The 141,735-nt window shown below is 47.2% G+C and overlaps 9 protein-coding genes, 2 long non-coding RNA genes, 5 other non-coding genes and 1 pseudogene across 16 annotated transcripts in view; 9 read left to right on the top strand and 8 right to left on the bottom strand.

Moving 5' to 3' along the window:
- Positions 1-9,582: 9,582 nt before the first annotated feature.
- On the bottom strand, positions 9,583-9,688 carry LOC146980503 (U6 spliceosomal RNA). Its single transcript, XR_015036667.1, has one exon. It is a non-coding gene; the product is annotated as a U6 spliceosomal RNA (small nuclear RNA).
- Positions 9,689-11,203: 1,515 nt separating this feature from the next.
- On the top strand, positions 11,204-11,309 carry LOC146980502 (U6 spliceosomal RNA). The gene has a single exon (XR_015036737.1). It is a non-coding gene; the product is annotated as a U6 spliceosomal RNA (small nuclear RNA).
- A 13,529-nt stretch (positions 11,310-24,838) lies between these two features.
- LOC146980501 (U6 spliceosomal RNA) lies at positions 24,839-24,942 on the top strand. Its single transcript, XR_015036711.1, has one exon. It is a non-coding gene; the product is annotated as a U6 spliceosomal RNA (small nuclear RNA).
- A 19,138-nt stretch (positions 24,943-44,080) lies between these two features.
- On the top strand, positions 44,081-45,099 carry LOC146980500 (uncharacterized). Its single transcript, XR_015036626.1, has 3 exons — positions 44,081-44,235; positions 44,552-44,623; positions 45,035-45,099. It is a non-coding gene; the product is annotated as an uncharacterized LOC146980500 (long non-coding RNA).
- Positions 45,100-46,184: 1,085 nt separating this feature from the next.
- LOC146980499 (uncharacterized) lies at positions 46,185-48,366 on the top strand. The gene is made up of 5 exons (XM_085787974.1): positions 46,185-46,394; positions 46,679-46,903; positions 47,031-47,574; positions 47,691-47,903; positions 47,993-48,366. Exons 1-5 carry the CDS (start codon positions 46,185-46,187, stop codon positions 48,364-48,366), a joined length of 1,566 nt encoding a protein of 521 aa, XP_085644100.1.
- A 63-nt stretch (positions 48,367-48,429) lies between these two features.
- LOC146980498 (uncharacterized) lies at positions 48,430-50,384 on the top strand. Its single transcript, XM_085787972.1, has 5 exons — positions 48,430-48,670; positions 49,058-49,306; positions 49,398-49,675; positions 49,736-50,070; positions 50,169-50,384. The coding sequence occupies exons 1-5, from the start codon at positions 48,639-48,641 to the stop codon at positions 50,382-50,384; spliced, it is 1,110 nt and encodes a 369-aa protein (XP_085644098.1). The 5' UTR covers positions 48,430-48,638.
- Positions 50,385-52,947: 2,563 nt separating this feature from the next.
- Positions 52,948-55,355, top strand: LOC146980497 (uncharacterized). Its single transcript, XM_085787971.1, has 7 exons — positions 52,948-52,996; positions 53,103-53,207; positions 53,309-53,413; positions 53,515-53,619; positions 53,722-53,826; positions 53,929-54,018; positions 54,787-55,355. The coding sequence occupies exons 1-7, from the start codon at positions 52,948-52,950 to the stop codon at positions 55,353-55,355; spliced, it is 1,128 nt and encodes a 375-aa protein (XP_085644097.1).
- Positions 55,356-64,133: 8,778 nt separating this feature from the next.
- Positions 64,134-65,115, bottom strand: LOC146980496 (uncharacterized). The gene is made up of 3 exons (XM_085787970.1): positions 65,067-65,115; positions 64,844-64,960; positions 64,134-64,741 (listed from the first exon to the last, which is right to left on the bottom strand). The coding sequence occupies exons 1-3, from the start codon at positions 65,113-65,115 to the stop codon at positions 64,134-64,136; spliced, it is 774 nt and encodes a 257-aa protein (XP_085644096.1).
- A 4,270-nt stretch (positions 65,116-69,385) lies between these two features.
- LOC146980495 (uncharacterized) lies at positions 69,386-72,932 on the bottom strand. The gene is made up of 9 exons (XM_085787969.1): positions 72,690-72,932; positions 72,448-72,593; positions 72,151-72,342; positions 71,689-72,016; positions 71,176-71,400; positions 70,505-71,048; positions 69,981-70,378; positions 69,727-69,876; positions 69,386-69,643 (listed from the first exon to the last, which is right to left on the bottom strand). The coding sequence occupies exons 1-9, from the start codon at positions 72,930-72,932 to the stop codon at positions 69,386-69,388; spliced, it is 2,484 nt and encodes an 827-aa protein (XP_085644095.1).
- Positions 72,933-73,669, bottom strand: LOC146980494 (uncharacterized). Its single transcript, XR_015036625.1, has 3 exons — positions 73,538-73,669; positions 73,380-73,451; positions 72,933-72,997 (listed from the first exon to the last, which is right to left on the bottom strand). It is a non-coding gene; the product is annotated as an uncharacterized LOC146980494 (long non-coding RNA).
- A 5,554-nt stretch (positions 73,670-79,223) lies between these two features.
- On the bottom strand, positions 79,224-80,546 carry LOC146980493 (uncharacterized). The gene has a single exon (XM_085787968.1). It carries the CDS (start codon positions 80,544-80,546, stop codon positions 79,224-79,226), a length of 1,323 nt encoding a protein of 440 aa, XP_085644094.1.
- A 3,041-nt stretch (positions 80,547-83,587) lies between these two features.
- Positions 83,588-83,695, top strand: LOC146980492 (U6 spliceosomal RNA). Its single transcript, XR_015036748.1, has one exon. It is a non-coding gene; the product is annotated as a U6 spliceosomal RNA (small nuclear RNA).
- A 9,361-nt stretch (positions 83,696-93,056) lies between these two features.
- On the top strand, positions 93,057-126,064 carry LOC146980491 (uncharacterized). The gene is made up of 12 exons (XM_085787967.1): positions 93,057-93,124; positions 93,294-93,483; positions 93,647-93,943; positions 106,757-107,002; positions 107,100-107,655; positions 107,749-107,976; positions 108,064-108,344; positions 108,798-109,057; positions 109,141-109,389; positions 109,474-109,729; positions 111,059-111,201; positions 125,701-126,064. The coding sequence occupies exons 1-12, from the start codon at positions 93,057-93,059 to the stop codon at positions 126,062-126,064; spliced, it is 3,138 nt and encodes a 1,045-aa protein (XP_085644093.1).
- A 5,271-nt stretch (positions 126,065-131,335) lies between these two features.
- On the bottom strand, positions 131,336-135,988 carry LOC146980488 (uncharacterized). Its single transcript, XM_085787966.1, has 5 exons — positions 135,845-135,988; positions 133,421-133,756; positions 133,106-133,296; positions 132,898-133,018; positions 131,336-131,449 (listed from the first exon to the last, which is right to left on the bottom strand). The coding sequence occupies exons 1-5, from the start codon at positions 135,986-135,988 to the stop codon at positions 131,336-131,338; spliced, it is 906 nt and encodes a 301-aa protein (XP_085644092.1).
- Positions 132,010-132,107, bottom strand: LOC146980490 (U6 spliceosomal RNA; annotated as a pseudogene).
- Positions 134,720-134,822, bottom strand: LOC146980489 (U6 spliceosomal RNA). Its single transcript, XR_015036713.1, has one exon. It is a non-coding gene; the product is annotated as a U6 spliceosomal RNA (small nuclear RNA).
- A 5,394-nt stretch (positions 135,989-141,382) lies between the features above and the next one.
- The window catches only part of LOC146980487 (tripartite motif-containing protein 16-like), a 1,635-nt gene continuing 1,282 nt past the window's right edge, over positions 141,383-141,735 (top strand). Inside the window, exon 1 of the mRNA XM_085787964.1 lies at positions 141,383-141,735. This exon is cut by the window's right edge and continues 1,282 nt beyond it. Within this exon, the coding sequence (XP_085644090.1) occupies positions 141,383-141,735 (353 nt within the window).

Below are 141,735 nucleotides of genomic sequence, written 5' to 3'. Positions count from 1 at the left end.
ACATGAAGACATGAGGAGATGAAGACATGAAGACATGAAGACATGAGGAGATGAAGACATGAGGACATGAAGACATGAGAACATGAGGACATGAAGACATGAAGACATGAGGACATGAAGACATGAGAACATGAGGACATGAAGACATGAAGACATGAGGACATGAAGACATGAGGACATGAAGACATGAGGACATGAAGACATGAGGAGATGAAGACATGAGGACATGAAGACATGAGGACATGAAGACATGAGGACATGAAGACATGAGGAGATGAAGACATGAGGACATGAAGACATGAGGAGATGAAGACATGAAGACATGAGGACATGAAGACATGAGAACATGAGGACATGAAGACATGAGGAGATGAAGACATGAGGACATGAGGACATGAGGAGATGAAGACATGAGGAGATGAAGACATGAGGACATGAGGACATGAGGAGATGAAGACATGAGGAGATGAAGACATGAGGACATGAGGACATGAGGAGATGAAGACATGAGGAGATGAAGACATGAGGACATGAAGACATGAAGACATGAGGAGATGAAGACATGAGGAGATGAAGACATGAGAACATGAAGACATGAGGAGATGAGAACATGAGGAGATGAGGACATGAAGACATGAGGAGATGAAGACACGAGGAGATGAAGACATGAGGACATGAGGAGATGAAGACATGAAGACATGAGGACATGAAGACATGAAGACATGAGGAGATGAAGACATGAGGAGATGAGAACATGAGGAGATGAAGACATGAAGACATGAAGACATGAAGACATGAGGAGATGAGGAGATGAAGACATGAGGAGATGAGGAGATTAGGACATGAAGACATGAAGACATGAGGAGATGAGGACATGAAGACATGAGGACATGAAGACATGAGGAGATGAAGACATGAAGACATGAGGACATGAAGACATGAGGAGATGAAGACATGAGGAGATGAGAACATGAGGAGATGAGGACATGAAGACATGAGGAGATGAAGACATGAGGAGATGAAGACATGAAGACATGAGGACATGAGGAGATGAAGACATGAGGAGATGAGAACATGAGGACATGAAGACATGAAGACATGAGGAGATGAAGACATGAGGAGATGAGGACATGAGGACATGAAGACATGAAGACATGAGGAGATGAAGACATGAGGAGATGAGAACATGAGGACATGAAGACATGAAGACATGAGGAGATGAAGACATGAGGAGATGAAGACATGAGGAGATGAGGACATGAAGACATGAGGACATGAAGACATGAGGACATGAGGAGATGAAGACATGAGGAGATGAGAACATGAGGACATGAAGACATGAAGACATGAGGAGATGAAGACATGAGGAGATGAAGACATGAGGAGATGAGAACATGAGGAGATGAGGACATGAAGACATGAGGAGATGAAGACATGAGGAGATGAAGACATGAAGACATGAGGACATGAAGACATGAAGACATGAGGAGATGAAGACATGAGGAGATGAAGACATGAGGAGATGAGGACATGAAGACATGAGGAGATGAAGACATGAGGAGATGAAGACATGAGGACATGAAGACATGAGGAGATGAGGACATGAGAACATTAAGACATGAGGAGATGAAGACATGAAGACATGAGAACATGAGGACATGAAGACATGAGGAGATGAAGACATGAAGACATGAGAACATGAGGACATGAGGAGATGAAGACATGAGGAGATGAAGACATGAGGAGATGAGGACATGAGAACATGAAGACATGAGGACATGAAGACATGAAGACATGAAGACATGAGAAGATGAGGACATGAGGAGATGAGGACATGAGGAGATGAAGACATGAAGACATGAAGACATGAGAAGATGAGGACATGAAGACATGAGGAGATGAAGACATGAGGACATGAAGACATGAGGAGATGAGGACATGAAGACATGAGGACATGAAGACATGAAGACATGAAGACATGAGAAGATGAGGAGATGAGGACATGAGGAGATGAAGACATGAGGACATGAAGACATGAGGAGATGAGGACATGAAGACATGAGGAGATGAAGACATGAGGAGATGAGGACATGAGAACATGAAGACATGAGGAGATGAAGACATGAAGACATGAGGAGATGAAGACATGAGGAGATGAAGACATGAAGACATGAGAACATGAGGACATGAAGACATGAGGAGATGAAGACATGAGGAGATGAGAACATGAGGACATGAGGAGATGAAGACATGAGGAGATGAAGACATGAGGAGATGAGGACATGAGAAAATGAAGACATGAGGAGATGAAGACATGAGGACATGAAGACATGAGGAGATGAGGACATGAGAACATGAAGACATGAGGAGATGAAGACATGAAGACATGAGGACATGAGGAGATGAAGACATGAGGACATGAGGAGATGAAGACATGAGGACATGAAGACATGAGAACATGAGGACATGAGGAGATGAAGACATGAGGAGATGAGGACATGAAGACATGAGAACATGAGGACATGAGGAGATGAAGACATGAGGAGATGAAGACATGAAGACATGAAGACATGAGAACATGAGGACATGAGGAGATGAAGACATGAGGTGATGAGGACATGAGAACATGAAGACATGAGGAGATGAAGACATGAAGACATGAAGACATGAGGACATGAGGAGATGAAGACATGAAGACATGAGGAGATGAGGACATGAGAACATGAAGACATGAGGAGATGAAGACATGAAGACATGAGGACATGAGGAGATGAAGACATGAGGACATGAGGAGATGAAGACATGAGGACATGAAGACATGAGAACATGAGGACATGAGGAGATGAAGACATGAGGAGATGAGGACATGAAGACATGAGAACATGAGGACATGAGGAGATGAAGACATGAGGAGATGAAGACATGAGGAGATGAGGACATGAGAAAATGAAGACATGAGGAGATGAAGACATGAGGACATGAAGACATGAGGAGATGAGGACATGAGAACATGAAGACATGAGGAGATGAAGACATGAAGACATGAGGACATGAGGAGATGAAGACATGAGGACATGAGGAGATGAAGACATGAGGACATGAAGACATGAGAACATGAGGACATGAGGAGATGAAGACATGAGGAGATGAGGACATGAAGACATGAAGACATGAGGACATGAGGAGATGAAGACATGAAGACATGAAGACATGAGAACATGAGGACATGAGGAGATGAGGACATGAGAACATGAAGACATGAGGAGATGAAGACATGAAGACATGAAGACATGAGAACATGAGGACATGAGGAGATGAAGACATGAGGAGATGAGGACATGAGGAGATGAGGACATGAAGACATGAAGACATGAGGAGATGAGGAGATGAGGACATGAAGACATGAGGACATGAAGACATGAAGACATGAAGACATGAGAACATGAGGAGATGAAGACATGAGGACATGAAGACATGAGAACATGAGGACATGAGGAGATGAAGACATGAGGACATGAAGACATGAGGTGATGAGGACATGAGAACATGAAGACATGAGGAGATGAAGACATGAAGACATGAAGACATGAGGACATGAGGAGATGAAGACATGAAGACATGAAGACATGAGGAGATGAGGACATGAGAACATGAAGACATGAGGAGATGAAGACATGAAGACATGAAGACATGAGAACATGAGGACATGAGGAGATGAAGACATGAGGAGATGAGGACATGAGGAGATGAGGACATGAAGACATGAAGACATGAGGAGATGAGGAGATGAGGACATGAAGACATGAGGATATGAAGACATGAAGACATGAAGACATGAGAACATGAGGAGATGAAGACATGAGGACATGAAGACATGAGAACATGAGGACATGAGGAGATGAAGACATGAGGACATGAAGACATGAGGTGATGAGGACATGAGAACATGAAGACATGAGGACATGAGGAGATGAGGAGATGAAGACATGAGGACATGAAGACATGAGGACATGAGGAGATGAAGACATGAAGACATGAAGACATGAGGAGATGAGGACATGAGAACATGAAGACATGAGGAGATGAAGACATGAGGAGATGAGGACATGAGGAGATGAAGACATGAGGAGATGAGGACATGAGGACATGAGGAGATGAAGACATGAGGAGATGAGGACATGAGGAGATGAAGACATGAGGAGATGAAGACATGAGGACATGAGGAGATGAAGACATGAGGACATGAAGACATGAGGAGATGAGGACATGAGGAGATGAAGACATGAGGAGATGAAGACATGAGGAGATGAAGACATGAGAACATGAAGACATGAGGAGATGAAGACATGAGGAGATGAAGACATGAGGAGATGAAGACATGAGGAGATGAGGACATGAGGACATGAAGACATGAAGACATGAGGACATGAGGAGATGAAGACATGAGGACATGAAGACATGAGGAGATGAGGACATGAGGAGATGAAGACATGAGGAGATGAAGACATGAGAACATGAAGACATGAGGAGATGAAGACATGAGGAGATGAAGACATGAGGAGATGAAGACATGAGAACATGAAGACATGAAGACATGAAGACATGAGGAGATGAAGACATGAAGACATGAGGACATGAGGAGATGAAGACATGAAGACATGAGGAGATGAAGACATGAGGAGATGAAGACATGAGAACATGAAGACATGAAGACATGAAGACATGAGAACATGAAGACATGAAGACATGAGGACATGAGGACATGAAGACATGAAGACATGAGGAGATGAAGACATGAGGAGATGAGGACATGAGAACATGAAGACATGAGGAGATGAAGACATGAAGACATGAAGACATGAGGACATGAGGAGATGAAGACATGAGGACATGAGGAGATGAAGACATGAGGACATGAGGACATGAAGACATGAAGACATGAGGACATGAGGAGATGAAGACATGAGGACATGAGGACATGAAGACATGAGGACATGAGGAGATGAAGACATGAGGAGATGAAGACATGAGGAGATGAAGACATGAGGAGATGAAGACATGAGGAGATGAAGACATGAAGACATGAAGACATGAGGACATGAGGAGATGAAGACATGAGGACATGAGGAGATGAAGACATGAGGACATGAGGACATGAAGACATGAAGACATGAGGACATGAGGAGATGAAGACATGAGGACATGAGGACATGAAGACATGAGGACATGAGGAGATGAAGACATGAGGAGATGAAGACATGAGGAGATGAAGACATGAGGAGATGAAGACATGAAGACATGAAGACATGAGGACATGAGGAGATGAAGACATGAGGACATGAGGAGATGAAGACATGAGGAGATGAAGACATGAGGAGATGAAGACATGAGGAGATGAAGACATGAAGACATGAAGACATGAGGAGATGAAGACATGAGGAGATGAAGACATGAGGAGATGAAGACATGAGGAGATGAAGACATGAGGAGATGAGGACATGAGGACATGAAGACATGAGGAGATGAAGACATGAGGAGATGAAGACATGAGGAGATGAAGACATGAGGAGATGAAGACATGAGGACATGAAGACATGAGGAGATGAAGACATGAGGAGATGAAGACATGAGGAGATGAAGACATGAGGAGATGAAGACATGAGGAGATGAGGACATGAGAACATGAAGATATGAGGACATGAGGAGATGAAGACATGAAGACATGAGGACATGAAGACATGAGGAGATGAAGACATGAGGAGATGAAGACATGAGGAGATGAAGACATGAAGACATGAGGACATGAAGACATGAGGACATGAGGAGATGAAGACATGAGGACATGAGGACATGAAGACATGAAGACATGAGGAGATGAAGACATGAGGAGATGAAGACATGAGGAGATGAAGACATGAGGAGATGAAGACATGAGGAGATGAGGACATGAGAACATGAAGACATGAAGACATGAGGAGATGAAGACATGAAGACATGAGGAGATGAAGACATGAAGACATGAGGAGATGAAGACATGAGGAGATGAAGACATGAGGAGATGAGGACATGAGAACATGAAGACATGAAGACATGAGGACATGAAGACATGAGGACATGAAGACATGAGGACATGAGGAGATGAAGACATGAGGAGATGAAGACATGAGGAGATGAAGACATGAGGAGATGAAGACATGAGGACATGAGAACATGAAGACATGAAGACATGAGGACATGAAGACATGAGGACATGAGGACATGAGGAGATGAGGAGATGAAGACATGAAGACATGAGGAGATGAAGACATGAGGACATGAGGACATGAAGACATGAAGACATGAGGACATGAAGACATGAGGACATGAAGACATGAGGACATGAGGAGATGAAGACATGAGGACATGAGGAGATGAAGACATGAGGAGATGAAGACATGAGGAGATGAAGACATGAAGACATGAGGAGATGAAGACATGAAGACATGAGGACATGAAGACATGAGGACATGAGGACATGAAGACATGAAGACATGAGGACATGAGGAGATGAAGACATGAGGAGATGAAGACATGAGGAGATGAAGACATGAGGACATGAGAACATGAAGACATGAAGACATGAGGACATGAAGACATGAGGACATGAAGACATGAGGACATGAGGAGATGAAGACATGAAGACATGAGGAGATGAAGACATGAGGACATGAGAACATGAAGACATGAAGACATGAGGACATGAAGACATGAGGACATGAAGACATGAGGAGATGAAGACATGAGGACATGAGGACATGAGGACATGAAGACATGAAGACATGAGGACATGAGGAGATGAAGACATGAGGAGATGAAGACATGAGGAGATGAAGACATGAGGACATGAGAACATGAAGACATGAAGACATGAGGACATGAAGACATGAGGACATGAAGACATGAGGACATGAGGAGATGAAGACATGAAGACATGAGGACATGAGGAGATGAAGACATGAGGACATGAAGACATGAAGACATGAAGACATGAGGACATGAGGAGATGAAGACATGAGGAGATGAAGACATGAGGAGATGAAGACATGAGGAGATGAGGACATGAGAACATGAAGACATGAAGACATGAGGAGATGAAGACATGAAGACATGAGGAGATGAAGACATGAAGACATGAGGAGATGAAGACATGAGGAGATGAAGACATGAGGAGATGAGGACATGAGAACATGAAGACATGAAGACATGAGGACATGAAGACATGAGGACATGAAGACATGAGGACATGAGGAGATGAAGACATGAGGAGATGAAGACATGAGGAGATGAAGACATGAGGAGATGAAGACATGAGGACATGAGAACATGAAGACATGAAGACATGAGGACATGAAGACATGAGGACATGAAGACATGAGGACATGAGGAGATGAAGACATGAGGACATGAGGACATGAAGACATGAAGACATGAGGACATGAAGACATGAGGACATGAGGAGATGAAGACATGAGGACATGAGGAGATGAAGACATGAGGAGATGAAGACATGAGGAGATGAAGACATGAAGACATGAGGAGATGAAGACATGAAGACATGAGGACATGAAGACATGAGGACATGAGGACATGAAGACATGAGGACATGAGGACATGAAGACATGAAGACATGAGGACATGAAGACATGAGGAGATGAAGACATGAGGAGATGAAGACATGAGGAGATGAAGACATGAGGACATGAGAACATGAAGACATGAAGACATGAGGACATGAAGACATGAGGACATGAAGACATGAGGACATGAGGAGATGAAGACATGAAGACATGAGGAGATGAAGACATGAGGACATGAGAACATGAAGACATGAAGACATGAGGACATGAAGACATGAGGACATGAAGACATGAGGACATGAGGAGATGAGGACATGAGAACATGAAGACATGAAGACATGAGGAGATGAAGACATGAGGACATGAGGAGATGAAGACATGAGGACATGAGGAGATGAAGACATGAGGAGATGAAGACATGAGGAGATGAAGACATGAAGACATGAGGACATGAAGACATGAGAACATGAGGACATGAAGACATGAAGACATGAGGAGATGAAGACATGAGAACATGAGGACATGAAGACATGAGGAGATGAAGACATGAGGAGATGAAGACATGAGGACATGAGGAGATGAAGACATGAGGAGATGAAGACATGAGGAGATGAAGACATGAGGACATGAGGAGATGAAGACATGAGGAGATGAAGACATGAGGAGATGAGGACATGAGGACATGAGGAGATGAAGACATGAAGACATGAGGACATGAAGACATGAGGACATGAAGACATGAGAACATGAGGACATGAAGACAGGAGGAGATGAGGAGATGAAGACATGAGAACATGAGGACATGAAGACATGAGGAGATGAAGACATGAAGACATGAAGACAGGAGGAGATGAAAGGGCGGCATTTGGTCGCCATGGTGACGTCACCTACGCGACTTGTAGTCTCTATGGTTACAGATTCTTCTGAATTTTATTCTACAATAGTTTTACAACAAACTGCTGATTTCTCAGGATGAAACGTGATGTTTTAAACAGGTAGAGGACAGATTTTTTTCTCATGGCTCAATTCAAACGGATCACGAAATAAAACTTTCAGTCCCGTTCATTTGAATGGCGAGTTTTTCAGAGTTGAGTTCCCATGGTGACCGTTACTTCCTGCTTCCGCTTAGGCTCTCTATAACAAGATTGAGGCGAATAAACAAAAATGAGGAACGCTTCACAAATTCGTTAAGTGTTCCTCATTTTTGTTTATTTTATGAGGAACGCTTCACGAATTTGAAATGCGTGAAGCGTTCCTCATCTTGAGGATGACACGCAAATTTGTGTAGCGTTCCTCTTTTTTGTTTATTTGCGTGAGTTTTATTGTTAATGTACAGTTACCGTAAATACAGTTTAAAAAAATTTTTTTTTTTTTTTTGAATATGTTATTTTTTTGCCTCTAACTCTACACAACTGGATGCAAATACCTCAGGGTGAAGCCCCACATCAACGGATGGTTCGTAATTTGATGATACTTCAAATATATATATATATATATATATATATATTTTTAAACTGTACATAAACAATACAACTCACGCAGATAAACGAAAATGAGGAACGCTTCACGTGAAGCGTTCCTCATTTTTGTTTATTTTATGAGGAACGCTTCACGAATTTGCGTGTCATCCTCAGGATGAGGAATGCTTTACGAATTTCAAATTCGTGAAGCGTTTCTCATAAAATAAACAAAAATGAGGAACACTTCACGTGAAGCGTTCCTCATTTTTGTGTATTTGCCTCAATTTTGTTGCTATGTACAGTTTGAGACTCCATCAGAGCAGCTCTGGCTGCTGCCTCCCTCCCAGCCCACTGCGCCCCTGTGGCGGAGCTCCGCTACTGCAGCCAACGCAGAAGTTTGGTCGAAATCGGGCCAGAGCCGATTTTCAAAGATTTTTGACGTTTTTTTTTTTTTTTTTTAAACTGTACATAACTGTAAATTAACAATAAAACTATCGCAAATAAACGAAAATGAGGAACGCTTCACGAATTTGCGTGTCATCCTTGCGCAGGGGCCATGCTAATCTTCTCTGTATCGTTCCAATTTTAGTATATGTGTTACCGAAGTAACACGAAAGTCCTATAATCCTGCGTGGCTTTTATGTCCCCACGGAGCCGCGACCCCTCACTGACGGTTCTACAACATTTGGCCCCATTCTGACACATTGGTGTGTATGTGTGTGTGTGTATGTCCCCACTTTAACACATTGGTGTGTATGTGTTTGTGTCTTCCACCTGACGCCGCCACCAGCTGCAGACGTGGCCCAGTTCGACCGAACCAACCCACGTCGGGCTGAACGGAGCCGCCGCAAGGGCTGATGGGTAATATCAGCCGCAAGGGCTGATGGGTAATAAGTGTGAAGCGGGACTTGGCCCCTCCCCCTGCATCCCCTCACAGAGGAACGTCCTCCCGGATGGTAAAGTCACATTAAATGCTTCGTTTTCAACAGGTTGTTTGTCTTTGCAGCTTTGTTGTAGTTGTTCACCAGTTCGAGTTCGGTGCCAGACGGGTTTGTGATTCACAGAGTCTAAAAGCTGCTCCTCGTCTTCCTCTTCCGGGTGTCGTGGAGCCGCAGTAGCGGCGTCTCTCCGCCAGGTGGCGCCGTCAGACCGCGGATCAGCCGCAGACCTGCTGCTGCTGCGTTCAGGGCCCCGTCATATATGTGGAAACATGAGGACTGACTCCAATGTCCTAGTTTTGGACATGGAGGACAGACGGCTGGAGTCTTGGGAGCTCTCCCAGGAAGTTTAAACCCCATACACACCCGGAGGCACGTGACTCCTACTCACATGACCCCCCTCCAGTTTCGGGGGTGTGGTCATGTGACTTTGGTTTCACCCGAAACCAAACATGACCCCCTCCTCTGGGTTAAACTGAAGAAGCCTCTTGAATGAGGGGCGAAACAAACAAAGGGAAGAGGAAGAGGGAAAAGTCCGAACTGGGCCACATGAACCTTGTAGCGTGAAGACAAAGTGAGTTTTTAACTGTGAAGCTCAGAGTTCCGAGTTGCCCTGAACGCAGCAGCAGCAGGTCTGCGGCTGATCCGCGGCCTGACGGCGCCACCTGGCGGAGAGACGCCGCTACTGCGGCTCCACGACACCCGGAAGAGGAAGACGAGGAGCAGCTTTTAGACTCTGTGAATCACAAACCCGTCTGGCACCGAACTCGAACTGGTGAACAACTACAACAAAGCTGCAAAGACAAACAACCTGTTGAAAACGAAGCATTTAATGTGACTTTACCATCCGGGAGGACGTTCCTCTGTGAGGGGGATGCAGGGGGAGGGGCCAAGTCCCGCTTCACACTTATTACCCATCAGGCCTTGCGGCTGATATTACCCATCAGCCCTTGCGGCGGCTCCGTTCAGCCCGACGTGGGTTGGTTCGGTCGAACCGGGCCACGTCTGCAGCTGGTGGCGGCGTCAGGTGGAAGACACAAACACATACACACCAATGTGTTAAAGTGGGGACATACACACACACACATACACACCAATGTGTCAGAATGGGGCCAAATGTTGTAGAACCGTCAGTGAGGGGTCGCGGCTCCGTGGGGACATAAAAGCCACGCAGGATTATAGGACTTTCGTGTTACTTCGGTAACACATATACTAAATTGGAATCGATACAGAGAAGATTAGCATGTCCCCTGCGCAAGGATGACAGGCAAATTCGTGAAGCGTTCCTCATTTTCGTTTATTTGCGATAGTTTTGTTAATTTACAGTTATGTACAGTTTTAAAAAAAAAAAAAAAAACGTCAAAAATCTTTGGAAAATCGGCTCTGGCCGATTTCGACCAAACTTCTGCGTTGGGCTGCAGTAGCGGAGCTCCGCCACAGGGGGCGCAGTGGGCTGGGAGGGAGGCAGCAGCCAGAGCTGCTCTGATGGAGTCTCAAACTGTACATAGCAACAAAATTGAGACAAATACACAAAAATGAGGAACGCTTCACGTGACGTGTTCCTCAGTTTTGTTTCTTTTATGAGAAACGCTTCACGAATTTGAAATTCGTAAAGCATTCCTCATCCTGAGGATGACACGCAAATTCGTGAAGCGTTCCTCATTTTCGTTTATCTGCGTGAGTTGTATTGTTTATGTACAGTTTAAAAAATATATATATATATATATATTTGAAGTATCATCAAATTACGAACCATCCGTTGATGTGGGGCTTCACCCTGAGGTATTTGCATCCAGTTGTGTAGAGTTAGAGGCAAAAAAATAACATATTCAAAAAAAAAAAAAAATTTTTTTTAAACTGTATTTACGGTAACTGTACATCAACAATAAAACTCACGCAAATAAACAAAAAAGAGGAACGCTTCACGAATTTGCGTGTCATCCTCAGGATGAGGAATGCTTTACGAATTTCAAATTCGTGAAGCGTTCCTCATAAAATAAACAAAAATGAGGAACACTTAACGAATTTGTGAAGCGTTCCTCATTTTTGTTTATTCGCCTCAATCTTGTTATAGAGAGCCTAAGCGGAAGCAGGAAGTAACGGTCACCATGGGAACTCAACTCTGAAAAACTCGCCATTCAAATGAACGGGACTGAAAGTTTTATTTCGTGATCCGTTTGAATTGAGCCATGAGAAAAAAATCTGTCCTCTACCTGTTTAAAACATCACGTTTCATCCTGAGAAATCAGCAGTTTGTTGTAAAACTATTGTAGAATAAAATTCAGAAGAATCTGTAACCATAGAGACTACAAGTCGCGTAGGTGACGTCACCATGGCGACCAAATGCCGCCCTTTCATGTCCTCATGTCTTCATGTCTTCATGTCTTCATCTCCTCATGTCCTCATGTCCTCATCTCCTCATGTCTTCATCTCCTCATCTCCTCCTGTCTTCATGTCCTCATGTTCTCATGTCTTCATGTCCTCATGTCTTCATCTCCTCATCTCCTCATGTTCTCATGTCTTCATGTCTTCATCTCCTCATGTCTTCATCTCCTCATGTCTTCATCTCCTCATGTCCTCATGTCTTCATGTCTTCATGTCTTCATCTCCTCATCTCCTCATGTTCTCATGTCTTCATGTCTTCATCTCCTCATGTCCTCATGTCTTCATGTCCTCATGTCTTCATCTCCTCATCTCCTCATGTCCTCATGTCTTCATGTCTTCATGTCTTCATCTCCTCATGTCCTCATGTCTTCATCTCCTCATGTTCTCATGTCTTCATGTCCTCATGTTCTCATGTCTTCATCTCCTCATGTCCTCATGTCTTCATCTCCTCATGTCCTCATGTCTTCATCTCCTCATGTTCTCATGTTCTCATGTCTTCATCTCCTCATGTCCTCATGTCTTCATCTCCTCATGTTCTCATGTCTTCATGTCCTCATGTTCTCATGTCTTCATCTCCTCATGTCCTCATGTTCTCATGTCTTCATCTCCTCATGTTCTCATGTCTTCATCTCCTCATGTCCTCATGTCTTCATCTCCTCATGTTCTCATGTCTTCATGTCCTCATGTTCTCATGTCTTCATCTCCTCATGTTCTCATGTCTTCATCTCCTCATGTCCTCATGTTCTCATGTCTTCATCTCCTCATGTCCTCATGTCTTCATCTCCTCATGTTCTCATGTCTTCATCTCCTCATGTCCTCATGTCTTCATCTCCTCATGTTCTCATGTCTTCATGTCCTCATGTCTTCATGTCTTCATCTCCTCATGTCCTCATGTCTTCATGTCTTCATGTTCTCATGTCTTCATCTCCTCATCTCCTCATGTTCTCATGTCTTCATCTCCTCATGTCCTCATGTCTTCATCTCCTCATGTCTTCATCTCCTCATGTTCTCATGTCTTCATCTCCTCATCTCCTCATGTTCTCATGTCTTCATCTCCTCATGTCCTCATGTCTTCATCTCCTCATGTTCTCATGTCTTCATGTCCTCATGTCTTCATGTCCTCATGTCCTCATGTCTTCATCTCCTCATGTCTTCATCTCCTCATGTCCTCATGTCTTCATCTCCTCATGTTCTCATGTCTTCATGTCCTCATGTCTTCATGTCCTCATGTTCTCATGTCTTCATCTCCTCATGTCCTCATGTCTTCATCTCCTCATGTTCTCATGTCTTCATCTCCTCATGTCTTCATCTCCTCATGTTCTCATGTCTTCATCTCCTCATCTCCTCATGTTCTCATGTCTTCATCTCCTCATGTCCTCATGTCTTCATCTCCTCATGTTCTCATGTCTTCATGTCCTCATGTCTTCATGTCCTCATGTCTTCATCTCCTCATGTCTTCATCTCCTCATGTCCTCATGTCTTCATCTCCTCATGTTCTCATGTCTTCATGTCCTCATGTCTTCATGTCCTCATGTTCTCATGTCTTCATCTCCTCATGTCCTCATGTCCTCATGTCTTCATGTCCTCATGTTCTCATGTCTTCATCTCCTCATGTCTTCATCTCCTCATGTTCTCATGTCTTCATCTCCTCATGTCCTCATGTCTTCATCTCCTCATGTTCTCATGTCTTCATGTCCTCATGTCTTCATCTCCTCATGTTCTCATGTCTTCATGTTCTCATGTCTTCATCTCCTCATGTCCTCATGTCCTCATGTCCTCATCTCCTCATGTTCTCATGTCTTCATCTCCTCATGTTCTCATGTCTTCATCTCCTCATGTCCTCATGTCTTCATCTCCTCATGTCCTCATGTCTTCATCTCCTCATGTTCTCATGTCTTCATGTCCTCATGTTCTCATGTCTTCATGTCCTCATGTCTTCATGTTCTCATGTTCTCATGTCTTCATGTCCTCATGTTCTCATGTCTTCATGTCCTCATGTCTTCATGTTCTCATGTCCTCATGTCTTCATCTCCTCATGTTCTCATGTCTTCATGTCCTCATGTCTTCATGTTCTCATGTTCTCATGTCTTCATCTCCTCATGTCCTCATGTCTTCATCTCCTCATGTTCTCATGTCTTCATCTCCTCATGTCCTCATGTTCTCATGTCTTCATCTCCTCATGTCCTCATGTCTTCATCTCCTCATGTTCTCATGTCTTCATCTCCTCATGTTCTCATGTTCTCATGTCTTCATCTCCTCATGTCCTCATGTCTTCATCTCCTCATGTTCTCATGTCTTCATCTCCTCATGTTCTCATGTTCTCATGTCTTCATCTCCTCATGTCTTCATCTCCTCATGTTCTCATGTCTTCATCTCCTCATGTCCTCATGTTCTCATGTCTTCATCTCCTCATGTCCTCATGTCTTCATCTCCTCATGTTCTCATGTCTTCATGTCCTCATGTTCTCATGTCTTCATGTCCTCATGTCTTCATCTCCTCATGTCCTCATGTCTTCATCTCCTCATGTCCTCATGTCTTCATCTCCTCATGTTCTCATGTCTTCATCTCCTCATGTCTTCATCTCCTCATGTTCTCATGTCTTCATGTCCTCATGTTCTCATGTCTTCATGTCCTCATGTCTTCATCTCCTCATGTCCTCATGTCTTCATCTCCTCATGTTCTCATGTCTTCATGTCCTCATGTTCTCATGTCTTCATCTCCTCATGTCCTCATGTCTTCATCTCCTCATCTCCTCATGTTCTCATGTCTTCATCTCCTCATGTCCTCATGTCTTCATCTCCTCATGTCCTCATGTCTTCATGTCCTCATGTTCTCATGTCTTCATGTCCTCATGTCTTCATCTCCTCATGTCCTCATGTCTTCATCTCCTCATGTCCTCATGTCTTCATGTCCTCATGTTCTCATGTCTTCATCTCCTCATGTCCTCATGTCTTCATCTCCTCATCTCCTCATGTTCTCATGTCTTCATCTCCTCATGTCCTCATGTCTTCATCTCCTCATGTCCTCATGTCTTCATCTCCTCATGTTCTCATGTCTTCATGTCCTCATGTTCTCATGTCTTCATCTCCTCATGTCTTCATGTCTTCATCTCCTCATGTTCTCATGTCTTCATGTCCTCATGTTCTCATGTCTTCATCTCCTCATGTCTTCATGTCTTCATGTCTTTATCTCTTCATGTCTTCATGTCCTCATGTTCTCATGTCTTCATCTCCTCATGTCTTCATCTCCTCATGTCTTCATCTCCTCATGTCTTCACGTGAAGCGTTCCTCATTTTTGTTTATTTTATGAGAAACGCTTCACGAATTTGAAATTCGTAAAGCGTTCCTCATCCTGAGGATGACACGCAAATTTGTGAAGCGTTCCTCATTTTCGTTTATCTGCGTGAGTTGTATTGTTAATTTACAGTTATGTACAGTTTAAAAAAAAAAAAAGAAAAAAAAATTTAAGTATCATCAAATTACGAACATTTTTTTGTATACTTTGAGCTCATTCTTCCATCCGTTGATGTGGGGCTTCACCCTGAGGTATTTGCATCCAGTTGTGTAGAGTTAGAGGCAAAAAAATAACATGTTATCGTGGAAAAACACATTTACTAAAATTGGAACGATACAGAGAAGATCGTGCTGGTGCCTCATCATCCTGGGCACCGCCACAATCTTCTCTGTATTGTTCCAATGTCAGTAAATGTGTTTTCCCACAATAACATGTTGTGAAAATGTGAAAATGTTTTGCCTCTAACTCTACACAACTGGATGCAAATACCTCAGGGTGAAGCCCCACATCAACGGATGGAAGAATGAGCTCAAAGTATACAAAAAAATGTTCGTAATTTGATGATACTTCAAAAAAAAATAAAAAATTTAAAAAACTGTGTATAACTGTACATTAACAATACAACTCACGCAAATAAACAAAAATGAGGAACGCTTCACAAATTTGCGTGTCATCCTCAGGATGAGGAACGCTTCACGAATTTCAAATTCGTGAAGCGTTCCTCATTTTCGTTTATCTGCGTGAGTTGTATTGTTTATGTACAGTTTAAAAAAAAAAAAAAAAAAAAAATATTTGAAGTATTATCAAATTACGAACCATCCGTTGATGTGGGGCTTCACCCTGAGGTATTTGCATCCAGTTGTGTAGAGTTAGAGGCAAAAAAATAACATATTCAAAAAAAAAAAAATTTTTTTTTTTTGCGATAGTTTTGTTGATTTACAGTTATGTACAGTTTAAAAAAAAAAAAAAAACGTCAAAAATCTTTGAAAATCGGCTCTGGCCCGATTTCGACCAAACTTCTGCGTTGGGCTGCAGTAGCGGAGCTCCGCAACAGGGGGCGCAGTGGGCTGGGAGGGAGGCAGCAGCCAGAGCTGCTCTGATGGAGTCTCAAACTGTACATAGCAACAAAATTGAGGCAAATACACAAAAATGAGGAACGCTTCACGTGAAGTGTTCCTCATTTTTGTTTATTTTATGAGATATATTCAAAAAAAAAAAAAATTTTTTTAAACTGTATTTACGGTAACTGTACATGAACAATACAACTCAAGCAAATAAACAAAATGGAGGAACGCTTCACAAATTTGCGTGTCATCCTCAGGATGAGGAACGCAAATTCGTGAAGCGTTCCTCATAAAATAAACAAATGAGGAACACTTAACGAATTTGTGAAGCGTTCCTCATTTTTGTTTATTCGCCTCAATCTTGTTATAGAGAGCCTAAGCGGAAGCAGGAAGTAACGGTCACCATGGGAACTCAACTCTGAAAAACTCACCATAAATGAACGGGACTGAAAGTTTTATTTCGTGATCCGTTTGAATTGAGCCATGAGAAAAAAATCTGTCCTCTACCTGTTTAAAACATCACGTTTCATCCTGAGAAATCAGCAGTTTGTTGTAAAACTATTGTAAAATAAAATTCAGAAGAATCTGTAACCATAGAGACTGCAAGTCGCGTAGGTGACGTCACCATGGCGATCACATGCCGCCCTTTCCCGTGTCAGTTGGTGACGTATTTTTAGTGGTACACCAGATCTGTAGTCCGTGGAGCGGTCTTTACACAAAATATATTCTTCTGTTGCCGTTTTATGATAAACGGCCGATTTCTCTTCATGAAACGTGATGTTTTAAACAGGTAGAGGACAGTTTTTTTTCTCATGGCTCAATTCAATCGGATCACGAAATAAAACTTTCAGTCCCGTTCATGGTGAGTTTTTCAGAGTTGAGGTCCCATGGCGACGTTACTTCCTGCTTCCGCTTAGGCTCTCTATTATGTACAGTTACTGTGCGTTCACACCAAAAGCTTCCAAAGCGTCACCAGATGAGAAGTTGAGCCAGGTTTAACTTTAGGGTAATTAGCTATGACGTGGTTCAGCGGCAACCTGTCCCTGCAGCTCTCTCCACCATAGACATACCATAATAACCCTCTTTATATGTCTATGCATTGCAACACGTTCTCACCCCCAGTGCGTCAACAGCCTGACGAACGGTCACTGTCCCTCCTCGTCACATGCCTGACTCATTAGGTGCCCGTTTTTCGTCAGGTTTTGACGCTCTCGGCTTTCAGTTGATTCCAATGCAGTTCCCTTCGTGGCGATATGTGACGCTCAGAGCAAGTGATCCAGCTGACCGGCTGCGGCACTGACAGACGCTGTGAGCAGAGGAAAACTTTTTTTTTTTTTTTTTTTTTACTTTTCCTTAAAGCTTTATTGAACCTGATGCTGCTGTGTCTGACGTAGTTTACGGCAAGGACGTCCTTTCGGTTATCTATTTATTTATTTAGTGATCATGGTGTTTGGTGCAGAATAATCAGTCAATAAATAAATAAATTAGGTCGGAAGCTACGTCAGACCGGGGGAGGGGGGGGGTTGTGGATTCTACAGGTGAAGACCACTTCCATGTTCAAAAAGCTGCTCTGTTTAATCAATATTCTGAAGAAAGATCTGATTATTAGCCACAACGCTGTAACCATCCAGACTGTGTAACAATATAATGTGCTTCTGCTGAGTCCAAAAGCCCTTTGTAATATCAACTTTATTTTAAGAAAACACATTTTGTTTCCAATGTCATATCACAGAGAAGCACTACATTACCCATAATCCTCATATTTATCAGCGAGGTGTCTAATTGGTTGAGCTTGCTGTTACCAGCAAATGAAAAAATAAAACAAATTGAGCTTATATTATTTTCTTAGTAACTAAAAGGTCTTAACATCTTTTTTGTTTTCAACATTGAATAAAAAAACGGTGCTATATTGTTAAAATTCAACAATAAAGTGCATAAAAGTTGGCTTGACTTCTTTCTTTTTTTCTTTTTTTTCATAATTTTCACCAGCATCTTTCTGGTCCACATCACATCACATTTATTGTAATTTTTAATTCAATGAGTGAAATTTTATTTTTTATCTGAAAAACATTATTATGAATTCAAGGGTCAGCAGCTGTGATCCTTCTGGACGTCCGACAGGTCTGAAATTCTACAGAAACTTTGTCCCTAGTGCTCTGAACAAAATCAAATCAAAATCTCAGCTTCCCGCATCAAAGTCTTAGTGATTTATTCAAGGAAACAGGGTCAAAAAGGTTAAATTTAACACTAATCAGTGACCTCTGACCCTTGAATTCATAATAATGTTTTTCAAAAAGTAAAATTTCACTCATTGAATTAAAAATTACAATAAATGTGATGTGATGTGGACCAGAAAGATGCTGGTGAAAATTATGAAAAAAAAGAAAAAAAGAAAGAAGTCAAGCCAACTTTTATGCACTTTATTGTTGAATTTTAACAATATAGCACCCTTTTTTTATTCAATGTTGAAAACAAAAAAGATGTTAAGACCTTTTAGTTACTAAGAAAATAATATAAGCTCAATTTGTTTTATTTTTTCATTTGCTGGTAACAGCAAGCTCAACCAATCAGACACGTCGCTGATAAATATGAGGATTATGGGTAATGTAGTGCTTCTCTGTGATATGACATTGGAAACAAAACGTGTTTTCTTAAAATAAAGTTGATATTACACAGGGCTTTTGGACTCAGCAGAAGCACATTATATTGTTACACAGTCTGGATGGTTACAGCGTTATGGCTAATAATCAGATCTTTCTTCAGAATATTGATTAAACAGAGCAGCTTTTTGAACGCGGAAGTGGTCTTCACCTGTAGAATCCACAACCCCCCCCCCTCCTGGTCTGACGTAGCTTCCGACCTAATTTATTTATTGATTGATTGATTATTCTGCACCAAACACCATGATCACTAAATAAATAAATAGATAACCGAAAGGTCGTCCTTGCCGTAAACTACGTCAGACACAGCAGCATCAGGTTCAATAAAGATTTAAGGAAAAGTTAAAAAAAAAAAAAAAAAAAAAAAAAGTTTTCCTCTGCTCACAGCGTCCGTCAGTGCCGCAGCCGGTCGGCTGGATCACTTTGCTCTGAGCGTCACATATCGCCGCGATATACGAAGGGAACTGCATTGGAATCAACTGAAAGCCGAGCGCGTCAAAACCTGACGAAAAACGGGCACCTAATGAGTCAGGCATGTGACGAGGAGGGACAGTGACCGTTCGTCAGGCTGTTGACGCACTGGGGGTGAGAACGTGTTGGTCTATGGCCATCACACTCAGTTCCAGAGAGGAGCGGGTTCGAAACTCATCAATGACACCTTCAAAATGTAAATACACACACCTACATTTATATTTAAAGCAGAAGTAAGCGATCTGGTCGTTTTCGCAAATGCTGCGTTCCAGGCAGGCTTTTGAAATCGTAAATTACAGCTTCAAGTCACGACTTACGACTTTGTAGCGTTCCAGGCAACCCACTCGTGTTTCTCCGACCTGTTTTACCTGTGAAAATCACTATAACGGCCACTCGTAACTTCTGACCCGTGAACTCGTACCAGATCCAACTGGTACCACTTCACAGGTCGGAAAAACACGAGTTTCCTTGAACGCACCATAACAGTCCTCGTCCCTACGTCGCCACATTCACGGCGTCCCTTGGCTGCACACACAGCCCTGCATGCCGTTCTCTCTCCTCATTGGATAAAAACTGTAGGATACGATAAAAGTTTTCTCCTGGGCTCAGAGCAGAGCAGAGGGACTGACAGACCCGTGTTTCAGACCAAACACTCTATAGAAGTGATTGCTGTCGGAAGATACAACTATTTAAGACTTAGATTAACACAAATATATCACTTACTTCTGCTTTAAGTCGTATTGGGCCGGATATATATGTGTTGTATTGTCATAAGTCTGAAAACCACAGGTTGTCTCATATTCAGGGTCCAGATGTTTGAACATTAAACCAGTCAGAGCTTTTCTTCCCCCCTCTCTCTCTCACACGGAGTTGATGGACAGCTCATGGACCTCTGGATGAATTTGCATTCATTTGTGTTACTTTGCAAAGATTTCTATTGATTTCATTCACAGCTCTGAAGGCTGTGTATGCTGAAATAACGGATGTTCTGTTACATCCAAAATATAATACATTACTTATTATGAGTTACTGTCATTTGAAAGTAATTAGTTTCATTTTGCCGGTTTACATGCAGACTTTTTTTCTTTCTGCTTCAAATGATTCTGAGTGAAGGTTTCATGTCACATCAGCTGTTACTGTAACATGTGATATGATCTGTTCAGCTGTTTACAGCAGGAGACACTTGTAACAATTCCCCTTTTAATAAGGATAAGGGGAACTGGCACAAACGCCTCACTGCTGCAGGCGGACCTAGGTTTGCGCTACTGGTGCGTCCGGGGAAACAATAAGGAAACAATGAACAAAGTCGCTACTTTGTCTTAGTCTCTGTATTTCACTGAACTCAAAACGCACCCAACGTGGGGCGGCCAATAATACACAATTACACACAGATCAGATCAACAAAACCCGAAAGCCCTCCCCCCTCCCGCTGTCCATTCAGTCCGAGTCCCAGCTGTGGGATTGAGTGTGTGCGTGTGGCGTGTATTTGTGTGTGAGTGCGCGAGCGCACAGTCACTGTCCGTGCCGGCGTGTATGCGTGTGTGGGGGGGGGTGCGCGAGCGCACAGTCAATGTTCGTACAGGTGTGTGTGTGGGTGTGTGTGTGTTGGCACGTGGTGAGGGTGAGTGAGAGAGAGTTTGTTTGTCCTACTGTCCACACGGGAGAGACGCCGCGGCTCCTCCGAGGTGACCACCAGTCCTCTCCCTCGTCCCGCTTGGCTGAAAACGGGCCCGGCCGTGCGGTGTCCAAACGGGCCTTTATGATCCACCGGTTAATCCACAAAGTAAATCCAATGTGCCGCTTCGGAATTTCCGCCACGCCAGCCGTCCAAACGCCGACTGTGTGTCTCTCTCTCCCCCCTCCTCCCGAGGTCACTTCCCCATTTAAACCCTCGGTTCCACTTAATGCACATGTGCGCATTGAATGAATGAATGAATGAAAATGTGTTTATTTCGGTCAGGTCATTCAAAGTTAAAAGTCCAACAAAACAAAAAAAAAAAAAATCAGCTCAACTAGAAAAGAGCCGACCGAAAAGGAATAGGCTGAAGCTCTCGCTTATTTTCGCCTACCCTTCTTACATGATCAACTTCATCAGATCACATCATTCAAAACATCAAACAGAAATAATATTGTTTTGCACAATATCCCAAAAACATAATTCCATAATAGTGTCAGTTACGTCAACCACATCTCTCATATTTATCAAATACCTTTTTCTTGAACAAACGTTTGAATTCATACATTGACCGGCACATTTTCAGATCATCGTCTAGTGCGTTCCATATATTTACACCCCTTACAGAAATACACTGATCTTTTATTTTAGTCCTGGACTTTGTTTTTTCCATCATACGTTTCCCTCGGAGCTCATATTTACATTCCCTTTTTTTAAACATGATTACAATTTTACAAGGTAACAAGTTGTTAAATACTTTGTACATTATCAATGCTATTTTATAATCCACTAAATCCATAAATTTGAAGGCTCTTAATTTAATAAATAATTCATTTGATGGTTGTCTATAATTTGACTTAGTGATAATCCTTACAGCTCTTTTTTGAAGAATAAAGATCGGTTTAGTATGGGTAGGATATGCATTCCCCCATATTTCTAGACAGTACGTTATGTAAGGAACAAACATTGTACAATACAGAATATACAAAGCACGCTGGTTCAACATATCTTTTACCTTATATAATATAGCGATTGATTTAGCTAATTTAGATTTGACATGATTAATATGCATTTTCCAATTCAATTTCTGTATCCTCTATTCTCAATTTAACTACTGTATCTGTTTTACGGTTCCCAAAAATCATAAATTTTGTTTTACTTATATTTAAAGATAACTTATTTACATCAAACCATTTCTTTACAAGTTTCATCTCGTTTTCAACAGTAGTTATTATATCAGTTCACTGGTCCCCAGAACAAAAGAAATTTGTATCATCTGCAAAAAGGATGCAGTTCATATATTTCAACACTTTACAAAGTTCATTCAGATACAAAATAAATAATTTTGGCCCCAGCACTGACCCTTGCGGGACCCCGCATTTAACCTTTAATAACACAGAATCAGTTTTATCACAGGATACATACTGCCATCTATTACTTAAATAAGAACACAACCAGGAATGAGCTACCCCTCTGACACCATACTTACACACCTTTTGCATTAATAATCCATGATCAATCGTATCAAAGGCCTTTTTAAGGTCAATGAAAATTCCTATCGTGTGTAATTTGTTGTCTGTGGCGGTGGTTATTTCATCCATTAGTTTCATAAGTGCTAATCCAGTAGACTGGTTTGTTCTAAAACCATACTGATTCTCGCTCAGGATGTTATGCTTTTCTATAAAACTATCCAGTCTTATGACAAATAGTTTCTCAAAAATTTTGGAAAATTGCGGAAGCAAAGAAACTGGTCTATAATTTGTCACAAGATCTTTTCCACCAGACTTATACAAGGGAATTACTCTAGCTGTTTTCATTTCATTTGGAAAGATTCCAGTTCTGAGTGAAAGATTAAAAATATAGGTCAGAGGTTTCACCACACCTTCTATGGTGTCCTTAATTAAGGCCATGTCAAAACCATTATTATCTGTAGACCGTTTTTTTTAAAATGCTCTGACAATCCCCATGACTTCTGTTTCATAAGTGGCTGTGAGAAACATACTATTTACATTCATTTCTGTCAAATTACTTACTTTGTCTATATTAATTGGTTGGGCAATATCACTTGCCAACCTCGGTCCTACATTTACAAAAAAACTATTAAATTCATTAGCAATATTTTCCTTATCGTAAATATGAATGTCTCCCTTTAAGATGGATTGGGGGAAGTCAGCTTTTCCATTGTTCTTTCTAATCAAGCTGTTAATTACTTTCCAAGTCTCTCTGATTTTGTTTCTACTATCTTCCATTAATTTACTATAGTAATTCTCCTTACTTATCCTAATTATCTTTGTCAATCTATTTTTATATAGCTTATATCTTCTTTCAGCTTTATCTGTTCTACTTCTAATAAATTCTCTGTATAGTATATTTTTCTTTTTGATTGCATTCTGTAGGGTTTTGGATATCCATGGCTTATTTTCTTTTTTACTTTTATCACTACATGTTCTCAGTGGGCAATTTCTATCATAACACTCTTTGTATATACTTAAAAATCAATTATAAGCGTCATCTACATCAGCAACATAAACAGATTCCCAGGTTTGTCTCATCAAGTCCATTTTTAATGACTCCATTGTTTCTGAATTTCTCAATCTAAATGTTGTTAGTTTTTTCCACCCAGTATTTCCCCTTAGATTGTGCTGAAATGTTGTAAAAATTGGTAAATGATCACTTATATCTTGGATGAACAATCCCCCTACAGTTGCATCTATGATATTAGAATAAATATTGTCAATTAGAGTTGCACTGGACCTAGTAATTCTACTTGGTTTAGTGATCCTTGGGAATAGCCCAACACTATACATGGTGTTAATGAAGTCAGTTGTTCCCGTATGACCCTGTGGGTTTAGTAAATCAATGTTGAAATCCCCACATACAAATACAGTCTTCTTATTAATTATTTTTTCATACAAATCAATCATTTGTTCCTTAAGAATTTCTATTCCACATACAGGAGCTTTGTACACACAACTTATGATTATATTAGGAATAACACGCACTACGCATTACGCACGCAACTTACAGCAAAAGAAAACATTCATTCATGCATTACAGGTCCGCACGTCCCCGTGCGCAAACAACAAGGATAATTGATAACCTTCCCAGCCTAATACACAATGAAACAAAACCTGGGGAGCAAATCACCTACCCCAGCTCCCATAGACTATGGCCAGGTAAAATACAGTGGATCACTACACACTGTATTTATTCACAACACATGTTTTACAGCTGTAAAGAGTCATTGTGTGAAACATTTTCACATTTTCACAACATGTTATTGTGGAAAAACACATTTCATGAAATTGGAACAATACAGAGAAGATTGTGCTGGTGCCTAAGGATGACACGCAAATTTGTGAAGCGTTCCTCATTTTTGTTTATTTGCCTCAATTTTGTTGTTATGTAGAGTTAGAGACTCCATCAGAGCAGCTCTGGCTTCTGCCTCCCTCCCAGCCCACTGCGCCCCCTCGGAAAAGTTTTTTTTGACCAAAAATCAAATTTCTTCAAATTTCTCCAAAAATGTTATTTCTTCAAATTTCTCCAAATTTGGATATGTCGTCAGGGGGGCTGAGGGGAGTCAAACGCAGAAATTTGGTCGAAATCGGGCCAGAGCCGATTTTCAAAGATTTTTGAGGCTCGCGGGTGTAGGAAGAGTTCTTTTGACCAAAAATTAAACATTTTCACATTTTCACAACATGTGAAATGCCAGCCGGTGAGCCGCTCCACCTCGACCGGAGCCTCAATCATACAGGTACGTGACGTTATCGTTGAGTGATTGTCCATTAGTCTGTCATTTGATCCATATCGATTGCCCCCCGCCCGCCCGCCCGCCCACCCACATTCAATGCCATATTTTAGTGGGCCATAGTAGTGCAATAACTGTACACTTTTGACTCGACTAGACTTTTTCCCCCCCTTGTTGTAACAAGACTCTCCCCAGGCGCAGAAGCCAGCGGTTTAGGCACTCCTTTCTCCCTCCCTGTGGTGACTATCCAAAAAAGAAAATCTTATGAAATCACCTGATGGGTGGCTGGAGGACGATCTTTACTACTCGAGTCCAGAGGAAAAAGAGAACAGTAAAAATGAGGTGTTATGTTGTTGTCTTTGGGTGAGGTTCATTCATTCATTGCAACCAAAATAAGTGATTAACCAAAGGAAAATATGACGACCATGAAGGTGATGTAGATTGCAGCAAACCAAAAAACCCTGGCTTTCCTCTGACTGCCATTAAGAAGTGTGTGAGAGAGCCCCAACTAATTATTTCAGCTGGGGGGGGGGGGGGGGGGGGGCAAACAAACCAAAGGAAAAGGTGCTGCACCCGTGTGGTCAAAAAAGAAATTGCACAAGACACAAGCTGAAAAGTTGGCTCCTACATCAGCCATCAGACTGTTCAATAGTGCTCGAATGAAATGGAGCGTTGAGCACCTTTATTTATTTTATTTCATCTATTTATTTTATTTATTAGTGGTTACCTTTTCTGTTGCTGCTGTGACCAAATGAATTTCCCCCTTGGGGATCAATAAAGTGTTCTGATTCTGATGTGTTGTGCAACAGTCAAGTCATGTGCAAGTGTGTGAGACATGTGTCTGAACAAATGTGTAGGAAAAAAAGCCTGCATTCATTTCCACTCTTGAAAACTTTTATTTAAAAAATACAAAATACAAAACACACACACACACTAATAATTTAAAAAATGTTCAGGTAGTCCTGCTGCCTGGTGTCCCGCTGATGCTAGCTGCTGCCGGGTGTCCCGCTGATGCTAGCTGCTGCCGGGTGTCCCGCTGATGCTAGCTGCTGCCGGGTGTCCCGCTGATGCTAGCTGCTGCCGGGTGTCCCGCTGATGCTAGCTGCTACCAGGTGTCTGCTGATGCTAGCTGCTGCCGGGTGTCCCGCTGATGCTAGCTGCTGCCGGGTGTCCCGCTGATGCTAGCTGCTGCCGGGTGTCCCGCTGATGCTAGCTGCTGCCGGGTGTCCCGCTGATGCTAGCTGCTACCGGGTGTCCCGCTGATGCTAGCTGCTACCAGGTGTCTGCTGATGCTAGCTGCTACCAGGTGTCCCGCTGATGCTAGCTGCTACCGGGTGTCCGGCTGATGCTAGCTGCTGCCGGGTGTCCCGCTGATGCTAGCTGCTACCAGGTGTCCCGCTGATGCTAGCTGCTACCAGGTGTCCCGTTGATGCTAGCTGCTGCCGGGTGTCCTACTGAGGGTCATCCTCCCTCCTCCTATGGGCCAGCCAGAGGTCGACCGAGATGCCGTCATGTAGGGCACAGTAGAACTGTTTCTTCCCGCCACGACAGTTGTATTGACTGTGCCCATAAACTTTAGCCATTGGCTGGCCACAGTGCCGACACGTTCGCCTCTTTACCTCCCTCCACCACTCATCTTCCTCATCCTCCCCTTTCTTCTTCCTCCAGGCCGTTGTCCTGGGAAGAGTGCTAGGGTTCTTCACCAGCTGTTTCCTCAGCCACTTCTCCGGTGTCTTGGCCTTTTTCCCCAACGACCTTTGACAGTACTCCTCCCCCTCGTAGTAGGCGTGGCCAGATTTCATTGTTTTGCGCCTCCCGCAGAGGTGGCAGGGAGTGCCCGGTGCTGGGAGGACGCTGCCCAGGGAGAGGAGCCGCTGGTCTTTCGCCGCCCGCAACATCCGGCGGCGTACAGTGGAGCGGGCAGGCGAGGGGCCAGAGGGGGGCGCTGTGGAGGAGCTGGAGGCAGCCTGGTCTGGCTCTACTGCAGGACACAGAGAGAGAGTCAACAGTCATGTCAGTGGTGGAGCGCCAAGAGTCAGTGGGTGCGTTTCCATCAGCTGTTTAGATGCATCGAGATGTATCGCATCGGAAAATGATGATGGAAACGCCGTGATTCGCATTAAAATCCTCTGATTCGCACAAAATGAACATCAGGGTTTCCGCTGTCACACAACAATTAATTAATTGTGGCGCATCGCCACGGCAAAATAAAAGCCCCCACACACCTTCATATGTGATTACTGCACAGTTCTTCATAGTTCCTCCTCAGTAAAAACCAAACTTATCAACCAGCGCGTCCAGCGTTTATCATTAATAAAGTCTGGGGCGGCGCAACTCTCTCTCTCTCCCACACACACACACACACGGGTCGCGTTATGACGGTAATAAACATATGCGCTAAATCGCGCTAATGTGTTCAAATCAGACCGTCCGTCCGGCTGGGAGGGGGGGGGGATGCAAAGTCCTTAGATGGAAACACACATGATTCGAATTTCTTTTAATGCACATTTCCCAGTAATTCGAATCACTTTGGATGGAAACATGGCTAGTGTGTGAAACATTTTCCTGTAAAGGTTTGAAATGTACAAATGTAGAAATCTTTCTTCTTACCATGTTTTTCCTTCCGCTGCCTCTTCCTGGGAGCAGTGGAGGTGGATGGAGCAGTGGAGGTTGAAGGAGCAGTGGAGGTGGAAGGAGCAGTGGAGGTTGAAGGAGCAGTGGAGGTTGAAGGAGCAGTGGAGGTGGAAGGAGCAGTGGAGGTGGATGGAGCAGTGGAGGTGGATGGAGCAGTGGAGGTGGAAGGAGCAGTGGAGGTGGATGGAGCAGTGGAGGTGGATGGAGCAGTGGAGGTTGAAGGAGCAGTGGAGGTGGAAGGAGCAGTGGAGGTGGAAGGAGCAGTGGAGGTGGATGGAGCAGTGGAGGTGGATGGAGCAGTGGAGGTGGAAGGAGCCTGGTCCGGGAGTGCCCGGTGCTGGGAGGACGCTGGGAGAACGCTGCCCAGGGAGACGAGCTGCACAGTACAGCGGCGTACAGTGGACCGAGCAGGCGAGGGTCCAGAGGGGGGCGCTGTGGAGGAGGTGGAGGTGGAGGTGGAGGTGGAGGCAGCCTGGTCTGGCTCTACTGCAGGACACAGAGAGAGACAACAGTCATGTCAGTGGTGGAGCACCAAGACCTGGTGTGTGAAACATTTTCTGTAAAGGTTGAAATTAGGGCTGGGCGATATGACGATATTAGATGGTGAAGGATTAGAGCGTGTAGACGATCTGCCAAAGTGCAGAGATCGTAGGATCGTCTGGGGCTCATTCTATAAACTGCAGTTCTATGCTGCAAAGCGCAAACAAAGGACATTTACAAAGTTTGCTGAAAGAGATAACAGTTACTTTAGTTGACCCTTTTCAATCAGCTTTTTAGTGTTTTGATACTTAAAATCCTGTTAAAATGACTGTGTTGAATAAAACAAACAGTAATGTCTTCATTAATATTTTACTTTCATGTTTATTGAAAGCTACACTTTATCAGAGTGTTGTTTACCTTTTACTATGTTTACGTTGTTTGCACATGTTGGCAAAACTGCAACTATTTAGATTAAAATCTGTTCAGAAAGGTTCTTTGGCCTAAATTGTCTGTTTTTCTTTTTTTCAATTCAATTTTAATTTATTTAAAAGGAACAATGTACAGTTAAAACATAAATGTTGCCATTTGATGCACTAAACCAGATTATAGCTTTAAGCTAATTTGCATCTGTAGTCCCTTGGCAGGTCACAAAAATACAACACAGTAACAAGACAGATTAAACAGTATACAGGGATAAAACACCACAACAACATGGCTACACACGTCTGCGTGCAACTCCCCCCCCTCCCTCATCCCACCTACGCCCACACCCACACCCACAAAAAGAAGTCTAAGGACCAAATTAGTGGTTGCAGAGCTGAGCAGCTTTTAACAGATTTTTTAGGTTAGATTTGAAGACTCTGAGAGAGCTACTGCTCCTTACGGCGTCAGGTAAGGTATTCCACTGGTTTGTGGCTCTTACAGAAAAAGCAGATTGCCCCGCTACAGTGCGGCGAAATGGTATGGTACAATCTCGTATGGAGGATATTCTAGTGGATCTGATGGAATTTGACGAGCGAGCGTGGACAAAAACACATAATGGCTGTGGGGCCAAACCATTTAAAATTTTATAGACCATACACAAATTGGCGAATGACCTAAAATTCTCAAAGCTCAATAACTCATGTTTCTCAAGTATCCTACAATGATGATAACGAATTGGCTTTTTGTCCAGTGTTTTTAAAGTTTGTTTGTATAAAGACTCCAGAGGTCTCAAAGTAGATTCACCAGCCTGCCCCCAGCAGGTGATACAATATGACATGCGGGACAGGATCATGGCGTGCATAAATATCTTGGCTGCATCCAGAGAGAGACAATTTCTGATGTGTTTAAAACTAACTAAATTGTATTTTATGGTTTTAAACATTTTTTTTTAACATGTTTCTTAAAATTTTAATTTGGATCCAGAAACACGCCAAGATATTTAAATTTTGATTTAAGATCGTGATGAAATTGAAATCGTGACAAAAAAAAAACGTGATATGATATTTTTGCCATATCGCCCAGCCCTAGTTGAAATGTAAAAATCTTTCTTCTTACCAGGTTCCTTCTGCTTCCTCTCGTTCCTCTCCAGTTTGACTCGTGTTGGTGAGGTGGAGGTGGAGGTGTAGGTGGTGGTGGTGGAGGAGGTGGAGGTGGAGGCAGCCTGGTCTGGCTCTACTGCAAGACACAGAGACAACAGTCATGTCAGCGTTGGAGCGTGTAGACGATCTGCCAAAGTGCAGAGATCGTAGGATCGTCTGGGGCTCATTCTATAAACTGCAGTTCTATGCTGCAAAGCGCAAACAAAGGACAATTACAAAGTTTGCTAAAAGAGAAAACAGTTACTTTATTTGCAGCTATTTAGTGTTTTGATACTTAAAATCCTGTTAAAATGACTATGTTGAATGAAACAAACAGTAATGTTTTCATTAATATTTTACTATCATGTTTATTGAAAGCTACCTTTTATGTTGCAAGAGTCCACTTTATCAGAGTGTTGTTGTTTACCTTTTACTATGTTTATGTTGTTTGCACGTGTTGGCAAAACTGCAACTATTTAGATTAAAATCTGTTCAGAAAGGTTCTTTGGCCTGAATTGTCTGTTTTTCTTTTTTTAATTTAAGATCGTGATGAAATTGAAATCGTGACTTCATTTTAAAAACCGTGATATGATATTTTTGCCATATCGCCCACCCCTAGTTGAATTGTAAAAATCTTTCTTCTTACCAGGTTCCTTCTGCTTCCTCTCGTTCCTCTCCAGTTTGACTCGTGTTGGTGAGGTGGAGGTGGAGGTGTAGGTGGTGGTGGTGGTGGTGGAGGTGGAGGCAGCCTGGCCTGGCTCAACTGCAAGACACAGAGACTCAACTCAAAGTTTATTTCTATAGCACATTTAAAAACAACCTTAGTTGCCCAAAGTGCTGCACAACGTACAGGTGCTAGCAACAACAAAATCATCAAACATAGATTAACAGTAAAATAGGGCCGTAAAAACAGTTACTAAGATAAGATAAAACAATTAAAAGCTATACTAAAAGATAAACATAAAAGGTCAGGGTGTCAGGGTGTCAAGGTGAGTTGAAAGCCAGAGAAAAGAGGTGAGTCTTTAAAAGTGATTTAAAAAGCTCCAGAGTTTCAGCTGCTCTGATGTGGAGGGGTAAGGTGCTCCACAATTTTGGGGCCACAACAGAAAATGCTCTGTCACCCTTGCTCTTTAATTTAGATCTGGGGCAAACCAGCAGTAACAGTGTCCCATGACAACAGTCATGTCAGTGGTGGAGCACCAAGACCCGGTGTGTGAAACATTTTCTCTAAAGGTTGAAATGTAAAAATCTTTCTTCTTACCAGGTTCCTTCTGCTTCTGCTTCCTCTTGTTCCTCTCCAGTTTGATTCGTGTTGGTGACGAGGAGGTGGAGGAGGAGGGGGTTGAGGAGGGAGAGTAGAGGGAGTGAGAGCTGCTGGGGGAGCTGGAGGTGGAGGAGGTGGAGGCAGCCTGGTCTGGCTCTACTGCAGGACACAGAGAGAGACAACAGTCATGTCAGCGTTGGAGCGCCAAGAGTCAGTGTGTGAAACATTTTCTGTAAAGGTTGAAATTAGGGGTTGGCGATATGACGATATTAGATGGTGAAGGATTAGAGCGTGTAGACGATCTGCCAAAGTGCAGAGATCGTAGGATCGTCTGGGGCTCATTCTATAAACTGCAGTTCTATGCTGCAATGCACAAACAAAGGACATTTACAAAGTTTGCTAAAAGAGATAACAGTTACTTTAGTTGACCCTTTTCAATCAGCTTTTTAGTGTTTTGATACTTAAAATCCTGTTAAAATGACCGTGTTGAATAAAACAAACAGTAATGTCTTCATTAATATTTTACTTTCATGTTTATTGAAAGCTACACTTTATCAGAGTGTTGTTGTTTACCTTTTACTATGTTTACGTTGTTTGCACGTGTTGGCAAAATTGCAACTATTTAGATTAAAATCTGTTCAGAAAGGTTCTTTGGCCTGAATTGTCTGTTTTTCTTTTTTTAATTTAAGATCGTGATGAAATTGAAATCGTGACTTCATTTAAAAAACCGTGATAGTGATATGATATTTTTGCCATATCGCCCACCCCTAGTTGAAATGTAAAAATCTTTCTTCTTACCAGGTTCCTTCTGCTTCCTCTCGTTCCTCTCCAGTTTGACTCGTGTTGGTGAGGTGGAGGTGGAGGTGTAGGTGGTGGTGGTGGAGGTGGAGGTGGAGGTGGTGGTGGTGGTGGTGGTGGTGGTGGAGGCAGCCTGGTCTGGCTCTACTGCAAGACACAGAGACAACAGTCATGTCAGTGGTGGAGCACCAAGACCTGGTGTGTGAAACATTTTCTGTAAAGGTTGAAATGTAAAAATCTTTCTTCTTACCAGGTTCCTTCTTCTTCTGCTTCCTCTTGTTCCTCTCCAGTTTGACTCGTGTTGGTGACGAGGAGGTGGAGGAGGAGGGGGTTGAGGAGGGAGAGTAGAGGGAGTGAGAGCCGCTGGGGGAGCTGGAGCTGGAGCTGGAGGTGGAGGTGAAGGTGAAGGTGGGGCTGGAGGACGTGGAGGCAGCCTGGTCTGGCTCTACTGCAAGACACACAGACAACAGTCATATCAGTGGTGGAGAAAAGAAAGTCAGTGTGAAACATTTTCCCTTGTTTTTCCTTGTAAAGGTATAAAATATAAAACTTTTTTCTTACCAGGCATCATCTCCTCCGTATCACCCTCTGTCTCTGTTTTGTAGCTCTCCATCCTGCAAAGAAAGGTTGGAAAATCAGGTGAGTAGAAATGAAAGAAAAGGCCACAAAGTCTCACAAAACAACAGTCATGAAAAAAAACACTTACCTGTAAGCTATATCTCCTCTCTCTCTCTCTGCAGCAGCTGTGTGTGGTTGTGGGACAGTTCACACAGATACTTTACAGGTGACCAGGTCCCACCCCCAACAACTGTTGGCCAATCAGCTCTCCCGGGAACAGGCAGAGGGTCGTCATGTACAAAGGGCCTCTGATGTTCCCCTTAAGTTTCTTGATGACTCTGGAGATCCTAGGTGTCTCTGAAGTTCCTTTTGGCACCTTTACACAGGGGGGAGCAGGAGGAGGCCATGACCTGACCTGATCAGATCTGTCAGCTGTCACTTGCATGAGGTAAATGATCAGATCTGCTGAGAAAACGGTCATCCATCCCAAAGTTCAAGAGCACGGAACACCTCGCTGCAGCTATGACTGGTGGTGACGTGTTGATCCAAACTGGAGGTCCCTGGTCATGGTGGTTTTTGTTGTTAGTTGTCCAGAGAGACATTCGAGTTGCCCAGAGAGACATTCGCCTTCTGCAAGTAGCGATAGAAAGATTTAATCGGAAAATGAGAAAGATCGCCACCGAGCAGACCGACGCGAGGGAGGATAACGCAACAACTCGGAGTGCTGTGGTCGGGATACGGTCCGATATATCCACAATCCGAGAGTATGTGTCACTGATGCGAGCTGACATAGCCAAAACTTGGGAGGAAATCGAGAGAAATGGCGACGAAAACCGCAGAGAATGAGTAAAAAGAAGAATTGGCACAAAAAGGGCTCCCACACCATCCCACCATCCCAACAAATAATCAGTACACTGGACTTTTGCTCTCTGTCAATTGGACCATCTTGTGACTTTGTGACTTTTGTGACATGCCTGGCAATAAGAGACTGTTGTTCGCTCATGACGGAAAAAAAAAAAAAAAAAATTTGGACACATGTGCAGACACACACGTAATCCTTATGCTCTATCTAGAGCTGGACTTCAATTTCTTCAACTCTACATACTGCCTAATGCTGCAACACATTATGTCAAAATGTCAAATGTTGAAAAAAAAAAAAGTGAGAAATGTCATTTTAAAAACAAAACAAAATTAAAGCCGCAAGCGGCTATGACGGGCCCTCGCTCCACGCCACTCGGCGTCCCCGCTACCCCCGGGCCGTTCTTCGAAACCCCCGCGCGCAACCGGACGTGGGCGGCTGCGTCGAGGGCGGTCCCCTCGTCGAACACGTGAAGTTTCAAGCAAATCGGACAACGTACGATGGAGTTACGGCAGGTTTACGGTTCGTCCACCAGGGGGCGGTAACGGGATGTGGGCCGTTGCGTTCGGGGTCGTGACCTCATCACACATGTGAAGTTTCGAGCTGATCGGACAATGTCGATGCAAAACGCGACATTTCCTGTGTCCACAAGGGGGCGTCTTGAGCGAGCTAGCGTACGATCAAATGGAGGCGTAGAGGGCCGGCCTCTGATCATGTCCCTAAATTTTGAAGTGACTACGACCAAGTATGTGGGCGTGGAAGGCAAACGTAATAGCATGGCGACTAAACGAGCAGTTGACCAACTTTGTCGCCCCCTAGCAGCCACGCCGTTTCACGTAGAGAAAAGCTTTTAATAGTGTTTGACCAGCTCGGTCTCCTGATGATCTATAGCGAATATGAAGTCAATCGGGCAAAATCCGTGGGAGGTGGCAGTTCACGATGGAGCGCTATTCCTGTCGCCGCCACAAGGGGGCCATTAGCCGTAGCGTCATAGCGTTCACGAAATACCTTCAACAACTTGTTCGGCATGTTTTAGAAGTGGAATGAAGTTGATGGGGTCAACTATGTATTTTTAATGAATTTTAGCGCACTTCCTGTTACCACCGGGGGGCGCTATGAGTGACGTAGGAAAATAATATGTCGGATCGTGCAGGGTCACGCCCTCATCATGTGCACCAAGTTTGAAGCCGCTGCGATCAAATTTGTGGGCGTGATAGCATTGCAAACTTCTTAGCTGAATTCGGCAACTTGGCCGTGCCCTAGCAGCCACGCCCTTTGACCTACACACCCCCGGAGCACAAGCCGTAATCAGCTCAGTCTGGAGATGTTCCGTGCCCAATTTGAAGTCAATCGGGCAAACTCCCTCGGAGGAGTTCGTTTTGCGTCAAAGAAATGCTAACCAAAATGGCCGACTTCCTGTTGGGTTTAGGGCGTGGCTCCAATTCAATTTTTGGTATGTTTGGGTATGATACACGTGTGTGTCGAGTTTCGTATGTGTACGACAAAGTAAGCGAAATTTGTCTATGGAGAATTTCGGAAAAACTTCAAGGGGGCGCTATTGAGGCATTTAGCCACGCCCATGGGAAACAACTCTGTCCGCTGAAAGAGCTCACCATTCTTGACCTGTGTATGAAATTTCGTGAGGACACGACTTCGTTAAAGCCACGAAAAAGGCAAACGTAATTGTACGATAAAAAATCGTCAGTCGCCGCGGCGGCACACGGACGCCGTTCGTCGTATCTTCACAGCGTTCATAATGTAGCTTCAGCAACTGGTTCTGCATGTATTAGAAGTGGAATGAAGTTGATCGGGTGAAGTATGGATTTTTAATGAATTTTTGCGTACTTCCTGTTACCACCGGGGGGCGCTATGAGCCAGGCAGGAAGTCGATACATCAAAACGTTCAGGGAGGAGCCATCGTCATGTCCTTTGAATTTCAAGTGGCTACGACTAAGTATGTGCGCGTGAAAGGCAAACGTAATTTAAATTGGGATGATACACTTTCGCCGCGGCGGCACACGGACGCCGTTGCTCGTAGGGTCAAAGTGTTCATGATGTAGCTTCACCATCCGGGTCTGCATGTACTAGCAGTGTAACGAAGTCGATTTGGTCAACTACGTATTTTTAACAAATTTTTGTACGTTTCCTGTTACCACCGGGGGGCGCTATGAGCGACGTCGGCAAATAATATGTCGGATCGTTCAGGGTCTCGCCATAGATTTTTGCACCAAGTTTGAAGCGTCTACGATCAAGTATGAGGGCATGAGAGCCGTTCGTATTTACATGGCGAGCACCGAAACAGTCGCCAAACTTCGGGGCACGCCAGAGGCCAAGCGCTTTGAGCTACAGACCTGCGGAGCACAAGATAAGCTCAGCTAGGTCTGACGATGTTCTGAACCCAATTTGGAGCCGATCGGGCGTAATCCCTCGGAGGAGTTCGTTTTGCGTTTACAAACTTTGAAGCAAAATGGCCGACTTCCTGTTGGGTTTCGGGCTTCGCTATAAGGCAATTTTTTGTTCATCTTCCATTGATAAATAAGTGTGGCGATTTTGGTCCGCTTTCATTAACGTCATTTTTTTCCCTATGGGTTTTTGGCAAAATTGTAGGGGGCGCTATTTAGCCATTTGGCCCCGCCCAAATATGACGCTGGCAAATTATCAAATTTTTCGCGAAGCCCCACGAGGCTACAAAGTTTGGTGAGTTTTCGTGCATGTTAAGGGGGTCAAATTAGCGATTATATGTTCGGGAGAATAATAAGAATAATAATAAACATTTGCATTTCGGGGAATTTTGCGCCAGGTCACTTGAGTACTTGATTACTTGGTTGGTTACTTGTTGTTATTCGTCGACTTGCACGTCGACTTATGTGGATGTCGAATAACAATAGGGACCTCCCTGGGTCGTTGACACAGGCTCGGGCCCTAAAAAAACAAAAAATGTTATGTCAAATTGTTAAATTTTGAAAATACTGGAAGAATGTTATGTCAAAAATGTAACATGCAGAAAAAATGAATATGTGAGTATTGGGGGCGGGACTAGATAAGCTTTTGCTTCTCCCGCTTTCCCTTTCGGTCATGTGTATTGTATTATTGGATTAAGATGATGTGTGATGATGATGACTAATTGACATGCCCGAAATGAACCAAATAAATAAATAAAAAAAAACCCTAACACTGAATGACATCCCTGTCTCTAGCCAGAGTCCAATTTTTTGAGCTCCCTGCAGATGTGGCAGGACGCTGAGCTGCAGCTATGACTGCTGGTGACAGCTGGTGACAGCTGCATTACCAGTTTTTGTAGTTTGTATATAGTTAGTTGACTATAACTATAACTATGACTATGTAACTTTTGAGATTTTTTCGGACATCCTGACAGGAGAGAGTTGCAGTAGTCCAGCCTAGTAGTGATGATGAGTGATTTTTGGGTTTGTTTGTTGTCCGTTTCTGTTTTTTGCTGCTTGCTTGCAAAACAAATTGCCCCCAGGGGATAATAAAGATATCTTTGACTTTGACTGCATGCATGAGATGATCAGAGGGAGGTGGTCGGATTCAGGGAGGTGATCAGAGGGAGGTTGTCGGATTTGACCTGTCAGCTGTCACTTTTGATGGAGGGAGGCGATCAGAGGGAGGTGATCGGAGGGAGGTGGTCGTATTTGACCTGTCAGCTGTCAGTTGCGATCCCATCTTCCTGATCCAAGATGGAGATGAAGACAGTCATGTCAGTGTGAAACATTTTTATTAAAAAAGGGGTCAAAAATGTCTGAAAAGTTTTCTTACTGATCATCCTCTTTCTTTTCCACCCCCAGCTGGTCAGTCTTTGGTCTAATGTTTTTCTGCCTCCATCCTGCAAAGAAAGAGAGGAAGAATGAGAAGAGTAGAAGTGAAAGAAGAATGAACGAAAGCAATCAGGGAGTTCAGTTTCCCACATCATACGGATGAAGCAGCCCTCACCTGTAGCACATGTCTCTGTCTGTCATGTGTCTTCACAGGTGACTGGGTGACACCTCTCAAGCACTCTCAGCCAATCAGCTGTCAGGCAGTGGGAGGAAAGAGACAGTACAACTGTAAAGAAGTCGGACACTCCCAGTTACATGGAGTAACTTTCTGTGCATCCACTCGTGTGGCTGGAGGAGCAGCGGCAGGCACATCAAGTGTCTTTAAACGTGTTTTGGGGTTTTTTGTTTTGCAGTGTTCAGTGTGAATTGTATTTAAATACTTGTGTGAACAATTTTCTATTAAAAAGTACCTTATTCTTATTTACACTGTCATGTCCTTATTGTTGCTTTAACAGCATCTCACACTTGGTACCTGGATTGGTTCCTGGGGGGTGGGGGTGCCGGGGGGGGTTAGAGGCAGAGCTGTCCATCTCCTGGGTCGTTAGGGTTACGGGGGCTCCTCCATTCAGGCAGCAGGGTCTGGGTCTATTCATATTACAAAGATGTGTCAGGGTGATCAGCTGGGACGAATGGGTCATTAACAGTGAAGAATGCAAGCCCCCCCACCCCCCACTCCCCAAGTGATGTGTGTCACTCTGAACACACCATGTGACAAAGCCAAAGCTGATTGGCTGCCTGTCACTGGTCTGTGACAGGCTGGTGGGTCACATGACTGTGGAGGTGTCAGGCTGTTCGACCTGTCACAGACAGTGTGTTGATCTGCTGTTCCTGTCGGCTGTCACGGGGGGGGGGGGGTGGTGGTGATGAAGGATCATCTCTGTTAATGTTCACGAGTGGTGGAGGAGATGATGATGGTGATGGTGGTGGTGGGAGGAGGTTCTCTCTCCCTCTGGTGGTGGTGGGTTACCTGGGTTACCTGGGTTACCTGAGCTTGCAGGTGGATCGGGGAGAGGGGGGCTCACTTACCGGAGGGTTTCTGGAGTTCTTCTTTCTGGGGGGGCAGGCTGTGGAGTAAGAGGTGGAAAAGGTCATCAGAAAGAAAGTCTTAAGTATGAATCATGTAACTACCATGGAGAGAGACGACGTCACTGTGGAAAACGAGAAGGAGACAAACCTGTGAAGCAGCCGCTGCTCTCTTCATCTGCAGCCGCTCCTCCACCGATCTGCCTCCAACCTTGGTGCAGTAGTGCCCGGGCTGGCTGGAGGGGCTCTGCTGCTGTTTCTTCCTCCGTGGCCGGTGGCAGGGCTACGGTCAGCGCCACCTAGCAGCGCCGCTATGGCCTGACTGATGGAAACACATGACAGATATCAGACTGTGGACACGCTGCTCTTCTGTGGGACCGTCAGAGAGTTGGTGTCAAACACACGGCTCTTACCACTGCAGGAGGGTCCGCTGGTTCACCTCAAACAGCTGGATGGGTGCGACTGCCAGGAGGTCTCTGCAGGTGTAGATGTTGTCTCTGATGACAGTGCAGTCCCTCCTGACAGCCGACCAGCGACTCACGTGGACCCCCACGATGGAACGGCCCTCGCTGTGGATCCGGCACAGCCCCAGGAAGATGGCTTCCATCAGCCTGGTGGCGTCCGGGGACTGTGCCGCCCCCGCGCCTTTACCCAGGAACAAACTGCACACAGAGAGAGAGGCAATGAGGCTCTGTGGTCCACGCCCCAGTCACATCACATCCACAGCAAAGCAGTTTGACTTAACTCACCGCGTCACGCTCTCAGTGCCAGCTGCTGAGGTGTGGGGCCGCCTGGTCGTAATCGGCCCCGCACGAGACGGTCCTGGTGGCGCGGGGGGAAGGAGACAGCCGCCTTGTCCCTGTCAGACAGCTTTGTCCACAGGGCGGCCATCTCCCTCACTTGAAGCTGTGTCACGTAGGCCTGGTGACTGTCTGCAAGTTTATTTGTCATCTGCACAGCAAGAGAGAGACAGACACACACACACATTATGTAAGATGTGTAAATATAAACACACACGTAGGCTGCAACAACGACACAGATCACAGCTCACCTTCTTTGTTGAGTCCATCTTAAGGATGGATCCGAAGATGGACGTGACCCTGGCCTTCGTCTCCTGCAGGCGCGTGCAGGCCTCCCTCACGTAGACGGACAGAAGCCAGGACACACAGGGAACCGGGTGCATCAGCGGGACCACCACCGCCCGCTGAGGCGCCGCCACACCTGGAACCCCAAACTTGCGTAGCACGGAAAGGTAGCTCGTCGACCGCGACATCCACTCTGTGGTGTGCTGCTCCATCAGAGTCGCATGGAGGCGGGAGGCACTGTTCCCCAAAGTGCGCTCCCTCATGTGCCCGATCACTCTTATCACACGACAACCTGAGGAAGAGGACGACAGAGAAGAGCAGGACAGCAGGGGGATGAGAATAAGTGTCAGTCAGTCAGGGCAGATCAAAGTGTTTGTGTGAAGTAAAAGGTCTGGTGCTTACCTGTACGTGAGGACAGCTGGAAATTTGGCCTGGTGTGCCGGGTCCAGCTGTCTTAGCGGCGGCGGCGGCCTCTCGGTCCCGGCCCAGCACATATGCCTGCAGGCTGCGGAGTCTGGTTCCTGGCACCACAGACATGGTCCTCACCCACTGCACATAGCTACAGAGCGACACGGGGGCAAGGCAGTCAGCCGACTGATCAACACACACACACACAACAGTGACTGGATACTCACGTCCGACTCTCCCTGCTGGCAGCTTCGTAGAGGGACTTAAAGGTCTCCTTGGGGTGAGCCCCAAACCCCACCGGCTGCTGGTCCATGCCCCTCACCGGCCGATTCAGCTGAACCACTGCCACCACCTGGAGAGTAGAAGTAGGAAAGTAATGTATTCATCCAGGGCATTTCAAGTCGTCCAGCAGCTAACAACAACAACACATGACATGACATTAAAAAGAAAGGTATGATGAAATCCTCACTTCAGGGAACAGCTGAGGGCAGGCGTGGAGGGCAGCCTGGCCGCTTCAGGCCAAGGATGGAGGGTCAGGTCGGAGGCCACCGACGCCACCGTGGCCTGGCGGCGGAAAATCGGACGGTAATCCATCCTAAAAAAAAAGAGTGAGAGCTGAAAAACAACATGACAGAGGGGGCCAGCATCCTTTAAGAACAGTCGGTGGCTCCAAGCAGATTAAACACTGTGACAGCACTGCCTTTAATGTGCGTCTGCTTTGTGAAACCTGTCATGCACACTGTGTTGGGACAGTAACTGTCATGAACTCCAGAGCGTAGAACTGGTGGGCACAAATGCACAACACAGTAGGTTCAGACAAAAAGGCAGGTTTATTACCAGGCAGGGTTCGATACACGGGCAGGCAGTCAGATAGGCAGAGGTTTCCAAAATCGAGAGGCAAAAGGCAGGTCAAAGGGGCAAGCAAGGTCATACACAAAACAGGCTATGGCTTGGACTATGATATAAGCTGGGACGAGCACTGTGAGGTACAACAAACTGGCAACTAGACTGTGAGACACACAAGGTAAAGTACAAGAGGTAATGGGGGAAGATGGGAAACAGGTGGGGAGAACAATCAGGGAGCAGGTGTGACGGGACGGGGGAAGGGCGTGCAGGAAGTAACTCTACAACAGAGACAGAGGGTTAGTGATTTCAAAATAAAACAGGAAAGACAAGACATAAACATGAAATGTGCAAAAGCAAACAGAAACTTGACAGACATGACAGTAACTTCTTCATATGTGAGTGACAACCATCAACTACAATACTTTTAACTGTTACTGTACATGAATAACAACAGAAGCAACGTTTAAAAGAAAAAAAAAGGCTAATCCATAAATAAATATCAAATGTGCTGCATCACACCAGAAGCAACCCGAAACATGTCAAATACAATGTAAATATGTAGAGAGTGATGCGTTACTCGACGTTTTGTGTAACCTTAAGCGTTTGAACAGAGGGTTAAGTAACTTTCAGCACAAGTGACAGTGGCGTTGGTGGGGGGATGGGCGACTACACAACCTGTGTGTCTCTGCTTGGTGAAACCTGTCATGCACACGGTGTTGGGACAGTAACTTCTTCATATGTGACTGACAACCACGAAGTACAATACTTACTGTACATACTTACTGTTACTGTAGGCTACATGAATAACAACAAAAGCAACGATGAAAAAAAAACACGTCAAATCCAATGTCAATATATCAAATGTGCTGCATCACAACAGAAGCAACGTCAAACGTGTCAAAAGTGCCGCATTACTCGACGTTTGGTGTAAAGTTACATGACGTTTGGTGTAAAGTTACGCAACATTTGGTGTAAAGTTACACGACGTTTGGTGTAAAGTTACATGACGTTTGCACAGAGGGTAAAATGACTTGGAGCGAGCTCTAGCCTAGCTATCGCCGCACCGTTGGCCCCGAGTCCAACACGATGAAAATACTCACTCGGTATTACCAAAGTCCTTCTAGGCATACATATAGAACGTCTCTGGTATTATATCTGAATTACTTCAACGTTGTCGACCAAGACCCCGCTTCACGTGAAGCGTTCCTCATTTTTGTTTATTTTATGAGAAACGCTTCACGAATTTGAAATTCGTTAAGCATTCCTCATCCTGAGGATGACACGCAAATTCGTGAAGCGTTCCTCATTTTCGTTTATCTGCGTGAGTTGTATTGTTAATTTACAGTTATGTACAGTTTAAAAAAAAACAAAAAACGTCAAAAATCTTTGAAAATCGGCTCTGGCCCGATTTCAACCAAACTTCTGCGTTGGGCTGCAGTAGCGGAGCTCCGCCACAGGGGGCGCAGTGGGCTGGGAGGGAGGCAGCAGCCAGAGCTGCTCTGATGGAGTCTCAAACTGTACATAGCAACAAAATTGAGACAAATACACAAAAATGAGGAACGCTTCAAGAATTTGCGTGTCTTGCGCCTCGGAGACAGGGTTCTTCTCCCCCTGCAGACAGATGGGGTGTGCTCCCATTGGTCGACACCACACGCTTCCATTGGCTACTACACATGCGCAGCTCCACATACACAATGCATGGGGGGACAAATGAGAAGCTCTCTCATTGGCCCAAACACATGTACCGCGGCTCCGCCCCCCTGCACTGACAGACCCAGGTAGACGAAGAGCGATCACTCCCAGCTTCACCCCCTACGGAGAGTGACGAACGGAGTTACGGAGCGAGCGAGCGAGAGAGCGAGCGAACGAACGAACGAACGAACGAACGAAGTAAGTACTTTAAAAAATATATTTATATATATGTATTTCAAGTGTTTTTCTCCGGTTAACGAGCCGGTTAACGAGCCACCGTAACAGCGGTCGTGTGGCCGCTTGTTAGCCGGGCGATACGGCTCCGTATGCGGCTGCCCGGCGGCTGGCTGCCCGCCGGCCGGCCGGCCGGTCGGTCGGTCAGGTCTAAATTCACGGTCATAGTCAAAAAATATCTGAATCATGTGTGTTGGAATAATATGCAGATTGTGCTTTTTATCATGTTCAACACTTCGGCGACAGTTTTGACAAAGTTAAGTTATGTTTTAGCTAGTTAACCGACCGTTATCATATTTTCCCTCCTCAATTAATTTATTCCCTCCATTACTTTTTCTTTTTTCCCTCCGTTTCAACCCAGCGCATTGCACAGTATATCGTGAGCTTTGAATTATACGTTTTTATCGGTATTTTATTTTATTATTTGCCTTATTCCAGTAATGTCGACGTTACTGCATGTTAGGTAACGTAACGTTATGTCACTGTGTTGCTCACTCGTCTGGTTTCTTCTGGTTTTCAAATCTCATCTAAGGTCAGTGTGGAGATATAACGTTAACCTTATGCCCATGATATATTATTATTATATATATTATATCTGGCTGGATTTGATCATTTTAACGTTGCTTCTGTAGTGATGCGTTCATGTTTCATATTCATATTTCTGTACAGTAAAATATTATAGCTGGTTGACACTCACATGTGAACGACTTAGTGTCCCAGCAGTAGCTATGTGTTCATGAGAGGCTGATTAAAGACAGGCTGTAATCAGTGGGGTTAAATAAGTCAGCAGCGACATATTTATGATAAACATCTGTCATAGCAATGAGATTTGTCATTTGTCAACCCTTTCTGTGCTATTTGTGTCTGTAAAAATAGGTACAACAACAATACTATACACTAAAACCTATGAACTAATAAACCCATGCATCATGTACTGTATATCTGCATCATATATTGGTCACCTCATCTCATGTTGTTTTTATGCTCTCACTCTTTTTCAGAATGGATTACCGTCCTGTTTTCAGGGTCCAGCCCACCACCTCGGAGCTCACCCTCCAGGCTTCACCTGAGGCAGCCAGGCTGGCCCAGGCCTACCGGCAGAGGTCAGCCTCGGCAGGCCCGGTGAAGAAGCCCGAGGTGGTGGCGGCCGAGGCCAGGGCCAGAGTGGTGGAGGCAGGCGGGGACCCCCGGTGCCCCAATCTGGTGCTCTGTGAGAGCAAGCTCCAGTTTGGCCAGTACCGGGGGCAGACTTTCAGGTGGCTCCTGGCCAACGACGTGGGCTATGCGGCTGCCGTCGTGGCCTCCCACCTGAAAGAGAGGGAGGGCGGTGACAAGTCCCAGTCGCCCCTCGCCGTACAGAAGGACGCCCTCACCACCTATGTCCGCCTGTTCCCCGAGGTGAGAATTTCATTGTAGCTGTTTCTAACTGTCCAGCTGCCGGGCGGCTTGAGTTTCCCTCCTGGGGGGGTGGGTAAAGTATTGTTGTATTTCTACTCTACAGGTGGTGGCGGTGGTTCAGCGGACCCGGATGCGTGAGGGGTCTCTGTCGGTGAGGGGCATGGACAGTCAGCTGGTGGGGTTCGGGGTTCACGCCAACCTAACCTACCAGTCCCTCTACGAGGCTGCCAGCAAGGAGAGTCGAACGTGAGTATCCCAGTGTGTGTGTGTGTGTGTGTGTTGATCAGTCCGCTGACTCTGTCCTGTTGCCCCCGTGTGTCTCTAGCTATGTGGAGTGGATGAGGGGCCGCATCACCAAGCCTGGGTCCAAGTTCCACAGCCTGCAGGCGTATGTGCTGGGCCGGGACCGAGAGGCCAGAGGTGGTGCTGCCCTCCCCCCGGCCCAGCCTGGAGCACCTCCGTCTGCAGGCTCTGGTAAGGTCACACCACGAAGCCAGGAAGTCACTTCACGATTGACAGACATATTTGCATGTAATTATTTCACACACACACACACACACAGGTGCTGGAGCAGCGGGCCCAGAGCTGACGGATGCAGAGCTCCTCACTGCAGCCATGGAGGTCGACTCTCAGCGTGAGCGTGCACACACACACACACACACACACACACACACACACACACACACGCCTCGATTGCCTCCGTATTATCCTCGTCTGAAGCGTTCCTCATAAAATAAACAAAAATGAGGAACACTTCACAAATTTAAAATAAACAAAAATGAGGAACACTTCACGAATTTGTGAAGCGTTCCTCATTTTTGTTTATTTGCCTCAATCTTGTTATAGAGAGCCTAAGCGGAAACAGGAAGTAACGGTCACCATGGGAACTCAACTCTGAAAAACTCGCCATTCAAATGAACGGGACTGAAAGTTTTATTTCGTGATCCGTTTGAATTGAGCCATGAGAAAAAAATCTGTCCTCTACCTGTTGTCAGAAAAGGAGAGATGTGTCAGTCAAAGCAACAAATGTGATTGTGTTTGACAGTGAGCAGCAGTAGCAGGGACGCCCCACCAGCAGCCCTCCCTCCTCCCCAGCCTGTCTCCCCCCAGATGGGATCCAGCCCAGCCGCAGCCCCTGGACCCTGTCCGGCCCCTGGAGCCGCCGCTGGAGCCCGTCCAGCCCCTGGAGCCCGTCCAGCCCCTGGAGCCCGTCCAGCCCCTGGAGCCCCCGCTGCAGCCCCTGGAGCCCGTCCAGCCCCTGGAGCCGCCCCTGGAGCCCCCGCTGCAGCCCCTGGAGCCCGTCCAGCCGCCGTCGCAGCCCCTGGAGCCGCCGCTGCAGCCCCTGGAGCCCTGGGACCCCTTGCTGCCGCCGTCGGCCCGCCTTTGTCCTCTGGCGCTGAGGTAAGAACCATACATACAACCTGTGTGAGGAAATGTTTGTCTGTGTGGAATTGCAACTGAATCTTTGTACTTATTGAGACGTTTTGATGGTTGCAGCTTCTGCCTCGCGGCTGGAGGCAGACGCTCCCGGAGGAGCAGCAAGGCTGGGTAGGCAAGGCTCTCTTCACCAGAGGCGCTGGTGGGAAGTCTGTTCTCACCAGTGAGCTCCGCCTCTGGTGGTTCCCCCCTGGAGAGCGACCCTTGTACACCCAGCCGCCCGAGTCACACCACGCCTTCTTCCAGAGCCGGTTTTGTCTTTGGATGCCCTACAAGATGTGGGCATACAGGCTTGTGTGTCCCTCTTGTAGGCACCGGCTGACCGGCTCTGGCCTCTACAAGACCGTCCGGAGGGTCTTGGACACGAGGGGATGGTACTTCATGGGCACGGAGTACCTCGAGTGCACCTCGTGTCAGAGGAAGTTGTCGGCGTGGTCGCACCACATCCTGGAACAGCTGGACCTGTCGCACCAGGAGCAATTTCCAGCTGTTCTCACGTACAGGTAAGCAGCACCGGCTTTACTGCGTGCGCATGCACACACAGACTCAAACACACACATGAGCTTTAATCTGTTAATCTGACTCACACTTCCTCTCATCCGCCTGCTGTCCTGCTCTTCTCTGTCGTCCTCTTCCTCAGGTTGTCGTGCGATAAAACTGTGATCGGGCAGATGAGGGAGCGCACTCTGGGGAACAGTGCCTCCCGCCTCCACACTACTCTGGTGGAGGATCACACCAGAGAGTGGATGTTGCGGTCGATGAGATACCTCTCCGTTCTTCGCAAGCTTCGGGTTCCGGGTGTGGCGGCGCCTCAGCGGGGGGTGGAACTCCCGCTGATGCCCCCGGTTCCCCGTCCGGCCTGGCTTTTGTCTGTCTACGTCAGGGACGCCTGCACGCGCCTGCAGGAGACAAAGGCCAGAGTCACATCCATCTTCGGGTCCATTCTGAAGATGGACTCGACCAAGAAGGTGAGCTGTGGTCTGTGTTTTTGCAGCTTGTGTGTGTGTGTGTGTGTGTTTTCCCTCCTCACTGCAGGTGCTGTGAGTGGCTCATCACATCCGGGCCCTGTGAGCTGAGGCTACTAATTTGGTTTGATGTGATTGAATAACTTATTTTGGACAGATGTCTGGTGTTTTCTCCCTTTTTTTGTGACGCTCTGAGCCAGTTCTAACAGTCTTCTCTTGTCCTCTCTCTCTGTCTCTCTCTCTGTCTCTCTCTCTCTCTCTCTCTCTCTCTCTGTCCTCCTGTGCAGATGACGAAGAAGCTTGCAGGTAGCGCTGCCGGTACGGCCGCCTGGGTGACCAACGTCGGGAATGAGCACGGACAGGTGTTAATGTCCGTGCTCACCGACTCCGAGGGTGACGGACTGTTGCCCATGGCGGCCGGGTTAATGCAGCGCTACCGAGAAGCCGGAAAGGCCCCTCCTCAGGTCTTGTACGTGGACCGGGACTGCTGCGCCGCCCACGGGCAGAGCAAGGTAACTCTTATGACGAGCTCTGGTTGCTCAAGTGTAGATGTTTAAATATCAGTGTCAATGAGATTAATGCAATTGCACACTGTCTCTTATTAAACCAATAAACTAAACTAAACTGTGTTGTTTCCAGGTCTCTGCCATGTTCGTGGAGTGGCAGGAGCTGGTGGTGCGGCTGGATGTGTGGCACCTGATGCGACGCTTCGCTCGGGGTGTCACCACCGATGCCCACCAGCTCTACGGCCTCTTCATGGCGCGCCTGTCTCTCGCCATCTTTGAGTGGGACAAAGATGACGTGGCGCGCCTGATGGAGGCCAAGCAGTCCGAGGAGGGGAGGGACGCCCATGTCAAGCTGACGGGCAGGGAGATGGCTCGTCACTGCCGCCGTCGCACCAGAGGGGCCCAGGACACCGAGCGGCTCCTCCAGGAAGTCCTGGACCACTTCCGGGACGCGACGGACACGTTGGGCGTCCCGCTCATCGACCGCGACAGAATGGAGGTTATCTGGCAGACGCAGCGTCATCACCTGCCCTGTATCCAGGACCCAGCGGGGGTGGAGCTCTACACTAAGACGGGGGAGGTGACCAGGGGAGGCATCATTCTCCCCGTCTTCCGCTGCGCCAGGGGCTCCACCTCGCTGGAGTCATTCCACCTGCACCTGTGCCGCTTCATCCCAGGTGAGAATCACACCTTTTACTGATGTTGTTTTTTTCTGTGGTCATTTAGCAGCTCACAGTGCCTGAACTCCTCTCTCTCTCTCTCTCTCTCTCTCTCTCGTGTGTGTGCATCACAGGTACATCTGCGAATGCGCTCCATTTCCAGGTGTACCTGCTGGAGGGCCTGGTCAGGTGGAATGAAAACAGGGGCAGGTCTGCAGTGGAGGGTGCAGACAGATCGACGCTGCTCTGCCACAGTGCCCGCCTGCAGCACGGTTTCAACCAGCTTACCCAAGAGCTCATGGGTCTGACGCTGGTTGAGACATACACCAAGCCCAGCGAGTACACAGGTGAGCTGAGGGGGAGGAGCTGGGGGGCAGGTGCACCTGCAGGCGGGCAGGCCCAACTCTTCACATCCGTCTCTGTCTCTTTCGTTCAGGAGAACTCATCGGGGTGGAGTATCTGTACTCGCAGACGGGCCTCGTGCTGCAGGAAGATCCTGGGGATCCCGACGCTCCGGATGGGACGGACGAGGGCGAAGATGTGTGGGAGGAGGACCAGCTCGAGGCAGTGGACGAGGGATTTGGGGAGGGGGACCTGGCCTCCGACCAGGTGCTGCAAGAGCTGCTGTTCCCGCAGCAGCCTCAGCCCCCGCAGCAGCCCCAGCAGCCCCAGCAGCCTCAGCCTCAGCCTCAGCCACAGCCTCAGCCACAGCCTCAGCCCAGCCAGGCCTCGTCGTCCCAGTCGGACCCCAGGGAGGAGCCGATGGAGGAGGAGGAGGAAGCCGTAAGTATTTTTTCAGTGCAAGTGTAGTGTCTGTGTGTGTGTGTGTGTGTTAGTTAACACTTTTGTCTCTCTCCCAGGATGTCATAGGACCAGACGGGTACGGAGGGTACCAGCACACCGTCCGTCTGGCCCAGGCCCTCGTGAAGCTGCGTCACCAGGCCTACGTGACGCAGCTTCAAGTGAGGGAGATAGCCGCCCTGTGGACAAAGCTGTCTGACAGGGACAAGGCGGCTGTCTCCTTCCCCCCGCGCCACCAGGGACGCCTGCTGCAGGGCCGCTTTAAGAACAGGCGGCCCCACATGGCAGCCATGGGGCAAGAGAGCGCGTCCCGGTGAGTGGAGCGTTGCTGCCTGGCCATGTCTCTCTCTCACTCACTAATTGATGTTACATGTCTCTGATTGAAGAGCACTGTGTGATTTATTTTATGGTTTTATTCTGTAACACAAGCATAGACGGAACATCAGATGATTAACAACAACAACAACACTAACGGTTACAAACGCTACATTCTTACGCACTCTACGTCAACCACCGATATCCGTTCATTCCACACACACACACTAGCACAGACATGAGAGGAAAACAATTACAAACTGGGAGGTGTGTGTATGTCGTGCTCATGTGTAGTTTATATGTGGCCATCTTCATAATGCCACATTGACAGCTAATGGACAGAGCCTCACTCACTCTCTCCCCCTCCCTCTCTCTCTGTGTGCAGTTTGTTTCTGGGTAAAGGCGCGGGGGCGGCACAGTCCCCAGACGCCACCAGGCTGATGGAAGCCATCTTCCTGGGGCTGTGCCGGATCCACAGCGAGGGCCGCAGCATCGCGGGGGTCCACCTGAGTCGCTGGTCGGCTGTCAGGAGGGACTACAGTCTCATCAGAGACAACATCTACAACTGCCGACACCTCCTGGCAGCCGCGCCCATCCAGCTCTTTGAGATCAACCAGCGGACCCTCCTGCAGTGGTAAGAGCCGTGTGTTTGACACCAACACTCTGACGGTCCCACGGACGAGCAGCGTGTCCACAGTCTGATATCTGTCATGTGTTTCCATCAGGCACACGAAGAGGAGCAAGGCACTGGCGACCTCCGAGGTGGCCGCAGCTCTGCCACCGGTCACGGCCGAGGTCACGGCGGTGGAGCCCCTCCAGCCAGCCCGGGCTCTGCAGCAGGGACCGGCGCAGCCCGCCAACCCCCTGCAGCACCACCTGCCGCCGGACGCCTCTGGCATGGCCGTGACCCGCCGCGGCCCCCTGGCCCCCGCCCTTCATCGGCTCCTCTCGTCCCCCGGTGCCACTGCAGCTTCCTCCTCCACATCCTCCTCGGCTCCAACGGGTGCAGCCGCTGCCTCCGCTGAACCCTCCCTTGCCTCCACCTCCACCACCAGCGCTCCAGCCCCCGCTGCCGCTGCCGCCGCCGCCGCCACCGCCACTGCCGCTGCAGGTGCGCCTCCCACCACCACCACAGGTGCGCCTCCCACCGCCACCACCAGCAGCTGGGAGGCGAGGCTGGAAGAGGAGCGGCAGCGGAGGAACGCAGGACTTGCTGCTCATTTCCAAAAGGTGAAGGAGAAAAGGACATTCTCCACCTTCAACTGCCGGCTCTGTGGCCAGCCGAAAACCAAACAATATGGTCACACCCGGCACGGAAATGAGCAGTACTGCGCCAAGGTTGGAGGCAAGTCAGCGGAGGAGTGGCTGCAGGAGAAGCAGGCAGCAGCTGCGTCAAAGGTACGTCTTCTTCTCTTTGTCCACAGTGCTGTGATGTGGTCTCCTTCCAGGGTTGAGCTCTTCTTTATGACGGCATTTTTCCTCCTTTTATTCCACAGCGGACCCAGCAGCGAGCCACTCTGCCGGCCCCCCCTCTGCTGCCATCCACCCAGCAGCACACCACCCTGCCGGCCCCCCCTCTGCTGCCAGCCACACAGCAGCACACCACCCTGCCGGCCCCGACCCAGGCCGTGACCCAGCAGCACCGTGGCAGCTTGCCCCCCCCTCCTTACCGGAGCATCAGACCAAAACAACCAAAACGCTCCGGTAAGTGAGTCCCTCCCTTTTCCACCACCACAAGTGGACACACTCCACCACTCCACCTCCGCCACGCCGATCACCAGCACAGGGGCAGGTGCACTGCCTCACACCATCACCACCTGCGCACCTTCCTCTCCATCACCACCTCCTCCTCCATCATCACCATCACCACCTCCTCTGATCACCACCACAACTCTCATCACCATCACCACCTCCTCCTCCTCTGATCACCACCACCTCTTCCATCACCATCACCTCTGATCACCACCACAATTCTCATCACCATCACCACCTCCTCCTCCTCTGATCACCACCACCTCTTCCATCATCACCACCTCTGATCACCACCACAACTCTCATCACCATCACCACCACCTCTCATCACCACCACCTCTGATCACCTCCTCCTCCTCTGATCAACATCACCTCTTCCATCACCACCACAACTCTCATCACCACCTCCTCCTCCTCCTCTGATCACCACCACAACAATCTCTTCAGAGATCATCTCCATCCCACATCCCACCACCACCAGATCTCATCCAGCATCAGAGCTGAACTCATCCAGCATCAGAGGTGATCAGCATCAGAGGTGAACTCATCCAGCATCAGAGGTGATGTCATCCAGCATCAGAGGTGAACTCATCCAGCATCAGAGGTGAACTCATCCAGCATCAGAGGTGAACTCATCCAGCATCAGAGGTGATGTCATCCAGCATCAGAGGTGAACTCATCCAGCATCAGAGGTGAACTCATCCAGCATCAGAGGTGAACTCATCCAGCATCAGAGGTGATGTCATCCAGCATCAGAGGTGATCAGCATTAGAGCTGAACTCATCCAGCATCAGAGGTGATCAGCATCAGAGGTGAACTCATCCAGCATCAGAGGTGAACTCATCCAGCATCAGAGGTGAACTCATCCAGCATCAGAGGTGATCTCATCCAGCATCAGAGGTGATCAGCATCAGAGCTGAACTCATCCAGCATCAGAGGTGATCAGCATCAGAGGTGAACTCATCCAGCATCAGAGGTGAACTCATCCAGCATCAGAGGTGATCAGCATCAGAGGTGATGTCATCCAGCATCAGAGGTGATGTCATCCAGCATCAGAGGTGATCTCATTCATCACAAGCTGACATTGCTGCTGACCGAAGCCTCCTTTTGTGTCGGGCCTGGGCCTTCTCCTTCTAATATCATCAGAGGTGATCCCTCCATCGATCATCACAATCTGTGTGTGTGTGTGTGTTGAACCACCACACCCTGGCCAGGAGATGAGTGACAGCTCCCACAACCTGACACTGACACTTCACATGTCATGTGACGCAGCCACCAAGACCCTCTGACAGATCACATGTCACTGCCAGGTGAGTGCTGAGAAAGCTTCATTTGGGAGGGAGGGGTGTACTCACTGTTGACGACACACTCATTACTGTTGATCACCCCTTTTAGAATATGAATAGACCAAGAGCATCCTGCCTGAGGAGGAGCCACCACTCAACGGCCCAGGAGGTGGGCTGCTAACCCTGACAACAACCAACCCCACACCCACCCAGGATTCAATGCAGGTACGCTGATTAAGTAATAATAAGCACATGACAGTGTTATTCAGTTAAACAATACTTTAATATAAAAATAATTAAAAGACACAGTAAAACTGCAGTGTCCAAAATGTCAGAAGTCACTGACTGCTGCTCTTTTCTTGCAGCCACTGCTGGACAGCTCTTAGGACATGTGACCCACTCACCTGGGAAGACTGTCTGTCTGTCTGTCTGTCTGAGAGCTAAACACATGTGCTGCTGCTGGAGGTGAGTGTTTGTACAAACATCTGATGGGACTCTCAACTCTGATTGCTTTTCTTCTTCCTCCTTTTCACTGCTACTCATGCCTTCTTTCCTCTCTTTCTTTGCAGGATGTTGGCAAAAAGCAAAGACGGAGAAAAAGAATGAGGACGGTGAGTAAGACAATGTTGACGTTTCAGACCACTTTACAAGAAATCAGCTTGACACTGACATCTGTTTGATGGCCACTGATGACTACTGCTGGCTGTTTATTTTATTTTTTGTGTTATGTAGTACATGTATTAGTTGTTGAAGAGGGTTAGGTAGAAGGAAAAGGACATGTTTTGCCTCCCCAAACTTTAAATTTTACAAATCCTATCTCCCCCTCATGCAAGTGACAGCTGACAGATCTGATCAGGCCAGGTCATGGGAGGGGCGACCTGCTCCTGATCCACCCCCTACCCCCCACCCCCCTTCCTGTGTAAACTGGGTACAAGGACTTCAGAGACACCTTGCAACTTCAGAGACACAGAGGGGCTTCACAGGACATCAGAGCCCCTTTGGAGCTAACGACCCTACTCCTGTTCTCGGGAGAGCTGATTGGCCAAAGGCTCTTGGGGCGGTGTCACCTACTCACCTCTAAAGTACCTGTGTAGCCCAGAAGTTTCTCATAACCAGATTCTGCAAGCTGCTAACAGGTAACTACTTTTCTCTGCTTTGGAGGACTCAACACTTTGTGGCCTTTTCTTCTTTTTTTTTTAATTTTTACTCATATCATTTTCCTCTGTTTGATTGCAGGATGGAGAGCACAACAAGGAGTGAGAAGTTGGCAGAGAAGGAGAAGCCTGGTAGGATTTTTCCATTATTTATTTCACACATTTACAGCACAACAAATAAATGTTTCTTTCTCAGTGACTACTTGTGCTCCAACACTGTCATTTCTGTCTCCTGCAGCAGAGGCACCTCAGAGCTTCTCCACCACGGCTTCCACACCGTCGACCTCCTCCTCCTCCTCCACGCCGTCCACCTCTGGAAAGAGGAAAGAGAAGAAAAAGCATGGTAAGAAGAAATCTTTACCTACAACACCTTGACAAGTAAAAGACACATTTCTTTCTCTGTGACTACCTGTGCTCCAACACTGTCATTTCTGTCTCCTGCAGCAGAGGCACCTCAGAGCTTCTCCACCACGGCTTCCACACCGTCGACCTCCTCCTCCTCCTCCACGCCGTCCACCTCTGGAAAGAGGAAAGAGAAGAAAAAGCATGGTAAGAAGAAATCTTTACCTACAACACCTTGACAAGTAAAAGACACATTTCTTTCTCTGTGACTACCTGTGCTCCAACACTGTCATTTCTGTCTCCTGCAGCAGAGGCACCTCAGAGCTTCTCCACCACGGCTTCCACACCGTCGACCTCCTCCTCCTCCTCCACGCCGTCCACCTCTGGAAAGAGGAAAGAGAAGAAAAAGCATGGTAAGAAGAAATCTTTAACCTACAACACCTTGACAAGTAAAAGACACATTTCTTTCTCTGTGACTACCTGTGCTCCAACACTGTCATTTCTGTCTCCTGCAGCAGAGGCACCTCAGAGCTTCTCCACCACGGCTTCCACACCGTCGACCTCCTCCTCCTCCTCCACGCCGTCCACCTCTGGAAAGAGGAAAGAGAAGAAAAAGCATGGTAAGAAGAAATCTTTAACCTACAACACCTTGACAAGTAAAAGACACATTTCTTTCTCTGTGACTACCTGTGCTCCAACACTGTCATTTCTGTCTCCTGCAGCAGAGGCACCTCAGAGCCTCTCCACCACGGTTTCCACACCGTCGACCACCTCCTCCTCCTCCTCCTCCTCCACGCCGTCCACCTCTGGAAAGAGGAAAGAGAAGAAAAAGCATGGTAAGAAGAAATCTTTAACCTACAACACCTTGACAAGTAAAAGACACATTTCTTTCTCTGTGACTACCTGTGCTCCAACACTGTCATTTCTGTCTCCTGCAGCAGAGGCACCTCAGAGCCTCTCCTCCACTGTAACCTCCACGGTTTCAACACCGCCGACCTCCTCCTCCACGCCGTCCACCTCTGGAAAGAGGAAAGAGAAGAAAAAGCATGGTAAGAAGAAATCTTTAACCTACAACACCTTGACAAGTAAAAGACACATTTCTTTCTCTGTGACTACCTGTGCTCCAACACTGTCATTTCTGTCTCCTGCAGCAGAGGCACCTCAGAGCCTCTCCTCCACTGTAACCTCCACGGTTTCAACACCGCCGACCTCCTCCTCCACGCCGTCCACCTCTGGAAAGAGGAAAGAGAAGAAAAAGCATGGTAAGAAGAAATCTTTAACCTACAACACCTTGAAGAGAAAAAGACACATTTCTTTCTCTGTGATTACCTGTGCTCCAACACTGTCATTTCTGTCTCCTGCAGCAGAGGCACCTCACAACCCCTCCACCACGGCTTCCACACCGTCGACCTCCTCCTCCTCCTCCACGCCGTCCACCTCTGGAAAGAGGAAAGAGAAGAAAAAGCATGGTAAGAAGAAATCTTAAACCTACAACACCTTGAAGAGAAAAAGACACATTTCTTTCTCTGTGACTACTTGTGCTCCAACACTGTCATTTCTGTCTCCTGCAGCAGAGGCACCTCACAACCCCTCCACCACGGCTTCCACACCGTCCACATCCAGGACTCCCACACGCTGCACCGTGTATCGACGGAGGTTGCGGGCGGAGAAGGACAGGGAGGTGCTGGCCCAGGGCCGTGGCCAGCAGTCACAACCTGGGGCTCCCTGCGATATATGTGGGGAGGCCAGGCACATTGACTCTGGCCACGCGTTCTACAAGGGCCAGTACTTCTGCAGCGAGGAGTGGCTGATGGAGAAGCAGACCGCCGACGGCCCCGCTCCTGTGCCACGCACAACGGTGTGGAGGAAGAGGATGAAGATGCAGGAGGAGGAGAAGAAGGGGCAGGAAAATCCAAAAAAAAGAAAACCCTCAAAACTGAGGATATGCCAGCGCTGTGGCCAACCAGACACGAAAGAATATGGCCACAGCCAGTTCAACTTAAAAGGGAAAAGACATGTTTACTGTGCCCTCTACGAGTGCATCTCTGTTGACCTCTGGCTGGCACAGAGGAGGCAGGAGGACAGCCAGCAACAGGAGGAGGAGCAGGAGCAGCAGGGGGAGCACAGCCAGGAGCACAGCCAGGAGTAAAATTACTTCTATGCAGCAGTAGCTGCTGCTGCTGCTACTTAAGACTTTTTGTGGGTTTTTGCTGTGCTATTTATACCTTTTAAGAGTTTTTGTGTGTTTTTGCTGTGTTCTTTATACTGAAACTTATTTTCTAAATAAAAATCTTGTGGAAATTACTTCTATGCCTATGTCTTCTATGATTCTGCATCATTCATCACTCACTCAATAACTAACATTATTGTTACTGGACAAACTGATGAATCCAGGTGTGTCTGACCTCACAACGATGGTCAGACACACCTGGATTCATCAGTTTGTTCAATAATGGAAAACAGGAAATAAAGGAGCTGGCTAAAGTTCAGTGGAGCTGTGCATAGAGCCAATTGTGTCACAATTCATGTTTGTAGAGCGTTTATAACAGACACAATTAGCACAAAGTGTTAAGAGATTGTAGATATGTTTATTATATATATATATATATAGGCTATATCTCCTGTTTATAGAGCCTATATATATATATATATATTATAAACATATCTCCTGTTTATAGAGCCTATATATATGTTATAAACATAGATAGATCATAAACACACAAATGACAATAAAAGGAATTCAATTCGATTCAATTCATGTTTATTGAGCATTTTTACAGACACAAATAGCACAGAAAGGGTTGACAAATGACAAATCTCATTGCTATGACAGATGTATATCATAAATATGTCGCTGCTGACTGATCACATTGATATTATGGATCGAAGAAGCTTGATATTGTATAACCACATGTTGGATGACGGATCTCGTCCATAGAGTAGATCATAAACCTATACGACGAGAGGGAGGGAGGGAGGGAGGGATGACGGATCGCAGAGATAATAATATTGACAATATAGGCGATCGATCGCTAACGCCTTCTCCGCCGGCGGCCGCGTGGCTACTTTGCATATAAACACATGGACGAAATGGAAAGATACGTGGGTCCCGAGGCGTATCCTTCCATTTTTTTGGAGGGGGGTACGAAGCGGAGCCCAGAGGAGGCCGTGGAAGCCGCCGGCCAGGACTCGGCGGTCTCGCGGCGCGGGGAAAAGAGTGGGCGGCGGCCCGTGGGCGGCCGCGCGGCGGCCGCCCGCGGCCAAACCGAGAAGATTGCGCCCCTTCCTCATCCGAGGCACCAGCACAATCTTCTCTGTATCGTTCCAATTTTAATGAAATGTGTTTTTCCACAATAACATGTTGTGAAAATGTGAAAATGTTTTTACATAAGCCGTGTTTCCACTGCAGGAGTTCCTGGTAAAGGGAGGGGGTAGGAACTTCTACAGGAACCGTCCTCTCACTCGGCCCTCTCAATAGCCGTGTTTCCACTGCAGAGTCGGACCCCTCGGCGACGTCATGAGTTTCGATTGCCGCGTAATCGTTGTGCGACAGTTTCGACCGTGACGTCACCCAGGCAGGTCACTAAAACCGTAACAACAACACGACCAACAACACAACAACAGCGAAGAAGGATGGAAGGAGCTGAGGCGGTAGCCGCGTTTCTGGTTTGTGTGTTTGTGCACATGGCGATTGATGGCATGAACAAGAGGAGAAGGCGTCTCGAAGAGGATTTGGAGAAGGCTGAGAGAGCAAGGGAGGAAACGAGACAAAAGATACTGTGGAAAATTGCTTTGTTGGAGCATTCCTTGGCTGAGGATGCATATCGGCGTCGCACACGAAGACGAATGGTAAGATACTTTTGTTTAATTCAAAACCAAGCGCATGTTTGAACTTGTTGTGATATTTACTCCAAAATCGTATATTGCTATAATGTTTGGGATATTGACATTTGCCTTAGACATATGATAAGCACGTGACAAACAGATTAATAATGAAGCATGTAATCAACTTTTCTATAATTGGTCTAATTACTGTGTTTTGCTCTTACAGCCCAGAGAATGACATATGACAAGGGAAGTAGCAGTCACACACAGGGACTGAGTGTACTGGTTGTTGGATAAACAATTGGGATATCTGGGACTGATTGAATGATCCAAAATTATAATCACAACTCAAGCTCCTTTCACAAATGAACAGTTGTGCACTTTGCCTAAATGATGAGCAGTGGAAGTTGATTCATTGCACAAATTCCTTATAATCTTAAATACATAACAAGTAGCCTACTAATACAAGTTCATACAGCAAAAGTGGCCAAAAGTGCAACAGGTGAAAATGAATTACGGTAGGCTAAATATAAAAACATTATGCAGTCTGCTGCTTCAATAAATTGCTGATAACAATGTTCACATGAGGTGTATAAATTATTTGGAAGGTGGTTGCTCACAGTCACTGTCACTCAATTTTATTCTTATTTTCTTACCTCAACCAATATTTAGACCAATATATTAACATTTTATAAAAAATAAAAATAAATCTATATGCCATTTTTGCTCCACTGCTTTTTATGAGAAGCCAGTGATGTATAGCTACTAGTGGTCATAGAAAATATCATAGATGGACACAGATTTGTAAATGTATTTAGTTTGTTTAGTCTGTTTTGTCTTCCTACCTAACTGTGATAGTCAGCTGACGAATGCATAGGGTTGTGTGTCTTGTCCTTTTCTCTGTCTGTTTCTTTGCTTGATAGGAGCTATCAGCAGTTGACCGGGACAAGGCGTGAAAGTGGAATTAAACACTGCAGGATGGCGTGTTGGACTCCAGCCAATGAGAATGCACATTACATCAATTACATCACATCTTGCATTTGTGTAATCAGTAACTATAAAACCGGACAGGGACAGGAGACAGCATCAGACTTCGTGAACTGATGCTGCTGCGGCATGTTGGTCAGGGAAACTTAGTCTGGTCCGGAGCTCTGTACACGATCTCTTTTCCTAGGTGATTTTTTTATAAATAAATTTTGGAAAATTTTGTAATTGAACGTCTCCTGTGTACTTCACCAAACGAACACGCGAGTTCAAGTTTTAGAACTCTTCAAACTACAGTCGTGTTTTTACTTTAGTTTCAATCATTAACTTTCATGCAATTTACCGTGTTACAGATGCTTTTCCAACGCGCGCGACGTGCCGCTCCTATTGTTTGGGCTCACAAGAGAAGTGACGAATGGTGGAAAGTTGTGGTGCCGACCTTCTCTGATGACCAGTGGTTGCAGAACTTTAGGATGTCACGGGAAACCTTCTGGTACTTGTGTGAACGCGTGCAACCAGCGATGGAAAAGCAGGACACGAATTTTCGCCTCTGTGTGCCCCTCCAGCAAAGGGTTGCTATAGCAGTGTGGAAGCTGGCAACAAATGCAGAATACAGGAGCATCTCCCACCTGTTTGGAGTCAGCCGCGCAACTGCCTGCAAGTGTGTGAAGGCCTTTTGTTCAGCTGTAGAGAATATACTGTGGCCTGAAGTTATCCAGTTTCCAGATGCAGCTACACTTCAAGAAATGGCACATTATTTTGAAAATAGATGGGGTCTGCCACAATGTGTCGGTGCCATAGACGGATCACACATCCCCATCTTAGCACCACAGGAGTACCACACAGAGTACTTTAACCGAAAAGGCTGGTATTCTATTGTCCTGCAGGCTGTGGTGGATGGCAAAGGACTCTTTTGGAATGTTTTTGCAGGGCTCCCTGGCAGCATGCACGACGCCAGAGTTATGCGCAGGTCTGGACTCTGGAATATGCTGGACACTGAAGGCAGGTTCTCAGGACAAACACGTGCTGTTGAGGGACATGACTTGGGCTACTATATACTGGGTGATGCTGCATATCCTCAGACCAGCTGGCTCATGAAACCCTTCATGGACAATGGCCGCCTCACAGCAGAACAGACAAACTACAACGTCAGAGTTAGCAGGGCTAGAGTGGTGGTGGAAAATAGAGGCTGGAATCGGGCCGGGTACCCGCCCGGGTAACGGGCCGGGCCGGGCCGAGTTTTTAATGAATTAATTCGGGCTCGGGTTGGGTCGGGCTGCACGGTGCGGACTGTGATGAGAAGCTACTGGAAAATACTGACGTTGTGTTACGCCGGGAGAGGAGACTCCTCCTCATGAGTGCTCATTAGGCACACTTCATGAAACGGTACCGAATCCGATCACAGCGGTTATAATATTCTCAGGTATCGAGTCTCTCTCTCTCTCTCACGCTGTCATTCATTCATATTTCAGCACTGACAGCGGACAGCGGCGCTTGGTCATATTCAGCACTAAGACAGCAGTTCACTCTTCACCGATAAATCCATGGCACTGTAGTTATGAGGCAGAAAGAGATATAATAATACGTGTGACCCCAGACTCCCAGTGGTATGGTGTGTTTTAGACCCACACCTCTGTGCTTCTGTGCGTCGCTGCCAGACACAGAAGCATGCGTAAAACACACATTTTGACTATGCTGTTTACTGTAGGCTATTTAATTTATTTTTTGTTAATTGAAAGAGTGTGTGATTGAGAACCACCACGGTCTGCTTCCCGTTCACGCATCGCCTCCTTCGGATGCTGAGACATTGTGTTTATTAGTTGTCTGCATTATGTTTTTGCTCCTCATGTTCCTACACTAGACACAATGTGCTGTTGGCTATATATATCATTATATTTGCTTTCTGTTTAAAAGGTAGCCTACAAACGTAAGCAAGTATTCACCCATCTTGTAACCGGGTAGTTATGTCTCCAGTCTGATGTTGAGTGGACGAGCGCACAGCTGATGTGCTTCCACAGACGCGCGGATTCAGTGTGGACAGAGGGCGTCAGATGTGACTGTCGGACGCTCGCTCGCGTCGCATCAGGAGAAGCTCATTGAAAATAACATGAATTTTGCATAATAATATTTCGGGTATCAGGCCGGGTCGGGCCTGGTTTTTAATTAATTAATTCGGGCTCGGGTCGGGTCGGGTCTGAAAGTCTCGGGCTCGGGCCGGGCACGGGCTTAATTTCCAGGCCCGATCCACCCTCTAGTGGAAAATGCTTTTGGACGGCTAAAGGGCAGGTGGCGCTGCCTTCTCAAAAGAAATGACTGTAACACAGACTTGGTCAAATCAATGGTGATCACATGTTGTGTGCTCCACAATCTGTGTGAGAGCCATGGTGAGGAGTTCAGAGAGGAATGGGCAAATCCTGTTCACCTCAACCTCAACCAGCCTGATGCACCGCTCCCTGATGGGTTAGATACAGGTGTAGCAGCTCGTGCTGCTCTTATGCGCCACCTCAACAACCCTTAGAGTTGTACAGCTTTACTGTTGTGTACTATTAAAACAATGTAAACTACACTGAGCACCAAGAATACAAATGACTGTACAAAACGTTTTTTTTTAAATTGTGTTATACTTTGCTTTAATGCATGTTTATATTTGCCTTGCATGTGCATGTAATACATCTTTTATGGTTTCTCTTTTGTAAATACACACACGAAAACCAACTGCTGGCATTCAAACTTGTTTTATTTTAAAACACAGCAATAAAAATATGCAAACTTTATACAATGGGGGACAACAAAACGTGCAGAGGAGTATAAAGTGCAGAAATATCAGAATAAAATAAAAGTCTTTAGTCCAGAGGAGGGGGTTCAGGCTGGGACCGTGTTTTGAATATGGACCCAAACATGGCCAGAAGCCCTTGCTGAAACACAGCCATTTGCCTTCTTGATTCCTCAGCGTCCTGCCTCCGCAGCATGTATTCCCTCTCCGTGCAGCAGCAGTCCGCTCCTCATGTTCTGCGAGTTGTTTGGAAGAGGAGTTCGCGTTGCTCTCTGGCATCCCTCCTGTTGTCCTCCTCCATCTCCCTCAGGGCATCTAAATCGAAGTCCCTTTTTCTCTTTCCTGTAGAAAAATAGAATAGAAAACATAATTAGATTGGTGCCACTCTTATCATAACACATACATTTAATTCAATTTGTGTATAGCTTTTTTGTTGAATCTGTTGGTAAGTGTTTACAACAATATCCAAAACGTGGAAATGAAACCAAAGTAGGATTATTATTAGGAGTATTTCAACAGGTGTATCAGATCACACTGTGCTAAATAACCTGTAACTTTATACTTACTGATGCTTTTGGATGCTCCAGAATGACGAGGGGTGCTGCAGGAGGGTGGCTCCATAAACGAAACCTGTGTGGTCTCCAAGTGTTGTGCTAAAACACAAAAGCATGACACACATGAGAAACGTGCATAGTTTTCAGCACAAACACACAAGCAAGCAGGGCTAACGTTAGCATCCTTAGCTACGCTACCGAGCAGAAAAATCTGTCAGTGTCATCAGAATCAAAAACATGTGGTCATGCTGTCATTACCTGTAGATAAAGGCTCATCGGGACTTATCGACGACTCGCCGTCCTCCGGAGCTTCACTAGAGGACGTAGTCTGCTGAGACTGTGGGGCTGAGTCCTTTGTTGCTGGGTTTGCGGTGTACGACGGTCGGTGTCCCAGGATGGCGTCTAGCTGACCATACCATTTATTTATTTTTCGGTCGGAACCGCTCCGGTTGTTGTGGTCTTTCAGTTTCTTGTAATCCTGCTTGAGTTTTTTTAACTTTTCACGGCATTGTTTTGCGGTATGATGGATCCCCAGTGTGTCGAGGTGCGCTGATATGTCCTGATAATTTTTTTCATTTCGCCGCGATGATTCAAACCCTCTCTGAATCTCCTCGGTGCCGTAGACTGCAATCAGTGCCTGCACCTCGTCGTCGGTCCATTTGTCGTACATCTTCTGTTTTCTTGTTGTTTACAGCGGTGTCTGCTAGGCTAATGCTCCCCTTCTGCTGGATTTTAAAAATGCCGGTTGTTTTGGTGCTTTCTGATGGCGTCAGAGAGCCTGCTCTAGCTTTAGCCAATCAGCGCCGGGTTAACCTCGAGCCCCACCCAGCAGCTTTTCAGGGCCGAACGGAGTACCTACCCTGGAGTAGGTACTCCGTTGGCCCCCGTAAAAGTTCCTGTAAATGGCCCTGTGGGGGAGGTTCCTGCAGTGGAAACACGCACCAACGGGGCTGGCCCCGTAAAATTACCCCGAAGTTCCTGCAGTGGAAACGCGGCTATAATAACAAGATTGACTTTTGTTTATTTTATGAGAAACACTTCACGAATTTGAAATTCGTAAAGCATTCCTCATCCTGAGGATGACAAGCAAAAAAAGACCTCCTCCGGGGAGACGGATCCTGATTGTCCTGTGGGGTTACTTTTGGCCACATTCTGGTGAATTTGCTAAACTTGTTAACAAGTCAAACTGCCAGAATATCACCATTGTAAATGTATGTGTAGATTAAAAATGGAAACTCGCGTTTTTGTAGCCAAAAGGCCTGTCTTTTCAGGCCAGGAGCGCTGGGGGGCGCACCGGTGGCAGGGGGTCGGGCCTCCTGACTGGGTATTAAAATGGGGCCATCACACATGAGTGGTTGTGCTTGCTTCGGCATGTGCATATAATAAATTGGAATCGATACAGAGAAGATTTGACATGCAAAATTCGTGAAGCGTTCTTCATTTTCGTTTATCTGCGTGAGTTGTATTGTTAATTTACAGTTATGTACAGTTTACAAAAAAAAAAAAAACGTCAAAAATCTTTGAAAATCGGCTCTGGCCCAATTTCGACCAAACTTCTGCGTTGGGCTGCAGTAGCGGAGCTCCGCCACAGGGGGCGCAGTGGGCTGGGAGGGAGGCAGCAGCCAGAGCTGCTCTGATGGAGTCTCAAACTGTACATAGCAACAAAATTGAGGCAAATACACAAAAATGAGGAACGCTTCACTCGGAAGGAAGGTGCGCAATCTTCTCGGTTTGGCCGCCCACTCTTTTCCCCGCGCCGCGAGACCGCCGAGTCCTGGCCGGCGGCTTCCACGGCCTCCTCTGGGCTCCGCTTCGTACCCCCCTCCAAAAAAATGGAAGGATACGCCTCGGGACCCACGTATCTTTCCATTTCGTCCATGTGTTTATATGCAAAGTAGCCACGCGGCCGCCGGCGGAGAAGGCGTTAGCGATCGATCGCCTATATTGTCAATATTTTTATCTCTGCGATCCGTCATCCCTCCCTCCCTCCCTCCCTCCCTCTCGTCGTATAGGTTTATGATCTACTCTATGGACGAGATCCGTCATCCAACATGTGGTTATACAATATCAAGCTTCTTCGATCCATAATATCAATGTGATCAGTCAGCAGCGACATATTTATGATATACATCTGTCATAGCAATGAGATTTGTCATTTGTCAACCCTTTCTGTGCTATTTGTGTCTGTAAAAATGCTCAATAAACATGAATTGAATCGAATTGAATTCCTTTTATTGTCATTTGTGTGTCAAATGTGTGTTTATGATCTATCTATGTTTATAACATATATATAGGCTCTATAAACAGGAGATATGTTTATAATATATATATATATATATAGGCTCTATAAACAGGAGATATAGCCTATATATATATATATAATAAACATATCTACAATCTCTTAACACTTTGTGCTAATTGTGTCTGTTATAAACGCTCTACAAACATGAATTGTGACACAATTGGCTCTATGCACAGCTCCACTGAACTTTAGCCAGCTCCTTTATTTCCTGTTTTCCATTATTGAACAAACTGATGAATCCAGGTGTGTCTGACCTCACAACGATGGTCAGACACACCTGGATTCATCAGTTTGTCCAGTAACAATAATGTTAGTTATTGAGTGAGTGATGAATGATGCAGAATCATAGAAGACATAGGCATAGAAGTAATTTCCACAAGATTTTTATTTAGAAAATAAGTTGTATAAAGTCAGTATAAATAGCACAGCAAAAACACACAAAAAGTCTTAAGTAGCAGCAGCAGCAGCTACTGCTGCATAGAAGTAATTTTACTCCTGGCTGTGCTCCTGGCTGTGCTCCCCCTGCTGCTCCTGCTCCTCCTCCTGTTGCTGGCTGTCCTCCTGCCTCCTCTGTGCCAGCCACAGGTCAACAGAGATGCACTCATAGAGGGCACAGTAAACATGTCTTTTCCCTTTTAAGTTGAACTGGCTGTGGCCATATTCTTTCGTGTCTGGTTGGCCACAGCGCTGGCATATCCTCAGTTTTGAGGGTTTTCTTTTTTTTGGATTTTCCTGCCCCTTCTTCTCCTCCTCCTGCATCTTCATCCTCTTCCTCCACATCGTTGTGCGTGGCACAGGAGCGGGGCCGTCGGCGGTCTGCTTCTCCATCAGCCACTCCTGGGGCGACCTCATGTCCGGACCGTCTTCCACGCTGCAGAAGTACTGGCCCTTGTAGAATGCGTGGCCAGAGTCAATGTGCCTGGCCTCCCCACATATATCGCAGGGAGCCCCAGGTTGTGACTGCTGGCCACTGCCCTGGGCCAGCACCTCCCTGTCCTTCTCCGCCCGCAACCTCCGTCGATACACGGTGCAGCGTGTGGGAGTCCTGGATGTGGACGGTGTGGAAGCCGTGGTGGAGGGGTTGTGAGGTGCCTCTGCTGCAGGAGACAGAAATGACAGTGTTGGAGCACAGGTAATCACAGAGAAAGAAATGTGTCTTTTTCTCTTCAAGGTGTTGTAGGTTTAAGATTTCTTCTTACCATGCTTTTTCTTCTCTTTCCTCTTTCCAGAGGTGGACGGCGTGGAGGAGGAGGAGGAGGTCGACGGTGTGGAAACCGTGGAGGTTACAGTGGAGGAGAGGCTCTGAGGTGCCTCAGCTGTAGGAGACAGAAATGGCAGTGTTGGAGCACAAGTAGTCACTGAGAAAGAAACATTTATTTGTTGTGCTGTAAATGTGTGAAATAAATAATGGAAAAATCCTACCAGGCTTCTCCTTCTCTGCCAACTTCTCACTCCTTGTTGTGCTCTCCATCCTGCAATCAAACAGAGGAAAATGATATGAGTAAAAATTTAAAAAAAAAAGAAGAAAAGGCCACAAAGTGTTGAGTCCTCCAAAGCAGAGAAAAGTAGTTACCTGTTAGCAGCTTGCAGAATCTGGTTATGAGAAACATCTGGGCTACACAGGTACTTCAGAGGTGACTAGGTGTCACCGCCCCAAGAGCCTTTGGCCAATCAGCTCTCCCGAGAACAGGAGTAGGGTCGTTAGCTCCAAAGGGGCTCTGATGTCCTGTGAAGCCCCTCTGTGTCTCTGAAGTTGCAAGGTGTCTCTGAAGTCCTTGTACCCAGTTTACACAGGAAGGGGGGTGGGGGGTAGGGGGTGGATCAGGAGCAGGTCGCCCCTCCCATGACCTGGCCTGATCAGATCTGTCAGCTGTCACTTGGATGAGGGGGGAGATAGGATTTGTAAAATTTAAAGTTTGGGGAGGCAAAACATGTCCTTTTCCTTCTACCTAACCCTCTTCAACAACTAATACATGTACTACATAACACGAAAAATAAAATAAACAGCCAGCAGTAGTCATCAGTGGCCATCAAACAGATGTCAGTGTCAAGCTGATTTCTTGTAAAGTGGTCTGAAACGTCAACATTGTCTTACTCACCGTCCTCATTCTTTTTCTCCGTCTTTGCTTTTTGCCAACATCCTGCAAAGAAAGAGAGGAAAGAAGGCATGAGTAGCAGTGAAAAGGAGGAAGAAGAAAAGCAATCAGAGTTGAGAGTCCCATCAGATGTTTGTACAAACACTCACCTCCAGCAGCAGCACATGTGTTTAGCTATCAGACAGACAGACAGACAGTCTTCCCAGGTGAGTGGGTCACATGTCCTAAGAGCTGTCCAGCAGTGGCTGCAAGAAAAGAGCAGCAGTCAGTGACTTCTGACATTTTGGACACTGCAGTTTTACTGTGTCTTTTAATTATTTTTATATTAAAGTATTGTTTAACTGAATAACACTGTCATGTGCTTATTATTACTTAATCAGCGTACCTGCATTGAATCCTGGGTGGGTGTGGGGTTGGTTGTTGTCAGGGTTAGCAGTCCTGGGCTGTTGAGTGGTGGCTCCTCCTCAGGCAGGATGCTCTTGGTCTATTCATATTCTAAAAGGGGTGATCAACAGTAATGAGTGTGTCGTCAACAGTGAGTACACCCCTCCCTCCCAAATGAAGCTTTCTCAGCACTCACCTGGCAGTGACATGTGATCTGTCAGAGGGTCTTGGTGGCTGCGTCACATGTCAGTGTCAGGTTGTGGGAGCTGTCACTCATCTCCTGGCCAGGGTGTGGTGGTTCAACACACACACACACACACACAGATTGTGATGATCGATGGAGGGATCACCTCTGATGATATTAGAAGGAGAAGGCCCAGGCCCGACACAAAAGGAGGCTTCGGTCAGCAGCAATGTCAGCTTGTGATGAATGAGATCACCTCTGATGCTGATCACCTCTGATGCTGGATGAGATCACCTCTGATGCTGATCACCTCTGATGCTGGATGAGTTCACCTCTGATGCTGGATGAGTTCACCTCTGATGCTGGATGAGTTCACCTCTGATGCTGGATGAGTTCACCTCTGATGCTGATCACCTCTGATGCTGGATGAGATCACCTCTGATGCTGGATGACATCACCTCTGATGCTGGATGACATCACCTCTGATGCTGGATGAGTTCACCTCTGATGCTCGATGAGATCTGGTGGTGGTGGGATGTGGGATGGAGATGATCTCTGAAGAGATTGTTGTGGTGGTGATCAGAGGAGGAGGAGGTGGTGATCAGAGGAGGTGGTGATGAGAGGTGGTGGTGATCAGAGGAGGTGGTGATGAGAGGTGGTGGTGATCAGAGGTGGTGGTGATGAGAGGTGGTGGTGATGGTGATCAGAGGAGGTGGTGATGGAAGAGGTGGTGGTGATCAGAGGAGGTGGTGATGGTGATGAAAGTTGTGGTGGTGATCAGAGGAGGTGGTGATGGAAGAGGTGGTGGTGATCAGAGGAGGAGGTGATGGTGATGGGTGATGGTGATGGAAGAGGTGGTGGTGATCAGAGGAGGTGGTGATGGTGATGGAAGAGGTGGTGGTGATCAGAGGAGGAGGTGATGGAAGAGGTGGTGGTGATCAGAGGAGGAGGAGGTGGTGATGGTGATGAGAATTGTGGTGGTGATCAGAGGTGATGGTGATGGAAGAGGTGGTGGTGATCAGAGGAGGAGGAGGTGGTGATGGTGATGAGAGTTGTGGTGGTGATCAGAGGTGATGGTGATGGAAGAGGTGGTGGTGATCAGAGGAGGAGGAGGTGGTGATGGTGATGAGAGTTGTGGTGGTGATCAGAGGAGGTGGTGATGGTGATGATGGAGGAGGAGGTGGTGATGGAGAGGAAGGTGCGCAGGTGGTGATGGTGTGAGGCAGTGCACCTGCCCCTGTGCTGGTGATCGGCGTGGCGGAGGTGGAGTGGTGGAGTGTGTCCACTTGTGGTGGTGGAAAAGGGAGGGACTCACTTACCGGAGCGTTTTGGTTGTTTTGGTTTGATGCTCCGGTAAGGAGGGGGGGGGAAGCTGCCACGGCGCTGCTGGGTCACGGCCTGGGTTGGGGCCGGCAGGGTGGTGTGCTGCTGGGTGGCTGGCAGCAGAGGGGGGGCCAGCAGGGTGTGCTGCTGGGTGGCTGGCAGCAGAGGGGGGGCCGGCAGAGTGGTGTGCTGCTGGGTGGCTGGCAGCAGAGGGGGGGCCGGCAGAGTGGCTCGCTGCTGGGTCCGCTGTGGAATAAAAGGAGGAAAAATGCCGTCATAAAGAAGAGCTCAACCCTGGAAGGAGACCACATCACAGCACTGTGGACAAAGAGAAGAAGACGTACCTTTGACGCAGCTGCTGCCTGCTTCTCCTGCAGCCACTCCTCCGCTGACTTGCCTCCAACCTTGGCGCAGTACTGCTCATTTCCGTGCCGGGTGTGACCATATTGTTTGGTTTTCGGCTGGCCACAGAGCCGGCAGTTGAAGGTGGAGAATGTCCTTTTCTCCTTCACCTTTTGGAAATGAGCAGCAAGTCCTGCGTTCCTCCGCTGCCGCTCCTCTTCCAGCCTCGCCTCCCAGCTGCTGGTGGTGGCGGTGGGAGGCGCACCTGTGGCGGTGGTGGGAGGCGCACCTGCAGCGGCAGTGGCGGTGGTGGCGGCGGCGGCGGCGGCGGCAGCGGCAGCGGGGGCTGGAGCGCTGGTGGTGGAGGTGGAGGCAAGGGAGGGTTCAGCGGAGGCAGCGGCTGCACCCGTTGGAGCCGAGGAGGATGTGGAGGAGGAAGCTGCAGTGGCACCGGGGGACGAGAGGAGCCGATGAAGGGCGGGGGCCAGGGGGCCGCGGCGGGTCACGGCCATGCCAGAGGCGTCCGGCGGCAGGTGGTGCTGCAGGGGGTTGGCGGGCTGCGCCGGTCCCTGCTGCAGAGCCCGGGCTGGCTGGAGGGGCTCCACCGCCGTGACCTCGGCCGTGACCGGTGGCAGAGCTGCGGCCACCTCGGAGGTCGCCAGTGCCTTGCTCCTCTTCGTGTGCCTGATGGAAACACATGACAGATATCAGACTGTGGACACGCTGCTCGTCCGTGGGACCGTCAGAGTGTTGGTGTCAAAACACACGGCTCTTACCACTGCAGGAGGGTCCGCTGGTTGATCTCAAAGAGCTGGATGGGCGCGGCTGCCAGGAGGTGTCGGCAGTTGTAGATGTTGTCTCTGATGAGACTGTAGTCCCTCCTGACAGCCGACCAGCGACTCAGGTGGACCCCGCGATGCTGCGGCCCTCGCTGTGGATCCGGCCACAGCCCCAGGAAGATGGCTTCCATCAGCCTGGTGGCGTCTGGGGGACTGTGCCGCCCCCGCGCCTTTACCCAGAAAACAAACTGCACACAGAGAGAGGGGGAGGGGGAGAGAGTGAGGCTCTGTCCATTAGCTGTCAATGTGGCATTATGAAGATGGCCACATATAAACTACACATGAACACGACATACACACACCTCCCAGTTTGTAATTGTTTTCCTCTCATGTCTGCCTGTGCTAGTGTGTGTGTGTGTGGAATGAACGGATATCGGTGGTTGACGTAGAGTGCGTAAGAATGTAGCGTTTGTAACTGTTAGTGTTGTTGTTGTTGTTAATCATCTGATGTTCCGTCTATGCTTGTGTTACAGAATAAAACCATAAAAGAAATCACACAGTGCTCTTCAATCAGAGACATGTAACATCAATTAGTGAGTGAGAGAGAGACATGGCCAGGCAGCAACGCTCCACTCACCGGGACGCGCTCTCTTGCCCCATGGCTGCCATGTGGGGCCGCCTGTTCTTAAAGCGGCCCTGCAGCAGGCGTCCCTGGTGGCGCGGGGGGAAGGAGACAGCCGCCTTGTCCCTGTCAGACAGCTTTGTCCACAGGGCGGCTATCTCCCTCACTTGAAGCTGCGTCACGTAGGCCTGGTGACGCAGCTTCACGAGGGCCTGGGCCAGACGGACGGTGTGCTGGTACCCTCCGTACCCGTCTGGTCCTATGACATCCTGGGAGAGAGACAAAAGTGTTAACTAACACACACACACACACACACACACAGACACTACACTTGCACTGAAAAAATACTTACGGCTTCCTCCTCCTCCTCCATCGGCTCCTCCCTGGGGTCCGACTGGGACGACGAGGCCTGGCTGGGCTGAGGCTGAGGCTGAGGCTGTGGCTGAGGCTGTGGCTGAGGCTGAGGCTGAGGCTGCTGGGGCTGCTGCGGGGGCTGAGGCTGCTGCGGGAACAGCAGCTCTTGCAGCACCTGGTCGGAGGCCAGGTCCCCCTCCCCAAATCCCTCGTCCACTGCCTCGAGCTGGTCCTCCTCCCACACATCTTCGCCCTCGTCCGTCCCATCCGGAGCGTCGGGATCCCCAGGATCTTCCTGCAGCACGAGGCCCGTCTGCGAGTACAGATACTCCACCCCGATGAGTTCTCCTGAACAAAAGAGACAGAGACGGATGTGAAGAGTTGGGCCTGCCCGCCTGCAGGTGCACCTGCCCCCCAGCTCCTCCCCCTCAGCTCACCTGTGTACTCGCTGGGCTTGGTGTATGTCTCAACCAGCGTCAGACCCATGAGCTCTTGGGTAAGCTGGTTGAAACCGTGCTGCAGGCGGGCACTGTGGCAGAGCAGCGTCGATCTGTCTGCACCCTCCACTGCAGACCTGCCCCTGTTTTCATTCCACCTGACCAGGCCCTCCAGCAGGTACACCTGGAAATGGAGCGCATTCGCAGATGTACCTGTGATGCACACACACGAGAGAGAGAGAGAGAGAGAGAGAGAGAGAGAGAGAGAGGAGTTCAGGCACTGTGAGCTGCTAAATGACCACAGAAAAAAACAACATCAGTAAAAGGTGTGATTCTCACCTGGGATGAAGCGGCACAGGTGCAGGTGGAATGACTCCAGCGAGGTGGAGCCCCTGGCGCAGCGGAAGACGGGGAGAATGATGCCTCCCCTGGTCACCTCCCCCGTCTTAGTGTAGAGCTCCACCCCCGCTGGGTCCTGGATACAGGGCAGGTGATGACGCTGCGTCTGCCAGATAACCTCCATTCTGTCGCGGTCGATGAGCGGGACGCCCAACGTGTCCGTCGCGTCCCGGAAGTGGTCCAGGACTTCCTGGAGGAGCCGCTCGGTGTCCTGGGCCCCTCTGGTGCGACGGCGGCAGTGACGAGCCATCTCCCTGCCCGTCAGCTTGACATGGGCGTCCCTCCCCTCCTCGGACTGCTTGGCCTCCATCAGGCGCGCCACGTCATCTTTGTCCCACTCAAAGATGGCGAGAGACAGGCGCGCCATGAAGAGGCCGTAGAGCTGGTGGGCATCGGTGGTGACACCCCGAGCGAAGCGTCGCATCAGGTGCCACACATCCAGCCGCACCACCAGCTCCTGCCACTCCACGAACATGGCAGAGACCTGGAAACAACACAGTTTAGTTTAGTTTATTGGTTTAATAAGAGACAGTGTGCAATTGCATTAATCTCATTGACACTGATATTTAAACATCTACACTTGAGCAACCAGAGCTCGTCATAAGAGTTACCTTGCTCTGCCCGTGGGCGGCGCAGCAGTCCCGGTCCACGTACAAGACCTGAGGAGGGGCCTTTCCGGCTTCTCGGTAGCGCTGCATTAACCCGGCCGCCATGGGCAACAGTCCGTCTCCCTCGGAGTCAGTGAGCACGGACATTAACACCTGTCCGTGCTCATTCCCGACGTTGGTCACCCAGGCGGCCGTACCGGCAGCGCTACCTGCAAGCTTCTTCGTCATCTGCACAGGAGGACAGAGAGAGAGAGAGAGAGAGAGAGAGAGAGAGACAGAGAGAGAGACAGAGAGAGAGGACAAGAGAAGACTGTTAGAACTGGCTCAGAGCGTCACAAAAAAAGGGAGAAAACACCAGACATCTGTCCAAAATAAGTTATTCAATCACATCAAACCAAATTAGTAGCCTCAGCTCACAGGGCCCGGATGTGATGAGCCACTCACAGCACCTGCAGTGAGGAGGGAAAACACACACACACACACACACAAGCTGCAAAAACACAGACCACAGCTCACCTTCTTGGTCGAGTCCATCTTCAGAATGGACCCGAAGATGGATGTGACTCTGGCCTTTGTCTCCTGCAGGCGCGTGCAGGCGTCCCTGACGTAGACAGACAAAAGCCAGGCCGGACGGGGAACCGGGGGCATCATCGGGAGTTCCACCCCCCGCTGAGGCGCCGCCACACCCGGAACCCGAAGCTTGCGAAGAACGGAGAGGTATCTCATCGACCGCAACATCCACTCTCTGGTGTGATCCTCCACCAGAGTAGTGTGGAGGCGGGAGGCACTGTTCCCCAGAGTGCGCTCCCTCATCTGCCCGATCACAGTTTTATCGCACGACAACCTGAGGAAGAGGACGACAGAGAAGAGCAGGACAGCAGGCGGATGAGAGGAAGTGTGAGTCAGAACAGATTAAAGCTCATGTGTGTGTTTGAGTCTGTGTGTGCATGCGCACGCAGTAAAACCGGTGCTGCTTACCTGTACGTGAGAACAGCTGGAAATTGCTCCTGGTGCGACAGGTCCAGCTGTTCCAGGATGTGGTGCGACCACGCCGACAACTTCCTCTGACACGAGGTGCACTCGAGGTACTCCGTGCCCATGAAGTACCATCCCCTCGTGTCCAAGACCCTCCGGACGGTCTTGTAGAGGCCAGAGCCGGTCAGCTGGTGCCTACAAGAGGGACACACAAGCCTGTATGCCCACATCTTGTAGGGCATCCAAAGACAAAACCGGCTCTGGAAGAAGGCGTGGTGTGACTCGGGCGGCTGGGTGTACAAGGGTCGCTCTCCAGGGGGGAACCACCAGAGGCGGAGCTCACTGGTGAGAACAGACTTCCCACCAGCGCCTCTGGTGAAGAGAGCCTTGCCTACCCAGCCTTGCTGCTCCTCCGGGAGCGTCTGCCTCCAGCCGCGAGGCAGAAGCTGCAACCATCAAAACGTCTCAATAAGTACAAAGATTCAGTTGCAATTCCACACAGACAAACATTTCCTCACACAGGTTGTATGTATGGTTCTTACCTCAGCGCCAGAGGTCAAAGGCGGGCCGACGGCGGCAGCAGGGGGTCCCAGGGCTCCAGGGGCTGCGGCGGCGGCTCCAGGGGCTGCGGCGGCGGCTGGACGGGCTCCAGGGGCTGCAGCGGGGGCTCCAGGGGCTGCGGCGGCGGCTGGACGGGCTCCAGGGGCTGCAGCGGGGGCTCCAGGGGCCGGACGGGCTCCAGGGGCCGGACGGGCTCCAGGGGCGGCGGCTGGGCTGGATCCCATCTGGGGGGAGACAGGCTGGGGAGGAGGGAGGGCTGCTGGTGGGGCGTCCCTGCTACTGCTGCTCACTGTCAAACACAATCACATTTGTTGCTTTGACTGACACATCTCTCCTTTTCTGACAACAGGTAGAGGACAGATTTTTTTCTCATGGCTCAATTCAAACGGATCACGAAATAAAACTTTCAGTCCCGTTCATTTGAATGGCGAGTTTTTCAGAGTTGAGTTCCCATGGTGACCGTTACTTCCTGCTTCCGCTTAGGCTCTCTATAACAAGATTGAGGCAAATAAACAAAAATGAGGAACGCTTCACAAATTCGTGAAGTGTTCCTCATTTTTGTTTATTTTATGAGAAACGCTTCAGACGAGGATAATACGGAGGCAATCGAGGCGTGTGTGTGTGTGTGTGTGTGTGTGTGTGTGTGTGTGTGTGTGTGTGTGCACGCTCACGCTGAGAGTCGACCTCCATGGCTGCAGTGAGGAGCTCTGCATCCGTCAGCTCTGGGCCCGCTGCTCCAGCACCTGTGTGTATGTGTGTGTGAAATAATTAGATGCAAATATGTCTGTCAATCGTGAAGTGACTTCCTGGCTTCGTGGTGTGACCTTACCAGAGCCTGCAGACGGAGGTGCTCCAGGCTGGGCCGGGGGGAGGGCAGCACCACCTCTGGCCTCTCGGTCCCGGCCCAGCACATACGCCTGCAGGCTGTGGAACTTGGACCCAGGCTTGGTGATGCGGCCCCTCATCCACTCCACATAGCTACAGAGACACACGGGGGCAACAGGACAGAGTCAGCGGACTGATCAACACACACACACACACACACACACACACACTGGGATACTCACGTTCGACTCTCCTTGCTGGCAGCCTCGTAGAGGGACTGGTAGGTTCGGTTGGCGTGAACCCCGAACCCCACCAGCTGACTGTCCATGCCCCTCACCGACAGAGACCCCTCACGCATCCGGGTCCGCTGAACCACCGCCACCACCTGTAGAGTAGAAATACAACAATACTTTACCCACCCCCCCAGGAGGGAAACTCAAGCCGCCCGGCAGCTGGACAGTTAGAAACAGCTACAATGAAATTCTCACCTCGGGGAACAGGCGGACATAGGTGGTGAGGGCGTCCTTCTGTACGGCGAGGGGCGACTGTGACTTGTCACCGCCCTCCCTCTCTTTCAGGTGGGAGGCCACGACGGCAGCTGCATAGCCCACGTCGTTGGCCAGGAGCCACCTGAAAGTCTGCCCCCGGTACTGGCCAAACTGGAGCTCGCTCTCACAGAGCACCAGATTGGGGCACCGGGGGTCCCCGCCTGCCTCCACCACTCTGGCCCTGGCCTCGGCCGCCACCACCTCGGGCTTCTTCACCGGGCCTGCCGAGGCTGACGTCTGCCGGTAGGCCTGGGCCAGCCTGGCTGCCTCAGGTGAAGGCTGGAGGGTAAGCTCCGAGGTGGTGGGCTGGACCTGAAAACAGGACGGTAATCCATTCTGAAAAAGAGTGAGAGCATAAAAACAACATGAGATGAGGTGACCAATATATGATGCAGATATACAGTACATGATGCATGGGTTTATTAGTTCATAGGTTTTAGTGTATAGTATTGTTGTTGTACCTATTTTTACAGACACAAATAGCACAGAAAGGGTTGACAAATGACAAATCTCATTGCTATGACAGATGTTTATCATAAATATGTCGCTGCTGACTTATTTAACCCCACTGATTACAGCCTGTCTTTAATCAGCCTCTCATGAACACATAGCTACTGCTGGGACACTAAGTCGTTCACATGTGAGTGTCAACCAGCTATAATATTTTACTGTACAGAAATATGAATATGAAACATGAACGCATCACTACAGAAGCAACGTTAAAATGATCAAATCCAGCCAGATATAATATATATAATAATAATAATATATCATGGGCATAAGGTTAACGTTATATCTCCACACTGACCTTAGATGAGATTTGAAAACCAGAAGAAACCAGACGAGTGAGCAACACAGTGACATAACGTTACGTTACCTAACATGCAGTAACGTCGACATTACTGGAATAAGGCAGATAATAAAATAAAATACCGATAAAAACGTATAATTCAAAGCTCACGATATACTGTGCAATGCGCTGGGTTGAAACGGAGGGAAAAAAGAAAAAGTAATGGAGGGAATAAATTAATTGAGGAGGGAAAATATGATAACGGTCGGTTAACTAGCTAAAACATAACTTAACTTTGTCAAAACTGTCGCCGAAGTGTTGAACATGATAAAAAGCACAATCTGCATATTATTCCAACACACATGATTCAGATATTTTTTGACTATGACCGTGAATTTAGACCTGACCGGCCGGCCGGCGGGCAGCCAGCCGCCGGGCAGCCGCATACGGAGCCGTATCGCCCGGCTAACAAGCGGCCACACGACCGCTGTTACGGTGGCTCGTTAACCGGCTCGTTAACCGGAGAAAAACACTTGAAATACATATATATAAATATATTTTTTAAAGTACTTACTTCGTTCGTTCGTTCGTTCGTTCGTTCGCTAGCTCTCTCGCTCGCTCGCTCCGTATCTCGTCACTCTCCGTAGGGGGTGAAGCTGGGAGTGATGGCGGCTATCACTCTTCGTCTACCTGGGTCTGTCAGTGCAGGGGGGCGGAGCCGCGGTACATGTGTTTGGGCCAATGAGAGAGCTTCTCATTTGTCCCCCCATGCATTGTGTATGTGGAGCTGCGCATGTGTAGTAGCCAATAGAGGCGTGTGGTGTCGACCAATGGGAGCACACCCCATCTGTCTGCAGGGGGAGAAGATGGCTGTCCCCGAGGCGCAAGGATGACACGCAAATTCGTGAAGCGTTTCCACATTTTGATCTGCCGGCCTTGTTGTGGTGCGGTTGTGTGCCTGTTGCATTTGTCTGGAATCACTGGTGTTGCTCGGTAGATTTGTCAAGGCATAGTCCAGGGTGGCGCATTGCCCGTGTGCCTGCCTCAGACAGTAGGTGGGTTTGGGCACCTTCACTGCCGTCCAAAAGCAGCGCAGCACACAGCCTTTGCTTCTTCTCATAGTATAAACAAAAATGAGGAACGCTTCACGAATTTCTGAAGCGTTCCTCATTTTTGTTTATTTTATGAGAAACGCTTTTTTGGATCCTGATTGTCAAATCAAATCAAAAACCCAAACAGCCACCTTCACTACCGTCCAAAAGCAGCGCAGCGCACGGCCTTTGCTTCTTCGCTCGTAGGGCCTACCAAATAAAGGCCTCCTCCGGGGAGACGGATCCTGATTGTCCTGTGGGGTTACTGTGGTATATTGATGTGTTGATGAAAAGAAGGGATTACCGCTGACACGTCTTCGCTTGTATTCAAAAAATAAGTTTATTAACAAGAAGAAGAACCGTGTACAAAAATGCCGAATCCTGGAGTATCTCTGGTCCAATATGAGATCTCTCTCTCTCTCAACCCAAAAACCTTCCTTTTTATATGTTGGCTTATCTCCAACACTCCACCTTCTCCGGACAGAGAGAAACCTCCCGAGACCAGATGGTCAAGGACCTTTGACTTAACCTATTGATCTTTAGGCTTTTTAGGCTTTTTAGGCTTAGCTAAAAACCCCATATCCTGTATCCCATGTCTCTTGTCCATTAGAGAAGACATCCGAGTCATTAGGTCATCTTGGACCATACCTACATGTATCCCATTAGGTCAGATGACTAAGCAAATTGTGGAACCCATGAAGTAGAGCATCTATCCAGACACTCCTTCATTTCCAAACAAGGTACACATATAAAGAAGATTACATAATGATAATAACAAGATATTAAAACTAAGAACATACAATAATTTAAGATATTAAAGCAAAAGCACAGGTGGATAATACACTACATATTTCCCCCCTTCGAGGCTCGTAGAGTCTCGACACATAAAAGATAACATACAGTCAAATGACCATCATAATGAAATTAACAGATACTTATATATAATGCTTATAACAGAACAATCATTAGCAATAAAACAATTTGTGGAGTGTGAGAGCGAAAACCTGCCAGGCAGCCAATCTTCCTTAAAGTTTCCATCAAACAATCAAGACAGGAAATTCTCTCACGGTCCCTCTGCCTTAGGCAACCACTGTTTAGCACTCCAAACCAATTAGAAAAGAAGAAATTCTTAAAACTTGAATGAAACAATTCAGTAGATACATATGAAAACCTCAGACAAATAAAATCAAAACAGTATCCAATTTCAGGCTGGTCAACCCATCGGATCCTCCATTGGACCTGTCCCTGCCTAACATTACTTTCCCTAGACGTCAAAGGGAAAGAAAACATCTGAGGCTTCAATATCCACATACTAGCAAAACATTCAATAGTGAGTACATATCATCATGAAAGACATCACACTTTAATGTCAAAAAGCATTCCATAAAAACACCAAATTAAATTATACTGCAGTTCTTCCACAGTGTCAATCTTCAATGTGGTCAAAAATACTTAAGTGTCCATAATGTTCAGGGCCCTTCAATTCATTCACATTCTTCATGTTTAGATGACTGAATCTTCTCAGAACATCTGGGTCCCCGAACAGCCTGGCACTTTCACAGTGATCTCTCTCCTATATGTTCTAGGAGGGAGAGAGAAAACAAACCAGTATCTTTGCAACAGCAAATACATTTCAAACATCAAATGCACATAAACACATAAATCCCTATATTTTTACTAAATCAGTTTTGCAATTGTATCCACAGACTTCTCATCCATTATCCAAGCAGAAGTCCCCTCCTGCTCATGACATCTCTTCACAAAAATGTGGCAAAAACCTTGCAAAATTTTGACGAAAACTTGGTTAACTTGACAAGTGACTGAGCATCCACCTGGTTATAACCCTATCAGTCTATTTAAGCAAATAAAATCCATACTATAACCTCCCCCCTTGCAACATGGGCCAACCCATGTGCTTCTTGAATCGTCAGACCTAAAAGGGCTGAGAGCGCTATTATCAATCCTTCATGATTCTCCAAAGACCAATAGAATCTTAAGTGTCACCTCTACCTATCCACAACTATTTCTTTATTTCTTTTTGTAATTATCTCAACTTTTTAAGGTAACCATACAATTTCATACTGTGTAAATTAAGCTCTTTGAATATACTGTATGTTACTGCAATAAGTATAGTAAGCTTGCTAAATTTCTAATTTGTCCTTGTATTATTTAATTATACATTTTACACTGGAACTTTAAGAGGCAGCAGCCTCACACTTTGGCTCAAATTGGGCTGTTGACCTGAGTGAGTAGTGGATCCCACACTTACACTGGAGACACACAATTTTCTTACCATGCCATGTTCTGTCCTATTTCATTTTATTATGAGAAAGCCACTTTTGTGGATAATTGAGTGAGACTTGTAGAATAAGATATTCTTTTTTTTTTTCCCAACAGTAAACCAACTAATCAACATTTACCAACACAATGAGTTTAAACATATTAAGAAATATTTCTTATGCAGGCCTACGTTTCATTTTATTACACTATGGCAATAACAATAATTCTTAACTATATAAAGGAAAAGATGGAGAATGACAAAAAACAACTGTTTAGACTTCACATTTCTGCTCATACTACATGTTACTGCCAAAGCAGTGCAATTTTACTTTCTTTACTTTAGCATCTGATGCATGTCAGTTTGGTCAATAAATGCTAAACTACAACTTATGAATTCTACGAGGTTTCATTACTATCAACAAAAATCAAAACAATACAACACATGAGTGTTGAGGAGTGGCTGTTCAACACTGCAACATTAACCTCATTCAGACAAGTATAAGTCAAAATATGTCCTTATCCTGATGTTGATATTTTCTCCTGCACTTCCTAAATGTTTACATCTTGTTTTAATAATATGCCAGGCAATGCAATGGACAGTTGAGACATAAAAGGAGAACAAATTAACTGGTTTTAACGCTAGTGTCATCACAGAACACAAAACATCTCTTCTCAAAAGTACAGATAGGTATAGGCTCCTGATACCAGTATAGGTATTGTAGTTTTTTGATTTTTGTAGCAGAGCTCAATTGATTTTGTAAGAGGTACCAGCTGTTTAACTCCCTCAAACCCGATTGTCCGTATCAATTGACCAGACATAGGGAGATGTATAGCATCTTCAGGCCGAATGCAGGTGAAAGCCGCTCCGCTATCTACCATTACTTCTAATGGTTGATTATTTACTTTTACCATTATTGTTGGATCTTGCTCCGGCCCTGACACTACCAGCTGACACCTCCCTTTCGGATTTTCTGGGCAGCCCTAGAATCCTGACTCCGGGCCCCTGAAGGGATTCACCGGTCCCCGGAATGCCATTGGCTGACCTCTAAAGTTTCCTCTTGAGATTCCTCTGAAATTTCCTCCTCCTACTTTGTTACACTCACGAGCAAAATGACCAACCAGTCCACAGATATAACACACTTCAGGAACTTGTTGAAAATTTGGATTGAAATTTACTCTTGCTCTCCCTACATTTCCTTGACCTCTTCCTCTCCATGCCTGCTGCTGTGGACTAAAGTTCGGCTGTGCACTATAAACAAAAGGTACCGCTGCACAAGGCTGTGGTGCCTGGAACTGATTTGGCTGTGACTGCAGATGTGGCTGTGACATGGGCTGACTTATCTCAGGCTGGTTCTGCATAACTACCGCCTGCTTCTTCTCCTTCTTCAGTTGAATCTGATTTAACTGTCTAAGGATCTCCTGATCTTGGTCCCTCTGTTCATGCTCTTTCTTTCTATACAGCTCTACTTGGTGTGCTATGTGATCTGTATAAACACTCTTTATCATGCTCCCTAAACCAACCACTTCTGCTAACTTACTCCTCACTGACAGAGGCAACTCCTTCTGAATCTTAGCTCGCAAGATTGATTGTTCCATTGGATTCTCCTCTGGATCACGTCCTGTGACATTTCTCCATACCTTCTGAGCTCTTGACACATAAGATCTTGGATTCTCTTCTTGTCCTAATGGCTCAATAAGAATGTTGTCAGGGTGTACATCTGTAGGAAATGTATCTCTTAACACTCTATACACTCGACCTTTATTTGATGCAAACAGTTCTAAATCATGCACAGCAGACCCCACATATCGATTATATCCAGCTTTCTGTAAAATCTCTTCCATTGCTGGAACCCCAATAATGTTTACCAGAAGTCTCTTAAAGTCTCCCATGGTAGGTTTTGTTCCCACCATAATCTCCTTCAACTTTAAAATCCAAGGATGTGCTCCATCTTGAAGAATGGGTAATTGGTCAAATAGATCTTGCATAACTGTATCATCCCAAGATTTATACACCTGATTTTGTCCTCTGATAACCACTGGACAGATCTTATCAAACTTATCTTCCTTCCTTGCTGATTTTTGGGAGGCTTTTTTCAATAACTTTTTCTTTTGCATTTGCAAGTCCTGTAATTGTTCCTGTAACAATCTCCGGCCTTTTGGTGTGGTGTATTGGTCCAAATATTTAAGGCATTGATCTATACCTTTATCAATCCTACTTAAAGTTTGTCGTCTATCTTCTTCTTCCCTAGAAACATGTTTTTTCTTGGTATGCCTCCTTGAAAATGAAAGACTCTGATCTTCCATATTTGACCCTCCTTTTCAAGCAACTGGAGAATGCCAAGCTCTGTTTGTCTCTTCTCTTTATATTTTTTAATATCTTTTATTGATGTTTTATTTATTGATTTTTATTATTTTATTTTCCGATCACCTTATATATGAACACCAGCAACTTTATTGTTTAAATTATATCTCTATTGAGGGTTTCTTCTACTGACCATGGATAGTCAATTTAAGATAAATTCTTATACCCTTTCTTTAACACCTCTTTGATACCTATAATTTAGGATTATTCTTCTACACTAGTTCAACAGGAGAAACTACTTTTGGATTGTTTACATCTATTTTATCATTGCCATGGCTCCCATTTATTCTTGTGCTTAACTTTAACTTAGCTAATTAAATATTATTTAGTTTATTTATATTGATTAATTCATTTATAACCTCTGTATTGCCAAGGTCAGCAAAAGAAAGATGAAACAAATAACTTCAAAGGAATTCAAAATCTTAGAAATATTAGAAAAATGACAACCTCACACAATCTATCATATCTATCAAATTGCAAGAATAAAATTCCCCAACTCAACATTAATTAACCTTTATTGATTGATCAGTCCTTTGCCAAGTCTTCCTTCTAATTAACTACAACATATGTATGATGCATGTACTGTAGATGTGTGTACTAAATGTAAATGAGTGTACTATTATCAATCAAGCTAAATATGCATCAACAATGTCAGAAAGAGTCTATGGATAAAATCACACTGGCCTTTATCACTGGATCCAGATGCATGCGCTGTCGTCTGCAAGCCTCAATCCTTGTGATCCAAGCCAGCTGTCCTCTGTCCGCCTCTAGACACACCTCTTAAACTCTGGTCTCCTCCTTGAACTCTCGCTCCATGAAGGGAAGACAGACAAATAGTTCAGTGTTTTATAGAATCACTAGATACACAAAACACATTCCTACTGCAAGTTTTTCCTTTCTTTCAAAAATTCTGTATTATAACTTTAAAACGTTATAATTTTCATAAAAACATTCTCACTTTAAATAAGTGTTTTCCCAAAATTAATCAGGCTTTATCAAAAAATTCTCCACCACACAAAAAGTTACTCTTCCGAGGTTCATAAGTTTCTTATGGATTTATTTTCCCAAAGGTCCCCTTAAATAGAGGCTCATAGCAAGTTAATCACAAAGTCCCCTTAGAAGATTCTTAAGGTTTATTTCTTATTAAACGTCCTTTAAAGGTTCATAAACATCCTTCTCAGGCTCATATTTGTTAAAACTTAAAGAATATATAATTATATATATAATATAACATATTATAACTTAGTCAAACATCTTATTCTTATACGTTATTCACTCTTATACCTTATTCAACATACACTCTATCATATCAATTACTCTAAACTTTATTCACAAAAGAAAACCGGTCTTCACACACACACACACAAATGGGGATTTAACAAACTAACACAAAACAAGTGATCACATATATATTAAAGCTTCTTTCTTTCTAAATTTTTTTTACTTCTTTTTAACTTTATTTTATTCTTTAAGTATCCCCCATTTACTTTATTCCTTACCCCAAAATGTCCCTTTATTTTACCAATTTTTTACTCAAAAAATCCCTTTATTTTAGTTAACCCTCTTTTACCCCAGTTCCTTTAAACCCACTAAGACCAATTCTTAACTTATATTATTACCCATTGCTTAATCCCCTTTTTACCCCTTTTCTTTACCTACCCATTTTACCCCAAATGTCCTATGTTACTTTTACCCCAAATCCCTATTTCCCTTTTACCCCAAATTCCCTATTTCCCCCTTTTTGCGTTGCCTGTAACGCAAACAAAAACCAAAGACCCCAAATTTAGAAAAATTTAGAACGATAATCAACTTCCAATCATCAACAATCACCCACACAAAGATTCTTTAACGGTGTGACCCAACAGCAAACAGACAACAGCTCCAACAAACAGACCAGCACATAATATTGTGAAGAACTCACACTTTCCAGAAGCCCAGATCGATGCAGGAGCCGGCTGGCTAAAGCTGAAGAAAAACTGAAGAGCCACAAACACGTCCAAGTTCGTGACGCCAAAATTGTGGTATATTGATGTGTTGATGAAAAGAAGGGATTACCGCTGACACGTCTTCGCTTGTATTCAAAAAATAAGTTTATTAACAAGAAGAAGAACCGTGTACAAAAATGCCGAATCCTGGAGTATCTCTGGTCCAATATGAGATCTCTCTCTCTCTCAACCCAAAAACCTTCCTTTTTATATGTTGGCTTATCTCCAACACTCCACCTTCTCCGGACAGAGAGAAACCTCCCGAGACCAGATGGTCAAGGACCTTTGACTTAACCTATTGATCTTTAGGCTTTTTAGGCTTTTTAGGCTTAGCTAAAAACCCCATATCCTGTATCCCATGTCTCTTGTCCATTAGAGAAGACATCCGAGTCATTAGGTCATCTTGGACCATACCTACATGTATCCCATTAGGTCAGATGACTAAGCAAATTGTGGAACCCATGAAGTAGAGCATCTATCCAGACACTCCTTCATTTCCAAACAAGGTACACATATAAAGAAGATTACATAATGATAATAACAAGATATTAAAACTAAGAACATACAATAATTTAAGATATTAAAGCAAAAGCACAGGTGGATAATACACTACATTACTTTTGGCCACATTCTGGTGAATTTGCTAAGCTTGCAAACAAGTCTGAGAGGGAGGCAGCAGCCAGAGCTGCTCTGATGGAGTCTCTAACTGTACATAATAACAAGATTGAGGCAAATAAACAAAAATGAGGAACGCTTCACAAATTCGTTTCTCATAGTATAAACAAAAATGAGGAACGCTTCACGAATTTGTGAAGCGTTCCTCATTTTTGTTTATACTATGAGAAACGCTTTTTTTGTGTAGATTAAAAATGGAAACTCACGTTTTTGTAGCCAAAAGGCCTGTCTATTCAGGCCAGGAGCGCTGGGGGGCGCACCGGTGGCAGGGGGTTGGGCCTCCTGACTGGGTATTAAAAGGGGGCCATCACACATGAGTCATTGTGCTTGCTTCGGCAAGTGCATACACTAAATTGGAATCGATACAGAGAAGATTAGCATGGCCCCTGCGCAAGGATGACACGCAAATTCGTGAAGCGTTTCCACATTTTGATCTGCCGGCCTTGTTGTGGTGCGGTTGTGTGCCTGTTGCATTTGTCTGGAATCACTGGTGTTGCTCGGTAGATTTGTCAAGGCATAGTCCAGGGTGGCGCATTGCCCGTGTGCCTGCCTCAGACAGTAGGTGGGTTTGGGCACCTTCACTGCCGTCCAAAAGCAGCGCAGCACACAGCCTTTGCTTCTTCTCATAGTATAAACAAAAATGAGGAACGCTTCACGAATTTGTGAAGCGTTCCTCATTTTTGTTTATTTGCCTCAATCTTGTTATTATGTACAGTTAGAGACTCCATCAGAGCAGCTCTGGCTGCTGCCTCCCTCTCAGACTTGTTTACAAGCTTAGCAAATTCACCAGAATGTGGCCAAAAGTAACCCCACAGGACAATCAGGATCCGTCTCCCCGGAGGAGGCCTTTATTTGGTAGGCCCTACGAGCGAAGAAGCAAAGGCCGTGCGCTGCGCTGCTTTTGGACGGTAGTGAAGGTGGCTGTTTGGGTTTTTGATTTGATTTGACAATCAGGATCCAAAAAAGCGTTTCTCATAAAATAAACAAAAATGAGGAACGCTTCACAAATTCGTGAAGCGTTCCTCATTTTTGTTTATACTATGAGAAACGAATTTGTGAAGCGTTCCTCATTTTTGTTTATTTGCCTCAATCTTGTTATTATGTACAGTTAGAGACTCCATCAGAGCAGCTCTGGCTGCTGCCTCCCTCTCAGACTTGTTTACAAGCTTAGCAAATTCACCAGAATGTGGCCAAAAGTAACCCCACAGGACAATCAGGATCCGTCTCCCCGGAGGAGGCCTTTATTTGGTAGGCCCTACGAGCGAAGAAGCAAAGGCCGTGCGCTGCGCTTCTTTTGGACGGTAGTGAAGGTGGCTGTTTGGATTTTTGATTTGATTTGACAATCAGGATCCAAAAAAGCGTTTCTCATAAAATAAACAAAAATGAGGAATGCTTCACAAATTCGTGAAGCGTTCCTCATTTTTGTTTATACTATGAGAAGAAGCAAAGGCTGTGTGCTGCGCTGCTTTTGGACGGCAGTGAAGGTGCCCAAACCCACCTACTGTCTGAGGCGAGACACGGGCAATGCGCCACCCTGGACTATGCCTTGACAAATCTACCGAGCAACACCAGTGATTCCAGACAAATGCAACAGGCACACAACCGCACCACAACAAGGCCGGCAGATCAAAATGTGGAAACGCTTCACGAATTTGCGTGTCATCCTTGCGCTACCGGCAAAGCATTCTTCTCTGAAACATTGTGTGTCAGATTTGACACAATCACGGCTCCTGATTGGCTGTGAAACATTGTGTGTCAGGGCCAATCAGGAGCCGTGATTGTGTCAAATCTGACACACAATGTTTCAGGGCCTTTTGGCGACCAATCAGAAGCCGTGTTTGTGTCAGGCGTCCGCCATCTTGTCTGCCCCGCTTCGCTGCCGTCATTCTGCCGCTGACACTGCACAGGACGATTTCTGGTGAGTGTAAAAGTCACTTTATACTTATTTACAGTGCTTTATTTATTAGCCGAATGTTAGACCGTGTAAAGTTGAAAACATACATGTAATTTTTGTTCCCCGTTGTTTAGTTTGTTTCTTATTTTGCCGCCTTCACTCTTAAAGTGTCTTCTAACTGCCGGAGGTTTTGCCGTCATCGGCGGCGGCTCGGACCTGCTATTACTTGTAAAGTGGACAAAAATGTCCTTCTCCCATCAGTTACATGAGCTTAGTAATTCATGTTTACATGTGTTTTTTTTAACGGATTCATTAATAACGGCCGCTAACGGCGACCGTGTCGACGCACACAGACACACAGAGACGCCAGTACCGTTAACCCTGTAAAATAAACAAACAGTGCATCTCTCTAATACAGTGCATTGTGACAGCGGTCTGGTTCTGACCTGCTGTTACTTGTAAAGTGGACAAAAATGTCCTTCTTCCATCAGTTAAATAAGCCAATAGCGATCACCATTGCCGTGTAAAGAATCAGTGCTTGTCACATCTGTCACATCTGTCCTCTAGAGACATTATCAGACCTATAGAAACCTGTGTTGTGAGTTGCTGTCTTACTTTCACAAACACACAGCGTCCACACAGCACTTTTCACTCACACACGCACACACACACAAAGATAATGTGACTGTTGTCTTCTTGTCTTATGCAGATCATTTTTGCTAAGTCATTTTCACCTCTGAAAATGTAAGTATCTGACTACATGTCATGTTTTGCATTTCATATCTGTACTTGGACTCATCATAAAGCTGATGTTAATTTGCTTTGCTGCTTAGATGGAACATCCAACTTTTAGGAGGGCCCAAAATGGGACCCTCCTGCTGAAGGCCTCAGCTGAGGCCCTGGCCCTGGCCCCCCAGCCTGGGGGCTACAGGGCCAAGAAGAAGGAGGAGGTGGATGCGGAGGCCACAGCCCACGTCGTCTCCGAGGGTGGCGACACCTCAAACGCCACCCTCGTCTTGAGCCGGTGGAAGGTCCAGTTTGGGAAGTACCAGGGGAAGACCTTCCACTGGCTCCTGGAGAACGACGTGGGCTACACCATCAACCTGGTCGCCTCCCACCAGAAGGAGAGAGAGAGGACAGGGTCTCAGTCCCCCCTGATGGCCAACAAGGTACAGTCACAGTCTTCAGTTTCATATTTATTCAACACAGCTATAAGAGTAGAATCACAGTTATCAGTTTAATATTCATACAACACAGTGATTGGAGTGATGACAGCTTTTCTTCTGTGTGAGTTTACAGGACGCCATTGCCCGCTACTCCTCGGCATACCCTGACTTTGCGGAGGCAGTCAGGTTCCACCGTATGTTCGAGGAGGCGCGGGCAAAGTCCCTCCAGCCCGGTATGGAGGGACAGGCCCTTGTTGGCTTCGGGGACTTCAAATATGAGACCCTGCAGAGCCTGTACGAGTCGGGGGACAAAAAGAAAGTCCGGTAAGATGCAATAACATGTGAATACTGAATAGTTGTGTTGCTCCTGTGGTAATGAGCTTCTTCTAACGAGCTCTCTGATTGGCACAGATTCGTCGACTACCTCCGGAGGAAGGCCCCAGCTCCAGGGTCCCAGATGGAGAACGCCGTCCTCTACGTGAGGAAGAGGGACAGGCAGAGAGCTGTTCCTGCTGCTGCTGGATCCGCCGCGGCCGCCGCTGCCGCCACCGCAGCCGCCGCCGCCACCGCACCACCACCAGCAGCACCAGCAGCAACCGCCGCCGCCAGCAGCAGCAGCAGCAGCAGCACCAGCAGCAGCAGCAGCAGCAGCAGCAGCAGGACAGCCTCTGTCTTGGCTGAAAAGAGCAAAGCCACGTACGTGTTATAAGCTGTGATGTTATTTAAAAATGAATAGATGCACTCTCTGCAGGAAAGTATTTTATACATGCCTTGTTCTTGTCATTGTAGCCCTCTAGCCCCCGCCATCAGGGCTTTCCTCTCCGGGCGGCGTTCTCTGTCTGTGGTGGAAATGCAGGCCAAAGTGCAGAAGCTCTGCACACTGAAACCTGCATTTCCAGGCAAGTCAAGTTCCAGTGTAGTCTGACTTTAAATCACATAACAGGGTTCAACTGGACTGTTTTTCTCATGTTCACTCTTTCTGCTCTGTGTTGATCCTCTGACTGTGACAACAGCCTCCTCCAGACCAGCTCTTCCCTCAGCAGCACCATCGGCTGAGGAGCCCTCGGACGAAGAGCTGGTCAAGGCGGTAGTTGACCTGGAAGAGTGTAAGTAGTAAAAATCAAGTGTTAGATGTGGAATAGTGTTCATCCTGACTGCTCTTCATATTGTGCTCTATACACTGTAAATATTTGAGATGATTGAACTTGTTTTAAACATAATGAACTGGTTTATAATAATAATAATACATTTTATTTGTAAAGCACTTTTCATAAAATAATCTCATTGAGTCCATTGTATGTTGTTGAACAACAGTAAAAGCTGCTGCTGTCTAGTTTCTTCATCTCCCTGAAACACTGCTTTTCTCTTTAAGCCTCCCAAGTACAGGCCCCTCTCTCTCTCCGGCCTCTGCATCCACCTCCTTCCACCGCCGCCACCACCGCTGCTGCCACCAGAGCTGCCGCCGCCACCGCCACCACCACCACCACCACCGCCGCCGCCGCTGCTGCCACCAACCTGGAGGTGACGGACAAGGAGATGCTGCAGGCCACCCAGGAGGAGGAGCAGCACCCTCCTGCAGCCCCTGCAGCCCCTGCAGCTCCCTCCACGCCACCACTGCCAGGACCAGCGGGACCGGTGGGACCGGCGGGACCGCCAGGACCACCAGGACCAGGGGACCACCAGGAGGAGATGACCGCACCCGCCTTCCTCCCTCCCCCACCACCTGCTAGCAGTGCTGAGGTAAAGCTGCCTGTCTAACATGTCACCTGTCAGGTCAGAGGTCACTGCTGTCCTCACCCATCACGTCATTTCCTCAAGTATTAAAGTGGTTTGTGTTTCTCTTGCTCTCCCTCCCTCCCTCCCTCCAGCTGCTGCCTGTGTCCTGGCGTGCAGCTCTCACTGCGGAGCAGCAGCAGTGGATCGGTCGGGTGCTGTTTACCAGGAGCAGCACGGGGAGGTCTCAGCTCATCACGCAGCTGAACACGTGGTGGTACCCTCCCCAAGCCCGGCCGATCTACACACAGCCTCCCGCATCCCCCGACCCCTTCTTCGCATGTCGGCTGTTCCTGTGGATGCCCCACAGGATCTGGGGCTTACAGCTGACATGCCCCCAGCCTTTGTGCACTGGGTCACTCACAAAGGCTGGGCTCTATAGGACCATCCGGAGGGTCCTGGACATCGACGGCTGGTATCTCATGGCCACTGAGTACCTGGAGTGCCGTCGATGCAAGAAGAAGGTCGGCGGGTGGTCACAGGGCATCATTAGGCAGCTGCCCTCCACCTACAGCTGCCAATTTCCAGCTGTACTGACGTACAAGTAAGACAGACTTCTTATTGTTCTCTATACGTCTGAGTGTTTGTTGTGATGAATGTGTATGTAACCTTTGTTGTTGTTGTTGTGTTTGTGCAGGCTGTCCTGTGACCTGAGGGTGGTTGGACAGCTCAGGTCTCGCACTCTGGGCAACAGTGCTAACCGACTGTTCAACACCCTGCGGGAGCTACACACAGAAGCCTGGATGCGGAAAGCCATCAACTACCTCGGCGTGTGCGAGCAGTTCCTGGCCTTGAGGGGGCATTGAGGACGTGCTTGAGGTGGCCACTGAGGCTGCTGGGGGAGGGGACCAGGACCCCCAGCCTGGAGGAAAAACCCGTCGGCTGGGGGTCCAATACCTCTGTGCCCAGTGCGGCCAGCCAAAAACATTAGACACTGGGCACAGTCGGGTGGGCGGAGCTTGGGTCTGTGGGGCGGGGAGGAAAAAGGACACGGGGGGTGTCTGACTGCACCTGAAGGCAACACCAGTGCCTCCGTCCTTCCTCACACTAGCCTACACGGTGGTGACAGTTTTAACAGGCGCTGTCTGGAAAACTTTCTCCCCGAGCCGAGAAGCTCCGGCGGCCCGAGTTTGTGGTTACTTACAGCCACGGTGACACTGAACGTAAAACATGGCGATTCAACATGGCAGAGAAGGTTCGGTGAACCCCCCCCCTGCAGGGGTGCAGATCCGATGCCAGGATTGGGGGGGACACAAAAGAGATTTTTTTTTTTTTGCCCATATGCAACTCATATAATTACGCAGAGGATCACCATATCATTCAAAAAGTACTGCACAGGGAATCATTTATTGTGCTTACCTTTCTTGTTTATTTGTCCTAAACAGCCAACAGCCATATATCACTGCTGTTATATTAGTAAATTATAATTTAAAGGGTCTCAGACATATAATATCTGCTCATGTTCTTATCTTTCACCTCCCACCGACCCTCCCAGATCCCCAATTCTTCTCACCATCTTCCTTTTCTCCCAGTGTATGGAACTTTATGCATGATTAATTGATATAGATGAATATCAAAATATGAAGCTCTAAGATTGAGGGGGGTTGTCTTTTTAAAGCCTGCTGATGTCATCAGCATCTGTGTAAGAAACTACCCGTTCATTTGCATTGTAGTGGAGGAGACCAGAGACCAGAGATGGGATGTGGAGTCAGAAATATTTTTTGTCAAACATTATTTGTTCCACCATTTCAATCATTTCTTTTTAGATGTGAAGAATGTGAAGTCTGAAAATACATTTGTTCAATTTTGAATAGTTTGGGGTATTTTTATTGGGGGGGAAAATTCATGTTTTCCAGAAATTAGGGGGGACATGTCCCCCCCGTCCCCCCCGGGATCTGCGCCCATGCCCCCCTGTATGTTTGTAACGACTTGTAACATCTCATTCTAAAGTAATAAATAATAAATTAAACAAATAATAATGTTTCTTGTTCTTTTTACTTATTGCTGTTGATGCTTTGCTGTGTTCACCAGCCAGTCTGCAGCGAACTGGCTGTTATACTGTGCTTTTATTGGAAAAAAGGTCACAAATAACACAGATAGATACTTTATTATTATTTCACTGATAAAATAATACAACTTTTCAAAAGCTAGCAGCAGAAACTATGTGACATGTTCCTCAAATCTTTGAAAAGATTTGAGGAACACTTCACGTGAAGCGTTCCTCATTTTTGTTTATTTTATGAGAAACGCTTCACGAATTTGAAATTCGTAAAGCATTCCTCATCCTGAGGATGACACGCAAAACTATGTGACATGAATCTATCAGCATTTATTAAGAGCTTATAACACATTGGCCCTCAGGAACTGGTCCAAGTCCAACCACGTCCTCCAGGTCAGGAAGGGAGCACCGCTGGTCCGACTGCAAGGATGGACACAATAACAGACAGACAGATAGACAGACAGATAGATACTTTATTTTTATTGCACTGATAATAAATAATAGTAATGATAAAATAATAAAAAACTACATGACAATATATCAGCATTTATTAAATAATAAACACATTCATTAATGTAGACAGATAGGCAGGTCAGAGGTCAGGACCCCCTGAGTCCGTGTGTGGAGCAGCCCCTCTGTCCCAACACCAGGGAGTGCTGTTGTCACTGACAGAGAGACTGCTCTCCTGTCTCCTGCCTGTCAGGACCGGGGATCGAACCCACAATCTTCTGCTCCAAACCACGCAAGAGCAAAATCCCCCCTTTCCCCCGCCTCCTTCGACAGAGAACAATGGCCACCACGCTCCTTGCCTCGGGGACAGCCATCTTCTCCCCTCCAGAAAGATGGGGTGTGCTCCCATTGGTCGACACCACACGCTTCCATTGGCTACTACACATGCGCAGCTCCACATACACAATGCATGGGGGGACAAATGAGAAGCTCTCTCATTGGCCCAAACACATGTACCGCGGCTCCGCCCCCCTGCACTGACAGACCCAGGTAGACGAAGAGCGATAGCCGCCATCACTCGACAGCTACACCGCCTACGGACAAGTCTGACGGGATACAGAGAGAAAGAACGAACGAACGAAGTAAGTACTTTAAAAAATATATTTATATATATGTATTTTAAGTGTTTTTCTCCGGTTAACGAGCCGGTTAACGAGCCGGTTAACGAGCCACCGTAACAGCGGTCGTGTGGCCGCTTGTTAGCTGGGCGATACGGCTCCGTATGCGGCTGCCCGGCGGCTGGCTGCCGGCCGGCCGGCCGGCCGGTCAGGTCTAAATTCACGGTCATAGTCAAAAAATATCTGAATCATGTGTGTCGGAATAATATGCAGATTGTGCTTTTTATCATGTTCAACACTTCGGCGACAGTTTTGACAAAGTTAAGTTATGTTTTAGCTAGTTAACCGACCGTTATCATATTTTCCCTCCTCAATTAATTTATTCCCTCCATTACTTTTTCTTTTTTCCCTCCGTTTCAACCCAGCGCATTGCACAGTATATCGTGAGCTTTGAATTATACGTTTTTATCGGTATTTTATTTTATTATTTGCCTTATTCCAGTAATGTCGACGTTACTGCGTGTTAGGTAACGTAACGTTATGTCACTGTGTTGCTCACTCGTCTGGTTTCTTCTGGTTTTCAAATCTCATCTAAGGTCAGTGTGGAGATATAACGTTAACCTTATGCCCATGATATATTTGCATCTGGCTGGATTTGATCATTTTAACGTTGCTTCTGTAGTGATGCGTTCATGTTTCATATTCATATTTCTGTACAGTAAAATATTATAGCTGGTTGACACTCACATGTGAACGACTATTAGTGTCCCAGCAGTAGCTATGTGTTCATGAGAGGCTGATTAAAGACAGGCTGTAATCAGTAGGGTTAAATAAGTCAGCAGCAACAGGTACAACAACAGTACAGTACAGTACACTAAAACCTATGAACTAATTAACCCATGCATCATGTACTGTATATCTGCATCATATATTGGTCACCTCATCTCATGTTGTTTTTATGCTCTCACTCTTTTTCAGAATGGATTACCGTCCTGTTTTGAGGGTCCAGCCCACCACCTCGGAGCTCACCCTCCAGCCTTCATCTGAGGCAGCCAGGCTGGCCCAGGCCTACCGGGAGAGGTCAGCCTCGGTAGGCCCGGTGAAGAAGCCTGAGGTGGTGGCGGCCGAGGCCAGGGCCAGAGTGGTGGAGGCAGGCGGGGACCCCCGGTGCCCCAATCTGGTGCTCTGTGAGAGCGAGCTCCAGTTTGGCCAGTACCGGGGGCAGACTTTCAGGTGGCTCCTGGCCAACGACGTGGGCTATGCGGCTGCCGTCGTGGCCTCCCACCTGAAAGAGAGGGAGGGCGGTGACAAGTCCCAGTCGCCCCTCGCCGTACAGAAGGACGCCCTCACCACCTATGTCCGCCTGTTCCCCGAGGTGAGAATTTCATTGTAGCTGTTTCTTACTGTCCAGCTGCCGGGCGGCTTGAGTTTCCCTCCTGGGGGGGTGGGTAAAGTATTGTTGTATTTCTACTCTACAGGTGGTGGCGGTGGTTCAGCGGACCCGGATGCGTGAGGGGTCTCTGTCGGTGAGGGGCATGGACAGTCAGCTGGTGGGGTTCGGGGTTCACGCCAACCTAACCTACCAGTCCCTCTACGAAGCTGCCAGCACGGAGAGTCGAACGTGAGTATCCCAGTGTGTGTGTGTGTGTGTGTGTGTGTTGATCAGTCCGCCGCCCCTGGACCCCGTCCGGCCCCTGGAGCCCGTCCAGCTGCCGCTGCAGCCCCTGGAGCCCTGGGAACCCCTGCTGCCGCCGTCGGCCCGCCTTTGACCTCTGGCGCTGAGGTAAGAACCATACATACAACCTGTGTGAGGAAATGTTTGTCTGTGTGGAATTGCAACTGAATCTTTGTACTTATTGAGACATTTTGATGGTTGCTGCTTCTGCCTCGCGGATGGAGGCAGACGCTCCCGGAGGAGCAGCAAGGCTGGGTAGGCAAGGCTCTCTTCACCAGAGGCGCTGGTGGGAAGTCTGTTCTCACCAGTGAGCTCCGCCTCTGGTGGTTCCCCCCTGGAGAGCGACTCTTGTACGCCCAGCCGCCCGAGTCACACCACGCCTTCTTCCAGAGCCGGTTTTGTCTTTGGATGCCCTACAAGATGTGGGCATACAGGCTTGTGTGTCCCTCTTGTAGGCACCAGCTGACCGGCTCTGGCCTCTACAAGACCGTCCGGAGGGTCTTGGACACGAGGGGATGGTACTTCATGGGCACGGAGTACCTCGAATGCACCTCGTCAGAGGAAGTTGTCGGCGTGGTCGCACCACATCCTGGAACAGCTGGACCTGTCGCACCAGGAGCAATTTCCAGCTGTTCTCACGTACAGGTAAGCAGCACCGGCTTTACTGCGTGCGCATGCACACACAGACTTAAACACACACGAGCTTTAATCTGTTCTGACTCACACTTCCTCTCATCCGCCTGCTGTCCTGCTCTTCTCTGTCGTCCTCTTCCTCAGGTTGTTGTGCGATAAAACTGTGATCGGGCAGATGAGGGAGCGCACTCTGGGGAACAGTGCCTCCCGCCTCCACACTACTCTGGTGGAGGATCACACCAGAGAGTGGATGTTGCGGTCGATGAGATACCTATCTGTGCTTCGCAAGCTTCGGGTTCCGGGTGTGGCGGCGCCTCAGCGGGCGGTGGAACTCCCGCTGATGCCCCCGGTTCCCCGTCTGGCCTGGCTTTTGTCCGTCTACGTCAGGGACGCCTGCACGCACCTGCAGGAGACAAAGGCCAGAGTCACATCCATCATCGGGTCCATTCTGAAGATGGACTCGACCAAGAAGGTGAGCTGTGGTCTGTGTTTTTGCAGCGTGTGTGTGTGTGTGTGTGTGTGTTTTCCCTCCTCTGCAGGTGCTGTGAGTGGCTCATCACATCCGGGCCCTGTGAGTTGAGGCTACTAATTTGGTTTGATGTGATTGAATAACTTATTTCAGACAGATGTCTGGTGTTTTCTCCCTTTTTTTGTGACGCTCTGACCCAGTTCTAACAGTCTTCTCTTGTTCTCTCTCTCTCTCTCTCCCTCCTCCTGTGCAGATGACGAAGAAGCTTGCAGGTAGCGCTGCCGGTACGGCCGCCTGGGTGACCAACGTCGGGAATGAGCACGGACAGGTGCTAATGTCCGTGCTCACCGACTCCGAGGGAGACGGACTGTTGCCCATGCAACCCATGCGTACGTGGACCGGGACTGCTGCGCCGCCCGCGGGCAGAGCAAGGTAACTCTTATGACGAGCTCTGGTTGCTCAAGTGTAGATGTTTAAATATCAGTGTCAATGAGATTAATGCAATTGCACACTGTCTCTTATTAAACCAATAAACTAAACTGTGTTGTTTCCAGGTCTCTGCCATGTTCGTGGAGTGGCAGGAGCTGGTGGTGCGGCTGGATGTGTGGCACCTGATGCGACGTTTCGCTCGGGGTGTCACCACCGATGCCCACCAGCTCTACGGCCTCTTCATGGCGCGCCTGTCTCTCGCCATCTTTGAGTGGGACAAAGATGACGTGGCGCGCCTGATGGAGGCCAAGCAGTCCGAGGAGGGGAGGGATGCCCATATCAAGCTGACGGGCAAGGAGATGGCTCGTCACTGCCGCCGTCGCACCCGAGGGGCCGAGGAGACCGAGCGGCTCCTCCGGGAAGTCCTGGACCACTTCCGCGACGCAACAGACACGTTGGGCGTCCCGCTCATCGACCGCGAACGCATGGAGGAAATCTGGCAGACGCAGCGTCGTCACCTGCCCTGTATCCAGGACCCAGTGGGGTGGAGCTCTACACCAAGACGGGGGAGGTGACCAGGGGAGGGATCATTCTCCCCGTCTACCGCTGCGCCAGGGGCTCCACCTCGCTGGAGTCATTCCACCTGCACCTGTGCCGCTTCATCCCAGGTGAGAATCACACCTTTTACTGATGTTGTGTTTTTCTGTGGTCATTTAGCAGCTCACTGTGCCTGAACTTCTCTCTCTCGTGTGTGCATCACAGGTACATCTGCGAATGCGCTCCACTTCCAGGTGTACCTGCTGGAGGGCCTGGTCAGGTGGAATGAAATCAGGGGCAGGTCAGCTGAGGGGGAGGAGCTGGGGGGCAGGTGCACCTGCAGGCGGGCAGGCACAACTCTTCACATCCGTCTCTGTCTCTTTTGTTCAGGAGAACTCATCGGGGTGGAGTACCTCTACTCGCAGACGGGCCTCGTGCTGCAGGAAAATCCTGGGGATCCCGACGCTCCGGATGGGATGGACGAGGGCGAAGATGTGTGGGAGGAGGACCAGCTGGAGGCAGTGGACGAGGGATTTGGGGAGGGGGACCTGGGCTCTGACCAGGTGCTGCAAGAGCTGCTGTTCCCAGCGCAGCCTCAACCCCAGCAGCCACCGCCACAGGTGCGCCTCCCACTACGGCAGGCGCACGCCCTGCAGGCCAGAGCAGCTGGGAGGCGAGGCTGGAAGAGGAGCGGCAGCGGAGGAACGCAGGACTTGCTGCTCATTTCCAGAAGCCAAAGGAGAAACGGACATTCTCCTCCTTCAACTGCCGGCTCTGTGGCCAGCCGAAGACCAAACAGTATGGTCACACCCGGCATGGAAATGAGCAGTACTGCGCCAAGGTTGGAGGCAAGTCAGCGGAGGAGTGGCTGCAGGAGAAGCAGGCAGCAGCTGCGTCAAAGGTACGTCTTCTTCTCTTTGTCCACAGTGCTGTCACAAGGGTTCTGCCATGTTCGTGGAGTGGCAGGAGCTGGTGGTGCGGCTGGATGTGTGGCACCTGATGCGAGGCCAAGCAGTCCGAGGAGGGGAGGGACGCCGATGTCAAGCTGACGGGCAGGGAGGCAAGGCAAGGCAATTTTATTTGTATACCCCGTTTTTACAAACAGTTTGTCTCAAAGGGCTTTACATGGCATCATAACAACATCCTCTGTCCTTAGACCCTCACATCGACTGAGGAAAAACTCCATGGAAAACCCTTTTAACAGGGAAAAATCGGAGAAAGCTCAGGGTGAGCAACAGAGGAGGGATCCCTCACCCAGGACGGACAGACGTGCAATAGATGTTGTTGCAGACAAGAAAACAGTTTACAGTTTGTCACAGAATGTGCGAAATATGGAAATGTTAGCAGGAGTTGATGAAGGCAGCCCATTTTCAATAAAAAAAAAAACATTCACTTCAATAAAAAAAACCTTTTCAATCAAAGAAAGAAAGTGTTTTTTTATTGAAAATATATTTTTGATTTAATAATAATGACACAAATCTACCTGCATACTTTTATAGCTTGTCACACCAATCACTCAAAATGTCTGCTAAATTACTAATTGAGATTTTTTTTAAATTAGGAAACAGGAAACATGTGTGAAGTTTGAGATTGCTGAACACTAGCCATGTTTCCATCCAAAGTGATTCGAATAACTGGGAAATGCGCATTGAAAGAAATTCGAATCATGTGTGTTTCCATCTACGGACTTTGTACCCCCCCCCCGGCAGGACAGACCAAGGGGGCAGTTGTCGGTCTGAGAAGTGAAGCTCACTTCCGCGTTCAAAAAGCTGCAATCCCCTCGGCTGTCGCTGGGGGCTGGCTCCAGAAGGGAGCAACTCCAATTGAGCCCCATGTTAAAATAGCCGATTTTACAGCTTAAAAAAACATATTTACAGCCTGGTACATTTTATTTTTTTGGTCTCAACCGATAGTTTCTACCCCCGCACACACTCTGAGGGGGGTGAATTTTTTTTAAAACTCTACAGTTTTACTATTATTAGGTTTAAAGTTCTGGCCAATTAGGGCGCAGAACCGTTGAGTGACAGGTCCGTTGACCGCTGCTACGAGGCCGGTGGGCGGGCTCTCGGCCGGCCAACGGCCGCACCGCTCCAAATATGGCAAGTAGAATCCAACATGGCGCGGCTCAAACCCCCGTAGTAGCGGCACAAAACAGACTCCCCAAAATCAATGGGTGACGTCACGGACGCTACGTCCATTCTTTTTACAGTCTATGGGACAGACGGACGGACGGTCTGATTTGAACACATGAGCGCGATTTAGCGCATATGTTTATTACCGTCATAACGTGACCCGTGTGTGTGTGTGTGTGTGTGTGTGTGAGAGAGAGAGAGAGTTGCGCCGCCCCAGACTTTATTAATGATAAACTCTGGACGCGCTGGTTGATAAGTTTGGTTTTTACTGAGGAGGAACTATGAAGAACTGTGCAGTAGGCCTAATCACATATGAAGGTGTGTGGGGGCTTTTATTTTGCCGTGGCAATGCGCCACAATTAATTAATTGTTGTGTGACAGCGGAAACCCTGATGTTGTCTTGTGAGTGAACTGCAAACATGGGAGCAGATGGGGTGAAAGTGCGCTACGTCACACGATTACAGCTGTTTCCATCCCATTCGAATCAACCAAAACCCGGCCCTAGCGAGCGTATTTCATTTTGTGCCAATCAGGGGATTTTAATGCGAATCACGGCGTTTCCATCATCATTTTCCGATGCGATACATCTCGATGCGCATCTAAACAGCTGATGGAAACGCACCTACTGTGACTCCTCCACTGGGTTCTATTTGTAGTTTCACTGTTCTACCACTAGATTTTGTGTGTACGCATGGTCAGAGTTGTGCTTAAATTTATGCACAAGCTTCGTTCCTAAGCACAAGTACAAGTTGATCATTCCCATACTTTGCATGGGAATGTTCTTACGCACTCAATACGCACACATTTGTGCGTACGCACGGTTGATAAATCAGGGGTCTCATTTATAAAACTGTGCGTGGGATCGTTACTAAAAGGGTACGTACGGCCAAAAGCCAAGTTTTGCGTGCGCCAGTAAATATTCAGACTCATAAAACCATGCATACGCACACCTGCAAGCAAACTTCAGTTTATAAATCAGAGAGTTCCTACAAGTGTGCGCAGCTGAATCCGCTTCACGTTCCGCCCTGTACACGCCCTGTTTTAACCCTAGATGGTCAATGCAAACCACCATATGAATGCAATCTGCATGTCAATGAGCCTGACATGCTCCTGTTCCGTCGGTGTTGTGAAATCAGCTGCAGGTGTGAAAGTGACAACGTGACGTGTTGCTGCAGCTGTTAACGGCGTCAGCGGCTCAGAGCGCACGCGGTGTTGTTTTGGTGCGCTGCCTCTCTAATGCTGGACCCGGTTCAGCACATAGTTACAACAATGACAACAGTTCTAATCTGAAACCAGTTATTAACCTTCATCATGGTCTCCCTCTCCCTCCTTTCTCCTCCAGCGGTGCCGTGGTGCAGCATTACGCACGGGGCTCACCGCTGTATTATTTACAGTAATTAGACTGATCGATAAAACTTTGAATAATTAGCAGAATCAGTTACATTCTGAGGAAGGATCAAACATGACACTTCTCTTGATAACAAGAAAACAGAATGTAACAATTGTGCGAACGATTACTGGATTTTTTTTTCCAGGGTTTGAGATTTAATTGACTCTCGATCATATGTTCACACAGTATCATAGGAACATAGTTATTTACACCATGTATTTATCCCATGCAGCCGCGCCGTCCTCTCCTCCTCCTGCGCTCTGGGAGTGGACAATATGACGGAGAGACGGTGGTGATTAAATATAGAGAAGGAATTTTGATTTTGAATTTTCAGTTAGACTCTAAGAAGATGTTTCTGAAACACCAGTCCGATGCAAAATAAGGGCGCTGTTGAATTAAATCACCGTGGCAACATGGATCTAACGCATACGAGTTGAAATTAAATGTGTGACGGCCAATAATAAAACATAATCGTTCTTCTCAATCATCATTTCCTGAGTCTGACTTCAGTTCACCACCACACCGTCTGTGTCGCCAATTCCCCTTTTCCTCCAAACCATGCGTACGCCTGGCTCAGAGTTTGCTTAGAGCTGCGCACATTCTCCCGTCAAGTTTGTTTTTTATAGATCACAACCTTGGCGTGGAAAGTCACGTATGCCACTTTCAACCCCGTTTTGTGCATACGCAACAGTTAATAAATGAGGGCACTGGACTTTCAGTTTGTTCGTATTGTAGTTTACTAGCCAATCAGAGAGGGGAAAGGCGGGACTTTCCCGGACCTATCCTACGAAAAAAAAACCCCCGAAGAATTACGATGGCAAGTTGCATTGTCAAAATGTACTGGAACGTTTATTGAAGTTCCAATAATTGTTCATTCAATAAATATTCAATAGTAATTAATTAATTCATTACTTACTCTATCATCTAAATCACCTGAATCACCTTATTTTATTTCATCTATTTATTTTATTTATTAGTGGTTACCTTTTCTGTGTGCCTTGTTTCTGTTGCTGCTGTGACCAAATTAATTTTCCCCTTGGGGATCAATAAAGTGTTCTGATTCTGATGTGTTGTGCAACAGTCAAGTCATGTGCAAGTGTGTGAGACATGTGTCTGAACAAATGTGTAGGAAAAAAAGCCTGCATTCATTTCTACTCCTGAAAACTTTTATTGAAAAAATACAAAACACACACACAGTCACAGCAATAATAATTTTAAAATGTTTCAGGTAGTCCTCCTGCTGCCTGGTGTGACAAGGCAGGGGTCTGAACCCAAGCGCACGACTCAAAAAGCTTGGTTGCAATTTTGGGGCTGTTGTTCGAAACCTGGATAAGGGATTAAGCCGGGATATGTTGGTTATCCTGCTGAATTTAGCCTCAAGTCGGTTGTTGGAAAGCTGGATACCTTTATCCTGGTCAAGTTACTATGGTGATTTATTCTCTGCAGCTATAGCCTGCTCCAGACCATAATAACAGCCAGGCTAAGTTGATTCTGTTGTCTTTATCTGTGAAGTCAGCAGTCACTCTGATCAGAAATCAATGTTTTATACAGTTATTCCATGTTCTTATGTACATATTGGGCCTGATTTCTAAACAAACTAAATACATTTACAATTAAAGCCGCAAGCGGCGATGATCGGGCCCTCGCGACTCCACGCCACCGCGGGGCCTTAGGCACGCGGGGGCTGTGGTGAGAAGGGAGAAAAACCCTGGCAGGAGCAAAAAAACGCAATATTTCGTTCATCCACCAGGGGGCGGTAACCAGATGTAGGCAGATGAGCTCAGGGGCGGACCTTCATCACACACGTGAAGTTTCGAGCAAATCGGAAAATGCATGAAGGAGTTATGATGAGTTGATGGTTCATCCACCAGGGGGCAGTAATGGGATGCGTGCAGGTGTGTTCAGGGTCAGTCCCTCATCACACATGTGAAGTTTGGAGTGAATCGGACAAAGCATGAGGGAGTTATGAGCAGTTAAAGGTTCGTCCACCAGGGGGCAGTAATGGGATGCATGCAGGTGTGTTCAGGGTCAGTCCCTCATCACACATGTGAAGTTTCGTGGAAATCGGACAATGTTGATGTAAAATATGCCACTTCCTGTTTCCACTAGGGGGCAACATGAGTGAGATCGCCTATGAGCATATGGAGACGTTGAGGTCGTGACCCTTGACCTGTGTACCAATTTTCATGTTGATACGAGTTCAATAAAGCCATCCAAAGGGCAAACGTATTGTCATGGCGAGGAATTGACGCCGCGTCGCCACACGGACGCCATTACTCGTAGCATCACAGCGTTCATGATGTAGCTTCACCACCTTAGTCTGCATGTTTTAGAAGTGGAATGAAGTTGATGGGGTCAACTATGTGCCATCTGTACACGTTAAGGTAAAACCTGGCCACTTCCTGTTACCACCGGGGGGCGCTATGAGTGACGTAGGAAATTAATATATCGGGACGTTCAGGGCGGAGCCGTCATCATGTCTAGCAAGTTTGAAGCTGATCGGATAAAGTATGTGGGCGTTAGAGCTGTTCGAAGGTGAAATGGCGAGCAAACGAAAAGTCGCCAAAATCCTCAAGGCCCCAGAAGCCACGCCCTTTGACCTAGAGACCTGCGGAGCACAACTTTTGATCAGAGTGGCATCTCGGTGGTCTCCAGCCAATTTGAAGTCAATCGGACAAAATCTGTAGGAGAAGTTAGATCAAACAGGTCAAAAGTTCAAATCAAAATGGCCGACTTCCTGTTGTGATTTCACCATGACATAAGAGGCTTTTTTGTGCGTCTTGCCATGTTCTATAAGCCCACCAAATTTCATGCATGTAGGTGACACACAAAGGCGGGGCTGATGTTTTGAAATTTTCTAGGGGGCGCTATTTAGCCATTTGACCACGCCCATTTCCAACGACTTTAAAATATCAAATTTTTCGCCAGTCCTGATGTGCATGCCAAAATTTACGCGTTTTGGGGCATGTTGAAGCCTCCAAAAATGCGATCCTTTTGAGAGAAAAAGAATGAAAGAAAGAAAGAAAGAAAGAAAGAATAATAATAAACAGAGCAATTACAATAGGGCTTTCGCTGGGCGACTTGCAGTCGCCGCTCGGGCCCTAATAATCAAAAAACATGAAACATTTACAATATTTATTAGGTTATTTTTCTTTTATTTTTTTTCATAATTAGGCCTATTCATGTGCTTCTCACACTGAGTTGCATCTGCCAGCGCTGCCTGCTTCTTCAGATGCAGGGCTACAGATGTCTGACAGTTTGTGAAATCTGTAAAACACATTAGTACAGAATTGTGCACACTGTTCTTCAGTCAATACTCACTATTTTATTATCTGTGACCCATGTATGATATTTTCTATGACCACTGGTACGACATGGCTTCTCATAAAAAGCAATGGAGCAAAAATAGCAATAGATTTATTTTTATAAAATATGTTACAAAATACAGTATATTGACCTAAATATTGGTTGAGGGAAGAAAACAAGAATACAATTGTTTGAGCAGGCGCCTTCCAAATAATTTATAGCCTACACCTCATTTGAACATTGTTATTGGCAATTTATTGAAGCATCAGACTGCATAATGTTCTTATATTTAATTAATTTTCACCTGTTGCACTTTTGGCCATTTCTATTTGTGCTGTATGAACTTTACTTTAGATGATTTGTGCAATGTATCAACTTCCACTGCTCATCATTAAGGCAAAGCGCTCAGCTGTTAATTTGTGAAAGGAACTTAAATTGTGATTATAGTTTTGGATTACTTCCACATTCAATCAGTCCGCAGTTGTCCGCTCTCTCTCTCTTTACAACAGCAGCAGTGCTTTTTTTTTTTCCTAATAGGTGTGTCACTTTACGTCAAGATCCGCTGTTGATTGGAGGAAAGTAGTCACACCTGTCCTCTCATCAGTGAATCTGTGATCAGTCTGTGTGGTCTACTGACGAGAGAATTAGTTCCACCTGGCTTGACAAAGCTGCTCCTCAGCCTGGCTCAGCGTTCCAACAGCCAACTAGCCAAGATGGACTGGGGGGCGACCGCCATTCCGAAGGACCGCCATTCCGACGGTCTGCCAGTCCGAAAATTCCCGAAGGTCCGTCATTTCGAACTTCCCGAGGGGCCGCCGTTCCGAATGTGTTTTATTTTGAAAATTGACCGGATTCTCTCGTGGTTTGACTTCCTGCCCGTCTTGACACGACGCGCCGCGGGGACAGCGCCCGACCGGCCCCTCCCCCTCCCCCTCCGCCTCCAAAGTTTCACCCAGGTGCGAGTCTGATGCATTACATCCATGGTCTGATGCAGCCGCGGCACTCCTGCTGAAAATAAATGTCCTTGCTCTGTGCTTTGGTTAGGTTTAGGCAATGTAGAAAGGAGTTGGTTAAGTTTAGTAAAAAGGTTAGGTAGGGGCCAATAAAATCTCAGTTAATATGTATCTCCCCCGGGAGTCGAACCCTGATCCACCGCGTCAAAATCAGATGCTCTGACCACTACGCTACCACCGTAACAACATTTGCTTACTCCGTGCCTTAAACCATTCAAGATTTTTTCAGGTTCGGAATGGCACCCTTTCTTTCAGGTTCGTAATGACACCCTTTTCTCATAAATAATTAAGGGTCGGCATTCCGACAAATTAAAGTAAACGTTCGGAGTGGCGGCCCTTCGGATTGGCACCCTGGAACCAGATGGACTTATGAGACTTTGTCCAACCTGGCTTTTCCACTTATCCTGGATATCTTTATTCTACTTTCCAACAACAGGCCCCAGCAGTTTAGCGGCTAATTCAACAGCAGTGATGGGTAACTGGGGTCCATGGCACTGGTTCGACCTCCCATTAGTTCGACCTCCCATTGGTCCGACAATCGGAGTAATGAGAGTTCGAACTAATGGGAGGTCCTCATTAGTTCGAACTGGACTAGTTATTAGTCAAACTCTCCATTCTTACCGTTCACTATGCATTTATATCATTATTCATATAGGCTCCACCTGTCAATAAGACACAAGTGGAAGAAGAGGTGCAGTTTATTGTGTTGCACCAACGAGGAGCTGTCATTACGCACGACTTTTACGCACTGCTGCGCGCTCATTGGTGTCCGTAATTAAACCTTGACACTCATATCAAATCAAACTTCCATTACAGACAGGTGGATTGGGTTCTCTGTCTCTCTCTCCCACTCCGAACAGACAGACGGACGCAATCAGAAAGGAAACAGAGGCTGCGCATTGATCCTTTTTTCCTTTCTGGGATCAAACGGATCATGTGCATAATTAACTGCAAAACAAGCACTTCATATTAATAACATATAAGGCTCATTATGCTTCCAGCCTGTCTAGCCTCTACCTGCTGTTTTTACTAAACTTAACCAACTCCTTTCTTCATTGCCTGAACCTAACCAAAGCCAAATTTACTTTTTTTTTCTCTCTCTCTCTCAGTCTGCTGTCAGCAGCAGCGGCGGCTGCAGCAGGCTCGCGCCCGTGAAGTGAGCTCAAGCCGCCAGGTTCAGCCGTGCTCGAGCGGAGGGGGGAGGAGAAAAAAAAGTGTATTTCTTTTACTCTGTACTCTGGGAGGGGGGGCTTTGATTATCAGTTTACACATCTTGATCAGCATTTATGATGGTTGTGCGCGATCTGACATGATCTGGCTCTCTGACTGAATATGGTGATATTCTGGGCCGCGCGTGTATGTGTGTGATGTGCGTAGAGAGAGAGAGAGAGAGAGAGAGCGAGAAAGCTGCATGCTCCTATCAATGGAAGAGCTTGTCACAAAGTAGCGATGACAGTTCGAACTAACGGGACCACCCACTGGTTCGACCTCTTATTGGTCTGACTTGTGGTTGATTTTATTGGAGTAACGGGAGGTCGAACCAATGGGAGGTCGGACCAATGGGCAGTTCCCGGGTAACTGTACCGGAGAGGCTCAACAACTTCACGAGCTTCATTTGAGGAATAAACGGCAGCTTTTACCTGACGGGAGACCGACACCTGAGCTACGGTAGCTAACAGCTAGCAGGTCCATGGCACTGGTCCGACCTCCCATTAGTCCGACCTCCCATTAGTCCGACCTCCCATTAGTCCGACCTCCCATTGGTCCGACAATCGGAGTAATGAGAGTTGGAACTAACGGGAGGTCTTCATTAGTTCAAACTGGACTAGTTATTAGTCCAACTCTCCATTCTTACCGTTCACTATGCATTTATATCATTATTCATATAGGCTCCACCTGTCAATAAGACACACGTGGAAGAAGAGGTGCAGTTTATTGTGTTTCACCAACAAGGAGCTGTCATTACGCACAACTTTTACGCACTGCTGCGCGCTCATTAGTGTCCGTAATTAAACCTTGACACTCATATCAAATCAAACTTCCATTACAGACAGGTGGATTGGGTTCTCTGTCTCTCTCTCCCACTCCGAACAGACAGACGGACGCAATCAGAAAGGAAACAGAGGCTGCGCATTGATCCTTTTTTCCTTTCTGGGATCAAACGGATCATGTGCATAATTAACTGCAAAACAAGCACTTCATATCAATAACATATAAGGCTCATTATGATTCCAGCCTGTCTAGCCTCTACCTGCTGTTTTTACTAAACTTAACCAACTCCTTTCTTCATTGTCTGAACCTAACCAAAGCCAAATTTACTTTTTTCTCTCTCTCTCTCTCTCTCAGTCTGCTGTCAGCAGCAGCGGCGGCTGCAGCTGCCTCGCGCCCGTGAAGTGAGCTCAAGCCGGCCAGGTTCAGCCGTGCTCGAGCGGAGGGGGGGAGAGGAAAAAAAGTGTATTTCTTTTACTCTGTACTCTGGGAGGGGGGGCTTTGATTATCAGTTTACACATCTTGATCAGCATTTATGATGGTTGTGCGCGATCTGACATGATCTGGCTCCTGGAGAGAGAGAGAGAGAGAGAGAAAACTGCATGCTCCTATCAATGGAAGAGCTTGTCACAAAGTAGCGATGACAGTTCAAACTAACGGGACCACCCACTGGTTCGACCTCCTATTGGTCCGACTTGTGGTTGATTTTGTCGGAGTAACGGGAGGTCGAACCAATGGGAGGTCGGACCAATGGGCAGTTCCCCAGCTAACAGCTAGCAGGTTACACACTTTCTCTCTCCCTCTCTTCTTTACACACACACGCACAGCCCAGGTTGTCTGTTGTAAACCTTGTAATAATAGCTTGTTTAGTACTATTGTTGCTTCGGTTTGAGTGTGGATTCATTGATAAAGGTTTCTTGTGTAGCTAATGTGAGCGGTGGTCCAATATCACGATCCTGTTATTGATGAGTTGTGTTTTAATAACAGCTGATCTGTGAACTGTAGATGGCGTGGATTGTGATGAGAAGGTGTTGCAATGCACACATTTATTTTAAGACTTATCTGTGCAAAGTGCAAACCACTGTGCAAAACCTGTCTACGTGGATTGATGCGTGATGGCTGCGTGACTTAATTTGCAAATGTTTGGTATTAAAGTAATCCAAAAGTAACTAAAAGTAATCCGTTACATTACTTAAAATTTGTGATACTTAGAGTAAGTTACTAATTACATTTTTAAACAGGTAACTTGTAATTGTAACGGAATACATTTTTAAAGTAACCCTCCCAACCCTGGTTATTCGTGTACAGTAACAGTTAAAAGTATTGTAGTCGATGGTTGTCACTCACATATGAAGAAGTTACTGTCATGTCTGTCAAGTTTCTGTTTGCTTTTGCACATTTCATGTTTATGTCTTGTCTTTCACTTTCACTTTATACTTATTTACACTGTTTGATTTATTAGCCGAATGTTAGACCGTGTAAAGTAGAAAACATACATGTCATTTTTGTTTCCCGTTGTTTAGTTTGTTTCTTATTATTCCGCCTTCACTCCTAAAGTGTCTTCTAACTACCGGAGGTTTTGCCGTCATCGGCGGCGGCTCGGACCTGCTGTTACTTGTAAAGAGGACAAAAATGTCTTTCTTCCATCAGTTAAATGAGCTTAGTAATTCAGGTTTACATGTGTTTTTTTAACGAGTTAATTAATAACGGGCGCTAACGGCGACCGTGTCATGTTGACACACACACACACACACACAGACGCCAGCGCCATTAACCCTGTAAAAAATCAGTGCATCTCTCTAATACAGTGCATTGTGACAGCGGTCTGGTTCTGACCTGCTGTTACTTGTAAAGTGGACAAAAATGTCCTTCTCCCATCAGTTAAATGAGCTAATAGTGATCACCATTACCATGTAAAGAATCAGTGCATCTCACATTTGTCACACTGTGTGTGTGTGTGTGAAACATTAACATGTGAAGTCTCTCTCTCTGTCTCTCTCTGTCTCTCTCCTCCTATCAGGTGACGAAGAAGCTCGCAGGTGCCGCCTCGGACACAGCCGCCTGGGTCACCAACGTCGGCAACGAGCACGGGCAGGTCCTCATGAGCGTCCTCACGTGCAGTGAGGGCTCCGAGGGCCTGTCCCGGATGGCGGCCGGCTTGATGAGGCGGTACCAACTCGCCGGGGTTCCCCCCCCAGAGGTCATCTATGTGGACCGTGACTGCTGCAAGCGGGACGGCGTGTCCAAGACAGCTGCCTTGTTCGAGGTGGGACAGAGAGACTGAACATCAGAATGCTCACAGTGACTGTCTGTTAATATGTCGTATGAACAGTTTAACATATTCTTATCTTTCTGGATCACAGGAGTGGGGACAGCTCGTGGTGCGGCTCGACATCTGGCACCTGATGCGGCGCTTTGCGTCAGGTGCCACCACGCAGAGCCACGAGCTGTACCCTGCGTTCATGAGGCAGCTGTCTCACTGCATCTTCGAGGTGGACGCCGAAGATGCAGGCCGTCTCGTGGAGGCCAAGCGGTCCCAGCTGGGGGGGAGGCACGGGATGGTCGACCTGACCGAGGACCAGATCATCCAGAAGATCACCAGGGAGGAGTGGCGGCTCCACTGTCGTCGCAGGACACGTGGGGCCGAGGAGTCGACGCTCCTCATCCAGGATCTTCTGGACACGTTCGGCGGCCCGGCAGGAAACGACACCCTGGGCATCCCGTTGCTTGACGCTTTCCGCATCCAGGACATCTGGAGTACGCAGAGGCGCCATCTCAGCTGCATCCAGGACCCACCAGGCGTGCAGCTGTACACCAGGACCGGCAGCCTGACCAAGGGCGGGGTCGTGCTGCCGGTTTATCGCTGCGCGAGGGGCTCCATGTCTCTGGAGTCCTTCCACCTCAACCGGTTCATCCCAGGTATCTGAATGTGTGCCAGGGCTTTAGATTAAATATATTCTGTGTCCTCATAGAAATAAAATTGACTTTTTCATGTGAAACCTCCTTCCTCAGGAACAAGTGCAAGTGCCAAGTACTTTCAGGCGTTCCTGGTAGATGGACTGGTGAGGTGGAACGAGGACCGCGCAGCAGCAGCTGCACCGCCGGATGCAGCTGGAGGACAACACCGGGCGCCTCTGCACTCCTACAGTGGCCACCTCAAGCACGTCCTGAACCAGAAGAGCCAACGGGTGCTTGGCCTTCAAATGGTTCAGGACTACACCAAGCCTGCTGCGTACACAGGTAGGAGACCTGGTGTGTCTTCACTTAAAAACTAAAAAACATCTAGCATTTGTCCAAGCCTTAGTTTTGTGGTTGTTTCTGTGACAGGGGAGCTCATCGGGGTTGAGTACCTGTACCAGCAGACCAACCAGGTGCTTGAGGATGTCAGCTTGGACCCTGACGCTCCGGATGAGGCTGCTGCCGTCGACACCATCGACGACGACGAGGGTATCGTGGCGGACGAGGAAGACCCCACCGCCTTCGTGCCCGATGCCCCAGCAGCAGCCCAGTCAGGGAATCCAGCTGACGCACCCAGGTCTGAGCCATCCGTTCCGACCGCCCCCCCTCCCGAGGCCCCTGAAGGTCAGCCTGTCTCCTCAGACCCTGAGGTAAGTTCACTGATTCAGTTTAACAGTAATAATAATAACAATAGAATAATACTAGTATTCTAGTAGTATTCCTACACTCACCTCCCAACATTCAAGACCATGTTAAAAACTCACCTTTTTAAATCAGCTTTTAATATGATTGATTGTTTTAATGACCACACAGCCAAGCTGGTGGAATTTGCTTTCAGTACAGCTTATTGGTGCAGGTTACATAACATATAACATATAGACAGACATACAATATACAGTTACAGCTAATATATACATTTTGTGTGTGTTTTTAACTGTTTTACACTGTCTTTATTTGTAACTGAATTTTTTCTGTATGTAAAGTGTCTTTGAGCTCCTGTAAAAGCGCTGATAAATAAAATGTATTATTATTATTATAGTGTAGATGTGAAGAAGCTTCCTGGCTCTTTGCTCATGTCTTCCTTGTGTCTCGTCTGTCCTCAGGAGGAGATGCAGGGTCCTGACGGCCAGCCTGGATACCAGCATGTCCAGAAGCTGGCCAGGGCCCTGCTGGAGGCTCGCAACCTTCAGGGGCTTTCTGACGCGAGGGTAGACCGGCTCATCGCTCTCTGGCACCGCTTGCCTGAGGGCGACAAGCAGCGGGTCGTCTACCCTCCCAGACACCGGGAGGGACAGCAAAAGGGGCGGTTCAAGGCAGCGAAGGGGAAGGACACCTCTTGCCCTGGGAAGCAGAGTCTCCAACGGTGAGTGTCATCAACAACATCCTGGTTTCCTCTGGTGAACATCTGCAGGACATTAATGCACTAACACTCTGCTCTCTGCTCAGCTGCCTTCTAGGAACGCACTCGGGCCCGGCAAATTGGCCCAGCGCCAGTCGCCTGGTGGACGCCATTTGCCGCCAGCTCTGCACTCTCCACCCCAAGGCCACGCGGGTCGGCGGGATCACCAAGACCAGGTGGTCCCTCATCCTGTCCGACTACGTGGCCATCAGAGATGCAGTGCTGGCCAGCCCGAGGCTGATGGCTCAGACCGAGATCCAGCTCTTTGAGCTAAACCAGAGGACCATCTCCCAGTGGTAAGAGTGACACACGAAGCTGCTGTGTGATTAGTCTGTGGATGGAAGCTGAAGAGTCTAACAACAGTCTGTGTTTGTCTCCAGGGCCTCCAGACGCCAGAAGGGGGACGACGTGGCTGTGCTGCTGCAGGGAACTGGCGTCGTCCCTGCAGCAGCTGTTGCCCCACAGCCTCTCCTCCCAGCAAAAGGGCTGTCCTTGGTGACGGCGGGACAGGGACAGCCCTTCCCCTTCCCAGAGGAGCCAGGACCACCACCTCCTTGTGCGCCTCCTCTCCCAGCAGTTGCGGCCCCCCGTCCTCAACTCCTTGCCCCCCTTCCTCCTCCAGCTGCCCCTGCTGTGGTCCCTCCTCCTCCTCCTCCTCCTCTTCCTACTGGGGCCTCGAGGTCCACCAAGTACAGGAGGAGGAAGGCAGTGGCTGCTGCTGGTGTGGCCACCGCCGCTCCTCCTCCTGCGGCCCCCACCGCTCCCTCCTCTCCTCCCCGCTCCTCCCCGCCGTCCAAATGCTGCTCCGCCCCCCGCCCCTCCCCCTCCTCCTCCTGTTTCACGAACAACAGCGTGGAGGAGGAGGAGGGCAGCTGAGGCTGCTGGGGGAGGGGACCAGGACCCCCAGCCTGGAGGAAAAACCCGTCGGCTGGGGGTCCAATACCTCTGTGCTGTGTGCGGCCAACCCAAAACATTGGACATTGGGCACAGTCGGGTGGGCGGAGCTTGGGTCTGTGGGGCGGGGAGGAAAAAGGACACGGGGGATGGGGGGGGGGACCTAATTGTTAAGTTTATTTTCTATTTTATTTTTTTATATATTATTTTGTGGAATTTTAAGTTTTAATTGTGTGATTTCTCTTTTTTAATTTTATTTATTATTTATTATTATTTATTTTATGAATTAAGGGCGGAGAAAAAACAAAATGAAAACTTTGCCCACACTTACACAATAAATAAATAATAAATTAAACAAATAATAATGTTTCTTGTTCTTTTTACTTATTGCTGTTGATGCTTTGCTGTGTTCACCAGCCAGTCTGCAGCGAACTGGCTGTTATACTGTGCTTTTATTGGAAAAAAGGTCACAAATAACACAGATAGATACTTTATTATTTCACTGATAAAATAATACAACTTTTCAAAAGCTAGCAGCAGAAACTATGTGACATGAATCTATCAGCATTTATTAAGAGCTTATAACACATTGGCCCTCAGGAACTGGTCCAAGTCCAACCACGTCCTCCAGGTCAGGAAGGGAGCACCGCTGGTCCGACTGCAAGGATGGACACAATAACAGACAGACAGACAGATAGATACTTTATTTTTATTGCACTGATAATAAATAATACTAATGATAAAATAATAAAAAACTACATGACAATATATCAGCATTTATTAAATAATAAACACATTCATTAATGTAGACAGATAGGCAGGTCAGAGGTCAGGACCCCCTGAGTCCGCCTGTGGGGCAGCCCCTCTGTCCCAACACCAGGGAGTGCTGTTGTCACTGACAGAGAGACTGCTCTCCTGTCTCCTGCCTGTCGGGACCGTGATCGAACCCACAATCTTCTGCTCCACACCACGCAAGAGCAAAATCCCCCCTTTCCCCCGCCTCCTTCGACAGAGAACAATGGCCACCACGCTTTGCGCGTCAAAGGTACGTCTTCTTCTCTTTGTCCACAGTGCTGTCACAAGGGTTCTGCCATGTTCGTGGAGTGGCAGGAGCTGGTGGTGCGGCTGGATGTGTGGCACCTGATGCGAGGCCAAGCAGTCCGAGGAGGGGAGGGACGCCGATGTCAAGCTGACGGGCAGGGAGGCAAGGCAAGGCAATTTTATTTGTATACCCCGTTTTTACAAACAGTTTGTCTCAAAGGGCTTTACATGGCATCATAACAACATCCTCTGTCCTTAGACCCTCACATCGACTGAGGAAAAACTCCATGGAAAACCCTTTTAACAGGGAAAACCAGGAGAAAGCTCAGGGTGAGCAACAGAGGAGGGATCCCTCACCCAGGACGGACAGACGTGCAATAGATGTTGTTGCAGACAAGAAAACAGTTTACAGTTTGTCACAGAATGTGCGAAATATGGAAATGTTAGCAGGAGTTGATGAAGGCAGCCCATTTTCAATAAAAAAAAAAAACATTCACTTTAATAAAAAAAACCTTTTCAAAGAAAGAAAGTGTTTTATTGAAAATATATTTTTGATTGAATAATAATGACACAAATCTACCTGCATACTTTTATAGCTTGTCACACCAATCATTCAAAATGTCTGCTAAATTACTAATTGAGATTTTTTTTAAATTAGGAAACAGGAAACATGTGTGAAGTTTGAGATTGCTGAACACTGTGACTCCTCCACTGGGTTCTATTTGTAGTTTCACTGTTCTACCACTAGATTTTGTGTGTACGCATGGTCAGACTTGTGCTTAAATTTACGCACGTTCCTAAGCACAAGTACAAATTGATAAATTCCATACTTTGCGTGGGAATGTTCGTACGCACGGTTATCAACAGTGCGTAGAAAAGGTTTTAAATTCTGTCGTAGGAATGAAATTTAAAATGTGTGTAAGTACAAAAAAAATCTGTATTTATCAAACGTGCGGACACCGGTCGTACGCACACTAGTAAGTAATCAGTGATGATAAATCCCACCTGTTCCTAACTACTATGGTTAGGGTTGTTTGCATTCAGAAACGCCTCCAATTGACCATATATGGTAGCAACAATCCCTTTAATAATGCGTGAATGGATTTTTTTCCCCACACCAAAATCATGGCAAAGAGGGCGGAGTAGAGGAGTTTCTCTGATACCGAGATTGAGGTACTTGTAGGAGAAGTTGAATCAAACCAAAAAATACTGTTTGGAACACTAAATGCAGGTGTGACCAACAAAATAAAAAATGCTGCGTATGGAGAAAGTAACAACTGCTGTTCATTCTGTTGGGTCAGAGGAAAGATCACTGAGAAATAAAAAAGCTGTCTTTTATATGAAGGTAGATTTGTGCCTTTATTCTTCAATCAAAAAATATATTTTCAATAAAAAAAACATTCACTTAAATAAAAAAAAAACCTTTTCAAAGAAAAAAAGTGTTAGGGTTTTTTAAATTGAAAATATATATTTTTTGATTGAATAAAGACACAAATCTACCTGCATACTGTTATAGCTTGTCACACCAATCATTCAAAATGTCTGCTAAATTACTAATTGAGATTTTTTTTAAATTAGGAAACAGTAAACATGTGTGAAGTTTGAGATTGCTGAACACTGTGACTCCTCCACTGGGTTCTATTTGTAGTTTCACTGTTCTACCACTAGATTTTGTGTGTACGCATGGTCAGAGTTGTGCTTAAATTTACGCACGTTCCTAAGCACAAGTACAAGTTAATAATTCCCATACTTTGTGTGGGAATGTTCTTACGCACTCAATACGCACACATTTGTGCGTACGCACGGTTGATAAATGAGGGCCCAGGGGTCTCATTTATAAAACTGTGCGTGGGATCGTTACTAAAAGGGTACGTACGGCCAAAAGCCAAGTTTTGCGTACGCCAGTAAATATTCAGACTCATAAAACCATGCATACGCACACCTGCAAGCAAACTTCCCTTCATAAATCACAGAGTTCCTACAAGTGTGCGCAGCTGAATCCGCTTCACGTTCCGCCCTGTACACGCCCTGTTTTAACCCTAGATGGTCAATGCAAACCACCATATGAATGTGATCTGCATGTCAATGAGCCTGACGTGCTCTTGTTCTGTCGGTGTTGTGAATTAGCTGCAGGTGTGAAAGTGACAACGTGACGTGTTGCTGCAGCTGTTAACGGCGTCAGCGGCTCAGAGCGCACGCGGTGTTGTTTTGGTGCGCTGCCTCTCTAATGCTGGACCCGGTTCAGCACATAGTTACAACAATGACAACAGTTCTAATCTGAAACCAGTTATTAACCTTCATCATGGTCTCCCTCTCCCTCCTTTCTCCTCCAGCGGTGCCGTGGTGCAGAATTACGCACGGGGCTCACCGCTGTATTATTTACAGTAATTAGACTGATCGATAAAACTTTGAATAATTAGCAGAATCAGTTACATTCTGAGGAAGGATCAAACATGACACTTCTCTTGATAACAAGAAAACAGAATGTAACAATTGTGCGAACAATTACTGGATTTTTTTTTCCAGGGTTTGAGATTTAATTGACTCTCGATCATATGTTCACACAGTATCATAGGAACATATAGTTATTTACACCATGTATTTATCCCATGCAGCAGCGCCGTCCTCTCCTCCTCCTGCGCTCTGGGAGTGGACAATATGACGGAGAGACGGTGGTGATTAAATATAGAGAAGGAATTTTGATTTTGAATTTTAAGTTAGATTCTAAGAAGATGTTTCTGAAACACCAGTCCGATGCAAAATAAGGGTGCTGTTGAATTAAATCACCGTGGCAACATGGATCTAACGCATACGAGTTGAAATTAAATGTGTGACGGCCAATAATAAAAACATAATCGTTCTTCTCAATCATCATTTCCTGAGTCTGACTTCAGTTCACCACCACACCGTCTGTGTCGCCAATTCCCCTTTTCCTCCAAACCATGCGTACGCATGGCTCAGAGTTTGCTTAGAGCTGCGCACATTCTCCCGTCAAGTTTGTTTTTTATAGATCACAACCTTGACGTGGAAAGTCACGTACGCCACTTTCAGCCCCGTTTTGTGCGTACGCAACGGTTAATAAATGAGGGCACTGGACTTTCAGTTTGTTCGTATTGTAGTTTACTAGCCAATCAGAGAGGGGAAAGGCGAGACTTTCCCGGACCTATCCTACGAAAAAAAAAAAACCCTGAAGAATTACGATGGCAAGTTGCATTGTCAAAATGTACTGGAACGTTTATTGAAGTTCCAATAATTGTTCATTCAATAAATATTCAATAGTAATTCATTCATTCATTACTTACTCTCTCTATCATCTAAATCACCTGAGTCACCTTATTTTATTTCATCTATTTATTTTATTTATTAGTGGTTACCTTTTCTGTGTGCCTTGTTTCTGTTGCTGCTGTGACCAAATTAATTTCCCCCTTGGGGATCAATAAAGTGTTCTGATTCTGATGTGTTGTGCAACAGTCAAGTCATGTGCAAGTGTGTGAGACATGTGTCTGAACAAATGTGTAGGAAAAAAAGCCTGCATTCATTTCCACTCTTGAAAACTTTTATTGAAAAAATACAAAACACACACAGTCACAGCAATATTAATTTAAAAATGTTTCAGGTAGTCCTCCTGCTGCCTGGTGTGACAAGGCAGGGGTCTGAACCCAAGCGCACGACTCAAAAAGCTTGGTTGCAATATCAACAGGGTTTATTATATCTTCTCGAGGATAAAACAAAGAACAAAAATCCACTCTCTTGAGGGATAAAACTGGAGAACACAAAGTCATTCTTACGAGGAAAAAAATCCTGGTAACACAAGGGAAAACCTAACATGGGGCATGGAGTCTCTCGGGTCACAGGACAAGACGAACTGACACAGAACAAAGGGAGACACTGACTAAATACACGCACACACAAGGAAATGGGGACCAGGTGGAAACAATCAGGGCGGGGCAGACAATCAAACTGGCAGGGGAACACGAGAGGAAGGGGCAAGTCACCTGAAACGAGAGGAGAGGTAAATTACAAAATAAAACAGGAAACCATGAGACGCTTGCTTTTTCTGTCCAACGGAACTTTTTACCTAAGAATAAACATAAAATGAATAAAAACATAACATGTACGTATGTCTAATACCTTCCTTATACATGTGCCCACTCTTGTTTCTTTAAACATGTTGGGTTTTGGTCATTTTCTGCCATTATCTTTTCAGTTCTCATCTATACCTTACATATGATAAAGGGTACGTATTTTCGGAACAGTTGGATATATGACTGCGCTGTGAGAAGCAACTGAATGTGGACAATCACTTCAAATTTGGTGAGTGTCTCATTGTTCCAGAGATACATGTGAAAAAGAATATCCCGTCCTTTTTATATAATCCAAAATGTTTACTATTGTTGGTGTGGAAGAGACCAAATATCATCCAAACTAGGCCTGTACAATATGAGCAAAATGTCCAAAAATCCCAGGGTGGACAGCAGCTGGATGTGCACTGGAATGGCTTCGGTGCGGTTTGTCTCTCGCTCCAACAGGGGTTGCAAGTTGAGGCATAAATCCAATAAAATGTTTTTAGGGAAGCGGTACCTGCTAAGAAGCCATTCTGTGGATTCACTGAACAGATCAGCACGGTCTTTGAAAACGCGCTCCCTGCGAAGCATACGATTCTCCACGTCCTCCAACAGCGCAATATAAGCCATGCTTGTATTTGTAGCTGATTGTAAGACTTCTTTTGAGGTTGTCCTGTCATAGCTGTCTTACAGCTTGGACGCACTAGACGCGGAACCGAAGCGCAGCGCCCTGGAGCGGAGGGAGTTTCAGATCGGCGCACATGTTAACCGGTCTGCCTGGCCGAGGATGGTGGCCATTGTTCTCTGTCGAAGGAGGCGGGGGAAAGGGGGGATTTTGCTCTTGCGTGGTGTGGAGCAGAAGATTGTGGAGGACGTGGTTGGACTTGTTCCAATTGGACATGTTCTGGGACGTTATGTACTCTGTTTTTATACTTCAATGACGTCATATATGTTTTGAGATATCATGTGTTCCAATTTAGTACTTGAACGCACATAACCTGATGTGTGTGAACATGAAGCCAGATATTGTGACTCTAGCCTGATAACCAAGGACATAATGTAACTGCTGAGTTCTCTTAGTCTGTCAGTTAGGTCTGTTGCATTAGATACACGCCTGAACAACAACACACACATCATGTTGCTTATCACATTCTGAGAACATCCAACCTCTGTACGGGGCAGGCCCAGCCCAAGAAGATAAATGTGACCCATTTCCTGAAATCTGGACTCACTCCTAACCGAGATCCTGCGAGAGCTCTGTCACTTTGAGTCCAGCGCTGTACTTTATCTGTGACCTGAGTAAACACTACTACTTTTGTACAAAAGACTTCTCTGGTTTGTTCTTGGGCTTCCAATACAAAGAATCGGGACTAACAAATGGTGCCATGACCCGGATTGGTTGACTCTGAGACTGTGTCTGACTGAGGACCACCAGAGTGGATCGAAGGAAAACTTTTTTCAGACAATTCAAAGCCGGCTAAACGAAGGGTAAGCAGGAAACCTTTTCTATCAAATTTCTGCACATTGGAGACTACTAAATTAAATTGTCTGAATAAGGTAATCCTAACATCCCTAAAACTTTTGAAAAAAAAAAAAAAAAAAAAAAGCTGTGTTTCATACCATTAAGAGAATTGTCTTGTATACTGAATGGTCACATATAAAGTATTCAAAGTAAAGGGAAAAATCTCCGCACACTTGGATCTATGCAATTTACTTTATTAAAGGCTAAGGTTTCGGTCTCAGACGACCTTCATCAGAGCAATACACTGAGACAATGGACAGGCAGGTAGAAAAACACACACACTCCCCAATCCAATCAGTGATATGCAATACACCTGTGTGCACCCTGATGGTGGAAGCTCCACCTCTTGGAACCTGCAGTTTACAGGGTGAAACACAGTCAATTCATTTTTTTCTTAAACAATCTAGAAAAAACACATATGCAAACATGAAACACCTATAAGAAAAAAAGGAAGAAGAAAGAAAACCAGTACATTAATCGAGTGAAGAGCTATGAATGGGTATCAGGCTAAAAGCCATCATAAACCATAGTCTCTACATTCTAGAAAAATGTCTTGGATTACAACATAACATGCAAATCGAAATCCTCGTTCAGGCCCATTGGTTGAAGTGTGTCTAGAGTATCTATCCAGAATAACTCCCGTTGGCATAGCCTTCTGTCAATGTGCAGAAATTTGATAGAAAAGGTTTCCTGCTTACCCTTCGTTTAGCCGGCTTTGAATTGTCTGAAAAAAGTTTTCCTTCGATCCACTCTGGTGGTCCTCAGTCAGACACAGTCTCAGAGTCAACCAATCCGGGTCATGGCACCATTTGTTAGTCCCGATTCTTTGTATTGGAAGCCCAAGAACAAACCAGAGAAGTCTTTTGTACAAAAGTAGTAGTGTTTACTCAGGTCACAGATAAAGTACAGCGCTGGACTCAAAGTGACAGAGCTCTCGCAGGATCTCGGTTAGGAGTGAGTCCAGATTTCAGGAAATGGGTCACATTTATCTTCTTGGGCTGGGCCTGCCCCGTACAGAGGTTGGATGTTCTCAGAATGTGATAAGCAACATGATGTGTGTGTTGTTGTTCAGGTGTGTATCTAATGCAACAGACCTAACTGACAGACTAAGAGAACTCAGCAGTTACATTATGTCCTTGGTTATCAGGCTAGAGTCACAATATCTGGCTTCATGTTCACACACATCAGGTTATGTGCGTTCAAGTACTAACACATGATATCTCAAAACATATATGACGTCATTGAAGTATAAAAACAGAGTACATAACGTCCCAGAACATGTCCAATTGGAACAAGTCCAACCACGTCCTCCACAATCTTCTGCTCCACACCACGCAAGAGCAAAATCCCCCCTTTCCCCCGCCTCCTTCGACAGAGAACAATGGCCACCATCCTCGGCCAGGCAGACCGGTTAACATGTGCGCCGATCTGAAACTCCCTCCGCTCCAGGGCGCTGCGCTTCGGTTCCGCGTCTAGTGCGTCCAAGCTGTAAGACAGCTATGACAGGACAACCTCAAAAGAAGTCTTACAATCAGCTACAAATACAAGCATGGCTTATATTGCGCTGTTGGAGGACGTGGAGAATCGTATGCTTCGCAGGGAGCGCGTTTTCAAAGACCGTGCTGATCTGTTCAGTGAATCCACAGAATGGCTTCTTAGCAGGTACCGCTTCCCTAAAAACATTTTATTGGATTTATGCCGCAACTTGCAACCCCTGTTGGAGCGAGAGACAAACCGCACCGAAGCCATTCCAGTGCACATCCAGCTGCTGTCCACCCTGGGATTTTTGGACATTTTGCTCATATTGTACAGGCCTAGTTTGGATGATATTTGGTCTCTTCCACACCAACAATAGTAAACATTTTGGATTATATAAAAAGGACGGGATATTCTTTTTCACATGTATCTCTGGAACAATGAGACACTCAATTTGAAGTGATTGTCCACATTCAGTTGCTTCTCACAGCGCAGTCATATATCCAACTGTTCCAAAAATACGTACCCTTTATCATATGTAAGGTATAGATGAGAACTGAAAAGATAATGGCAGAAAATGACCAAAACCCAACATGTTTAAAGAAACAAGAGTGGGCACATGTATAAGGAAGGTATTAGACATACGTACATGTTATGTTTTTATTCATTTTATGTTTATTTTTAGGTAAAAAGTTCCGTTGGACAGAAAAAGCAAGCGTCTCATGGTTTCCTGTTTTATTTTGTAATTTACCTCTCCTCTCGTTTCAGGTGACTTGCCCCTTCCTCTCGTGTTCCCCTGCCAGTTTGATTGTCTGCCCCGCCCTGATTGTTTCCACCTGGTCCCCATTTCCTTGTGTGTGCGTGTATTTAGTCAGTGTCTCCCTTTGTTCTGTGTCAGTTCGTCTTGTCCTGTGACCCGAGAGACTCCATGCCCCATGTTAGGTTTTCCCTTGTGTTACCAGGATTTTTTTCCTCGTAAGAATGACTTTGTGTTCTCCAGTTTTATCCCTCAAGAGAGTGGATTTTTGTTCTTTGTTTTATCCTCGAGAAGATATAATAAACCCTGTTGATATTGCAACCAAGCTTTTTGAGTCGTGCGCTTGGGTTCAGACCCCTGCCTTGTCACACCAGGCAGCAGGAGGACTACCTGAAACATTTTAAAATTAATATTGCTGTGACTGTGTGTGTGTTTTGTATTTTTTCAATAAAAGTTTTCAAGAGTAGAAATGAATGCAGGCTTTTTTTCCTACACATTTGTTCAGACACATGTCTCACACACTTGCACATGACTTGACTGTTGCACAACACATCAGAATCAGAAAACTTTATTGATCCCCAAGGGGAAAATTAATTTGGTCACAGCAGCAACAGAAACAAGCCACACAGAAAAGGTAACCACTAATAAATAAAATAAATAGATGAAATAAAATAAGGTGACTCAGGTGATTTAGATGATAGAGAGAGTAAGTAATGAATGAATGAATTACTATTGAATATTTATTGAATGAACAATTATTGGAACTTCAATAAACGTTCCGGTACATTTTGACAATGCAACTTGCCATCGTAATTCTTCTGGGTTTTTTTTTTTCGTAGGATAGGTCCGGGAAAGTCCCGCCTTTCCCCTCTCTGATTGGCTAGTAAACTACAATACGAACAAACTGAAATCTCATTTATTAACCGTTGCGTACGCACAAAACGGGGTTGAAAGTGGCGTACGTGACTTTCCACGTCAAGGTTGTGATCTATAAAAAACAAACTTGATGGGAGAATGTGCGCAGCTCTAAGCAAACTCTGAGCCATGCTTACGCATGGTTTGGAGGAAAAGGGGAATTGGCGACACAGACGGTGTGGTGGTGAACTGAAGTCAGACTCAGGAAATAATGATTGAGAAGAACGATTATGTTTTTATTATTGGCCGTCACACATTTAATTTCAACTCGTATGCGTTAGATCCATGTTGCCACGGTGATTTAATTCAACAGCGCCCTTATTTTGCATCGGACTGGTGTTTCAGAAACATCTTCTTAGAATCTAACTGAAAATTCAAAATCAAAATTCCTTCTCTATATTTAATCACCACCGTCTCTCCGTCATATTGTCCACTCCCAGAGCGCAGGAGGAGGAGAGGACGGCGCGGCTGCATGGGATAAATACATGGTGTAAATAACTATATGTTCCTATGATACTGTGTGAACATATGATCTTGAGTCAATTAAATCTCAAACCCTGGGAAAAAAAATCCAGTAATCGTTCGCACAATTGTTACATTCTGTTTTCTTGTTATCAAGAGAAGTGTCATGTTTGATCCTTCCTCAGAATGTAACTGATTCTGCTAATTATTCAAAGTTTTATCGATCAGTCTAATTACTGTAAATAATACAGCGGTGAGCCCCGTGCGTAATTCTGCACCACGGCACCGCTGGAGGAGAAAGGAGGGAGAGGGAGACCATGATGAAGGTTAATAACTGGTTTCAGATTAGAACTGTTGTCATTGTTGTAACTATGTGCTGAACCGGGTCCAGCATTAGAGAGGCAGCGCACCAAAACAACACCGCGTGCGCTCTGTCATTTTCTGTTGTACTTTGTAGTTTGGCCTTGGTGTCTCGCACTCTCTCTGTGTTTCCACAGATCCACCGGAGCTCCATCTCTCTGCACCAGCCGCCGCCTGCATCGCCCCCCCCTCCCACCCCTTCCCCTGCTGTTAGACCGGCCTCCCCTTCCTTCCCATGGACCAGTCTGCCACCCAGTCCTCCCATCGAGCTGACCGCCCCCCTCCCCTCACCAGAGACTGCCTTCATCAACTCCTGCTAACATTTCCATATTTCACACATTCTGTGACAAACTGTTTTCTTGTCTGTAACAACATCTATTGCACGTCTGTCCGTCCTGGGTGAGGGATCCCTCCTCTGTTGCTCACCCTGAGGTTTCTCCTGGTTTTCCCTGTTAAAAGGGTTTTCCATGGAGTTTTTCCTCAGTCGATGTGAGGGTCTAAGGACAGAGGATGTTGTTATGATGCCATGTAAAGCCCTTTGAGACAAACTGTTTGTAAAAACGGGCTATACAAATAAAATTGCCTTGCCTTGCCTTACATTCTGTTTTCTTGTTATCAAGAGAAGTGTCATGTTTGATCCTTCCTCAGAATGTAACTGATTCTGCTAATTATTCAAAGTTTTATCGATCAGTCTAATTACTGTAAATAATACAGCGGTGAGCCCCGTGCGTAATTCTGCACCACGGCACCGCTGGAGGAGAAAGGAGGGAGAGGGAGACCATGATGAAGGTTAATAACTGGTTTCAGATTAGAACTGTTGTCATTGTTGTAACTATGTGCTGAACCGGGTCCAGCATTAGAGAGGCAGCGCACCAAAACAACACCGCGTGCGCTCTGAGCCGGTTACACCCCGCCTTTCCGAAGCCCCGCCTTTCCGACAATAGACTTCCATTCATCGTAATAGCGGGGTTTTCTATTTTTTCTAAAGACCCCGCTATTCCGAAAATGCTATTGGGGGAAACCTATGGGGAAACCCCCAGCGCGCAGTGCGCATTGATCCTTTTTTCCTTTTTGGGGTCAAACGGATCATGTGCATAATTAACTGCAAAACAAGCAAATACTTCATATTAATGACATAACGTTCATTATGCTTCTAGCCTGTCTAACCTCTACCTGGTCTTTTTACTAAACTTAACCAACTCCTTTCTTCATTGCCTAAACCCAACCAAAGCATCTCCCTCAGTCAGCTGTCAGCACGAGCGGCGGCTGCAGCAGCCTCGCGCCCCTGTGAGCTCAAGCCGGGTCCGGCCGTGCTCGAGCGGAGCAGGGGGGGGGAAATAAAGTGTATTTCTATTACTGTGTGGGAGATCTCCAACAACGAAGTCGGGGAGAAAGCAAGTGGGACAGATCTGCCCAGTCCCTGAGCAGCGCATGTTTCACAGACAAGCCACAACACAGAAGCAACGTCACGCGGTTCAGCACCTTGGACAGCTGCGGGGGGGGGGTGTCGGAGTAGCGGTGTTTCGAAGTGGGGGTATTTCGGAACAGCGGGGTGTCGAAGTGGAGGTGTGTCGGAATGGAGGGCTGTCCCCCTCTGAGCCGCTGACGCCGTTAACAGCTGCAGCAACACGTCACGTTGTCACTTTCACACCTGCAGCTGATTCACAACACCGACAGAACAAGAGCACGTCAGGCTCATTTACATGCAGATCACATTCATATGGTGGTTTGCATTGACCATCTAGGGTTAAAACAGGGCGTGTACAGGGCAGAACGTGAAGCGGATTCAGCTGCGCACACTTGTAGGAACTCTGATTTATGAAGGGAAGTTTGCTTGCAGGTGTGCGTATGCATGGTTTTATAAGTCTGAATATTTACTGGCGCACGCAAAACTTGGCTTTTGGGCGTACGTACCCTTTTAGTAACAATCCCACGCACAGTTTTATGTTGCATACGCACAAAACGGGGTTGAAAGTTGCGTACGTGACTTTTCACACCAAGGTTGTGATCTATAAAAAACAAACTTGACGGGAGAATGTGCGCAGCTCTATGCAAACTCTGAGCCAGGCGTACGCATGGTTTGGAGGAAAAGGGGAATTGGCGACACAGACGGTGTGGTGGTGAACTGAAGTCAGACTCAGGAAATGATGATTGAGAAGAACGATTATGTTTTTATTATCGGCCGTCACACATTTAATTTCAACTCGTATGCGTTAGATCCATGTTGCCACAGTGATTTAATTCAACAGCGCCCTTATTTTGCATCGGACTGGTGTTTCAGAAACATCTTCTTAGAATCTAACTGAAAATTCAAAATCAAAATTCCTTCTCTATATATCACCACCGTCTCTCCGTCATATTGTCCACTCCCAGAGCGCAGGAGGAGGAGAGGACGCCGCGGCTGGAGGAGAAAGGAGGGAGAGGGAGACCATGATGAAGGTTAATAACTGGTTTCAGATTAGAACTGTTGTCATTGTTGTAACTATGTGCTGAACCGGGTCCAGCATGTGAGAGGCAGCGCACCAAAACAACACCGTGTGCGCTCTGAGCCGCTGACGCCGTTAACAGCTGCAGCAACACGTCACGTTGTCACTTTCACACCTGCAGCTGATTTCACAACACCGACGGAACAAGAGCACGTCAGGCTCATTGACATGCAGATCACATTCATATGGTGGTTTGCATTGACCATCTAGGGTTAAAACAGGGCGTATACAGGGCGGAACGTGAAGCGGATTCAGCTGCGCACACTTGTAGGAACTCTGTGATTTATGAAGGGAAGTTTGCTTGCAGGTGTGCGTATGCATGGTTTTATGAGTCTGAATATTTACTGGCGCACGCAAAACTTGGCTTTTGGCCGTACGTACCCTTTTAGTAACGATCCCACGCACAGTTTTATAAATGAGACCCCTGGGCCCTCATTTATCAACCGTGCGTACGCACAATTGTGTGCGTATTGAGTGCGTAAGAACATTCCCACGCAAAGTATGGGAATTATCAACTTGTACTTGTGCTTAGGAACGTGCATAAATTTAAGCACAACTCTGACCATGCGTACACACAAAATCTCGTGGTAAACAGTGAAACTACAAATAGAACCCAGTGGAGGAGTCACAGTGTTCAGCAATCTCAAACTTCACACATGTTTACTGTTTCCTAATTTAAAAAAAATCTCAATTAGTAATTTAGCAGACATTTTGAATGATTGGTGTGACAAGCTATAACAGTATGCAGGTAGATTTGTGTCTTTATTCAATCAAAAAATATATATTTTCAATTTAAAAAAACAAACAAACACTTTTTTTCTTTGAAAAGGTTTTTTTTTTATTTAAGTGAATGTTTTTTTTATTGAAAATATATTTTTTGATTGAAGAATAAAGGCACAAATCTACCTTCATATAAAAGACAGCTTTTTTATTTCTCAGTGATCTTTCCTCTGACCCAACAGAATGAACAGCAGTTGTTACTTTCTCCATACGCAGCATTTTTTATTTTGTTGGTCACACCTGCATTTAGTGTTCGAAACAGTATTTTTTGGTTTGATTCAACTTCTCCTACAAGTACCTCAATCTCGGTATCAGAGAAACTCCTCTACTCCGCCCTCTTTGCCATGATTTTGGTGTGGGGAAAAAAATCCATTCACGCATTATTAAAGGGATTGTTGCTACCATATATGGTCAATTGGAGGCGTTTCTGAATGCAAACAACCCTAACCATAGTAGTTAGGAACAGGTGGGATTTATCATCACTGATTACTTACTAGTGTGCGTACGACCGGTGTCCGCACGTTTGATAAATACAGATTTTTTTGTACTTACACACATTTTAAATTTCATTCCTACGACAGAATTTAGAACCTTTTCTACGCACTGTTGATAACCGTGCGTACGCACAAATGTGTGCGTAAGAACATTCCCACGCAAAGTATGGAATTTATCAACTTGTACTTGTGCTTAGGAACGTGCGTAAATTTAAGCACAAGTCTGACCATGCGTACACACAAAATCTAGTGGTAGAACAGTGAAACTACAAATAGAACCCAGTGGAGGAGTCACAGTGTTCACAGTGATCTCAAACTTCACACATGTTTCCTGTTTCCTAATTTAAAAAAAATCTCAATTAGTAATTTAGCAGACATTTTGAATGATTGGTGTGACAAGCTATAAAAGTATGCAGGTAGATTTGTGTCATTATTATTCAATCAAAAATATATTTTCAATAAAACACTTTCTTTCTTTGAAAAGGTTTTTTTTATTAAAGTGAATGTTGTTTTTTTTTATTGAAAATGGGCTGCCTTCATCAACTCCTGCTAACATTTCCATATTTCGCACATTCTGTGACAAACTGTAAACTGTTTTCTTGTCTGCAACAACATCTATTGCACGTCTGTCCGTCCTGGGTGAGGGATCCCTCCTCTGTTGCTCACCCTGAGCTTTCTCCTGGTTTTCCCTGTTAAAAGGGTTTTCCATGGAGTTTTTCCTCAGTCGATGTGAGGGTCTAAGGACAGAGGATGTTGTTATGATGCCATGTAAAGCCCTTTAAGTGTGGGCAAAGTTTTCATTTTGTTTTTTTTCCGCCCTTAATTAATAAAGTAAATAATAATAAATAATAAATAAAATTAAAAAACAGAAATCACACAATTAAAACTTAAAATTCCACAAAATAATATATAAAAAATAAAATAGAAAATGAACTTAACAATTAGGTCCCCCCCCCATCCCCCGTGTCCTTTTTCCTCCCCGCCCCACAGACCCAAGCTCCGCCCACCCGACTGTGCCCAATGTCCAATGTTTTGGGTTGGCCGCACAGGGCACAGAGGTATTGGACCCCCAGCCGACGGGTTTTTCCTCCAGGCCGGGGGTCCTGGTCCCCTCCCCCAGCAGCCTCAGCTGCCCTCCTCCTCCTCCACGCTGTTGTTCGTGAAACAGGAGGAGGAGGGGGAGGGGCGGGGGGCGGAGCAACATTTGGACGACGAGGAGGAGCGGGGAGGAGAGGAGGGAGCGGTGAGGGCCGCAGGAGGAGGAGCGGCGGTGAGGAGGAGGAGCAGTGGGGGCCACACCAGCAGCAGCCACTGCCTTCCTCCACCTATAACCAGAGGACCTTGAGGTCCCTGTAGGAGGAGGAAGAGGGGGTGCAGTAACTGCAGCAGGAGAAGGGGCAAGGAGTCGTGGACGGGGGGGGCGCAGCAGCAACTGGAGGAGGAGGAGGGGAGGGGGGCCGCAGCAGGGGCAGCTGGAGGAGGACGGGGGGCCGCAACTGCTGGGAGAGGAGGCGCACAAGGAGGTGGTGGTCCTGGCTCCTCGGGGAAGGGGAAGGGCTGTCCCTGTCCCGCCGTCACCAAGGACAGCCCTTTTGCTGGGAGGAGAGGCTGTGGGGCAACAGCTGCTGCAGGGACGACGCCAGTTCCCTGCAGCAGCACAGCCACGTCGTCCCCCTTCTGGCGTCTGGAGGCCCTGGAGACAAACACAGACTGTTGTTAGACTCTTCAGCTTCCATCCACAGACTAATCACACAGCAGCTTCGTGTGTCACTCTTACCACTGGGAGATGGTCCTCTGGTTTAGCTCAAAGAGCTGGATCTCGGTCCATCAGCCTCGGGCTGGCCAGCACTGCATCTCTGATGGCCACGTAGTCGGACAGGATGAGGGACCACCTGGTCTTGGTGATCCCGCCGACCCGCGTGGCCTTGGGGTGGAGATTGCAGAGCTGGCGGCAAATGTCGTCCACCAGGCGACTGGCGCTGGGCCAATTTGCCGGGCCCGAGTGCGTTCCTAGAAGGCAGAGAGCAGAGTGTTAGTGCATTAATGTCCTGCAGATGTTCACCAGAGGAAACCAGGATGTTGTTGATGACACTCACCGTTGGAGACTCTGCTTCCCAGGGCAAGAGGTGTCCTTCCCCTTCGCTGCCTTGAACCGCCCCTTTTGCTGTCCCTCCCGGTGTCTGGGAGGGTAGACGACCCGCTGCTTGTCGCCCTCAGGCAAGCGGTGCCAGAGAGCGATGAGCCGGTCTACCCTCGCGTCAGAAAGCCCCTGAAGGTTGCGAGCCTCCAGCAGGGCCCTGGCCAGCTTCTGGACATGCTGGTATCCAGGCTGGCCGTCAGGACCCTGCATCTCCTCCTGAGGACAGACGAGACACAAGGAAGACATGAGCAAAGAGCCAGGAAGCTTCATCACATCTACACTATAATAATACATTTTATTTATCAGCACTTTTACAGGAGCTCAAAGACACTTTACATACAGAAAAAAATCAGTTACAAATAAAGACATATAAAAGACAGTATAAAACATGTAAAACAGTCAAAAACACACACAAAAATTATATATTAGCTGTAACTGTATATTGTATGTCTGTCTATATGTTATGTTTTGGAACCTGCACCAATAAGCTGTACTGAAAGCAAATTCCACCAGCTTGGCTGTGTGGTCATTAAAACAATCAATCATATTAAAAGCTGATTTAAAAAGGTGAGTTTTTAACATGGTCTTGAATGTTGGGAGGTGAGTGTAGGAATACTACTAGAATACTAGTATTATTCTATTGTTATTATCATTATTATTGTTAAACTGAATCAGTGAACTTACCTCAGGGTCTGAGGAGACAGGCTGACCTTCAGGGGCCTCGGGAGGGGGGGCGGTCGGAACGGATGGCTCAGACCTGGGTGCGTCAGCTGGATTCCCTGACTGGGCTGCTGCTGGGGCATCGGGCACGAAGACGGTGGGGTCTTCCTCGTCCACCACGATACCCTCGTCGTCGTCGTTGACGGTGTCGACGGCAGCAGCCTCATCCGGAGCGTCAGGGTCCAAGCTGACATCCTCAAGCACCTGGTTGGTCTGCTGGTACAGGTACTCAACCCCGATGAGCTCCCCTGTCACAGAAACAACCACAAAACTAAGGCTTGGACAAATGCTAGATGTTATTTAGTTTGGCCAAGTGAAGACACACCAGGTCTCCTACCTGTGTACGCAGCAGGCTTGGTGTAGTCCTGAACCATCTGAAGGCCAAGCACCCGTTGGCTCTTCTGGTTCAGGACGTGCTTGAGGTGGCCACTGTAGGAGTGCAGAGGCGCCTGATGTTGTCCTGCAGCTGCATCCGGCGGTGCAGCTGCTGCTGCGCGGTCCTCGTTCCACCTCACCAGTCCATCTACCAGGAACGCCTGAAAGTACTTTGCACTTGCACTTGTTCCTGAGGAAGGAGGTTTCACATGAAAAAGTCAATTTTATTTCTATGAGGACACGGAATATATTTAATGACAAGCCCTGGCACACATTCAGATACCTGGGATGAACTGGTTGAGGTGGAAGGACTCCAGAGACGTGGAGCCCCTCGCACAGCGATAAACCGGCAGCACGACCCCGCCCTTGGTCAGGCTGCCGGTCCTGGTGTACAGCTGCACGCCTGGTGGGTCCTGGATGCGGAAAGCGTCAAGCAACGGGATGCCCAGGGTGTCGTTTCCTGCCGGGCCGCCGAACGTGTCCAGAAGATCCTGGATGAGGAGCGTCGACTCCTCGGCCCCACGTGTCCTGCGACGACAGTGGAGCCGCCACTCCTCCCTGGTGATCTTCTGGATGATCTGGTCCTCGGTCAGGTCGACCATCCCGTGCCTCCCCCCCAGCTGGGACCGCTTGGCCTCCACGAGACGGCCTGCATCTTCGGCGTCCACCTCGAAGATGCAGTGAGACAGCTGCCTCATGAACGCAGGGTACAGCTCGTGGCTCTGCGTGGTGGCACCTGACGCAAAGCGCCGCATCAGGTGCCAGATGTCGAGCCGCACCACGAGCTGTCCCCACTCCTGTGATCCAGAAAGATAAGAATATGTTAAACTGTTCATACGACATATTAACAGACAGTCACTGTGAGCATTCTGATGTTCAGTCTCTCTGTCCCACCTGGAACAAGGCAGCTGTCTTGGACACGCCGTCCCGCTTGCAGCAGTCACGGTCCACATAGATGACCTCTGGGGGGGGAACCCCGGCGAGTTGGTACCGCCTCATCAAGCCGGCCGCCATCCGGGACAGGCCCTCGGAGCCCTCACTGCACGTGAGGACGCTCATGAGGACCCCAGATCCTGTGGGGCATCCACAGGAACAGCCGACATGCGAAGAAGAGGTCGGGGGATGCGGGAGGCTGCGTGTAGATCGGCCGGGCTTGGGGAGGGTACCACCACGTGTTCAGCTGCGTGATGAGCTGAGACCTCCCCGTGCTGCTCCTGGTAAACAGCACCCGACCGATCCACTGCTGCTGCTCCGCAGTGAGAGCTGCACGCCAGGACACAGGCAGCAGCTGGAGGGAGGGAGGGAGGGAGGGAGGGAGAGCAAGAGAAACACAAAGCACTTTAATACTTGAGGAAATGACGTGATGGGTGAGGACAGCAGTGACCTCTGACCTGACAGGTGACATGTTAGACAGGCAGCTTTACCTCAGCACTGCTAGCAGGTGGTGGGGGAGGGAGGAAGGCGGGTGTGGTCATCTCCTCCCGGTGGCGGTCCCCTGGTCCTGGAGGTCCCGCCGGTCCCGCTGGTCCTGGCAGTGGTGGCGTGGAGGAAGCTGCAGGGGCTGCAGGAGGGTGCTGCTCCTCCTCCTGGGTGGCCTGCAGCAGCTCCTCGTCCGTCACGTCCAGGACGGCTGCAGCTTTGGTGGCGGCGGCGGTGGCGGTGGAAGGAGGTGGATGCAGAGGCCGGAGAGAGAGAGGGGCCTGTACTTGGGAGGCTTAAAGAGAAAAACAGTGTTGCAGTGAGATGAAGAAACTAGACAGCAGCAGCTTTTACTGTTGTTCAACAACATACAATGGACTCAATGAGATTATTTTATGAAAAGTGCTTTACAAATGTATTTTATTATTTTATTATTATTATAAACCAGTTCATTATGTTTAAAACAAGTTCAGTCATCTCAAATATTTACAGTGTATAGAGCACAATATGAAGAGCAGTCAGAATGAACACTATTCCACATCTAACACTTGATTTTTACTACTTACACTCTTCCAGGTCAACTACCGCCTTGACCAGCTCTTCGTCCGAGGGCTCCTCAGCCGATGGTGCTGCTGAGGGAAGAGCTGGTCTGGAGGAGGCTGCAGTCACAGTCAGAGGATCAACACAGAGCAGAAAGAGTGAACATGAGAAAAACAGTCCAGTTGAACCCTGTTATGTGATTTAGAGTCAGACTACACTGGAACTTGACTTGCCTGGAAATGCAGGTTTCAGTGTGCAGAGCTTCTGCACTTTGGCCTGCATTTCCACCCCAGACAGAGAACGCCGCCCGGAGAGGAAAGCCCTGATGGCGGGGGCTAGAGGGCTACAATGACAAGAACAAGGCATGTATAAAATACTTTTCTGCAGAGAGTGCATCTATTCATTTTTAAATAACATCACAGCTTATAACACGTACGTGGCTTTGCTCTTTTCAGCCAAGACAGAGGCTGTCCTGCTGCTGCTGCTGCTGCTGCTGCTGCTGCTTCTGCTGCTGCTGCTGCTGCTGCTGCTGCTGCTGGTGCTGCTGCTGCTGCTGCTGCTGGCGGCGGCGGTTGCTGCTGCTGCTGCTGCTGGTGCTGCTGCTGCTGCTGCTGCTGCTGGTGGTACGGCGGCAGTGGAGGCGGCGGTGGCAGCGGCGGCCGCGGCGGATCCAGCAGCAGCAGGAGCAGCTCTCTGCCTGTCCCTCTTCCTCACGTAGAGGACGCCGGGAGCTGGGGCCTTCCTCCGGAGGTAGTTGACGAATCTGTGCCAATCAGAGAGCTCGTTAGAAGAAGCTCATCACCACAGAAGCTACACAACTATTCAGTATTCACATGTTATTGCATCTTACCGGACTTTCTTTTTGTCCCCCGACTCGTACAGGCTCTGCAGGGTCTCATATTTGAAGTCCCCGAAGCCAACAAGGGCCTGTCCCTCCATACCGGGCTGGAGGGACTTTGCCCGCGCCTCCTCGAACGTACAGTGGAACCTGACTGCCTCCGCAAAGTCAGCGTACGCCGAGGAGTAGCGGACAATGGCATCCTGTAAACTCACACAGAAGAAAAGCTGTCATCACTCCAATCACTGTGTTGTATGAATATTAAACTGATAACTGTGATTCTACTCTTATAGCTGTGTTGAATAAATATGAAACTGAAGACTGTGACTGTACCTTGTTGGCCATCAGGGGGGACTGAGACCCTGTCCTCTCTCTCTCCTTCTGGTGGGAGGCGACCAGGTTGATGGTGTAGCCCACGTCGTTCTCCAGGAGCCAGTGGAAGGTCTTGCCCTGGTATTTGCCAAACTGGACCTTCCACCGGCTCAAGACGAGGGTGGCGTTGGATGTGTCGCCACCCTCGGAGACGACGTGGGCCGTGGCCTCTGCATCCACCTCCTCCTTCTTCTTGGCCCTGTAGCCCCCAGGCTGGGGGGCCAGGGCCAGGGCCTCAGCTGAGGCCTTCAGCAGGAGGGTCCCATTTGGAGCCCTCCTGAATGTAGGATGTTCCATCTAAGCAGCAAAGCAGATTAACATCAGCTTTATGATGAGTCCAAGTACAGATATGAAATGCAAAACATGACATGTAGTCAGATACTTACATTTTCACTGGGAAAATTACTTTGCAAAAATGATCAAAAAACCTCCGGTAGTTAGAAGACACTTTAGGAGTGAAGGCGGCAAAATAAGAAACAAACTAAACAACGGGGAACAAAAATGACATGTATGTTTTCAACTTTACACGGTCTAACATTCGGCTAATAAATAAAGCACTGTAAATAAGTATAAAGTGACTTTTACACTCACCAGAAATCCTCCTGTCCGGTGTCAGCGGCAGAATGACGGCAGCGAAGCGGGGCAGACAAGATGGCGGACGCTTGACACAAATACGGCTTCTGATTGGTCGCCAAAAGGCCCTGAAACATTGTGTGTCAGATTTGACACAATCACGGCTCCTGATTGGCCCTGACACACAATGTTTCACAGCCAATCAGGAGCCGTGATTGTGTCAAATCTGACACACAATGTTTCAGAGAAGAAGGCTTTGCCGGTAGCGCAAGGATGACACGCAAATTCGTGAAGCGTTTCCACATTTTGATCTGCCGGCCTTGTTGTGGTGCGGTTGTGTGCCTGTTGCATTTGTCTGGAATCACTGGTGTTGCTCGGTGGATTTCTCAAGGCATAGTCCAGGGTGGTGCATTGCCCGTGTGCCTGCCTCAGACAGTAGGTGGGTTTGGGCACCTTCACTGCCGTCCAAAAGCAGCGCAGCACACAGCCTTTGCTTCTTCGCTCGTGGTGCCTAGCAAAAAAAGACCTCCTCTGGGGAGACGGATCCTGATTGTCCTGTGGGGTTACTTTTGGCCACGTTCTGGTGAATTTGCTAAGCTTGTAAACAAGTCTGGGAGGGAGGCAGCAGCCAGAGCTGCTCTGATGGAGTCTCAAACTGTACATAGCAACAAAATTGAGGCAAATACACAAAAATGAGGAACGCTTCACGAATTTGCGTTTCATCTGAGGCACCAGCACAATCTTCTCTGTATCGTTCCAATTTCATGAAATGTGTTTGATAAATACAGATTTTTTTGTACTTACACACATTCTAAATTTCATTCCTACGACAGAATTTAGAACCTTTTCTACGCACTGTTGATAACCGTGCATACGCACAAATGTGTGCGTAAGAACATTCCCACGCAAAGTATGGAATTTATCAACTTGTACTTGTGCTTAGGAATGTGCGTAAATTTAAGCACAACTCTGACCATGCGTACACACAAAATCTAGTGGTAAAACAGTGAAACTACAAATAGAACCCAGTGGAGGAGTCACAGTGTTAAGCAATCTCAAACTTCACACATGTTCCCTGTTTCCTAATTTAAAAAAATTCTCAATTAGTAATTTAGCAGACATTTTGAATGATTGGTGTGACAAGCTATAAAAGTATGCAGGTAGATTTGTGTCATTATTATTCAATCAAAAATATATTTTCAATAAAAAAACACTTTCTTTCTTTGATTGAAAAGGTTTTTTTTATTAAAGTGAATGTTTTTTTTTATTGAAAATGGGCTGCCTTCATCAACTCCTGCTAACATTTCCATATTTCGCACATTCTGTGACAAACTGTAAACTGTTTTCTTGTCTGCAACAACATCTGTTGCACGTCTGTCCGTCCTGGGTGAGGGATCCCTCCTCTGTTGCTCACCCTGAGCTTTCTCCTGGTTTTCCCTGTTAAAAGGGTTTTCCATGGAGGTTTTCCTCAGTCGATGTGAGGGTCTAAGGACAGAGGATGTTGTTATGAAGCCATGTAAAGCCCTTTGAGACAAACTGTTTGTAAAAACGGGGTATACAAATAAAATTGCCTTGCCTTGCCTCCCTGCCCGTCAGCTTGAGCAGCTCTCTGTCTGTCCCTCTTCCTCACGTAAAGGACGGCGTTCTCCATCTGGGACCCTGGAGCTGGGGCCTTCCTCCGGAGGTAGTTGACGAATCTGTGCCAATCAGAGAGCTCGTTAGAAGAAGCTCATCACCACAGAAGCTACACAACTATTCAGTATTCACATGTTATTGCATCTTACCGGACTTTCTTCTTGTCCTCCGACTCGTACAGGCTCTGCAGGGTCTCATATTTGAAGTCCCCGAAGCCAACAAGGGCCTGTCCCTCCATACCGGGCTGGAGGGACTTTGCCCGCGCCTCCTCGAACGTACGGTGGAATCTGACTGCCTCCACAAAGTCAGCGTACGCCGAGGAGTAGCGGGCAATGGCGTCCTGTAAACTCACACAGAAGAAAAGCCGTCATCACTCCAATCACTGCGTTGTATGAATATTAAACTGATAACTGTGATTCTACTCTTATAGCTGTGTTGAATAAATATTAAACTGAAGACTGTACCTTGTTGGCCATCAGGGGGGACTGAGACCCTGTCCTCTCTCTCTCCTTCTGGTGGGAGGCGACCAGGTTGATGGTATAGCCCACGTCGTTCTCCAGGAGCCAGTGGAAGGTCTTCCCCTGGTACTTCCCAAACTGGACCTTCCACCGGCTCAAGACGAGGGTGGCGTTGGATGTGTCGCCACCCTCGGAGACGACGTGGGCCGTGGCCTCTGCATCCACCTCCTCATTCTTCTTGGCCCTGTAGCCCCCAGGCTGGGGGGCCAGGGCCAGGGCCTCTGCTGAGGCCTTCAGCAGGAGGGTCCCATTTGGGGCCCTCCTGAATGTAGGATGTTCCATCTAAGCAGCAAAGCAGATTAACATCAGCTTTATGATGAGTCCAAGTACAGATATGAAATGCAAAACATGACATGTAGTCAGATACTTACATTTTCACTGGGAAAATCACTTGCAAAAATGATCAAAAAACCTCTGGTAGTTAGAAGACACTTTAGGAGTGAAGGCGGCAAAATAAGAAACAAACTAAACAACGGGGAACAAAAATGACATGTATGTTTTCAACTTTACACGGTCTAACATTCGGCTAATAAATAAAGCACTGTAAATAAGTATAAAGTGACTTTTACACTCACCAGAAATCCTCCTGTCGGGTGTCAGCGGCAGAATGACGGCAGCGAAGCGGGGCAGACAAGATGGCGGACGCCTGACACAAATACGGCTTCTGATTGGTCGCCAAAAGGCCCTGAAACATTGTGTGTCAGATTTGACACAATCACGGCTCCTGATTGGCCCTGACACACAATGTTTCACAGCCAATCAGGAGCCGTGATTGTGTCAAATCTGACACACAATGTTTCAGAGAAGAAGGCTTTGCCGGTAGCGCAAGGATGACACGCAAATTCGTGAAGCGTTTCCACATTTTGATCTGCCGGCCTTGTTGTGGTGCGGTTGTGTGCCTGTTGCATTTGTCTGGAATCACTGGTGTTGCTCGGTGGATTTCTCAAGGCATAGTCCAGGGTGGCACATTGCCCGTGTGCCTGCCTCAGACAGTAGGTGGGTTTGGGCACCTTCACTGCCGTCCAAAAGCAGCGCAGCACACAGCCTTTGCTTCTTCGCTCGTGGTGCCTAGCAAAAAAAGACCTCCTCTGGGGAGACGGATCCTGATTGTCCTGTGGGGTTACTTTTGGCCACATTCTGGTGAATTTGCTAAGCTTGTAAACAAGTCTGGGAGGGAGGCAGCAGCCAGAGCTGCTCTGATGGAGTCTCAAACTGTACATAGCAACAAAATTGAGGCAAATACACAAAAATGAGGAACGCTTCACGAATTTGCGTTTCATCCGAGGCACCAGCACAATCTTCTCTGTATCGTTCCAATTTCATGAAATGTGTTTTTCCACAATAACATGTTGTGAAAATGTGAAAATGTTTGATTTTTGGTCAAAAAAAACTTTTCAGACACCCGCGAACGTTAAAAATCTTTGAAAAGATTTGAGGAACGCTTCACGTGAAGCGTTCCTCATTTTTGTTTATTTTAAGAGAAACGCTTCACGAATTTGAAATTCGTAAAGCATTCCTCATCCTGAGGATGACACGCAAATTTGTGAAGCGTTCCGCATTTTCATTTATCTGCGTGAGTTTTATTGTTAATGTCCAGTTATATACAGTTTTTGAAAAAATATATCCTGGTTGTCAATATATCCTGGTTGTCAAATCAAATCAAAAGACCAAACAGCCACCTTCACTACCGTCCAAAAGCAGCGCAGCGCACGGCCTTTGCTTCTTCGCTCGTAGGGCCAAGCAAAAAAAGACCTCCTCCGGGGAGACGGATCCTGATTGTACTGTGGGGTTACTTTTGGCCACATTCTGGTGAATTTGCTAAGCTTGTAAACAAGTCAAACTGCCAGAATATCACCATTGTAAATGTATGTGTAGATTAAAAATGGAAACTCGCGTTTTTGTAGCCAAAAGGCCTGTCTTTTCAGGCCAGGAGCGCTGGGGGGCGCACCGGTGGCAGGGGGTCGGGCCTCCTGACTGGGTATTAAAAGGGGGCCATCACACATGAGTCATTGTGCTGCCTCCACCTCCTCCACAGCGCCCCCCTCTGGCTCCTCGCTTGCCCGCTCCACTGTACGCCGCCGGATGTTACGGGCGGCGAAAGACCAGCAGCTCCTCTCCCTGGGCAGCGTCCTCCCAGCACCGGTCACTCCCTGCCTCCCGCAGAGGCGCAAAAGAATGAAATCTGGCCACGCCTACTACAAGGGGGACGAGTACTGTCAAAGGTCGTTGGGGAAAAAGGCCAAGACAGCAGAGAAGTGGTTGAGGAAACAGCTGTTGAAAAACATTTTGATTTTAAACATTTACAATCACTTTCAGCAACTGACAACTTGTTGATACTGCAGAGCTCGTCGTAAGAGTTGTAAGAGTTACCTTGCACCGTCCGTGGGCGGCGCAGCAGTCCCGGTCCACGTACAAGACCTGAGGAGGGGCCTTTCCGGCTTCTCGGTAGCGCCGCATAAGGTCTGCTGCCATGGGCAGGAGCCCGTCACCCTCGGACTCTGTGAGCACGGACATCAGCACCTGCCTGTGCTCGTTGCCCACGTTGGTGACCCAGGCAGCTGTTCCAGCGGCGCTACCCGCAAGTTTCTTTCCTTCCTCCTCTCGGCCAGCCAGAGGTCAACGGGGATGCCATCGTACAAGGCACAGTAAAGTGCTTTTTTATAAATGTATTTAAAGTCATACTGGCTGTGGCCATACTCCTTAGACTTAGGTTGGCCACAGCGCTGACATATTCTGAGTTTATAGGCTTTGTTGATGCCCCCCCCACCTTGCTCCTTCTCCTTCTTCTTCCTCCAAGCTGTGGTGCTTGGAAGAGCGGTGGGTGTAAGGGCGGTCTGCTCCTCCAGCCACTGCTCTGCCGTCCTACCCAGCGGCACGTCCCCGAACTGGCAGTGCTTCCTCCCTTTAAAGTACGCATGGCCAGCGTCCAGCGTTTTGGGCTGCACAGGAAGTCAGTGTGTGAAACATTTTCTTGTAAAGGTTGAAATGTAAAAATCTTTCTTCTTACCAGGTTCCTTCTGCTTCCTCTCCTGGTTGGCTCCTGTTGGTGACGAGGAGGCGGTTGAGGAGGGAGAGTAGTTGGTGAGGTTGATCAAGGCGCGGGACCACCACAGTCCGCTGAGGCGCCGCCACACCTGGAACCCGAAGCTTGCGTAGCACGGAAAGGTAGCTCATCGACCGCGACATCCACTCTGTGGTGTGCTGCTCCATCAGAGTCGCATGGAGGCGGGAGGCACTGTTCCCCAAAGTGCGCCCCCTCATCAGCCCGATCACTGTTTTATCACACGACAACCTGAGGAAGAGGACGACAGAGAAGAGCAGGACAGCAGGCGTGATCAGATCACAGTGTTTGTGTGAAGTAAAAGGTCTGGTGCTTACCTGTACGTGAGGACGGCTGGAAATTTGGCCTGGTGTGCCGGGTCCAGCTGTCTTAGGATGTCGTGGGACCACGCCGTCAATTTCCTCTTACATGAGTGACATTCCAGGTACTCCGTGCCCATGAAGTACCAGTCACTCACGTCCAAGACCCTCCGGACGGTCTTGTAGAGGCCAGAACGGGTCAACCTGCACTTACGGCACCCACAGGAAGAACCGGTCCTGGAAGAAGGCGTGGTGTGATGCGGGCGGCTGGGTGTAGAGGGCACGCTCTCCGAGATTGAGCTGGTGCCTAGGATGACACGCAAATTCGTGAAGCGTTCCTCATTTTTGTTTATTTGCCTCAATTTTGTTGGTATGTACAGTTAGACTCCATGCAGGTTGTCCTCCTTCCTCCTCTCGGCCAGCCAGAGGTCGACTGGGATGTCGTCATACAAGACACAGTACAGTGCTTTTCTATAAATGTTTTTAAAGTCATACTGGCTGTGGCCATAGTCCTTAGACTTGGGTTGGCCACAGCGCTGACATATTCTTAATTTATATGGTTTGTTGATGCCCCCCCCACCTTGCTCCTTCTCCTTCTTCTTCCTCCAAGCCGTGGTGCTTGGAAGAGCGGTGGGGTTTGGTCTGGTCTGCTCCTCCAGCCACTGCTCTGCCGTCCTACCCAGCGGCACGTCCCCTAGCTGGCAGTGCTCCCTCCCTTTAAAGTACGCATGGCCAGCGTCCAGCGTTTTGGGCTGCCCACAGATGTCGCAGGGAGCCCCCGGTGCTGGCTGGACGCTGGCCTGGGAGAGGAGCTGCTGGTCTTTCGCTGAACGCAACTTCCGGCGGTATACAGTGCAGCGGGTAGGCTGCAACAACGACACAGACCACAGCTCACCTTCTTGGTGGAGTCCATCTTGAGGATGGACGTGACCCTGGCCTTCGTCCCCTGCAGGCGCGTGCAGGCCTCCCTCACGTAGACGGACAGAAGCCAGGACACACAGGGAACCGGGTGCATCAGCGGGACCACCACCGCCCGCTGTGGCACGGCCACACCTGGAACCCGAAGCTTGCGTAGCATGGAAAGGTAGCTCATCGACCACGACATCCACTCTGTGGTGTGCTGCCCTGTCCCTGCAGCTCCGCCGGCCGCCGCCAGGGGGCGACGAGTCTCCACCATAGACATACCATAATAACCCTCTTTATATGTCTATGGCCATCACACTCAGTTCCAGAGAGGAGCGGGTTCGAAACTCATCAATGACACCTTCAAAATGTAAATACACACCTACATTTATATTTAAGCCGTATTGGGCCGGATATATATGTGTTGTATTGTTATAAGTCTGAAAACCACGGGTTGTCTCATATTCAGGGTCCAGATGTTTGAACATTAAACCAGTCAGAGCTTTTCTCCCCCCCCCCTCTCTCACACGGAGTTGATGGACAGCTCATGGACCTCTGGATGAATTTGCATTCATTGAGTCACTTTGCAAAGATTTCATTTGGTTTCATACACAGCTCTGTTTTCGTGTGTAACCCCCTCACCCCTCTCCATACCTATATATGTTTGTATCATATTCGTCAACCACAAACAATCTACAATTTAAAAAATAAATAAATAAAAGATGATAATGCATTTGTCTTTGTTTTTTTGCATCACGAATGATTATGTCATCTTTTTGGGGATTGTCCCTTCAACCTTTTTTTTTTTTTTTTAACAGAAAAATAGATACCCGTTTTAAAATCAAAATTTGATGTATTTTATTTGGTCTTTTTGATAAGATAATACAAAGAAACTGTTTATTATCAACTTTTTTCTTTAACATTTGTTGTGGTCCGGTCACCATCACAGAGACGCGTCTCCAATCAGCGCACCGCAGGTGAGAAGAGGAGACTCCGTCGTGCAGTCGGTTAAAGTATTTTCATTTAGTTCTTTAGTTTGCTTTTTTGTTCAGTTTAGTTAGTGCAACAAGTGATGAAGCAGTTTCTCGTGAGCAACTGGAGTCAATGTAAGAACAGCATTTTTAAACATTAGATTTTCTCTTAAAGACCCCCTCCCATGAAAATCTTGTTTTTTGAGCTTTTCACATGTTCCTGTGGCATTTTTCTTGTGTTAGAGCACATATCAGCAGAAAAGGAAGTGCAAAATTGCATTTCTGAGTTTTTCTGCCTTCAAATTGCTGTGAACCAACGGCAGACACAAACTGGCAGTTTCAGGGAGACTGGAGCTGACGTGTCACAGCTCCAGGGGAGGGCACTATACTATAGCCTACTACTACTACCACCACTACTATACTAGTGCTACAAGCTGCCGCCCCGCTCTGCATCTGGCTCAGAGCTGAAAGGCTTGGCAGCTCGGTGTAGCTGTCAAGGTACAACAGGTATAGCTCACCTGGTAGAGCAGCTTGCACCGTGAGCAAGGACTGTGCTCCAGTCTGGGATTGAATCCCAGTGTGGAGTTTTATGCTAAACACGCTGAATCTGTAATTGACCCTTCGCGTAAGCCCCGCCCCCTTGGTTACTGTTGCTACGGCGGGCAAGCTTTCATTCCCAGCCATGCTCCTGGCAGTATTTGGTATCGATTTCAAAGGAAATATCAGAAAATGTCTGGATAAACTGTTCTGAGATAATAGAGAGAAGAAGTCACAAAGATCATTCAGAGTTTTCAGTGACGTGACTCGCGCAGGAGGATAAAACATCTGTTCAACGACACGACTGGACAATGTACAGAGCAGCAGTAAGGACCAGTCATTTTACCGTCTATCAACCCACCAAGACTTAGGTCATCTCACTGGTCATGAAACGTTGTCAAACTAAAAGTTTTTGGGCAATTGTGAACCATATACAGCTTTCGCTGCTGTTTTGTTTTCTCCCACCGCTGTATCAGTCAGTGAAAGCAGTCCCTGCCTGGAGGATCCCTCGCCTAAAAGCCCAGGTAAAAGCCCAGGTAAAAGCCCTAACAGCCCAGGTAAAAGCCCTAAAAGCCCAGGTAAACGCCCTAAAAGCCCAGGTAAAAGCCCTAACAGCCCAGGTAAAAGCCCTGAAAGCCCAGGTAAAAGCCCTAAAAGCCCAGGTAAAAGCCCTAAAAGTACAGCTGTCATTTTGGAGGTGAACATATGGTTATCCCCATATTTACACTTGCTCAAGTCGAAAAAAAAGTCCGCTCGTATCTGAACATCTCTATATTGCCGCCGCCGCCGCCGTAGCAGCAGCAGCAGCAACAACAACATCCTTCTCTACAAACAAATGTTTTTCGTCCTAGTCTCAAAATGTGTCCACAAAAGCAAACGTAATGACTCGCTGCGGAAAGCTTGCCAGGCCTATAGTTACGGTTGCTAACGTAGGATTGGACAATAGCCGTTTGTGGGAGGAGTTGGCGAAGGGTCAATTGTATAATGTCCAGCTGTCAGTGAGCGGGGGGGGGGGGTGGGGTGCGAGGAGGTGGCTGGGGGGTGCAGAGCAGCGCAGGCTCCGCCCCCCCTCCAGAGGTGCATTACTAATGAGCTGGTTTTAAAATGACCAAAAAGGGTCGCGGGAGGGGGGACTTTAAGCAAAACACTTATCGTTAAAGTATTTTCTCCTCTCTATTTGTAAAAAATGGGCTATACAAATAAAATTGCCTTGCCTCTCCTCTCATCTCCTCTCCCCTCCTCCTCTCCTTTCCTCTCCTCCCTTCCCTTCCTCTCCTCTCCTCTCCCTCTCACACACCATCCTCTCCTCTCCTCTCCCCTCCTCCTCCTCCCCTCCCTTCCTCTCCTCTCCTCCCTTCCTCTCCTCTCCTCTCCTCCCCTCCTCTCCTCTCCTCTCCTCTTCTCTCCTCTCCTCTCCTCCTCTCCTCTCCCTCTCACACACCATCCTCTCCTCTCCTCCCTTCCTCTCCCCTCCTCTCCTCTCCTCTTCTCTCCTCTCCTCTCCTCCTCCCTTCCTCTCCTCCTCTCCTCTTCTCTCCTCTCCTCTCCTCCCCTCCCCTCCTCTCCTCTCCCTCTCACACACCATCCTCTCCTCTCCTCCCTTCCTCTCCTCTTCTCCCCTCCTCTCCTCTTCTCCCCTCCTCTTCTCCCTTCCTCTCCTCTCCTCTCCTCTCCTCCCCTCCTCTCTCCTCTCCTCTCCCCTCCTCCTCTCTCATCTCCTCTCCCCTCCTCCTCTCTCATCTCCTCTCCCCTCCTCCTCTCCTCTCCTCTCCCCTCCTCCTCTCTCCCTTCCCCTCCTCTCCTCTCCTCTCCTCCCTTCCTCTCCTCTCCTCTCCCCTCCTCTCCTCTCCTCCCTTCCTCTCCTCTCCTCCCTCCCTCTCCCTTCCTCTCCTCTCCCCTCCTCCTCCCCTCCCTTCCTCTCCTCCTCTCCTCTCCTCTCCTCTCCTCTCATCTCCCCTCCTCTCCTCTCCTCTCCCCTCCTCTCCTCTCTTCCCCTCCTCTCCTCTCTTCCTCTCCTCTCCTCTCACACACCATCTTCTCTACACAGGGGTGGAGCTTGTTTGTCTCAGATAACAGCTCTGTTCCTGGAAGCAGAAAGTGAAACTTACCGACATTCAGTCCTGGAAGAGAGAGAGAGATGGCGGCGCAGCAAATGATTCAGCTGGATCAAGAAAAATGGAAATGTTCGATCTGTCTGGATCTTCTAAAGGAGCCGGTGACTATTCCCTGTGGACACAGCTACTGTCTGAGCTGTATTAAAAACCACTGGGGTGAAGATGATCAGATGAAGCCGTGCAGCTGCCCTCTGTGCAGAAAGAGCTTCACACCGAGGCCAGCCCTGGTGAAAAACACCATGTTAGCAGACTTAGTGGAGGAACTGAAGAAGGTCGGACTGAAAGCTGCTTCAGCTGATCCCTCCTACGCCGGACCAGGAGACGTGGCCTGTGACTTCTGCACTGGGAGGAAGCTGAAAGCCGTCAAGTCCTGTCT

The sequence above is a fragment of the Trachurus japonicus genome, chromosome 9 (assembly GCF_045865225.1).
Source record: "Trachurus japonicus isolate A0001 chromosome 9, Traja_1.0".
NCBI classification, from domain to species: Eukaryota; Metazoa; Chordata; class Actinopteri; order Carangiformes; family Carangidae; genus Trachurus; species Trachurus japonicus.
The sequence above is the reverse complement of the archived record's forward strand: the minus strand, read 5'-3'. Positions and strand labels throughout refer to the sequence as shown.

Coding starts and splice junctions, on each gene's coding strand:
- LOC146980499 (XM_085787974.1), top strand. CDS start 46,185: ATGAGATACCTCTCCGTTCTTCGCAAGCTTCGGGTTCCGGGTGTGGCG. Junction 46,395..46,678: donor AGATGGACTCGACCAAGAAG/GTGAGCTGTGGT, acceptor CCTCCTGTGCAG/ATGACGAAGAAGCTTGCAGG. Junction 47,575..47,690: donor CCTGTGCCGCTTCATCCCAG/GTGAGAATCACA, acceptor TGTGCATCACAG/GTACATCTGCGAATGCGCTC.
- LOC146980498 (XM_085787972.1), top strand. CDS start 48,639: ATGGCAGCCATGGGGCAAGAGAGCGCGTCCCG. Junction 49,676..49,735: donor ATCCTCCTCGGCTCCAACGG/GTGCAGCCGCTG, acceptor CCAGCGCTCCAG/CCCCCGCTGCCGCTGCCGCC. Junction 50,071..50,168: donor AGGCAGCAGCTGCGTCAAAG/GTACGTCTTCTT, acceptor TTTATTCCACAG/CGGACCCAGCAGCGAGCCAC.
- LOC146980497 (XM_085787971.1), top strand. CDS start 52,948: ATGGAGAGCACAACAAGGAGTGAGAAGTTGGCAGAGAAGGAGAAGCCT. Junction 52,997..53,102: donor GGCAGAGAAGGAGAAGCCTG/GTAGGATTTTTC, acceptor TGTCTCCTGCAG/CAGAGGCACCTCAGAGCTTC. Junction 53,208..53,308: donor GAAAGAGAAGAAAAAGCATG/GTAAGAAGAAAT, acceptor TGTCTCCTGCAG/CAGAGGCACCTCAGAGCTTC.
- LOC146980496 (XM_085787970.1), bottom strand. CDS start 65,115: ATGGAGAGCACAACAAGGAGTGAGAAGTTGGCAGAGAAGGAGAAGCCT. Junction 64,961..65,066: donor GGCAGAGAAGGAGAAGCCTG/GTAGGATTTTTC, acceptor TGTCTCCTACAG/CTGAGGCACCTCAGAGCCTC. Junction 64,742..64,843: donor GAAAGAGAAGAAAAAGCATG/GTAAGAAGAAAT, acceptor TGTCTCCTGCAG/CAGAGGCACCTCACAACCCC.
- LOC146980495 (XM_085787969.1), bottom strand. CDS start 72,932: ATGGGATCCAGCCCAGCCGCCGCCCCTGGAGCCCGTCCGGCCCCTGGA. Junction 71,401..71,688: donor AGATGGACTCGACCAAGAAG/GTGAGCTGTGGT, acceptor CCTCCTGTGCAG/ATGACGAAGAAGCTTGCAGG. Junction 71,049..71,175: donor CCGCCCACGGGCAGAGCAAG/GTAACTCTTATG, acceptor TGTTGTTTCCAG/GTCTCTGCCATGTTCGTGGA.
- LOC146980493 (XM_085787968.1), bottom strand. CDS start 80,546: ATGGAAGATCAGAGTCTTTCATTTTCAAGGAGGCATACCAAGAAAAAA.
- LOC146980491 (XM_085787967.1), top strand. CDS start 93,057: ATGGAGGCAGACGCTCCCGGAGGAGCAGCAAGGCTGGGTAGGCAAGGC. Junction 93,944..106,756: donor AGATGGACTCGACCAAGAAG/GTGAGCTGTGGT, acceptor TCCTCCTATCAG/GTGACGAAGAAGCTCGCAGG. Junction 107,656..107,748: donor CCTCAACCGGTTCATCCCAG/GTATCTGAATGT, acceptor CTCCTTCCTCAG/GAACAAGTGCAAGTGCCAAG.
- LOC146980488 (XM_085787966.1), bottom strand. CDS start 135,988: ATGTCCGTGCTCACAGAGTCCGAGGGTGACGGGCTCCTGCCCATGGCA. Junction 133,297..133,420: donor CCCCCCTGATGGCCAACAAG/GTACAGTCTTCA, acceptor GTGAGTTTACAG/GACGCCATTGCCCGCTACTC. Junction 131,450..132,897: donor CTGACGGGCAGGGAGGCAAG/GCAAGGCAATTT, acceptor ACAATGTTTCAG/GGCCTTTTGGCGACCAATCA.